The sequence below is a fragment of the Musca autumnalis genome, unplaced genomic scaffold, assembly GCF_047663935.1.
Source record: "Musca autumnalis isolate F117 unplaced genomic scaffold, ASM4766393v1 scaffold_4, whole genome shotgun sequence".
Classification (NCBI taxonomy): domain Eukaryota; kingdom Metazoa; phylum Arthropoda; class Insecta; order Diptera; family Muscidae; genus Musca; species Musca autumnalis.
Window position 1 is genome coordinate 60406611 of NW_027411977.1, and position 121896 is coordinate 60528506.

A 121896-nucleotide genomic window follows, 5' to 3' on the forward strand; every position below is an offset into this window, starting at 1 on the left:
ACGGTAACATCCGAGTAAGTACTGAGAATATTTGCCTGCTCATGTAGATAGTCCACTGAAGATTGCTGTTCTCAGGGCGGCATTCTGACATGTTTGTGTCTTATTCCAGTGCAAATCACATTAACTCGGTGACCAAACTGCCGCCTCATTGCTTACCACAGACCGAACTATCGCGTAATTTGTGGTCAACAAGGTTTCATATTTGCAACCCAAGTGCTGCCGGCTAAGGATTTGAGGACCTACTTTTCAGTTTGTGGCAGATAGCTGAAGCCTGCGCGGACGACGTGAACGTAGTGTCGAATATGACTCTAGAATTTTGGGGCAGTTTGTGGTCGGAATTCTGCTATCATCGAACACGACATTCAACTATCTTCTCACCTGTGCCGTCCATGTGGTGAACAGAGTGGGGGACATCTGCATATTCCTCGCGTGGAAAAAGTTGGTAAGGTCGGTTAAATAGGACCTCCTGACGCAAGGTTCATAAAATCATCCGCATACCTTACGATCTCGACGCCGTCTGGAAAGGGCGGAATACAGGAGTGATAGAGGTTAAACAGTTTCGGGATATCACCCCACCTTAAGAAACTCCCTGTTTCATTCTACGGGGTTTGGACTTCTTGTTCCTGAATACCACGTACTAGTGGCGTCCACACGTATAATTAATTATCCAACATTTCAAGCTTGGCCGGAGGGTTGTCTGCTCAATGTCCTCAATCAGCGTGGAGTACCTGACAGGATCAAAGGCTTTTGATAAGTCAAGCACCACCATCACTCTTCTATGACACGGCTTAATCTTCTTGAGTCCTCGACAAATATGTGTAGAGATGGCGTGCAGCGCTGTAGTCGTGATGTGCTGCTTACGGAATCCATACTGATGATCGGCTACTAGATAGATATTTCTGACGCTGGGGAGGACTAAGGCCTCAGGGTCTTTGCTACAGGCGACGAAATCGAAATCGACCTGTAAGATTGGTTTTTGCTGGCATCCTTTCCTAGCTTCAGTAACGGAACCACCCTGCCCATTTTCCAAGCGATAGGTTGAGAATTTTAGTGAGATACTTCACTCCCGGCTTATCCATCTATTTCAGCATTACCATGGAGACTCCATTAGGACCCAACGCATTATATGATTTAGCGTACCTGATTGCATTCGCAACGTTATCCATTGTGAACTGCGGTAGTTCATCCTCGGCAGGAAGAGATCTGATGCAACGTAGTACTCCTCTCTTCTCCCCCGGTGCTCAACAATTTGTCGATTGAAATAACTTGCACACCTCTTCGGGTCAGGTGTGTGGTGATGATTAGCGTGAGTACCTGCCTTGGCGTTCTGAGCACCGGGTTGATTACAGGCGACCAACCAACGCCCCTTGCACCATAGTGAGGTACCAATTGTGTTCAAGTATTTGTTCACCACCTTGGTTTAGTGCGGAGCACCATCCACAGCTCCTGTCTTTCTATGGCTCAGACTGCTGGTTGTTAATACAACTCCACATTCAAGCCGAAGACTCTCCCCGCGATTTGGGTGCAACCACAGCCACCACGATACTCCCAGAAGGGGGCCGACACCAACTATCAGACTAGGCCATTAGACTTAGGGGCAACTGGTACCCGTGGTCCCAGAATTAAGTCTCTGGTAAGACCTCGTAACCGTAAGACTACTACTTGTTGGTCCCCAAACGGAACCGGGACTGGTGGCCCGGACCTTTTCGGGTCATGAAGTCGAGGGGTTTTACATGATTCTCGCCTTGACGGCTCTAACCATGATGCACCATTGCACCGGGGGTCGCGATACAATGCGTCGGCCAGCGCCCCTTTGGAATTACTCAGAGTACTCTTAGAGAGTGTTAGCTCCCACAGAGTCCCCAAGTCTATCCCGCAGGTACCAATTCGAAGATCCGCAATTATGGGCTTCACTTCCCTCTTGGTAAGGGGTTGAGGACTATCTGCACCGCTGCTCTATGGGTCGCAGCACCCGGTTGATAATGCAACTCCACATCGAGCCGAAACTCTACCCGCGATTTGGGTCCAAACCACAACCAAATAGGTGCCTCTCCATAGTCAGGCTAGATCAACAGATCTAGGGGCTCCTGACTCCAGCGGTACCAGAAAGTCTCCGGTCAGACTTCGTAGTCAATACTACTACCAGTTTTTGTTCCATACAACACGGGACTGGTCACCCAAAGTGGGTAAGATTTAGGCACGATCGGCGAATGGGAAGAGTGCAACACAAGGTTACACTGATGAAGCAGTCTAATCACTACGTTTGCATGGACGCAGCTTCCTCACTGCGAGGAGCGAGGCCCATTCACCTCTTCCGCTCTGAAGCTGGCGAACGGCAACCAATTAGGTTCCAAAGTGCCCCCGACAAGATCCAAAAGATCTGTGATGGCATGGTGGAGAGTCAGGACTCCCCATTCTTCCACACCACCTGCGCTACCAGAAAAAGACCTCTGGTCAGATCTCGTAACCGAGTTACTTCCAGTTTCAGTGCCATGGGACCAGGGGACTGGTAACCCCCATGGCAAAACGCCCCAACAAAACAGCAGACAACACTACGGCACAACGACCCGCACTAACGTTCTTCGGCGGCGGAACGCCCTATTTGCAAATTCCCCAAGACTAGCATGGGTAGAGCTAGTGGAGAGCACATGACTCACATCCCATTGACCTTCAACGCTGGTGATCCCCATGGAATCCAGGTTTCTAAAGTCCTCATAATGAGGACACTCACACAAAACATGCAGCCAGTCTTCAACTAGAGCCCCACAACTGCACGCTGAAGTGCCAGAAAGACCTCTACTATGCAAAAATGCATAGAGAGACCCATGCCCAGTCAACAAGAACCCCAGGTGAAGGCCAAAAACAAAATCGGGACTCGTCATGGCAAAAGTAACATCCTGGATAAACCTGAAAGTTACACGCCCATTCTCGCACTCATTCCATCTAGCTTGCCACCTAGATATCACGAGCTCACGCAGCAGCGCCTTGCGGCTCAGGGCACCCAAACTCTCCACACCCTCTACCGCACAATCAGTGGGAGCAATCGGCAAACCTCTCTTGGCTAAAAATGACACGTTTGCACGTATCACCTCCAGGTCAAGAGGGGGCACACCCAACAACACCTGCATAGCCTCGGTAGACACTGCGCGGCATACAGGGTGACAAGCCAGCAGCAAGATGCGCTGACATGACAGTATCTGTGGTCACTGGAGTTGGCTCGACGAAGCACAGCACGCTCATTTGCTAATGCCGTTGCTTCTGCTGGAATGTTTGGTATCAATTCTAAAATTCGATCAGCAGGTATATTGCGAGCGGCTGCAGGCGTGATGTTGTCTCGGAACGTCCTATCCACCACCCGAACATCAGAAGGATTGGGCAGATCTCTGAATAGGTGATTAGTGAACTCTTTGAAACTCGGCCAATCAGCTTTCACATGCTTGACGAAAGTGCGGCGTTCAGATGTGATGAAAACTGGCGGTCTACTGATGGAGACAATTATGGGGAGATGGTTTGATCCTAGAGAAATGACGGGTTGCCAGGTAACGTAATTTGTCAGACCAGGTGACACGATGGTTATGTTCGGCGAAGTGTGACACTCTCCTATAATTCTGGTATGGGCGTCCTCGTTGACGGTGCAAAACGTAGAGCTATCAATCTGCTCAGTCAACGCTGTACCCCTCTGGATGTGCATTAAAGTTTGCCAAGACCAGATGGTTATTACCTCCCAAAAGCAGTCTAACGCTAGGCTTGTAACCTGAAATACAATTTTTTATGGGGGGGGGGGATTGTTTGTATATATTTATTTAGCAACTTTACCTCGGCAGTTCCACACCTGACTGCCTCCCCATACATGCTTTGTGCGGGTCATTAGGGTCAGGCTCCAGCGAGATAGGTCTGTATTGAACAGACTGGTCCAATAGGAATGCTTATCCCCCACCTTCACTTCTGGTGCGATCCTTCCTCAGTACGTTGTAAGAACCACAACACTGTAAGCTACAGTTGTCGTTGAGCTTGTTATCTTGCACCGCCGCGACCTTGATCTTCATCTGATTCATGAAGTCCCTTATTTCCTCGATCTTACTTCGGAGTACATAGCAATTAAATTGCATAAAGGATGCATTTACGTGTGCGATTGCTGTTGGAGGGACTCGCTGGGGGCTGTATTTACGCAGCATGCACGACATACTCGTAGTCTCTCACATGGACAAGTCCAGAACAACCCCTTAGATGCACCCACTACTGACATCTATTGCATCCCACCGAAGAATGGATATGGATGAAGATGCGGATGTGACAAACCGAGCACAAATATATTGGTCTTGGGTTTTACTTCGTCCCGGCACGGACCAAAAGAATCCGGAGGAGGTATTACGGGATATGCTGCTCCCAACCCAGAAAAACGAAACAAATACAAACATATGTACACTGAGGTGGCAGCCCCTGGGCTGAACACGGATGTTGTGTGGTTCCTGATCAATTTGGTACGAAAGAACCGTGGGATTGAATAAAAAAATTTTGGTAAATAACTGGAACTCAATGAGTTAACAAGGCGTTTACAAACGACAGTTTTGGGCAGACAATAGCAAAAATACAAACCTTTTTAGCAATACATTTATACATTTTTAAATATGTATACTCAGCAAACCAAAATCGGAAAAAGCATCCAAGTTCGGACCGAATTCGGTTCGAATTCTGAAGAACTCTCGTATAAATTTCTGATGTATTAACAGACGTTAATTCGGAAGTAAAATCTTATGAAGTTCGGAAGTTTTGGACGTCTTGTCTACTCAAAAATTTCTCTGTGTAAACGCCAGGGCACATAGAGACACCTGAGTCTTAATCAATCATCAAAACTTTCAGTAATAACTTTTCATCTCAATCTCAATGAAAAGTAAATAATTGAAAAATATTAATTAAATAATGATCGATTAAAAATATGCGGTTGGTTAAGATACATACAAACACACACACACACCGTAATCTCCATATATCGTTATCTCCACCACAACGCCCCAACTCTCACTGTCTGTTGGACATTGGGCGACCGACCAACAAAGCCGCCAAAGTGATGGTCACCATTCCAGAAACTCAAAACGAAAACGACCAAAAGGTAACAATAATGGCGGCAATTTCTTTGTTGCCCCCCTCCCTCCAACATAAAGCGGTTCATATTCAAAGCGATTAAAGTCATGGATGAATTATAATTGGAGTTGGTAATACAACAACAACAGCGGCAACAGCAGCAGCAACAACTACTACAAACATATAAACAATCAAACAAGATATTCAATTCCATTGAAATTACCTTTTGAGAATAAGGGGGGAAACGAAATGGTGGGGAATACTTTTTTGTGGACACATCGGATTAAAAGTTAATAGAGGCGTAAGTAAAGAAACCACAAAGTCGGTGTAATGATCAAAGTTACCGATTGACAGGTTGTGTCCACCTTATGCTAACATGCTGGCCGTTTGTCTGTCTGTCCGCCGGTGTCTTCATTTTTCAAGTGACAATGGTAAACATTTTAATGCATTATTTGCATTTTTAAATCTCATAATTGCCATCATCATCGTCAACAGGGCAGCAAAGCAGTAGCCAAAGCAAGTAGTTTCGACGATGCTGCGGCGCGGCAGTAGCTGTGTAGCAGTAGCAAGTAGCCTCTGCACATTAACTCGACTCATTTTTGTGTAATTTTCTCAAGTAAAACAAACTGAAATTACGGCTTCCTCTGTTCTCTGTTCGCATCACATTGAAGTATTTATTTCAATTTATTGATGTGATTGCATAGATTGATTAGGACAAGCTATTAAGGAAGTATAAGGAGAGTTCTGGCGGATAGATGTTTCCCATACAAAATAAAAATATATGTTGTTGTAACAGTACACGATGTGTTTGTAAGTAAATACGTTTTATAGCCTCCGCCATAAAATGGAGGGCATAATTAAATTCGTCATTCCGTTTGCAACACATCGAAATTTTCATCGGAGACCCTATAAAGTATATATATTCTTGATCAAGGTATAATTCTAAGTCGGTCGTCCGTCCGTCTGTTGAAATCAAGATACAGCTCGCAATTTTTAAGATAGAGCTTTGTAATATACTATAAAAGTTTCTATTACTCTTAGGATGTTAGGTATTGCAAATGAGCTATATCGGTCAACGTTTTGATAAAGCCCACACAGAGCGGTATCATCCGATTTTCGGTATTTTGAAGGTTTTAGCCTCATTGTCACACCGAAATGACTGAAATTGGTGACTGTCTTGGTTGGTGGTATAAAACTTTTCCCAAGAAATTTGTCGGTATAGGTCCACGCCTTCATATTGCCCCATTCAACGGTACCTCTCTGTTTTCGGTATTTTGAAGGTTGTGTCCTCAATATTCCATCGAAATGGCTGACATTTGGTATTTGGTCTTTTCTTTGGGTATTAAATGTTCCATATGAAATTTGTCAGTATAGGTCCACGCCTTAGTGTAGCCCTTTAGAACGGTACCTACCTATTTCCGGTATTTTGAAAGTTGTGGCCTCAATATTCCTCAAAAATGGCTGACATTTGGCACTTAGTCTTCATTTGGGGTACTAAACGTTCCATATGAAATTTGTAGGTATAGATGCACGCCTTCATATAGCCCTCAAAGATCGGTACCACCAGATTCTCGGTATTTTGAAAGTTTTCGCTGTACCACCAGATTTTCGGTACTTTGGTCTCATTATCGCGCCGAAATGGCAGAAATTTGATACTTAGTCTTCGATGGGGGTATAGAACTTTCTCCCAGAAATTTGTCGGTAAAAGTGCCTTCATATAGCCCCTATAGAACGATACGTCCCGAATTTCGGTATTTTGAAGGTTGTGGCCACATCAACCACAACACCGAAATGGCTGAAATTTGGTATTTAGTCTTTGTTGGAGGTAAAAGCCTTTCTGACTGAATATCCCACCGAAAGACTGAAATTTGTTATTTAGTCTTCCATGGGGTTATAAAATATCCTTGAAGAGAATTATCAGTTTAGGTCCGCGGGTTCCTATATTCCCCATAGAAGCGTATCTCTTGATTTTCGGTATCTTGAAGGTTTTACCGAAATACGAGAAATTGCATATTTAGTCGTATTTAGTTTGTAGGTATAAATCGAAGTTTCGATATAACCCCCCCATGGAACGGTACCTCCCGAATTTCTTGTTTATGGCGGTTAGCCACATTATTTTAGCGATCTTGCTGAAATTTGGTATTTAGTCTTCTTCATAAACGAAAGGAAACTAATTGTTCCATTTTACTTCAATACAACTCATGGTAGAGGGTATAACATGTTCGGCCTGCCCGAACTTAACGCCGTTCTTACTTGTTCTGCTCAATCTGACTATTGGTTTATCTCCAGTTCTAGGAATGTGGCTGTTTTGATGGGTACAAAGCTACTGGAATTCGCTGAGTAGGTTTGGCAGGGCAGTTGAAAAGGGGCTGTGTTGTCGTGCGGGTCTGTTCGGCATGCCGGACAGATGTTTTGCACTGTGTCATTGATCCTTGACCTATTTAGACGGCTGTATCATCATTGAAGCAAAACTACTCTCGTTTGTCGTAGCAGCTGTCGCTCCTAAGCTACTATAGATGGGGGATGTTCACCGAGGACCGCATTCCCAAGATAGTTGTTTATAGCATCTGCGACTGCATCTGTGCGAATGCTATTTAAACCTGCTTGATAGGCTTGTTGATCTATGGGTTCTCTCTTGTAACGCTAGACCCCTCATTCTAGATCATGAAGATTCCTCTGGAATTGCCTAGGATGGCCCTCATGGTAGCACCCGCTACCTGATGTAGATGGTCCTCACTGAAGACATGAGGAGGCGCCTTCTTGCAGCTCTCAGTGCGGCTTCTGACAGCTTTGAATAGTTTTCCATTTCCTTGCACTTATATTGCGGACCACACTGACACCGCATAGCTCACCACAGACCGACCGCTATATGGTTTCTCTATCTGCACCCTAGGTGCTGCCAGCTGAGGATTTCAGGACTTTTTCTAAACTTGTCATAGATAGTTGTGACCGGCGAACGACGTGAACATGCTGTCAAATGTGACCCCAAGAATCTTGGGGTAGTTGGGGGTCGGAATTCTGCTACCATTGACGAAGACATTCAACTCAGAGTGGCCCTAGATTTAGTGGCGAATGCTTCATTATTCCTCGGGTGGAAAAAAATGGTAAGATCAGTCAAATAAGAGTTCAGTCAGTCACAAATGACATGAGGGAAGGTACCTGAAGGTACAATCATCCGCATATACTAGGATCCCAATGCCGTCTGCAGGGGTGAAATACAGAAGAGGCAAAGTTTAAACAGTTCCGGAGATATCACCCAACCATGTGGATCTCCTTACCACACTCTACTGGGTTTGGATTTGTTGTTCCTGAATTCCACGTACGACTGGCATCCACAAATATAATTGATTATCCGATGTTTCAACTTGGCTGAAGAGTAGTCTGTTCGATATCCTCAAACAACGTGGGGTGCTTGGCGACTGTATAGTTATTTAAAGTGTACTACTGTGACTACATAAGTTCCCTCTGATTGCTGGGATAGCTTTCTGGGGGCCAAAGTCTGCCACAGAAATTTATAAAAGTGGCCTAGAGAGGTTTTTGATCAATTTATGGCTTTATTCGATTCATTGTGGTTAGCTTAGGTCAAATCTGTATGGTTAAAAAGTGCACTTATTAGCAACTAGGCAGCGGCTATATCCTCTAGCTCCGCATTATCGAGGCGACCTGGATAAGTACACCCAGCAGATTGTCCTCTCGTCGGTCCCGTTCATCGTGGGAGACCTAGATAACTACTCCGACAGGCTTTCCAAAGTATACTTTGCCCGGTAGGCTGTTCAAAGGAGACCTGTTTAAGTACTCCTTGATGACGTCCCCTTTGCTGGCTCTGATGGAGTCCTGGATAAGTACTCCCCTGTCTTCTGCGGTTAATCTGGGATTGGGGAGAGTTTACGAAGGAAAACCTAAGGGTAACGGACAACACTTAGGCTTGGCACGGCGGTTCTGTGGTCACGGGAGCCCGGGGAGTTAAACAAGGGAAACCTAAGGGTTACGGACACAACTTAGGCTTGTCACGGCGGTCTTAAGGTCACCGGAGGTTTAGATAACTGAGACCTACGGTCCAGAGAGTTATACAAGGGAGACCTAAGAGTTACGGACACAACTTAGGCTTGTTACAGCGGTCTTATTGTCACCGGCGGGTTAGATAAGGAAGACCTAATAGTTACGGACACAATTTAGGCTTGTCACGGCGGTCCTGAGGTCACCGAAGGGTTATGTAAACGAGACCTAAGAGTTACGGACTTAACTTAGGCTTGTCACGGCGGTCCTGTTGTCACCGGAGAGTTAGATAAGGAAGACCTAAGAGTAAAGGACAAAACTTAGGCTTGTCACGACGGTCCAGAGGTTAAACAAGGGAGACCTAAGAGTTACGGAGACAACTCAAGCTTGTCACGGCGGTGCTGAGGTCACCGAAGGGTTATGTAAGCGAGACCTAAGAGTTACGGACTCAACTTAGGCTTGTCACGGCAGTCCTGTTGTCACCGGAGAGTTTGATAAGGAAGACCTAAGAGTAAAGGACACAACTTAGGCTTGTCACGACGGTCCAGAGGGTTAAACAAGGAAGACCTAAGAGTTACGGAGACAACTTAGGCTTGTCACGGCGCTGCTGCGGTCTCCGGAGGGTTATGTAAGCGAGACCTAAGAGTTGCGGACACAATTTAGGCTTGTCACGATGATCTAGATGTTTAAACAAGGGGGACCTAAGATTTACAGACACAATTTAGGCTTGTCACGGCGGTCCTGTGGTCTCCGGAGAGTTAGATAAGGAAGACCTTAGAGTTATGGACACAACGTAAGCTTGTCTCAACGGTTCAGATGTTTAAACAAGGGGGACCCGACTCATCTGCTTTGCCATGTCTGGATACTCGGTTTTAATTGCGCACTGTTACTTCCTGTAGATAGTCGACCTGTTCGTCGACTAATCCCTCTTCAAATTCCTGCTGTCCTTTTATAGGAAAACCTGGTGGTACCTACTACTACTTAAATAAATCGAAATCGGTCTGCACGATTTACGTTTGCTTATATACTTGCCTGACCTCAGTAGCTGGACCACCCAGCCCCTTTTCCAAACTTCGGCAACGATGTGTGTGGCTAACGCCAGATTGAGAACTTTAGTGAGATACTTAACTCCTCGACTCAACCAGCTGTTTCAGCATTACCATGGAGATTCCATCAGGGCCCAGCCTTTTGGATAATTTAGAATTCCTGATTACATTAGCAACATCGTCCATTGTAAGTGGTGGCTCCTCTTGGGCAGGGTGAGATCTAATGCGACGTAGTACACTTCTCTTCGACCTGTCACTGGTTTAATAACTTGCGAACTTCTTAGGATCAGTCAGCGTAACGTCGCCAAACGTGACTTAGGTCCTATCTTCCTTTTTTTCAGGATTCGATAGTGCAACTCTTCAGATGATTTTGCCACATGTTCCGCTTATGCTCACCGACCAACCTTTTTACTTCCAGTGTCAGCACTCTGACTCTTTGTTTGTGGAAGCTCATCACTCTCAGACGCTAATCCCCTTTCCTCTGTTTGGAAATTAAGTCTTATTTAAGTTATTCGACCAGCAGGAATAAGGCGATAATCTGCATCTGTGATGATGTTTCGAAAACTCCTTTCTGCTATTCGAACACTAGAGAGATTGGGCAGTTATCTAAAGCATTGGTTGGTGAATTTTCCGAATCCTTTGAAATTGGTCTTCCCATAGTTAAGGAAAGTACGTCGTTCTGAGGTTAAAAGTCGGGTAATGTATTGATGGAGGGATGATAGGGAGATTGTTCGATCCAAGGAAAATGAAGGATTGCCAAGACACGTCATTCAACACAACAGGTGACACGTAGGATGTCTCAGGCGAACTATGGCAGTCTCCTCTAATCCTGGTGTGAGAGTCCTCTTTCGCGGTGCAAAATAAAAAGCTATCTAGCTGATCAGCCAGCACTATGCCATGCTGGTCATTTCCTATGTTTGAATGCCATAGCTCATGATCCAAGGACCAGTCGGTTATTTCCATATGCTGGCTAATGTCAGGCGAAAAAACGCTGGATTTGGCAGTTCCACACTTAACCGCTGCCCCCTACACTCCAAGTATTGAGTCAAGCTCAGGCGAGATGAGTCTGTACTGGACAAATGTTTGCAATATAATTGGAAGTCCACCTCCTCCACTTTACATACGATCCAAGAGCAGTTCGTTGTATTCATCACAACTCCGAAGACTGCAGATGTTGTTCAGCTTCGTTTCTTTAAACGCCGGGAATATTATCCTTCTCCAACTCAGAATATCCCCAATCTTATTTGGGGATATTCATTGCAAGTATATGACATTGAAAGGAACTGGAACAGCAATACTCGGTGTTAATGACTGCGGCTAGTACTGCATTTGGGGAAACTGCGGGGGAGATTCAAACCCCGTTGGTGACGATGAAGACTCACTGATGATCATGTTGGCGAAACACGATGTAGTATAATGCCTATCGCTATACTCCCTCAGCAAATTCAGGCCTGAACTGATATTCCTGAAATGTAGTGATTAATGACATCCGTTACATCTCACCGACACCGACCTATGGTGAATGAAACGTTGATAAACGGAGCAAACCCTATTACAGCACGGACCAGAAGAATCTGGGCGAACCGCTCCCAACATAAAAATAAACGAACATGTACCTGTGTCATAGTAGTCCTTGCGGTCTCAAAAGCTACTATTCTCACCTACGAAAATGTAAATCACATTAAACATTTTAATTCATAAAATGTTATAATATATTTGACTTCTCTTTAATTGCAGCACACAGACGAGTCAAGATTATGCCGCCGAGTAGAAGCATAAAATCCTATGACTTCGATTTATGTTGTTGCTGCAACTCCTAGTACAGTTGGTAAATAGAAACCACATTTTGTGGTCAGTATTGAGTCTTAAATGCATATTTAAGCACATCAAACATTTATTCCTGTACTTCATTTTCATGTTTGTCACACAACTGCCACTATGTGAGGAAGTGTGTGCGGAGGTAATGTATGCAATTTATGTGTGCAACACACACTGATGGCATAATTGGTAATGGTTATGATACCCCCATCACCGTAGTCATCTTATTCCCCAGCCTCGGTCGGCATCATCGTTACCTCTCTTTAGAGTGTAAATATTTACTATTGACTTATTAAGTGTTAAATATGTTCCTTCTACTACTACTCCCGCTTTCTTAGTTATAAATATAAAGGAATACGGCAACACATCTGTCGTCATCTTCACTTGAGTATCTTTTTGTCTGTCTGAATGTTTGTCCATTCATCATCCTCATCATCGTTTACCTCATATTTGCATATCAAGTCACATTAGGTAAGAATCCTTTCTGGGGAGATTTGTACATCAAATGCCAGGGCATGCACTTTGTGCTATAGATAAGTGAGGAGAGATATAAACACCATTCTGCGACGATACGAGAAAAGTAATTGAGACTAACATTTTAAGTTAATGATTAAAATATATGTTTAAAATACGGATTTTGTCCGGAATGTCCGGACTCTTTAAGGAGTAGGTGGAGTTTGGACATACTTTGAAAGTTCAAAGATGTTGGATTTATGCTAAATCGGTATGGTAAAAATCCTGACCTCCAAATTAACTCTGGTAGCAATGTTTTCCCTATAAAAACAAAGTTCTTCAACATCAGTCTCATCTGCGCCCATGCCTCGACCGAAGAAAAAGATGAACAGACTAAGATTTTCCTGGGCCATAATATCAATATTGTTTTAGCAGGTTTTAATGCTAAAATTGGGAGGGAAAATATTATTTGTTGTACGTGCGGTAAGTTCAGCCATAATGAGGTAACGTTCATCAATGGAATGGAACTGATCGATTTTGCAGCAGCAAAAAGCCCCGAATTGACTCGGAGGAATATTCGACCAGTGGCCGTCACCTCAACAATTGTGTGTTTGTGTTCATATATATTTGTTTTCGACTATGGGAGCGGCAATATATTCCGGAATCCCTCCTCCGAACTCTTTTTGTCCGTGCGGTATAGACAAGAACGTCGGGCCATAGATCTGTTCCGTTTGCTAGATTCGCATTCACCACAAGTCAACATCGGTGAGATGTAACAGTTGCACTTCCAAGGCTCTGGCCTTAGCCACCTCCAGGATTATTGTGTTAGCAGTTATGTTACTGCCTGCAGCGCCAAAACATCTCTCAGCGTGTCTTCCACTTCCCGACCGAACATGTGACATCACCGCAGTCTCCCTAACAGCAACAAACGCTGCACCTCACGCTCCACGTTGTTGTTTAGCGACTTTATAAATCGGAGAGACATCATGGTTGCTGCGATCCAGGGAACAAAGCTCGCCGTAGCTTGCAACGTTGCGATGGTTACATTTTGCGGAAGGATCGTCCAGGAAGCGGAGGAGGACTTGTCTTCCTTATAAGCCAAGCTGTCCAATACTTGATCTTGGTAGTATTAAAGTGTGGGTTTACAGAGGTAGCATCTACGCAGCCAGGGGGGCCAAACCCCACCCCTCCTTTTTATACGCTCCACCCTAATATGGAGGGTATAATTAAATTTGTCATTCCGTTTGTAACACATCGAAATATTCATCGAAGACCCTATAAAGTAAAATTCTAAGTCGATATAACCATGTCCATCTGTTGAAATCAAGATACAGCTCGCAATTCCTAGGATGTTTGGTATTGCAAATGGACTATATACGTCCAAGTTTTGATATAGCCCCCATAGAACGGTATTTTGATATTTAGAAGGTTTTAGCCTAATTATCACACCGAAATGGTACTTAGTCTTCTTAGGTGCTTAGTTTTTGTTGGGGGTACACAACTTCCCCCAGAAACTTGTCGGTATAGGTCCACGCCTTAATATTCCGTTGCATAGAACGGTATCTCCCTATTTCCGGCATGTTGAAGGTTGTGGTCTCAATATTCTACCGAAATGGTTAAAATTTGGTATTTGGTCTTCATTTGGAGTATTAAACATTCCATATGAAATTTGTCGGTATATGTCCACGCCTTCATATAACCCCCATATAACGTTTTGAAGGTTGTGACCTCAATATTCCACCGAAATGGCTGACATTTGGTCTTCATTTGGAGTATTTAATGTTCCATATGAAATGTGGTCCACGTTTAGGTCCACGCCTTCATATAGATTTAGACTTCGTTGGGGGTGTAAAACTTTCTCCCAGAAATTTTTCGGTATAGGTCCACGATTTCATATAGCCCCCCATAGAACGATACCTCCCGATTTTCGGTATTTTGAAATGCCATTAGGGGAGATTCCTGACGCCATGGTCGTACAATCATTCGCATACGTTACGATCTCGATGCCGTCTGGTGGAGGCGGAATACAGGAGTGGTAGAAGTTAAACAGTTCCGGAGATATCATCTCACCTTGGGAACTCCCTGTTTCACTCTACGGGGTTTGGACTTCTTGTCCCTGAACTCCACGTACGACTGGTGTCCACACATAGAATTGATTATCCCACGTTTCACGCTTGGCCGGATGGTGGTGTGTTCAATGCAGTGTTCGTAAATAAACAGTACACTAAAATAACGTACCGCTCCAGGTACGGTATCACTAAAAAATATTTTAGTGTACCGTACCGGAACACAACCACTAAAAAATATTTTAGCGTACCGTACCGGAGCACAACGAAAATCGTAGTTAACCGCAGTCGGTACACTAAAAAATCGTAGCGTACCGCAGTCTAAAATATCGTAGTGTACCACTGGTTGGTTCACTAAAAAAATAACGTACCGGTAATGTTTTTTATTTATGAGGAAATATGAATTGTTATAAGCATTCTTGGCAAAGAAGGCAAGTATAATAAATAAAAATCAATATTGTATAAATTAATTACGTTTCAGTCGTTTATAAATATTGAGAAAATGACTAGAAAATGTAATGTTGTTTACCATGTTAGGCACTTAGACATTTATGATATCAAAAAAGGGTGAAAAATCGTGAATCATAAAATCATTTACATTAATGAGTAAAGAATAATTTTACTATTTTGGTGTCATTAGCATTTTTTGGAAAAATATTATTCAGGAAAATGTAATATTTGATATACACTCCACATTAATATTACCTGTACCAACAAAAAATACCCATCTATTTTGTTTGTCGTGAACAGTATTCGCTAAAGGCGATGGCTCATCACTAAGGTTTTTTCCAAGCTCTTTTTATTTACACATTTAAAAGTATTTGCAACCAAATTACAAATTTTAATATGATTTTTTCAATATGTAATGTATTTATCATAACACCAGTATGAGGTTTCTAATTGACGTCACACAAGCTGTGTTCCTTTACTTACCTGAGGTTACCATTTTAACCATTTGTTACCATTTTTAACCTGCAAAGCGTTCCTTAACCCCGAAAAGTGGCAAAAATGGAAGCAATTTTTAAGAGAGTGAGAGGGGAGAGAGAGCGAAAATGGCTTTCTCTTCTACTACAGGCTACCAGCAAAATTTCTGCAGGTAGAAAATGGCAGAACTGATTTTTCGACTTTTGTTTGACGATTGACCGAAGAAAAAGTCGAACACTGACAACGCTAAATTAAAAACTGTGAAATGAAAGACGAAAATTGATTTTTTATGTTTTTTTCTCACATTGCTGCTGGATCTACCATTTTTCCGTTCCTTTACTTTTCTGGTAAAAATGTTCATGAGAGAGCAATTTTGACACTTTTCTCTTTTACCACTCTTACCATTAAAAAAGTAAAGGAACAAAGCTACAGTGTTGCCGGTTCCATACAAATGTGGACAAAAATAGAAGGCGTTGACCTAGGTTGATGATTTTTTGCACAAGTACTTCTGAGGGCACAGGAATGAAAAATATCAACTTTGGTCCATATCGGTTCAGATTTGGATATAGCCCCCATATATATCTTTCCCCGATTTTGCTATAACTCGGTCAATTTTAATCGAATTGCCTTCAAATTTAGTATGTGATATTTTCTTAGGCTCCTGAGTAGCTACACCGATTTTTACAACAATCGGTACAGATTTAGATATAGCCCCTATATATATCTTTCCCCGATTTTGCTATAACTAGGTCAATTTTAATCGAATAGCCTTCAAATTTAATATGTGATATTTTCTCCTAAGTAGTTTCACCGATTTTCGTAAAAATCGGTTCAGGTTTGGATATAGCCCCTATATACATATATCTTTCACCGATTTTGCTATAAATCGCTCAATTTTTGAAAAATAACTTTCAAATTTAACATGGGATTTCTTCTTAGGCCTGTGCCCTCATAAGTGCTTGTGCAAACATGTTGATGAATGCTTGCACAAGTAGGGTCAACGGTAAAACTGAACAGGGGCCCGAGGAATCCCATGTTAAATTTGAAGGCTATTCATCAAAAATTGAGCGTATTATAGCAAAATCGGGGCTATATCCAAATCTGAACCGATTTTTGCTAAAATCGGTGAAACTACTTAGGAGCCTTAGAAAATATCACATATTACATTTGAAGGCTATTCGATTAAAATTGACCTAGTTATAGCAAAATCGGGGAAAGATATATATAGGGGCTATATCTAAATCTGAACCGATTGTTGTAAAAATCGGTGTAGCTACTCAGGGGCCTAAGAAAATAACACATACTAAATTTGAAGGCTATTCGATCAAAATTGAACGAGTTGTAGCAAAATCGGGAAAAGATATATATGGGGGCTATATAAAATTTGAACCGATATATCTCAGAAGGTTGCAGGGATGGGCAGAATGTTTTTACACATTTTGATTTGGAAGATATGTCCAATTAACGGAAAACAGGAGCCAAGGTGGCAATCAAAAGATCTGCTCTACTAAATATTAAGAATTTTGAATTTTTTTTATCAAATTTAAATTTAGATTTCTTGATAACGGTACATTGCCCATGTGCAGTTAAAGTCAGCTTTTTGTACTAAAATATTATATTTATAGCCCACTCATCAAATCCCCATCCAAAACTTTTAGTATTATCAACAAATTTTTCAGAAAATGTTATTTTAAATGTCGTCTATTTTTCATATGATTATCACCTTAGATTAACTGGGAAATATTCACATTTCAAGGGCTATAACTTCATTATGGATGCACATATCGATAAAATTCTTTCAGATTCCTTGTATCGGATGTGTTTACTGTAAGAAAAAAAACATAAACATGTGCAAAAGTTAACATCACATTTTTTGATTTTTGTCCACGCGGCAACACTGTGCATCATAAGGATGTTTATTTTCGACAGAAGTCCCCTCGTGCAAAATCCTTATTATTGGTTGCACCAATAGCAGAAAATCTATTCATAGCAAGGTAATGTGGACGATCAACGAGAATTTTGCCTGTTACTTTGTGGTGCCACTGAAAAAGTCGAAGCAGTAAAAATTCGTAGTTCGTATTGTTGGAACAATGAAAATAATATATGTATATGGTAAATTTCAAATTTCCTTTACAATTACATAGAAAAAAATTAAAAACTTGTTTGGCGAGCACATCTGCCATTTTTGGTACATGGGTTACGAAAAAAATCGTGATTACAAATCTGTTCGCGTTCACAAAATTGGATGCTGCACTCAAAAGTTATACGCGGTTTTACTCTCTTGTAAAGAAAAAAATTTTAAAAATTCCTGTTGTGTTGTAATAACAACATGTATATATGAATCGTTAGCAGCATTTGATATCTATCCGTAGATGCTAAAATAGTTGCTAAATTTATTTTTATTTTCGCGGAAAATCAAAAAATATTGAAGAAATCTTGGAATAAATTTTATTTATTCTAAATCAGAGTCCAAAAAATCTCTAAAATAATAATTTAAAAATACGTACAGAATCTAGACAACGCGTAGAAAAATGTGAGACCAAAATTATAAAGATCGCGCTTATAACTTGCATATTACAGCAACAACAAAGAACGAAAACTTGCTGTTGGAAATTATTTCAACAATATATTTGTGGTTAAATACGAAAAATTTGAAAAATAAATGTTGGGAGTTATTCTATTATTTTGCTAAATTTCGATCCAAATCCTGAAGTATTTTGCTTAAACTTCTACGAGAAAAGTAATTAGTTATCGTGAAAGTATATTTGCTTTCTGTGATAAGCAATAGATATAAGAAGTAGAGAGTAATATTGAAATTACAATCAAAGAAAAAACATAGAAGTTAAAAACCGTATAATTCGCGAATTGGTTTAAATCGGTTGAGGTGCATGTGCTTTTCGGATACAGGGAGTCCATGTCTATCAATATGCATGGATTTCCCATGTTTCATTCAGCGGCCAAAGTGTGCCATCAGTTGCATCTTACTATTCAAAAAACCTTCAAGTGGGAAAAAATTATGCGATGTGCATATGATTATAAGGTGCATCCGATTTCAATGGCCCCCTATTAAAAATACGTCAATATAAATTATTTTAGACAGATTCGTGAAGAACTGTGGATGTGCCACCGCATTCTATTTTGGGATAAATAGGGATATTACTCCTGAATCTTTGTAACTTGTGACACACCTTTTTGGCAAATAGTATAATCGCGTATAAAGCATTACATTTATGTACAAATAATCAAAGAAAATCGCGGTTCAATTCGCGGAATTGTCAAAATATATTTTTGCAGATTTTCCTACTTTCAAGGTATCTATATCCGGCGTTTTAGTGGATGGATTCGACCGCGGAAGAGCTCATTAGATCCGGCACGTAAAAAAACTAAAATCACGCGGGGTTCAGCGGTACCTGTACGACAGTTGTAAATTTTAAAGCCAAAAAATAGGTTTTTTTAGAAAATTTACGCTCCAAATTTTCGCCTTTGGACTCCTATTACTAGGAAGCAGTACGGGGCACACTCATGAGATATACATCGAACGACGTGGAATCGCTAGTTCTACAATCCTATAAACTAGTTTGGATTATTATCTAGTTGCACCCTCTAATTATAAGAAAAATTCGAAAAACACTGAAATCAAAACTTCAAAATGTCAGCATCGATTTTAGGGGGATGCCGTGTATATATCAAAAAGTCATACACTAGAACCATGGTGCCCAAGGGGTATTCTTTAGTTCTCTCTTTGAGCACAGGTTTGAGTTTTGCGTGGTTTGGCCAGAAATCAAGAAAGAACACAAAAAAACTTGTTTACTTCAACACATTTTTCCCATTTTTTTATATTACCACAAACGCAGCTTCCACGAAAATTATTTGTTATGGTCCATATTATGAGATCGTGGCTAAAACACTTCAATTAATATAAATATATTCATATTGTATAAAATATATTGACAGTTCCCGACTTATTAAATGGTGAACCTAAACTTCAACGATTGTAAAACATTTTTGAATATTACCATATATCCGTAATGTACCATACATGTGTTTTTATGAATTATGAGAAAATGTAAAATGTTTAATGGTTTTTTGTTTTATTATGGAAGACTATATAAATTGATCCCATATTGTGTACATATGTATGTATATCCAATATATTTGTAAAGTAATAAGGCACGTGTTGGTGTCACATTGATGTTTTTTGGGCCAAACGAACAGTGGAAAAAAACCGATATAGCGCGCCAAAACTGAAAACATAACATACGTCGATTTAAAAATTATTGGTGCAGTATTGATCTAAGGTGTCCAGAGAATTTTAACGACATAAAAACAGTGGTGGATACGAAATTCTTTAGTTCGACTCAAATTGTAGGGTAATCAGCTTTAGGGCCATATAGCAAATTTCTCATTTTGTTTAATTTGCTGGATGGGCTTATTGACCTGTTTATCGATACAGAGTCGACGGAAAAGGGAACTGATGAAGTTGTTTGGTGACAACTGAAACTATAGTATTCCCTACCCTCCGCCCGCAACTAATCAATTTCATATCCACTGTAAAACATTTTATTGTTATTCAAATACTTGAATACAACAAAATATGGACTAAAGCTGAAATAAACACAAAGATGTATATTTACACATATGTAAATCACGTGACATCCGCTTTTCTTTAAAATTGTGTACTTTGTTAAAGCTATTTAGTAGGGAGTGTCGCAGGATGGCGAGTAGATTTTTTATTTTATTTTTAGTACATATACGAAATTTATAAAGTTTTAGCTGCACCAAACTGCAACAAAATATTTTATAATAGTTTTTATTATTATTTTCTATCTAAAATTAGCGAAATTCGGCCGGTACCTTTCTATGGGGGCCATATCAAAACGTGAAACTGTGCAGACAATTCTCCGTCGGAATATTTTATACTCCCAACGTGGACTAAATACCAAGTTTCAACTAATTCGGTTGGATAACGTGGCTATAACCTTCAAAATAACCGATATCGGCGGAACCGTTCTATGGGGGCTATATAAAAACGAAAATTCTTATAGGAATGTATGTATAACCCCAACGGACACTAGATACCAAATCTAAGCCATTTCGGTGGGATAATGTGGTAGAAATCTTTAAAATACCGAAAATCGGCAGGTACCGTTATATGCACAGTTTATACAGTTGGCCATTCAGCCCAAACTAGTTAGCCCTGACTACTTAGTTTGCTGTCAAATACATAAAATACAAAGGAAATCAAATCACAATAATGAACAATCTATTATGTTTGTTGTCAAATGTTGTTAACAGAACTCTGAATGGCCAACTGTATAAACTGTGGTTATATGGGTAAAAATACAAATTTACTAAATCTATATATATAAAAGAGTAGTGAGGTGAGTGACTGACTGCCTGACTGACTGATTCATCAGCGCCCAGACGAAACCGCTGAAGCTAGAAAGTTGAAATTTTGGGTGTAAGTTGCTGTTGGTGTGTAGGGGTGAGATAAGGTACTAAATATGGTACCCTTTGTATTAGGCAAACATTAAGAGATAGAATTCTGATTGGAATTGGAATGAGGGTAACTGATGGAGAGCTAGAAAGATGTACCAAAGGGTTTTTGGAAATTCGAACTATAAGTGTACGAAAAGTACAAAAGGGTACTAAATTTAGTACAATTGAGATTTGGGTGAACAGATAGAGCAGGAATCCTGAAATTTGGAATGAAGATCACTGATGAAGAGTAACGATGAAAGGTTTTTGGAAATTCGAACTATAAGGGTACGAAAAGTACTAAATGCTACTAAATTTAGTACAATTTGGATTTGGGTGAACGGATTGAGCTGGAACCCTGTAGTTTGCAATGAGGGCCACTGATGGAGAGTAATAAAGAAAGGTTTTTGAAAATTCGAACTATAAGTGCACGAAAAGTACCAAATGGTACTAAATTTAGTACAATTTGGATTTGGGTGAACGGATAGAGCTGGAATCGTGAAATTTGGAATGAGGGTCACTGATGAAGAGTAACAATGAAAGGTTATTGGGATTCGAACTATAAGTGTACGAAAAGTACTAAATGGTACTAAATTTAGTACAATTTGGGTTTGGGTGAACGAATAGAGTTTGAATCCTGAAATTTTGAATGAAGGTCACAGATGGAGAGTAACAAAGAAAGGTTTTGGAAATTCGGACAATAAGTGTACGAAAAGTACTAAATGGTACTAAATTTAGTACAATTTGGATTTGGGTGAACGGATAGAGCTGGAATCGTGAAATTTGGAATGAGGGTCACTGATGAAGAGTAACAATGAAAGGTTATTGGGATTCGAACTATAAGTGCACGAAAAGTACTAAATGGTACTAAATTTAGTACAATTTGGATTTGGGTGAACGCATTGAGCTGGAACCCTGTAGTTTGCAATGAGGGCCACTGATGGAGAGTAATAAAGACAAGTTTTTAAAAATTCGAACTATAAGTGCACGAAAAGTACTAAATGGTACGAAATTTAGTACAATTTGGATTTGGGTGAACGGATAGAGCTGGAATCCTGAAATTTGGCATGAGGATCACTTATGAAGAGTAACAATGAAAAGTTATGGGGATTCGAACTATAAGTGCACGAAAAGTACTAAATGGTACTAAATTTAGTACAATTTGGATTTGGGTGAACGGATAGGGCTGGAATCCTGAAATTTGGAATGAGGGTCATGCTGAAGAGTAACAATAAAAGGTTATTGGGATTCGAACTATTAGTGTACGAAAAGTAATAAATGGTACTAAATATAGTACAATTTGGATATGGGTCAACGAAGAGGGCCGGAATCCTGAAACTTGGAATGGGGGTCACTGATGAAGAAAAGTCCTAAATGGTAGTGAGTTTAGTATGATTTGGATTTGGAGAGCTGGAGTCCTGAAATTTGGAATCAATATTACTGGTGGAATATGGAGGTAGCCATGGCACAATAATACAGGTACAGCGGCAAAAACAACTGATCTTCATACCAGTTGTCAAAATGGATTATTGTGAATAAAATCACATACAAAATGTAAACAAGCATTTCACAGTAATGTATTATGGTGTGCAAATTTGACGTTTTGTATGATTTGATGAAGTACTAAATGGTACTAAATTCGTTACAATGTGTATTTGCGTGAACAGATTACTGTTGGAGTATGGGGTTGAGGTAGTTTTGGAAATTCGTACTTAAGGAAAAGTGCTAAATGGGACTATATTGGCTATAATTTGGATTTAGGTGAACGGATAGAGCTGAGATATGAAAGTAGTTTTTGAAAAGTCGTGTACGAAATGTGCTAAATGGTAAAAAATTGTACCTTTGGTATTTGCTATATGGTATAGAATTTTGTGTCAATTTGTGTACTTTTTATACCACAAGTACTAAGTAGTACTATAAAAGTCGTACTGGAAAAGTGAATTGGAGTCGGGATATATGTTGAATATAAGGAAGTGTTTTTTGAAACGTTTACCTATGTGTACGAAAAGTTGGGTACCATGTTGGTACAGAAACCATTTTGGTATTGTGTAAACAGTTAAGGTACTAAATTTGGTGTTGGGTGTAGGAACAAAGCTGGGATTATATAATTTGTAAATACGCTATTTGTACAAAAAAACGAAATTGAAAAATATTTGTTACTAGCTGAACCCGGTGCGCTTCGCTACCCCGACCGAGATAAAATATAATGGAATTAAAATACTTTAATGCATACAAATATCAGATATGAAGGCTGTTACACATTCAGTGCCGTGTATGGAGCTTATGTTATGGTATTTTTGTATGGTGCAGGTAGCAAGACTCCTGCTAAATCCTTTCCTACTATAACTACACCTAAGTGGGTGACATTTGCAATTGTCATATCGTCACCAGAAATGTCCCCTTTAAAGAAGAGAATTAAATTAGGAATAACGTTAATAGTCCGGTCAAAATAGATATTGAAATAGCAAAAATTCCCACAAAGCTGAATTTTGGTGGAGAGTTAGGGTTTGCCATTAGAAGCAACGTCCTAAAAGTCCCCATCGATCCCATGTGTGCAAAAAAAATTATTCGGGGTCAAAGGTCAAAGTTTAAGGGTTTTTAGGTTTTCGGATTTATTTTTTGAAAACGGTTGATCTAATCAAAAAGTGACTAAAGTAAATATTGTAGACAGAAAAATTATCTACAAGTTTGACCCTTACAATTTTTTTCATAGAAGGAACCATTCTTGAGATATAGCTGTTCTAAAAAACATATGATTTTTATGCACTTATAAGGGAAATATGCACATATTCAGACGAACCGGCTAAAATAAGCGAAGTAATCGGGTTGGTCCCCCAAAAATATATATATTTTCTTGAAGAGCGAAATTATAGCTATCTTCTAAAAAAAATTCCAACAAAATCGGAGTGTGTTTAGTAGAGTTATTCAATGTTAGAGTCATTTTATGCAAAAATAGCCCATTTAACCCACTTGTATAATCGAAAGCCCAACGGGAACGACCCCAACGAAAACTCTCCGATTTTTTTTCAAGTTTTGTCCGAAGGTAGGGTTTGTTGCGCTGATTACGGAAATGCATAATTTTCAACGGTTGCGGATCCGGTTCGCCGGTTATTAGACCCAAAAGGCAAAATTTAAAAACCGGATTAGACCCGGTTCTACTGAACCGATTACTGCAAAGTGGATATCGTTTGAAAGCTTACGGAAGTATCTAACACATAGTGTCGTTACTTTAACAGGTTCGCCTCATAATGTACTTACGCGGCTAATTTTTTATTTGACCTTTAGATCGAGATATCTCGAAAATGGTAAGTCTTTTTTAAGAATCATAAGGACCAATATTGTAGACAATTATTGAATCTACAGCTTTTACTTTAGCGGGCTTTTGCTAAGTATTACCGTTTTTGAGAAAAATTAAAAAAACTGAATAATGCCTCCAAAAATGACCTTTGACCCCGAATAACTTGTTTTGCACACATGGGATCGATGGGGACTTTTAGGACGTTGCTTCTAATGGCCAACCCTAGCTCTCCACCAAAATTCAGCTTTGTGGGAATTTTTGCTATTTCCCCCTTATACGCATGTCTATTTTGACCGGACTATAAGATTGAGAACGTTTTTCCAAGGGCATATATCAAGCTGTTGTGACACCTTAAATTACTATTAGGGTCACTCCCACTTGCATTGACAATTTTTAATCCAATAATAATGAGGATAAGGACATGTCTTAAGTAAATATAGGTAACTGTTTCCCCTTCGCCCATCCCACCTAAGAAGTCTCTCAGATATATGATATTTAATAATTTTAGCCTTGATTTTCTCCAACTAAAAGTATACTCATACCATAATGATGACTTCTACTGAATTCAAAGACACTCCCTTAAAGAATGAATCAGAGATTCAATATTTTATTATTATTCCTTATCTCTACTCATGTGATATTTTTTAACAAAAGGATGACCTGAAATCTGAACGGTTTTCAAAAAAAAAATGTATGACCCTAGTTAACATATTTTTAATCTGCATAAATTGCCAATTCGATGTCCCACAGTCTGCCCATCTGTAGAAAAGTAGACGAAGCTCTCAACATTTTTGATGGAGTTTTTAATGAAAATTATGCAGCTCCTAAGACTTTGGACGGGTCTGCAAGAGGAACGAAGTCTTTTGAAAGCCGCTACAAACCGAAGGCTTTCGATAATTGAATAAAAATGTATTTAAATAATTTTAACAATTAGTTAATTATAGTAACACGAAATTGTAATTGTATAATCGGGAACATCCGAATACAAATTGGCAGATGAAGAAGAAGAGGTGATTTTGTTATTGAAGATGATTTTATCGGTCGTTGTTTTAAAATAGACTTCATAGAACAATACCATATTTTCGGTATTTTGAAGGTTCGGAAATTAGATGTATACCACTATGTTGTAGAAAATTGTTGGTATAGACCCATAGTGTCCGTAAAACAATACCTACATATTTTCGATATTTTGTTGGTGTTAGGCACATTGTACAATAAAAGCGTGTTAAATTTTTATCTTGGTCTTCGGTCGAGGTACAAACACTGTTTGCCGAAAACGTTCGGCAAAGCTCTACGTTTCGGGATAGCACCCATATACCCCTTTGTGATATACTCTTACCTTATTTAAAATTACGCGTTGATCGGACTATTATTGAGACCTACAGAGCCGCTAGAAAATTGGATAAATATTATGTTTTTGGTCCATTTCACCCGCTAAATATTTCACGATCATCACCAATAAGAATAGGGATCTATTCTGATCTGAACCCGATCTCCATACAAAATTTCGTGACGATCGGTCCATAATTGCGCCTGGAGCGTGATTACAATTTATAATGGACAGACGGACGGACGGACACACATCTCAAAATCGCTTTATCTCGTCGAGATATGAAGATTGGTATACCACATTGGGGGTCTCCGACGAATATTTCGCGGTGTTACATGAATTTTTACCAAAAAAAACTTATAATACCCTTTTCCACATTGTGGTATAGGGTATAAAAAGGTGAAAATAAGCAAGTCGGCAACAAAAGCCTGCAACGAAATGTGAGGAAACAATTAACTTTCTTCAAAATATATTTTTGCAAATTTTAGCGGATTTTCGCCCTAAAAATTTAAAAAAAGGTGGAAATAAGCAAATCGACAACAAAAGCCTCCAACGAAATGTGAGGAAACAATTAAGATTCTTCAAAATAAATTTTTGCAAATTTTAGCGGATTTTTCGCGCTAAAAAATTGAGAAAGGTGGAAATAAGCAAGTCGGCAACAAAAGCCTGCAACGAAATGTGAGGAAACGATTGACTTTCTTCAAAATATATTTTTGCAAATTTTAGCGGATTTTTCGCCCTAAAATTTTTAAAAAAGGTGGAAATAAGCAAATCGGCTACAAAAGCCTCCAACGAAATGTGAGGAAGCAATTCAGATTCTTCAAAATATATTTTTGCAAATTTTCGCGGATTCTTCGCGATATCTCAAAAATGAAATACGTCAGATCCTTCCTTGGATAAATACGAACATTTTAAGACAAACGCGAAACAAATCGGTTGTAAATTGGTCGAGTTTTTGATTCACGTACGAACGTCATTTGAGTTTTATATAATAGATGAAGATCGCTCTAAAATTTGAGATAAAGTTGTGAGGTTGAAAAATTGTACTGAATATTATTGTTCCATTGATTTTATGTTAACGCAAAGGCGTTTCAAAATGATGTACTGAAATTAAGTAGTCAAACGTTACGTATATTTTCAAAAAATGTTTTTTGTTCTGACTGCTTTGGTATGTTAATTTGAAAACGTGGCCCAATTCGGCAATTTTGTTAACTAGAAGGTATTTACCCCCTGATAAAAAATCCTAAATTGAAATGCTTAAAAAAAATTACCGTTATATACGGTTGTCATACCCAGGAACATTAAGTACAATTTTTTGTTAAACATTTTTTCTAACCTTTCATGCCACAAATTCCGATTTTCGGTTGGAAAAACTTCAAAATACTCTAAATATTCAAAATATCTCTTCTAATAGACGTGGATTGAAGTGGAATTTTTTTTAAATTAAATTTTTGTATACTCTGAATATTCAAGGTCCAAATTTAAAGAAAATTGGACGATATAGATTTGTTATTCTTTTAAAATACACTAAGTCGAGGGGTACAGTTATATGAGGATATACGAAAACGTGAATGGCCATGTTGAATGCCGAAGATTTTACGGACCTATTCTGGGCGAAACTGCTAAAGCTAGAACCTTGAATTGTGAATGTGCGTTATTGTTGTTGTGAAGGGGTGAGATAAAGTTTAGTGTTTGGAAATTCGTACAGGAAGGGAATGCTGTGTTAGTGAAGGGGTAAAAACAGGAGTCAAGTCTGAAATTTGCAATATGAGTCGCTGTTGGTATATGTCTGTGATATGTAATGACCACGAAGAAAATCGTAACGAATGCAAATTTTTGTAATGTCTAGGCATTCTGGGTCTTGGGCTGAGTTAGGACTCAGGGAGCCTTTGGTAACCTAGCATCAGTCGGGTGGGGGGATTCTGTCCTCCTCAAACCAAGCCATGTTTTCATTACATCATTATTTTAGACTCCCCTGTTTATTTAAGTTGAGAACAAACTAGAAAATGGATCTTTGGAAATGATGAATTTATACATATAGAAAGTACCCCTCAGTTAAACCATGATTTTATATTGAATCTGCGAATATTAATCGATGCCTGTTGATTGTTATACTCCTCGATGTTATGGAGTATAAGCCTCGAAACCCACTCCTGCCTATATTCTACTGGCCTTTTTATAATAATTGTAGAATCCCATTTTCGACATCACTCCAGTTCAACTACTCAATTTTATGCAAGAAAACGTCTATGCTTCTTAGTAATCCATTATGAATCAGAACAATATTTATTCAAAGCATAATAATGTAAACTTTACTATAAGTAGATTAAGAAATGACATTAAATTCTATTTTGTGCCTACTAAGCATTTCGTATAAATAGATATAGATAAATATATATAGATATTATCTGTATTCTTAGAGAAAATGGAATTCAGATATTTTGAAAGAATTCAGCATAGTAGGATTTAAACAATATGATAAAGGCTATTAAGTGAAAAAAATGGTCCCTCAATGGGTTAACTTAACATGTATAAATGTATATTGTAATTCGAATTCACAACGAAGTACAAATGGCAAAAATTTGTTTTATGAAAAGATCATAATGTAAACAGCAGAAATCCCATGATGATGTTATAGAAGTATTACAATAGAAGCAAATGCAGAAAAAAATTCACGTTCTCTCTAGTAATTTAGTGGCGAGTTCTCATGAGATTTCTAATACATTACGTTATCTCTTCAGACAACAACAAATAATGTCAAACAAAATCAATTAATATGTAATGAGTATGTTTTCGTTTTGTTTTCGCTTACCCCCTTTTTCTCCGGTCTGCTGAAGGCCTCCGCTGGACTGGATGAGGTGCTGGTGTATTTTCACTCAAGAGATAAGTCAAAGCTAAATGTAAAATTGAGGTTTAATTGATTTTGTTTTCTTACTTTTATGTATGAAGTTTTTGCCAATGAAGTGTACATTTACTAATTTACTCCACGCTTACATACTATTTTGCTTTACTTCTTATTGGATTTTGGTTTGCATAAGAATGGATTCTATGAAATACTTTTTAGGGAAGTATACCCAAAAAGTATTTCGTATCTTGAGATAGAAATTGATATTGGTATTTAAAGAAATATTACTTTATGCAAATATAGATGGATTATGCACAAATGTGCTTACATATTAAATTATGAAAACTTTTATCATATAAGGAGATAACTATTTTGTTTGTATGCGTTTAGAATAAACGAAATTTTTGAATAATTATGTATCGCAATTAACAAGCACTTAAATCGAAGTAGTTTAATTTTTGGCTATGGTGGAATTTACCAAAAGATGTTTTGATTATAAGATTGACTCTAAAAAATTTTCTTAGCCGTGACGTAAATGGTCATATGGACACTTCTTTGAATCAATTATTGATTAGGTATGGAACCTTTATCTGACGAGCAAACTTATCCAAATTTAAGGATATTTTGAAGATCACAATTGCTTCTAGGTTTCACACTTCAGACATTGGACTTCAAAATAAGGTATATGCTTTCAGCGGCAGTGGCCAGGGTAAATTTGATGATACACTGTATGTAGATGGTTGGTTGAACGAAGGCAGCACATTTGCATTACGTCTCGCAATTTGATGGAGGTTATGCGGAGTTGTGGTAAAAAACTGGAAATGTGGGAACTGTTTCCTAGAAACGGGTGATGTGGTTGGATTTCCCAGAGACCAATCTCTCGTGTTGGGAACCCATCCGATTCAAGCAGAAAGTTGTCGGTAGTGATTTATGCTTATAGCTGGTAATTTAGACACAAGCTTCGCTTAGTTTTACCACAATCTCAGATGTAAAGCACTTCGAAAAATGTTGCGCAATATCAATGTTCTTCAAATTCCACAAAATTTCAGTTTTGTTTGCACACGATCTGCATATTAAAATTGTTATAATATTTGCACAATTGAATAAAATAATGTTGAGACTACCAACCTTTTTTGAATATCTTTTGAAATATGTTAGGATGGTTGCAAAAATTTTAAATTATTTTTCCTCGTAATTTTTCGACTGTTCGCTTATGAGGTTTAGCAAAGAAAAAGGATGTTTCTTTGCTAAACCATAAATATAATAACCTTGTTTTGTTTTAATATAGGTATGTGAAAGGCAAAATGTCAAAAAGGTGCGAACGATTACACCATTTCGATATCATATGTCTAGACAGCATCAATCTGCAGTACGGGTTGAAAATTTTTGAAGAATTTAAACTTCATAGATTCGGTCTAAATTTTACGCAATAATAGTGTTCACTGAGATGCGAGTAAATGCGGCTAAAATTATAATTTTTATAGAAAAATTATTTGAATTAATGAAACAAATTTTGCATGAAGCATTGAAGTTCATGCAGAAGAATGCATGTTTCGGTATGTCATGAACACTAGTTCCATAAGTACTGTACACACAGATCGATTCAACAATTTCCGATAGTGTTGAAAGGGAATCAGAAGAATGATCCGCTATAGCGATCAAAACAAAAATATTAAATCTATAGCAGGAGCGGCGGAATAGAAAAACTATAAGAGTGAATATGTTTTTTTAATCATACGATTTATGTAAGTTCTCCACTATTTAACTTTTTATTTTGATTTCCAATTCTTTGTGATTTTTTCCCAGTGGCGTATTCAAAAAAGGAGCTGAGTTTGCAAAATATATGCAGTAAATATGAAGTTGCCCTTCAGAATGATGTGTGATTTGTTTGCAATTAAACATTTATGTCAACTTTACAGAAGACGGCCATGAACACCCAATAGTTAATTTGAAAAACATTTTTTCTGTGCTCGATGAATGTTTATAAACGCAATTATACCTTATTAAAAGAAATGTGTTATATATAAGGAAGTAAAATAAGAAAATAAAAGAACTGAAGTCTAATAAAAGTCAGTGTGGTTTCTGTGTCCAAAAGTGTTGTTTTATTTTAAGTGGTTTCCAAATAATTTGTGTTTCAGAGTTTGATTTAGGTTCTGAACTGACGGCCCCTACAGATATGAGGTCGAAGTTTTGGAAATTCGAAATAAAGAAGAAGGAAGCTGCTTAGGGACTACAGTGTACAGCACTAAAATGAATTAAATCGAAAACATATTGGTAATAGTGTTCACTATTTCCATATTAAATATTGTTTATATATATTTTGTTCCCTTTCCGCATACGAAGTAGCGGGCATTTGCTAGTATAATAATAAATGAAGTACACTTGTCAATCTAGAGCTGTTCTTATCCCAAATTACGCGCTAAATCGGTACTTTTTCCACAGTGAAACGTAAACGTATTCTACCAGCAGGAATTACCAGTACGAAGAAGCCCTCAAAAGTTTGAGTTTTTGAGGCATTATTCTCATATTCTTACCATTTTGTTTTGTTATCTATTACCAACGGATTTTATGTTTTATGCAATTTTATTTTAATTAATTCAAACATATCAACATCAAAACTTCAACAGAATTAACATATTAAACATTTAAAATATATTAGCTGGAGACTCAATCTTTAGTGATCCGACTGTGGCTTTTTTGTTCGTTCATGTGGATTGGACAACAAACATAACCTTTTTATGAATTTAATTTTGCCGCAAATAAACATCCTTATGACAGCAACATATTAACGTTATTCTTTTCCATTCATAGAAATGGTTTTATGACACATGCATTATCACCACTTTTTAACTAATTATTTAACTAGGGAACAAATAATTTAAAAAACAGTGTTTTAATGTGTACATCGACTACAAGGACTCTAATTAGTCCATAATAAAATTTTCTCAAAGCGAGTAAATAGAAATATGTACATACATTAATAATATGGGTTTTAAACCTAATGCTATAATAGAGGGTGGTTCACTTAAAACTTCTTATAGAATTAATTAAAATATGTATTGGTTGGAAATTTTAGCTATTTTCATATTTTACACAAATTTTCTCAAAATTCGTAGACCGACCCAATTTACCACATTCGTGCTTTTAATTTATATAATCTTGAATTTTAGTTACTATTCTTGCCCTTCGTCTCAAAAACATCAAACATATAATTTTTCATCACAATTTAGGGGTAGTTTACACTATATGTAAATGTCATATGACATGAAATTTTCCATCGTTATATATTCGCTAATATGTGTTATATTGGAGATTTTCCTTACGCCATTTACTGTCTGCGTGAACACCAGCAAAAATGTAAAAAAACTACGTCTCCACATTGCCTCCGTGGGTAAATATGGAATGTTTTTATTTCGTGTCATATGACATTGATAGATAGTGTAAACTACCTCTTACAAAACACACATGTACGGTACATTACCGGTACGTTATGTTTTAGTGAACCGACCAGTGGTCGGTACCAGAGGTCCGCAAAATGCCACTCGCTTTTAATGCATATTCGCGATTTCGTGCTTTTTTCATTGCTTGCTATTGCCATCTCTGTTTAATGCTATTGCTTGCTTTGCCTTTACTTTCAAGAGTGTGTGCCAATTGCACACACACAACACACTACAAGAGCTCGTTGCTTTTTTTTTGCACGCTGCCTTCGAAAAAGCACGTTGCATTACAAAAAGCAGTAGATAATTCTGGTCAAATTTACATGTTAATAAACATAAAAAAAATTAATGTTGAGACAATAAAAACAATTACTAGTTTAGTTTATCCTATTATTAAAGAAACTCAAAGAAAAAGCGAAATTTGGCAAATGTATTCATTTATTCAAACAGAAGATGGTACGATACTGTGTGGTGGTATGCAGTATTGTGCATACTGCATTCCCAGTAAACAATTGTTGCCGAGCGCTCTGATTTTAGATTCTTTTAAGAGGTTTTCCAAAGTTTGTTCAGAAAATGTACGGAATTCTCAAAATTTCCCTCAGAAATTGAAGTGATCTTCAGCAAGATTTCGTTTAAGAATTTCTGCACACTTTAGTGCGCTTGTTTTCGAAAATGTAGCGAGTAATCTGCACATACTCTAGTGGGAAATTTTGATTCGTTTCTCTCTCTCTCGGGAACAAAATTGCCGAACATTCGTCGAGAGTTGATTTAAAGAAAAGGGAGAGATTTTTTGTGTCTTCACGATATTGTTTGTTTTTTAGTTATTTTGCAGCTGTTAAGTGAATAAGACGTAACGGAACAAGTTTTTTTGTGATGAAATTGGCACATGTTTTACAATAAATGAAAGTGTAAGATTGTATACACATTTTCTAAAACGTTGTTTATAATATTGTTATTTCTATTTTAGATAAATCAAATGGAAAATTTGTTCGCAAGGACTGTGCCTTATGATTTTATAAATGTGCAATTCAGTGGGCAGCAGCGACGAATACTATTTCATCATCATTGTAATAATAAAAAGTTCAACAAATATTTTAAATAAAGTTCCAATTTAATCGATGAGAAATTGGAATCGTATCCTAATAAACATTGAGAATTTTGGGAGAAAATATTCAGAATATCTAATAAAACATCAGAATAGTTACCGATTTACGGAGAAAATATCTAGAATTTTTTTAGAATTTGTTCCGAAAATTTTCAGAATCTCGAAACAAATCTCCGAAAAGAATCCTTTTTTCTTCAGATTTTCGAATATTTCTTCAGAGTGTTATCAGAAAATCTTTCGAATTCTAAACGATTTCGTGTAAAAACTAGAATGTTCTTTCCGAATTTCCCTCGACAAAACGTTCCGAATTCTGCGAACCGCTTCACACAAATTCGGACCTGTTTTGCATGCGATTACGGCATCAGAAATGGAAACTTGTGCAGAAAATACATCCGAATTCGGTACGATCTCGGCAAAAATTGTTGGCTGGGTTTGCGAATCGTGTGAATACAAATGTAAAAGCAAGCGAGCATGCACTAAAGCAGTGAATCATTTTTTGGGGTGAATCTGCTTTTTGCACATTCATATTTTTTATATGCAAGGCACTGCACTATTCGCTTTTGGGAAAAGACAATGTGCCTTTTATATGCATTTTGCGGACCTCTGGTCGGTACACTAAAAATCGTTGTGTACCGCAGTCGGTACAGTAAGATTTTCGTTGTGCTCCGGTACAGTATCACTAAAATATTTTTTAGTGTTTGTGTACCGGTACGGTACATTATTGTAGCGTACCTATCCACCTTGGTACGGTACAGAACGGTACGGTTCGATACCATAGTGTTTATTTTCGTACACTGGTTCAATGTCCTCAAACAGCGTGGAGTGCTTGACAGTATCAAAGGCTTTTTATAAGTCAAGTGCCACCATCACTATTCTATCACACTATTCTGTTCTTTCTCTGGTTGAGTCCTCGACTAAAATGTGTGGAGATGACGTGCAGCACTGTTGTCGTGCTGTGCTGCTTACGGAACCTAAGCTGATGATCGCTAACTGGATATCTATTTCTGACGCTGTTGAGGACTAGGTCCTCAAGGGTCTTTGCTACAAGCGACAAAAGCGAAATCGGCCTGTACGAGTCAGCCTTGCTGGCATGCTACCTGGCTTCAGTAGCGGGACCACCCGGTTCATTTTCCAGACTTTGGGAACGATGAGGGTGACTAGCAAGAACTTTACTGAGATACTATACTCCCGGCACATCCAGCTTTGCTTATTCTCGCCGACCAACCTGTTAACTTCCAGTGTCAGCTCTCTGACTCTGGGGTTAGCTTTACGAGGCTCATCACGCTCATTTGCTAATCCCGTCGCCTCTACCGGGAAGTGTGGTCTCACTTCGGGTATTCGTCCAGTAGGTGCATGGCAAACGGCTGCAGCAGTGATATTGTCTCGGAACGTCATTTCCACTAACGGAAAATCAGCCTGCGCTGTACCCCTCTGGTCGTTTCCGAGGACCAACGGCCGCATCTCATGATGCGCATTAAAGTCTCCCAAGGCCAGACGGTACCTACCCTGATGGCATCTGTGAGAGACTGAACTCCGATTTAGCCGGTCTTGCCATCTTTTTCCACGCGAGGAATATTCAGATATCCGCCACTAAATCTACGGCCACTCTGTTCACCGCATGGACGACGCTGTATAGAAGAGAGTTTAATGTCGTGGTCGATGGTAGCAGAATTCCGACCATAAACTGCCCCAAAATTCTAGGGTCATATTCGACACTACGTTCACGTCGTTCGCGCATGCTGCAGTTATCTGTGAAATGCAGAAACAAGGGAAAGTTTCGTATGAAAGTTTCAGCGTGTAGCTTTAGAGTAAGATCCGCTTCCAAAATTGACTATCCCAGCCAGCATTTTTTTAAAATTTTAATCAAATTCGAGTCTTTTTTTGATCCGACTGCACGATTAAAAAGCTGGAATATGAGCTCATTTTCTGATCATAAATGACTCCCTTGTCGGTAGGAAAACATAACCTCAGGCGACTCGTCTAAGCAAATCACAAATGAGTCTTCCTCTGCATTAGTTTCGAGTCATTTTTGCCCATTTTCTGATAGTATATAAAGTCTTTTTCGAGTCGTATTTCAATCATTTATTGGTGATTTGTTGATTGCTTTGGGACTCTTTTTCGAGTCTTTTTTGTTTCATGTTTATAATCGTTTATGAGTCTTTAGGGAGTCATTTATTAGACGAAATAAATTAAAAGAAATTTTTCTTTATTCTTTTTTGTTTCTTTCCTTTGTTTTGTTGTCTTTTCTGCTTTGTTATGTCTTTTAATTATTCTTTATGTTGCGCGGTGAGTATACTGTTTCTTCATTTCACTTGGCAAAACCTGAACATGTGTTGTGTTTCTCTATGCACTTAATATTATACGTTACATTTATATCAAAGTTTTTTAGAAAGTGTATATGAGAATTATTTACAACCAAACAAAAATAAAACAAAACAATCATTTTTTAATCACCTAACTGTTCAAAATATGATCAGAATATACATAATTTTTTGATTAAGCATTTTTCAATCTTCCAGATGATCAAAATGTGACAATAAATAACAAAAAATTGTCACATTTTAAACACCTTAATGATTTATTTGTGATTGCTACACATTTGTTGTTGTATTTTAAATTGAACTCTTTTTAATCATTACAGGGAGTCACTTTCGAGTCCCTTTCTGATCACACAAGCGACTTAATCAATTTTTGATCACCAAGAGGACTCTAAAAAGACTCCTCAATGTGATTTTTGACAAAACAGTCTTCTAAATGCTATCTGGGATGTTGATCCATCCGCATTACTTGCTAGCTTTAATGCAAGTATACATATATTTTTGTCAAAAAGTTAATACGCCCAAAAGGAGCCACAATATCTGAAAACCGCCTAATACATATTTATTGGGGTAACGTATTTTGGTATTCGATTCTATATCGATCATAGATATCTCAGTCGGCAAAGCCGACACTTGTAACAAATTAAAGTTTCTATTAAAGAGGTTTATTATGAATATTTAATATTGATACATCTATAGGTATTACCAATCACACAATTTATAGTAATCACGTTTAATATTGTGTTCATCGAGATTAATATTTGAATTATTTTCACTGTTTTCGTTTTGATCCGTGGCCGCTCCTAGTTCTTTAACATCTTCCTCTACAATTGGCAGGGCCTATAAATAAAAAAATAAATTAATATTAGATTTAAGTACGAGGTTCATTAAGTAGCAACATACCTCAATTTGTATGGCAATTAAACCGCAAATTATTAATATTAGTAATGCCAACAATTTCATTTCGCTTGTAAATATGACAACAGCAACAACAACTATAACCGCCGCTTCAGTGTTTGTTCACTACAAATGCTTCTCTAAAACTGATTTTAATAGACTCAGACCTGACAGTAAGTCGTCATTTCTTTATTACTCCGGAAAGGTTTAACACGTCATACACTATACTGCACGTATGTATGTAAATTAGGGTGTCACAGTTTTCGAATTCTGTCTACATATTGTTTTGGATCCTTTAATTTTTCTTGCATCATAAACATCTGTAAAGAAAACAGAAAAATTAGACTCTTTTATACAAATTCAAAGAAACTCTTACCAAACATGAGGTATGAAATACCTTAAAACGCGTAGCCCCCATATTGAACTTTTACCACTACAGTAAAACATGCCACCTTGCCTTGGTTTCCCCAAATGTCCACCCTAATGTACATGAGTATTGATAATTGAATGACGTTCGGATTAAAAATGTATTGTTGTTATTGCAGTTTTATACAAATATTTTTTCATTCAATACTGAAACCGGTCAATATTCCATGCATATGACAACATCTCAGTATGACTGTTTATGAATCACGTTCCAAGATACTACAAAAAGTAGCAAACTGTTAGGTGTGCCTCTTGTTAAAATAAATACTATTGATCCCCCGAGAAAATTAACTAAGATAATTAAAGGCAACTAAAATTCTTAAATTAAACAGAGAAAATTACAAGCGGCCCAATTTACACGACCGTTTCATTTGTCTATGATTTTCTTAAAATCCTCTCATACCCCATCTATTGAAGAATTTCCTCCAGCGCCATCTTTTACAATCCATCCCAACTAATCTTATAAAGTTGGCAACACTATGTGTCACGTCAATAGCGAACATGGAACCCAAAACAAAGTGTCAAAAAATATTTGACAAATACGAACAACACGACAAAAAAAGTTCCCAGTTCTTTGATTTTAATTTCACTTTCGCAAATCCATTGAATTCCAAGTAGTATTTGAAAATATTCCACAGTAGCCATGGTGTTTGTTAAAAGTTGGGAAGATTTTGAAATAGCTGCCGAAAACATGTACATGGCAAATCCAGGCACTTGTCGCTACACAATGAAATATGTTCACACTAAGGGTCACATATTGCTGAAAATGACCGACAACGTCAAGGTAAGTAAAAACATGCAACACAATTCCAAGAGTGGGCTTAACACAAATTCATTCCTTTTTCCAATTACAGTGCATTCAATATAAAGCTGAAAATATGCCCGATATAAAGAAAATTGAAAAGTTTTCAGGGAATTTGATGGGTCATATGGCTTCCAAGGAATAGTTAATACAGAGGAGAGATGTCAATAATACCATACCACCAACAACAACAAAACACATCTCAATCATTTAAAACCCACAACACATACAACAACAAACGATTGCTTTAAACACATTTTAACACTTAGGAATAACTTAGTGGATTAATGCAAAGAACACGGGAATTAATTAAGACTTTGGATATAGTGTTAGTGGTTGGAGGGATGGATGGCCAATGGGCACAGAGTAGAAGTGTAAATATTCATTTAGTTTAAATAACATTTTAAAAATGTTAGCTCTGTTTACCAACCATCCAACAACCAATCACTTGTTGGGATTCATGTGTATTTTTTTATTGTTTCCATATTAAGTTTATGGAAAGAGACTACTTAGGAATAACAACAATAACAAACATGAAACAGCATTTGCAAAAAATATGTTTTTTTATTATTATTTCTAATTTTTTAAATCTGCCAGAGAAATGTTAATCTGTAAAACATTTCCATGAAATGATTTTTTTATGTTTTTACCAAAATAGAATAAATGAAAAGAAAATTGTGTAAATTTAAAAAAGGTGTTACAATTTTATAAAGATTTCTTAATTAATTAGATTTCCTCTTAATTAAAATTATTGCAAGGAATCACCATAAGAGAAGGGAGGGGAAACCTTGAAGGACATCACTACTAGTGTTACAGCTTAAGTCAGATTTTCACGCTACCTTTTGCAAGGATAAAACAACATTTTATCAGGGAAAAGTCCATTCTTCCCGAGATATAGGTGTTTAAATATACCAAGAACAACAGTTTCATAACTTGTTTTCAGAAGAGACTTTGGGACTTTTTTTGATCTGTCCATAGGCTATTCCATGATATTTGAAGACATACATATCGCAACTGTTCAACAAAAGCGTAGTAACTCAAATTTTCCTATTTTTCAGTAGAGACAAAAAACTATATTAATATTAAGGTATATTATACAAAAAAAAACGATGCCATCGTAAAGATATCATATCCACTACATTACAGCACTGGATTTCTTTTTATTTCGTTAAGTTTTTTGTTATATTTTTAACCATTTTTGGAGTTACTACCATTTTGTTGATAAAATTCTTTGCGTTAGTAGAGATATTATTTCGACTTACGCCCGTTTAACTGAAAAAATTGGCTGCGATTGATAAAAAAAGAGGGAACAATTCGAAATACTACTGTTTTGTTGAAAAAATGGCGATGTAAATACCTGAAACACGTCTCTTTCGTTAATACACAGAAGTTACTCTGAAGACATGAATAGTGACTTAATGGTATTTTTTGATGAAAGAGTAGATAAAACATTGTGAGATTTTTACGTAAGGTGGAGTTGATTATTGTGTATTGTTTTTTGATGAAAAGTGAAAATTTCAAAATTTTGAGTTACTACCCTTTTGTAGAACAAGTGCGATATGTATGTTAAAATTACAAAAATAAAAACATATTCTCATATGCATGTGTAAACTCGACTTCTTCCCCGCTTTCTTGTCGAATGTCGGAGTGAGATTGAAATCTCCGAGCAGAGGCGATGTGACTTAGAAGAGAGGGTGGTGAGCTTAGACGTAAGCAGCATGAGAACTAGGCAAGGTGTGCATGTTATTTTAGTCCGATAGTGACGTAGAGAAGTGTGCTGCGACATATCAAACCGAGGAAACAGCTGGGTGTGTCGACAGTCGGGTATCTCGCTAAAGTTCTTAACCTGTCGCTAGCCACCTACATCGTTCCCGAAGTCTGGAAAAGTGGCAAAATAGTCCCGCTACTGAAGCCAGGCAAGGATGCCAGCAAAGGTGAGTCGTACAGATCGATTTAGCTGTTTTTCGCCCGTAGCAAAGACCCTTGAGACTTTAGTTTTCCCCAGCGTCAGAAATGGTTATCCAGTTGCCGATCATCAGCACGGATTCCGTAAGGAGCACAGCACGACATTTTCACATACATATATGTATGTATTAGTCGAGGACTCAACCAGAGCAAGCGGTGTGATAGAATAGATGATGGCGCTCGACTTATCAGAAGCCTTTGATACTCTCGAGCACTCCACGCTATTTGAAGACATTGAGCAGACTACCCTCCGGCCAAGTTTAAAACATTGGATAATCAATTTTATGTGTGGACGCCAGTCGTATGTGGAATTCAGAAACAATAAGTCCAAACCGTAGAGTGTAGCAGGGAGTTCCCCAGTTCTCCGGAACTGTTTAATCTCCCCCCTCCATTCGGCATTGAGATCGTAACGATCTTGGCGTCATTCCCCGATGTCATTTTTGAAAGGCTGATCTCCTATTTGACTGATCTTACCTCATTTTTCCACGCAGGGAATATGTAAATATCCGCCATTAAATCTAGGGTGACCCCGTGGTGCAATGGTATGCACACCCGCCTTGCACGCAGAAGGTCGTGGGTTGGATTCCCCGCCCAGGCAACATTAAAAAATGTCTACGGTGGCAAAGTACCCCTCAATAATTTTGGCCACATTTCCAGAGTATTTCAGCCATGTAAAACTTCTCTACGAGTGGTGTCTTTAGACACGCCTTTCGGACACGGCGATAAACAGTATGTGCCATATCATTGAGCTAATATGAATCCGGTTGCACTCATTGATATGAGAGAAGTCTCCCTTGTCCCGCCTGGAATGTTTGTGGAACAATTATATAAATCTACAGCCACTCTGTTCACCACATAGACGGCAAAGGTGAGAACAGAGTTGAATGTCATGGTCTATGGTAGCAGAGTTCCGACCACAAACTATCCCAAAATTCTTGGGGTCACATTCAACAGCAAGATTATGCATGCAGAATAATATTCAAAGCAGTCAGAAAGCCGCCCTAAGAACTGCAAGAGGATGTCTTCATGTATATGAGGCAATGATTCTTCCAATACAGCAACACAATGACGTGAATTTGTTACAGTATTGGCTCGGGTGCTACCGTAAGAGACATCCTAATCACCATATGGTAGATAGGATCACGAAACACTACAACTTTCCTAACAAGTCTATCTGCGGTTACGTCCACATTACTGGAGCTGAAGATAGAGCCAGACTGGGCTAGAAACGAACAAACATATTAAATACTGTTACAACAACAATGATGACAATACCCCTCCCTGAAGAGTGTCCCTATTGACAGACCTCATAATGTAACCCCTAGACATTTGTATGTTGATTATTCCGCCCTCCGGCATCTTATCAATCCTTTCCCTCCTTCTTGAGATCTCTCTTTTTCAGCTCGTCCTTGTCTTCGGTCGGGGCATGAGATTAAGACTAATATTGAAACATATTTTATCCACAATTCGTCGGTGTCATGCTTAAGTGTTCCATACGCCATTTGCCTGATTCGAGAAAAACTCAAGTTAATGTTTGAGTCTATACAGTCTAAAAGTGATGGAAAATTTCAATACTTTGTCCCAATTTACATTAGGCGAGTTTACTTGCGGCAATTGTCAGTTTGTAGGTGAGAGAGGGTGCTGAGAGGCAAAGGGTTACCATATACCTCACCTCTCTCTCCTACAAAATGACAATTGCCGCAAGTAAACTCGCCCAATGTAAATTGGGACTTTAAGAGCACAATTGTAGTTAACTAAGCTCATAGAATATATGTATTAGAAGTTGCTTTTAGTCAGATATCTGTTATAGTCTATAAGTTATGGCCGAGTTTTATAATTGCAAAAAGTTGCTGATTTGTTCCATGGGTTCTTTTTTATGTTTTTGGCAGTTGGCTTCACATGGTATCTGACATTATTTTCATTGTTTTGAAAACAAAACTTGTCGGAATAGAATTGCTTTGTATAGTCCCAATTTACATTAGGCGAGTTTACTTGCGGCAATTTTTCTCGTTCCCTTTTAAACTTACCTCTTGCATTTATACAAAGCAATTCTGTTCCGACAAGTTTTGTTTTCAAAACAATGAAAATAATGTCAGATATGAAAATATAAAATAAATTGCCTGACAATTGCCGGAACGAGCATTTTTTTTCCATTTCCATTTCCCTTACGTGTCTCTTCTACAAACTGGGACTTGCCGCAAGTAAACTCGCCTAATGTAAATTGAGACTTATATGCTGTTTATATTAGAGCTTTTTAATAATAATAAAAATAATATTAGAGCTTTTTGCGGGGTTAACCTTCTTTATGAGGATTTGTTTGACGTATATGTAATGGAATTGACATTTAAAACCCAGTGGGTTTGTTAAATCCGGTTATATATAAACGGGTTATTAGATACCATTTTTAAATCTTTCCTATACATTTGTTTAAAGGGTTGTCACTTTGAATAATCGAGATTTTTTTTAATTTATCTTATATGTTTTGTGTTAGAAGGATGGGTTAAAATTAATCGAAAATAAATGTAGTTTCATATAACAGTACAATATTCAAAAATATTTAGATTTTTGTACTTTTTGTTCGGCTTTAGGTCCTCTTTTCAATAAAACAAAATTCTATTTGCTTTTATTTACTTTGTTTATTTCCAATATTTCGGACGTCTTCGACGACCATCATCAGGGAGTTTTTGGTTTTTATTCAACTAACAACAACTTTCATCCTATGTCACTGGGGTGTTGAACCAAAGTTGTTTTGTTCCACACGCCAGGCTTTATGGATATGGAACAACACAACAGATTTTTCGGTGTCGCAAGAGGATATGGAACAAATTGCCATCTGAATATCTCAAAACTATAAGAAGACGTCCGAAATATTGGAAATAAACAAAGTAAATAAAAGCAAATAGAATTTTGTTTTATTGAAAAGAGGACCTAAAGCCGAACAAAAAGTACAAAAATAATAAAATGATCAAAGGTCGACAAAAACTTAATTATAATATTTAGATTTAACTAAAAAAACTAAAAAGTTCAAAGTTGTTTTGTTCCACACGCCAGGCTTTATGGATATGGAACAACACAACAGATTTTTCGGTGTCGCAAGCGGATATGGAACAAATTGCCATCTGAATATCTCAAAACTATAAGAGGCAGAGGAAAACCGACCAACAAATCTGAAAGAGCATGGTTCAAAACTTTGTAAGGTACCTTTATCTCAAAATATCAAAAATGGCGTATGGAACACTTAAGCATGACACCGACGAATTGTCGTTAGTCTTTCTACCTATAGTGAATCTAACTATGGTAAACATTTAATCGTATGTGTGTCCTTAACTTTAATCATTTTCATTTCATTTACTTTTGTACTTTCTTCCATAAATTATGTACATACATATTCATTTGTCTTTATAATTAATAATTATTTCATAGCGATTTCATTTTGTCCTCCACTGTTCCCACTAATATTTACGCTATACGCTTACGCCGAACATATGCCACGCCGTTGTTTAGTTACTCTCAAATAAAACGCATAAATGTCATATGTCAAAATTTGATTTTTTTCTCTCTGCATTGCTCTCTTGCCCAACGACTCAGTTCTTTATTCTTCATTCATTACACACCAAGAAAATTTTCACGTCATAATACGCGTTTCGCTGGCAGAAAAAAACTTTTTTGTATAAATTTTCTTTAAAAAATCCCAGTAAAAATGAAATAAATCAATATGAAAGTGTTCTAAACACAAAATCGAAGTGATGTTTTACCAAAGTGCAATATTACTGGGTCTTGAAATACAAATTCCATAGAGAATATAGTGAAGTGTGGGTAATGGAAGTTGTCTTAATCGAATATATCTAGTCATTACAAATAATTTCCTTGTTTCTTATTCGAAACGAAAACGACCTATCTACCAACAACGACCAGCAGCAGAGGCAGCCAGAGTAAAACGAGTGAAAAAAATCTATCTTTTAGACGAGACGACTACCTTGAATTTTTAAAATACAAGCAATAACAACAAAAAAATATTTGTTAAATATTTCGTCAGCAAAACAAGAAATGATGTGTTTATGAAAATTGAAAATGACAAAAATGGAAAACAAGTATTTTCTTAATTAACGTGTAATAAAAAAGAATAGAAACAAGTGAAAAAGAGAGTGAATAATGTTGTTCAATACAAGGAAAGCGATTGTTTTCTTTTAATGGAAAAATATCCTCCTTTTTAAAAGGAAATATTGTATATAAGCAAAATCAAACCATATGCAGTAAAAAATAATAATTGTGCGGGGGAGAGCAAGAAGAAGAGACCAATAGAAGAGAGAGAAGTAACATAAAAATCACCAAGGACCAAGGGGTTGAAAACCCCCTCACTTGAACACTTGTCATATTAGTGTGCGTGTGTATGTTTAACAGTAAATGCGTGTGCTTTCATCCATTATCCTTCGTCTTTGACATCACTTCACCTCTCCTTGTTGTTGCCATCCACACTCCTTACAACAATTTTGACAAATACCCCTATTTAACTGAGAGTTTTGTCTATGATTGTTTAAACGCGTGAGAGAGGGAGAGTTTGTGTATTTTTATTGACTCTTCTTCGTTGCTGGAACAGGCGAAGCAAGGAAAACATTACAACATGGATAACGACGACACATTACTCAACAATCGTGGTCCTCAGCCTGGTGCTGAGACCGTTTATGGCACCGATGACAACAATATGGTCATGTCCGAAAAGGTAAGTTTTTTTTTTGATTATAGTATATGTTTTTTATTATTTTCTAATTTTCTTTGCTAGGAGACCGACCCTTTGTGTCGCATTATAAGTAGGTTGTCATGTGAAACATGATGATGTACCAAAACCTCTCAATGTTTTCTTTAAATGATATCATGTTATTGGGCTGGGCTATAAAAAAGCCTACATGTTTCTTTGATATAAACATAAAATTATAAAGACTATTTTGGAAATATTTGCCTTGTAGGAATATTGAGTTATGGCTTATCTTTCCTTTACCGACCCACCTCAGAAAATTATGAGAAAAATTACCACAGATAGTGCTTTTTATCCCGATTCCAACCATGTATTGATTTTGTTGCGGAAATGTAAACTTCCCAAGATATGATGGGCCTCCAAAGTTCCACAAAGGCACTAGTCTAAAATTTTGGCAAACCACCGCAGAGAAAAATATTTAATTTAAAAGAAAATTTTGTTCCCGTTCCTGAGATTTGCACCTGTCCATAGGAGAAAGTCTTAAATCCAAGTCGAAGGCCGCCTATTTAGAGAAAAATAGGTTAGGGCCTTTGTGGATCTTTTGAGGCCCATATCTCGGGAAGTATACATTTCCGCAACAAAAGCAATACATGGTTGGAATCGGGATAAAAAGCACTATCTGTGGTAATTTTATCAAAACTTTCTGCTTTGGGTCGGTAAAGGAGTTCCAAATCGACTGTACCCCGCTTTAGACCCCGAGTATGTTTGGACGACATCCGTTTCAGACAATTTTGAGCCGATTTAGCAATGACCTATCTGTCTATCTGGGGTGAGCGCAAAATAACTCTCGAACGGATTAACCGATTTGATTAAAAATTTGAGTAATAATATTTAATATATATTTAGTTCAAACTTAGTTTCAATTTGAAGATGGGCCATGTCGGTCCACTTCTTTCGGTACCTTCCCCAAAAAAGCTCAACAATTTTCGCTCAAATGGTGCGCACGATAACTCTCGAAGGGAGTAACCGATTTGGTCACAACTTTAAATAGGGTAGTATTACTTCCAGGCATAGTTGAGGTTTGAATAAGGAATAAATCGGTATACTCCTTCTTGTAGCTCCCACACAAAATTTGGAAAAAGTACACATTAACAGGTCGTCGTTTTGATTTTTTTGTTCCTCTTACAGACACTGTTCCTGAGATAATAGCCCAAAAGCTCAAAAAAAAAAAAAGCCTGCCGGCACCAACAAACCTAAGTATTATGTACGTAAGATAACCGCCGAAGGGAGAAACCGATTTGGTCGGACCAATTTTTTGGTACCTTCCACACAAAGTTCTGAATGATTGCAGTATAAGGACTCGCCTGGGATCATTTTTTAAATTTTGTATGAGATGCTACAATTTTTTCGGGAGCATGTTCATACTTCCTGAGCTATTTTCAAAAAAAATCAAAAAATCCATTTTTTTGTGCTTTGCCACCACCAATCCTTGTCCTACAGGAATTTAGGCGGATGCACCATCCCGAATGTAGTTAAACCAAAGCTACTCCTATTTGTCGTGATAGCTGATGTTCATCAGCTGTGATAGATTGGGATTGTACTCCGAGGACCACATTATTGATATCGTTGGACCACGTTCTCTAAATGGGGAAATGGGGAATTTTATTCACCATATACTGATGGAGGTGACTCTCACAGGCAAGTTCTACAATGAGAGCATGTCTTTGTGTTGCCGAATTGAAAGAATCTTCGACTCCTCATGCAGATGGTCCACTGAAGACATGAGGAGACACATGAACTTATGTTCGCGGACCAAACTGGCGCCGCATAGCATACCATAGACTCACCTATTACGTTATACATATGTGATCAACAAGGTTTCTTTGACTGCACCCCAAGTTCTGTCGGCATGGCGCTTGAGAATCTTGTACCAACATCTCAGTTTTTCGCACACTTTCTAATGTTCCCCCTAGAATTTTGGGGTGGTTAATGGTCGGGATTCTGCTAACATCAACTACTCACCTCAGCAGAAAAGAGTGTCCGTAGATTATGTGGCATGTTTGCATATTCCTCGCGTGGAAAAAGGAGTTCAGACTTTCACAAATGATATTGGGGGTTATCATGAATAGTAATTCCCCGTAAATTTTTTCACTTTCTCCCTTAAGTTGCAACGGCGGAAAAACAAAATTCACGGGGAAATTCCATTCATGATTACTCCCATTATATAGTGTACTGTGTTGCTTACGGAACCCATGCTGATGATCGGCAACTGCGTATCTGTTTCTTATGCTGAGGAGGAGTAAAGAAGCCTCAAGAGCCTTTGCTACGAGCGACAAATGCAAAAACGGTCTGTATAATTCACCTTTGCTGGCACACTTGGATTCAGTAGCGGGACCACTCTAACAGTTTTCCAAACTTCAGGAACGATGTGGGTGGTGGCTTGCGACAGGTTTAGAACTTTAGTGAGATACTCGACTCACAACTCACCCAGCTGTTTCGGCATTACCATGGAGGTTCTATCAGGACCCAGCGCTTTGAATGATTTAGCGTTCGTGATGATTGCTTCACAACATCCCATACAGGACAAGGGATACTTCTCTCATATCAATGAGTGCACCCCGATTCATATTTAGCTCAATGATATGGGACCTACTGTTTATCGCCGAGTCCGAACGGCGTGTCTTAAGACACCACTTGTGGAGAAGTTTTTCAAGGCTGAAATACTCAGGAAATGTCACCAACATTACTGAGGGGTAATTTGCCACCGTTGAAAAATGTTTGATGTTGCCTGGCCGGGGAATCGAACCACCGACCTTCTGCGTGCAAGGCGGGCGTGCATACCATTGCACCACGGTGGCAATATCATCTAATGTAAATTGTGGTGGTTCATTCTCGGCAGTAAGAGATTTGATGCGGCGTAGTGTTTTTCTCCATGTCGCTCTCGTGGTGCTCTACAAATTGTCGATTTATATAACTCTTCGGATCAGTCAGCGTAACGTCGCCAAACGTGACTGATGTTCTATCTTCCTTTTTCTCACGGTTTGAGAGTGACTTGACCGTTGCCCACAACTCACTTATTCCGACTCAGATGTTGCAACTCTTCAGATCATTTAACCACTTGTTCCACTTATGCTCCCCGACCAACCTGTTAACTTCCAGTGCCAGCTCTCCGTGTCTGGGTTTACTGGGGGTTGCTTAACGAAGCTCATCACGATTATTTGCCAATCTCGTTGCCTCCGCTGGGAAGAATATGGCGAGGGGCTGCAGCAATGATGATGTCTCGGAACGTGCTTTCTGCTACCCGAACATCAGAAGGGTTGTGCAGATCTCTAAAGCCGTGATTAGTGAACTCTCCGAAACTCGGCCAATCAGCTTTCACATGATTGGTGAAAGTACGTCCTTCAGAGGTGATGAAATCGGTCGGTCTGCTGATGGAGATAATTGTGGGGAGATAGACTGATCCAAGAAAAATGACGGGTTGCCAGGTGACGGCATTTGTCAGACCAGGTGAGACGATGGTTATGTCTGCCGAACTGTGACACTCTCCGTTAATTCTGGTAGAGACTTAGCCAGCACTATACCCATCGAGGACTGAATGCCACAACTCATGATGGGCATTAAAGTCCCACAAGACCAGACCGTTATGACCTTCCAATAGCAGGCCAATGTTGGGCCTTTAACCTGGAGTACAGCTATTTATCGGCGGGATGTTTACGTTCAACAACAGTTGTTGTTGAGCTTGGTTTCCTACACCACCGCGACCATGGTATTCTTCCGACTCATAAATTCCCCTATTTAATCGATTCTACTTCGGAGTCCATTGCAGTTAAATAAATTGAAAAGGGGATTCATTTCTTGTCTGGGGTTAAGTGCTGTGTTTGCAGTTGCGGTTGCTGTTGGGGGACAGCGGAGAGTCTCGTATTTTTAAAACGATGACTTACCGGGGGCTTTGTTCTTGCTGCATGTAGCAACATGGTCCCTGTCGAAGTCCCTCGCATAGACGAGTCCCCTGAGAACATCCCCTAGATGTACCCATTTATGATATCTATTGCATCTCACCGAAGCTTGAGAGGATGTGACAAACTGAGCACATATAAATTGATTCTGGGTTTTCCTCCGTCCCGGTGCGAACCAAAAGAATCCGGAGCGGGCAATACAAGATATGCTGCTGCCAACACAGAAAAGCGGTACAAAACTGAATGCGTCAGTGTTTCGGCCTGCGGCTGCAACTCAGTGTACCATAACGGTACCTGCTTATATCACGTCTTTTGAACAATCCAACGACAGCGGGATCTTTGTACCGGATTGGCCCGAAACCAAAAGCGTTTGGGCCATCGACTAACAACCCATCATCAAACCAATGCTGCTACCACAACAGCAACAGCTTATATTGACGGTTTTATTTTCGTTTCCCAACCGAATAAGCTGTAAATTGGACAATACTTTGGTGTATCCCCTTTAGCCAAAATTTCAGGCGAATCAGCGTAATTTGGCTCTTCGAGTTCTCAGGGACAGTATATGCTCAAATAAAATGTATTGGCATAGGTCAACCTTTATTCCAAACATCAAGAAACAAATACCTAGGCATTCCAAAAGGCTCTATATTATTCGGCAAGTTCCTACTTTCCGAAAATAGTTTACAAAATGTTTAAAATAGCCTAAATAAGTAATTTTTGGGGAAAAGGAAAGTTCCAAATGACCCCTAAGTAATGCGAAGGGAAACAATTAACACATTTTTTGTCCCCAAGTAAACGACGAGGCGTCAGTTGCGACTATTTACTCTCAAATAAAATCCATCAATTTTTATACCCTACACCACACTGTGGTAAGGGGTATTATGTCTTTGTGCATTTGTGTGTAACATACAAAAGGAAGCGAAATAGACCCATAGTCCGTCTGTCCATGTATTTTTTTCGCAACTTACAGGTCGCATTTTTTGTCCGATTCAGCTGAAAATTGGGGACTACTATTTTTTTAGCCATAGGAAGAACGCTATTGCTTTTGGTGAAAATCGGTTCAGATTTGGATATAGCTCCCATACATATTTTCGCCCGATTTCACTTATTTGCTGCACCAAACACGCTATATACGTCCGATGTTGATCAAATTTAAATGTGTGACTGAATTCGTTCTAGAAATAAGTGTGCCAAATTATATCGAAATCGGTTCAGATTTGGATATAGCTCCCATATATATTTTCGGCCGATTTCACGTATTTTCTGTGCCAAACACGCTATATATTTCCGATTTCGATAAAATTTGGAATGTGTGACTGAATTCGGTCTAGAAATAAATGCGCCAAATTATATCGGAATCGGTTCAGATTTGGATATAGCTCCCATATATATTTTCGGCCGATTTCACGTATTTGCTACACCAAACACGCTATATACGTCCGACTTGGATGAAATTTGGAATGTGTGGCTGAATTCGGTCTAGAAATAAATGTGCCAAATTATATCGAAATCGGTTCAGATTTGGATATAGCTCCCATACATATTTTCGCCTAATTTAAGATCTGGATATAGATCCGATTTATATTTTACATATTCACAGTGGTGTAGGGTATCTTATAGTCGGCCCCGCCCGACTTTGATCGTTTCCTGACTGGTTTTAAACAACAAGAAAAGAGAGGAGTTATAAACATACTAGTCTATGACTGTAAACTTGCAACTAGTACAATACCACCTACAGGTAATGCATATAGCGTCAATTGGTTACCTTCTATGACATCCCCATGTTAAAGTTTACAGTTGATTGCACTGTGAGGGGTCTAAAGTGGAACTAGTTACTGTAACCCTGAGAATCGATGAGTTTCCGATGACGAACTAGTTCATCTTGGTAAAGTGTAAGGTATGTCAACTTGGTGCAATGGTAAGCACGCCCGCCATTCACTCTAAATGATCGCGTTCGATTGCAGGGCAGACAACATCACATTTTTCACTTCTATTTAAATGTCTTAAGACACGCCGTTTGGATTTGCCGATAAAATGTAGGTTCCTTTAAAAGTAGGTATCTTTAAAAAGTCTTCTTTGTCCCTTGGACGATGTTTGTGGAATTGTGAAAAACTCCTTTCTCGGTAAGTCCTGCCTACAGTTTTGGTCCTTCGATAGTTTTATAACTTGATGATTGACAATTATTTCTAAGATGTTTAGATATCAGTAAAGTCTTCTTTATTTATCATACATCACGTACGTATGTGTGTATGTGTGTACGTATTTGTAAAATATTATTATTATGGAGCTAATTTGATTGTAAAAAAAAACACTCATACACACATACATCAATTCATCGTTCTTTGCCGCTGTCATTTATGATTATACCTATCCATTGAGGTCACTGCAGTAATGCCAAGTACAACGACCTTTAAGGTCGACTTAGAAACCGCAATAATGTAAAAGTATACATTAGACAAACTGACGTCAGATTCTATTTTTTTTTCTTCCAAACAACTATTTATCTGTAAAATGTATTATAAGCGTTGAGGTTTATCGTTATATGTGCACTGGATGTAATGTGCATCGGATAATGATGTTACTGTTCCCAAATATTACAGTGAATTAAGAAGAATATTTTGAATGAAATAACGAATGTTTATTTTATTTACCTTATCGTGGAATAAAAAATGGTCATATCACAAAACCTCTATAAGTTTTCTGCAGAAATAGGTGTCGGCAGTTATCATCATTTAATTTCTTTTCAACATAAATTGATAATATTAAAATTTATCAATTGCATGTTTATTTATATTTAAATTCTTAGTCATTACGTAAACCAAGAGATAACAAAAAATTTCCGCAGTTTGATTTTTTATACATATGTATATATGTACATATGTATCTTCCCTTTGCATTTATCATTGTTCTTGGATTTTATTTGTGAAATGTAATTCGCAAAAAAATGTGACTCAATATCAAATTGTGGTGCTAAATTAACAGTAGCAGTTGCAAGGGTGGTGGTATGCTATGAACCCACCAACTACATCCATCCATCCATTCGTCCGTCACTTTTTTAGTAGATAAATACTGAAATGAATTCGGTTGGTTTGGTTGAAAGTTGAATTTCACTCAAGCCAAACATCAACAAATAATCGCAAAAAGTTAATGAACTGTATCAGCGGCGTGAACATGTTCTTCATTTAAAATTCTTGACGACGACAAGTACTTCAGTTAGTTGGTGTTGTGGACAGAAATCAAATACGAAGACAAACGACGAGGCCAGGAACTTTAAATTAAATAAAAACTAAAGATAACGATTATTGCCTTTGAATTGTATATTAAAGGGAGGCCAGTGGTGTGACAAAAATAAAAAGTATTGTGATTTACTTTATTGCAATTTTGCATGCCATTTATTCATCACTGTGTATTCTTTTTAGATTTTCTTTAAACATTTGGCAAATAAATAAATATTTAGATCGAACAATGCCAAACCTTCTCCACTAATAAACTTGTTGTTTTAAATATTAAAACAACAAAAGGGATTAAGCCAGACTATTTTGAAAAATCAAAATTATTTAGATCGATAGTTTACATTTTCTAAGTTTGTGTTTATTATATCCAAAAATCTGAAGTATACAAAACCAAATTAACACAATCATTTACTGTAGTGAAGCGTATTTTATTTTGCTATCTATTGTCATTAAATGTCGTAAATAGAATTTCATTCAGACGGCCCGGCTAAATCGACTACAAATTGTTTGAAACGAATTTCGTCCAAACATACTTGGGGTCATTATTTCGATGAAGCACATTTTTTCACATTACTTCAAATTGTAAAGAAGACTCAAGAGAAGCAGATCGGTCAGAATCTTTCCAGAGGAAATGGTACTTCTGTAGGCCCTTTTCAGAGAAATGGGTGCTTTTATAGACCCTGTCCAGAAGAAAGGGTGCTTCTATAGACCATTTTTAGAAGAAAGAAGGCTTCTATAGAGCCTTTTCAGACGAATGTGTGATTCTATAGACCCTTTCCAGAGGAAAGGGGGCTTCTATAAACCTATTCCAGAGGAGTGCTTCTTTAGATCTTTTTCAGAAGAAAGGGTGCTTCTGTAGACTTTTTCCAGAAGATAGGGTGCTTATGTAGCCCTTTTCCTAACGAAAGGGTGCTTCTTTAGACCCTTTCCAGGGGAAAGGGTGCTTCTATAGACCCTTTCCAGAGGAAATAGGGCTTCTATATACCCCTTCCAGAGGAAATGGGCTTTTATAGACACTTTCCAGAGGAAAAAGTGCTTCTATGGACGCTTTCCGGAGGAAGGGATGCTTCTATAGACACTTTCCAGAAGAAATGGTGCTCCTATAGACCATTTTTAGACGAAAGAAGGCTTCTATAGAGCCTTTCCAGAGGAAAAGGGGCTTCTATAAACCTATTCCAGAGGAGTGCTTCTTTAGAAGAAAGGGTGTTTCTGTAGACATTTTCCAGAAGAAAGGGTGATTCTGTAGACGTTTTCCTAACGAAAGGATGCTTCTTTAGACCCTTTCCAGTGGAAAGGGTGCTTCTATAGACCCTTTTCAAAGGAAATGAGGATTCTATAGACCCTTTCCAGAGGAAATTGGGCTTCTATAGACTCTTTTCAGAGGAAAGAGGGCTTCTATAGACCCTTTGCAGAGGAAATTGGGCTTCTATAGACTCTTGGGCTTCTATAGACTCCAGAGGAAAGGTTGCATCTATATACCATTCCAGAGGAAATAGGGCTTCTATATACCCTTTCCAGAGGAAATTGGCTATTATAGACACTTTCCAGAGGAAAGGGTGCTTCTACAGACCCTTTTCAGATAAAATGAGGCTTCTATAGACCCTTTCCAGAGGAAATTGGGCTTCTATAGACTCTTTCCAGAGGAAAGAGGGCTTCTATAGACCCTCTGTGGAGGAAAGGTTGCTTCTATAGATTCTTTCTGAGGAAAGGGTGCTTCTATATGCCCTTTGCAGATGAAAGATTGCTTCTATAGACCCTAGGGGGCTTCTATAGACCCTTTCCAGAGGAAAGGGTGCTTCTATAGACACTTTCCAGTGGAAAGGGTGCTTCTATAGACCCTTTTCAGAGGAAAGGGTGGTTCTATAGACCCTTTTCAGAGGAAAGGGTGCTTCTATAGACCCTTCCAGGGGAAAGGGTGCTTCTATAGACCCTTTCCAGAGGAAAGGGTGCTTCTATAGACCCTTTCCAGAGGAAAGGGTGCTTCTATAGACCATCTTCTGAGGAAAGGGTGCTTCTATATGCCCTTTCCAGAGGAAAGGGTGCTTCTATAGACCCTTTCCAGAGGAAAGGGTGCTTCTATAGACCCTCTTCTGAGGAAAGGGTGCTTCTATATGCCCTTTCCAGATGAAAGAGTGCTTCTATATGCCCTTTCCAGATGAAAGAGTGCTTCTATAGACCCTCTTCTGAGGAAAGGGTGCTTCTATATGCCCTTTGCAGATGAAAGAGTGCTTCTATAGACCCTAGGGGGCTTCTATAGACCCTTTCCAGAGGAAAGGGTGCTTCTTTAGAACCTTTCCAGTGGAAAGGGTGCTTCTATAGACCCTTTCCAGTGGAAAGGGTGCTTCTATAGACCCTTTTCAGAGGAAAGGGTGCTTCTATAGACCCTTTTCAGAGGAAAGGGTGCTTCTATAGACCCTTTTCAGAGGAAAGGGTGCTTCTATAGCCCCTTTCCAGAGGAAAGGGTGCTTCTATAGACCTTTTCCAGATGAAAGGTTGCTTCTATAGGCCTTTTCCATAGGAATGGTGCTTCTATAGACCCTTTCCAGAGGAAAGGTGTTTCTGTAGACCCTTTCCAGAAGAAAGGTGCTTCTGTAGACCCTTTCCAGAGGAAAGGGTGCTTCTGTAGATCCCTACAAAAGGGTGCTTATATAGACTCTTTCCAGATGAAAGGGTGCTTCTATAGACCTTTTCCAGATGAAACGTTGCTTCTATAGGCCTTTTCCATAGGAATGGTGCTTCTATAGACCCTTTCCAGAGGAAAGGTCTTTCTGTAGACCCTTTCCAGAAGAAAGGTGCTTCTGTAGACCCTTTCCAGAGGAAAGGGTGCTTCTGTAGATCCCTACAAAAGGGTGCTTATATAGACTCTTTCCAGAGGAAAGGGTGCTTCTATAGAGCTTTTCCAGAGGAAAGGTTGCTTCTATAGACCCTTTCCAGAGGAAAGGGTGCTTCTATTGACCCTTTCCAGAGGAAAGGTTGCTTCTATAGACCCTTTCTAGATGCAAGGTTGCTTTTATAGACCATTTCTAGAGGAAAGGTTGCTTCTATAGACCCTTACCAGAGGAAAGGGTGCTTCTATTGACCCTTTCCAGAGGAAAGGTTGATTCTCTAAATCATTGCTAGACGTAAGGGTGCTTCTATAGTCCCTTTCCAGAGGAAAGGGTGCTTCTATAGACCCCTTGCAGTGGAAAGGGGGCTTTTATAGACAGTTTGCAGTGGAAAGGGGGCTTTTATAGACAACTAGCGGACCCGGCGAACTTCGTCTCGCTATTAAGGAATAAAATTTCATACAAAAACTCAATTTTCGATTTTTCCAATTTTCCGACTTTTCCAGAGAGATTTTCCAAAATTTTCTTCCGTAAAGACCTTCTCCTCGAAAATACGAATAACTGACAAAAAATTTTACAGAAATCAGCCTAGCCGTTCTCATTTTATGAATTACTATACATTTTTTACACCATTTTTATATATATAGATTTGCAGTGGATAGGGGGCTTTTATAGACAATTTGCAGTGGAAAGTGGGCTTCTATAGACCCTTTCCAGAGGAAAGGTTGCTTCTAAAGGCCCTTTAAAGAGGGAAGGTGCTTCTATAGACCCTTTCCAGAGGAAAGGTTGCTTCTATAGGTCCTTTATAGAGGGAAGGTGCTTCTATAGACCCTTCCCAGAGGAAAGGTTGCTTCTATAGACCTTTTCCAGAGGAAAGGTTGCTTCTATAGACCCTTTCCAGAGGAAAGGTTGCTTCTATAGGCCCCTTCCAGAGGAGTGGTGATCCTTTTCCTACAAAATGGTGCTTATATAGACCCTTTCCAGAGGAAAGACGCTTCTATAGACGCTTTGCAGAGGAAAGGGGGCTTCTATGGATCCTTTGCAGAGGAAAGGGTGTTTCTATAGTCCTTCAATTCCGTCAACCCTGTGAAGCTGTTCGAGTACATGGAGAAAGAAGATTTCTCGGTGTTGGATGATGGATGAACTAACAATATGTGTGCACGGCAATCATACATATTTGAAATTTTGTTCTGTTACAAAAATTTGTTCTGTTGTTGATAGCATTACAGTCTATATTAGAATTGTCAATTATATTCCAAACGACCGGACTTGGCAACTAAACCAATGTTTGAATCCCTTTATTTCCATAGAACAGTTCAACTGTTGGTCATTGACTTAATCCTTGGCCAAAAAAAATGGTTGCATTTATTTTGGCAAAGCCAAATTGATTCCTTTTTTCTTTGAATAACAAAAGATTTCCATGCTTATATTGGTCGATACTAGCCGACATAAAGTTAGAAGCATGTGCAGAAAAGCTATGTACATTATGGTAGCAATGACATTTTAGAAAAATAATTTTAAGAACTTCGTCTCAGGATACTTTTTGGGAGTTGAATCCTCTGCCTTTGTTGTGACCCCTATTGTTGTCAGGACATAAGACATGACTTATGTACATATATACATATTAGGCAATTAATACTTTGCATGCGAATTACGGCTTATGACACATTCACATTCACATGCCAATGACCTTGTCTTGTTTTATGATTGCTATTTCTGCAATCATAACTGTGACGCCATTCGTAATATTTTTATATGAAAAAAATACTGATTGAGTGTTTTTGTAGTAGGGTCGCCCCCACTATTGATTTCTCCACAAATTGTGGTGGCCATCCGATAACTTGTATTTCATTTTGGATTATGCTTTGATGTTTTTCTTTTGATTGTCATAGAAAAGAAATCATAACACTTTTGTGTACTTTCATCATTGACTTTGTGTTCCAGTATTGTCAGCATTTCTTTCATTTACCAAATTGAGAACGAAAAAAATTAACCCAAAAATTAGCTTTTCGATAAGACAGACCCCGCCACACTGCTTTTATTTTGCCTTGGTTTGGTTTCTAGACCAAGTACTTGTTTCCGTGTAGAAGTTAACTTGGTCACGACCACGTTTTCTTTGACAATTACGTCATTTGTGTACACACAAAAATATATTTTATATCACAAGTAATGTACATACATATAAACAAAAACCTCTTAAAGCCACAATATAAGTAAACAGGTTACTTATTTTATTGGCTACGAAACGGAAGTTAACCACAATGATGAATGAATGGAAGAAAGAAGAAATTTTAGGTAATTATTTTATTTAGAAATGAAATAATGTGTACTTCTGAGATATACGTTGTGATGTTGAGACAATTTTATTTGGGGTTTGGAACAAAACATTTTGGGAAATAATTAAATTTTTAATTCAATGAGGTTTTATTTGTTGCCTACCCAATCCTTCCTTACATGTATACTAAATCTTTTCCATGCGAATATCATTAACTGAATTATTAAAACTCAATTAAACTTTAATTTACATTTTAGGTATGACATCAATGACAATTAAATTGCACTTAAAATCTCAGTTCAGTTATAATTATTAAAAATTAATTTTTATAATGTTTATGTCATGCACAATAATTGACACCTTAAATTTCGACGAAGAAAAAAAGTAAACAAGAATCTGTTGGTTTAGCGATCTGACTATAAAAAAATAATAATAGAAGTGATGGATCTAAATGGACAATGAACATAAATTATACCATACACAATCATTCATAAAAGACACGATGTTTATACCGTCCGCTGCACAGTGTGGCCAAATTCAATATTTTGATCCAAAAATGCTAAAATATTGTTTTCAAAAATTCCCAAAATTTTGACATGAAGTGATAGAAAACTAGCTAGTTAAGAGAGAAACTTGAAAAATTCGTTGATTGCACCGTTATATTTGAGGTAACGGTTCCTATAACATGACCTTTTTCGTTAAAAAACAATACTCAAAAACGACAAGGAAATTAGTCGATTTTGTGTGGACCATATTATCACGAGTTATTGGCATTTTTAATGGTTCTTTTTGCTATCCGATAATACGAAACCTGAACTATAAAAATATGCTTAGAAACAATTTTATTTTGGTTACAGTTCTACAGTACAACCGGATTTGTTTTGGAACCGTTTTTACGCCAATATTTATACCATCAGCATTTATGCTAACGAGGGTATATCCACGTTCATAAGGGCAAAATGTGTCTCATCGAAATAATAGTTTTAGACCCCAAGTATGTTTGGACGAAATGTGTTTCATACAATTTGGAGCTGGAGCGCTCGACAACTCTCGAACGGATCAACCGATTCGGTCCAAAATTAGTTTATCGTAATATTTTGTCCAAACTTAGTTTAAGTTCCGGTACCTCCCCCACAAAAGTTTAAAAATGTTCCGAAAAATTGTGCGAACGATAACCGACTTGGTCCATACTTTGCACATCGTGAAGTTTCTACCAGACTTATATGAGGTTCCAATATGAAATTAATCGGTCCACTCCACTTATCTCCAACACAAAATTTCGGAAAAGTTCCGTTTAGGACCTGCTCTCGAATCGCATTTATTTTTGTTGTAGCAACTTGTATTCATTGCATCATACACGGTACAAGTTTCATCAGGGCAAGTCCATACTTCCTGAGAAAATAGCCTTAAAGATGCAAGAAAAACCCTACGACACCGTGTGTCGTGGTTGGAGCGCAAGATAACTCTCAAACGGATATAACGATTCGGTCCAAAATTTGGCATTCGTAATATTTTGTCCAAACTTATTTTAAGATCTAAGATAAGTCATATCGGTCCACTACGGTCCGGTACCTCCCCCACAAAATTCAAAAATGATCGAAAAAATTGCGCGCACGATAACTCTTGAAGGGATTGACCAATTTGGTCCATACTTTATACATTTTTTGATCAAATTTGAGTCTTTTTTGATCCGACTGTACGATTAAAAAGCTGGAATATAAGCTCATTGTCTGATCATTTATTGGTGATTTGTTGATTAATTTGTGACTCTTTTTCGAGTCATGTTTATAATCGTTTATGAGTCTTTAGTGAGTCATTTATGAGTCTTTTTATCAGACGAAAAAATTGAAAGAATTTTCTTTTTTATTCTTCTTTGAATCCTTTGTTTTGTTTTCTTTTCTGCTTTGTTATGACTTTTAATCATCCCGTTAGTCAACTGTTTCTTCATTCACTTTCTTCATTGTACTTGGCAAAACCTGGACATGTGTTGTCTTTGTCAATATTCATTATATCGACGCCTCCAAACAATAGTATGCTAAGTCGACTTAGCATGTTTTCAAGTTCATTACATTTTTATATTTAACCTCCTTTGACTTAAATTCTGTCAAATTTTGGTAATAATCGGACAATCCGAACAGAAGTTATAAACAAATATTTACTTAGCATAGCACTGAAGGTCAAAGAAATTTCCAAACTTTTAGAGCTTGTCCTGCAAAACTCACTGTTCAGAATTAGCAAACTATTATTTGGAGGTTTCGAACGTCCTTTAACTTAAATTTTGTCAAATTTTGGTAATGATCGGTCAATCCGAACAGAAGTTATAAGCAAATATTGACTTAGCATAGTACGGAAGTTCAAAAAAATTTCCACACTTTGAGAGCTTCTCCTGCAAAACTCACTTTTTAGACTTAGCATACTATTATTTGGAGGTGTCGATATTATACATGATGTTTATATAAAAGTTTTGTAGAAAGTGTATACGAGAATTATATACGTTATGTTTGAAAAAAAAGTCAGTGTTTAATCACCTAACTGTTCAAAATATGATCATAAGATACATAATTCTAATCACTTTTCAAATACGTGCATGACGTTTTTTGATTGAGCAATTTTTAGTCTTCAGATGATTAAAATGTGACAATAAATAAATAACAAAAAATGGTCACATTTTTAACCCCTCAATGATTTATTTGTGATTGCTACATATTTGTTGTTGTATTTTAAATTGACCTGTTTTTAATCATTACAGGGAGTCACTTTCGAGTCCCTTTCTGAATATACAAGCGACTTAATCGGTTTTTGATCACCAAAAGGACTCTAAAAAGACTCCGCAATGTGATTTTCGAAAAAAAAACAATCTTCCAAATGGTAGCTGGGAACTTTGGATCTCTAAATATTTTGTCCAAACTTAGTTTATGTTTAAATCGGTCCATCCTTGGAGTTTCAGGATTTTACCTGCAATATTCCACCGATTTAGCTAAAAATTTAAATATAAAGTTTTCTGCGATTTAGTATCTTCCTACCAAAAATTGTCAATATAGGTTCACATCTTTATATAGCCTTCATATAACGGTACCTTCCAATTAAAGTTTCTGACCACATTTTTGTACCAAATTGGCTGAAAATTGGCATTTTGGGATCTTAGTGAGTAAGCAGCATCCCTGCAAAAAAGGCTTAATGTATGTCCTCTTTTTGATATAGCCTCCATAAAACGGTACAGCCGCTTTGAAGTTATAAATTAAAAATATATAATTTTTTTTAACTCTGCAAAATAAACTCCGTTTATAGAATATATAGAATTCGTAGCTCTATCCGTTTGGAAAATACAGAATTTTGACACAAAAAACCTATTTTGGACAAACTGTGCGTTGGTTGTACATGTCCAGATAGGTATTGATTGAACAGTTTCGGAGAAATCACTCCATTCATTCAAAGGTAGGGTGATATCTTCGGATCTGTTCTATCTCTACCTTTCAAAAACACTGGATATGCGGATGATTGAACGAAAATGGCGTCTGGTCCAATTGTAAAGGTACGAACTTATCACATACAGTTGTGTGAAAAATAATAAGGACACTTCCATCCATAACCAAGATTACACTGAAAACTGACTAAAAAAGTGAAAATGACTTTAGGGCCTGTGTATGTATGTCGATAAGAAAATGAATTCGTACGAAAAACTACCAAATTTGAGTGTGTTTTTCAAATTTGTTTTTTGTTTTGAAGCAAAATCAAAGGAAATAGAATTTTTTCTAAAACTAAAGTTTGGGTGTGTTTCATGCGCACACATTTTCGTTTCGAAATACATAAACAGGGGGTTAGATTATAAAATTTATTGTTTTCTTAGAATGTTAAGAAAAGGTTTATAAAAACATTGTTTGTAAACATATTTTATGTATCTTTTATATTTCATACGAATTGGCGTAATTTGTAATTTGGTGTGTGCGAAAAAATATGCACACTTCATGACATCTTTTAATAAGGACGAAATTTGAAAGAAATTAATGCAGGTTTTTGCTAAGTAATGGTAGATAAAGCGTTTCAGTTTCATTAGTACTTTGTAGACGCGCCTTTCTTTTCTAAAACGACAGCGCATCTTCTAAGAATTGAGTCAACCAAATTTTGGGACTCCTGTACTGGTATAGTGTCCCACGCAACATGTAGAAATTGCAAAAAGTCATCATAATTTGATGGACACCACCGTGGTCCCACTTGTATGGGAAGGAGCGACATAAATATTTTTAATCGTCGGATCAATCCGATATTTTCTGTATATGCTAAAAATAAGCCAAAAATACTTTAGCCAAAAAATCTTCAATATGGGTCCAGTTTTTCCTATGGCCCCCACGTAGAGGTACCACCCGATTTCAGGTATTTTGAAGATTCTATCTACAATTTCGGCCCTAATTGGCTGTACTTTGGTATTTGGGGTTCCCAAAGGTCAAAAACCTTCTGCGCCAAAAATTGTGGTCTTAGGTCCAGGTTTCGGTATAGCTCTCATATTTCGATACCTCCCGTTTTCAGGTATTTTGAATATTTTATCAACATTTTTGGCCCGAATTGGTTGTAAATTGCCATTTGGAGTTCTCAATGATCTAAAACCTTCTGCGCCAAAAAGTGTGGTCTTAGGCCCAGGTTTCGGTATAGCCCTCATATTACGGTACCTCCCGATTTTAGGTATTTTGAAGATTTTATCAACATTTTCGGCCCGAATTGGTTGTAATTTGCGATTTGGAGTTCTTAGTGGTCAAAAAACGTCTCCGACTGGTATCCTGGACAGGAAGGAAACAAATTATTCCATTTGAAGTCAGAATATTTCATGGTAGGGGATATAATAAAGTTCGGTACGACCGAACTTTACATTTTTAGTTATTTTTCATATTATATGTAGCATCATACATATATCAAAAATATACAAACGTAAAAAATACACTCATAAGTAGATCCCAAAACAAAAATGTCTAATTTTTTAAAGAAAAAAACCAAAACAAACTATTAAAACACAAAACAACGAAGAAACTGAGAATACAGTAATACGGCATATTGACTGAAACGACCAGAGGCATCATCAGTATTTTTAATGTCACACACGGAAATGCAAATATATGCACCTGGAACCAAGTTTTTTGTAAACTTGATACTATTTCGAACATTCTTCAAAAAATTTGGAGAGTGGCGAAGTAACTTCGCCATCCTTCAACTGAAATTTTTAGGATTTGGAAAAAATATCCTCAAAAAATATTATAAAAAATGTGATTTCCAGCTCATTTTATGCGAAATTTATGAGTTGCTTGCTTTGTAAGAAGACAAAATCTTACTGATGTTTTTAAAGTTTTTAAGAGATCATACGTAAATGTCAACTTCTTCTGGTTTGTTTTGTTAACACCGTTATAAATTAAGACTCATTTGAGAGGCACATCCTAGCACATTCAGCATACTGTAGTATTATATTTTTCAAAATTTCAGTGTAATCTGGTGATTTCAAAACACTTTGAATACTGTATAGAGACCCCACGGCTTAGTAAGAAAATGAGCCCCACAGCATGATGTTACCTCTGCCATATTTAGTCGCCTTCAGAGTATATTTTAGGTAATATTATTGATTTTTAGGTCTTCTACACTGATGAACTCCTCTATCCGAACACAAAAAGTAACTTTGATTTCATCGGACCAAAGAATGGTAGGCAATTTTTCTTAGACCAAGCGATGTGATTTCTAGCAATCTGTATTATTTGTTGAATATTTTATACAATGCACCACTACGTGGGAAGGGTATTATGTTTCGATTAAAATGATACATTTCTTTTTTAAAGTCCACTTAAATACATCCTCCATCATTGTTTTCAAAATCCCAAGCTTTTCCTGTAATTTTTCTATATGAATTTCTATGGAATTTCTTATTGCAATACATGTACATTTTCAAAAACAAATTTCCATCGCCAAATCTTCCATTTTACACATTTTAGAAGCGACCAAAGGCAGTGAATGTCACTGTCCTTATTATTTTTCACATAACTGTATATGTATGTATTTTCGTGCTACCTCATCAGAGATTTTAGTTGATGTCAGCAGAATTTTTGGAGCTTTTGGGTCATTATCTCAAGAAACATGGACTTGCCCCCGAAAAAAATTGTACTGTCGTAATAGACAAACCGCTGCAAACAATTTCAAAACGGCCCCAGAAATGTCCTTAAACTGCACTTTTTCGATAATAATTGTGTGCACCATTTTAGCGAATATTTTAAACTTTTGTCGGGATATACCCGAAGAGGTTATCAGTCCACCTCTTCGGGTATATCCCGACAGAAGGCCTATATTCGAACTTGATCTGAGTTCGGACAAAATATTGAGAGGTGCGAAGCTCGGACCAAACGCGTTCGAGAGTTATCGTTATCGCACCAGCCCGCCAGAAGGACAGTGTTATATTGACTCCAAGTGTGTGGAACGTGCAAACATACTTGTTGTCTAAAAACCAAAGCATCAAAGTAACGGGTTAACCTAATGACTAAGGATATAAAAACCCCAATTCCCAAATTTCTTGCAGAACAAGAACAGAGTCTGGTTGATGGGTATAGGGTTTCAGAATAAAATATATAATAATAATTCCAAAGGGCGAAAGGGTGGTTTCTTTTACAACTCTAGCCATTGCCTAGAACGGAATGCCTAAGCTTATAATGAGCGAACTAATGTTAAGCATATAACATATTAATTCATCGGCGGTATTAAGCACAGTCGCACACTTTACCGCCACCTCCATACCCATTACATCCTACCACAACGTTGCAGGTTACATTGTTTCCTGGATTACGACAATAATCATGACAATCATGAATATTTCCCTCGGAATTTTCCACACAGAAAATAATTTTAAAAACTGAAATTGAAAACTACAAGAATCACCGTATTGTTGAATATTCTCGACGGATCGACAAAATTTTTTTTTGTCCGTGCGCTACAGATGCACCAAATTGTTCTCACCGCCTATAGCCTATTTGAAAAAGGCCGTGTCAACTGTTTTCCATGATAAGATTTAAGTCCCATATTTCCGTTTGCTGGATCAGTAATGTATTTATTTCAGTAATGTTTTTATTTTTAACCCAAGTATCAAATCAATATTTATTAAAATGGGAACAATTAATTGGTGTTACGTTTATTTTTGTTGTTATTTATTTGCCTTGAAATATTTGTATTTTTATGTAGTCTGTATTATTTAATGATTTTACAAATTGACAAAAGTACTTATTTTTATTAAAATAACTGTATTTGTTTACACTTTTACTTTCATTTAATTTTATATTTGTCTTACAACTGAAATTAGTATTATTGTTATTGTATCAATGTTTTTAATTTATTTTTTTTCTGTAACACTTTTATTATTTTTCTGTATTGTTTTTTTAATTTATTTTCAGAACGAACAGGTTGTCAGCATCGTGAGTTTTCATTTTTATTTTGTTGGTTCAAGGTTACAGTGCAAAAAATACTACCGTATCGTATGTCGTCAACAATATGTTTGTTTTTGTATGATGGTTGCAAAATGTATTTTTTGAATGAAATTTGTTTGTTTTCCAACTATTATTTTTGGTAATGTAAAATAGCTAAGTTGTTGTTTGTTTTTTAATGTTTGGCTTGCACACTTGTATTATGTTTTATGCATTGTTTACTTCTAACACTTTGTTAACAATTTGAGATCGAAACGTATTCTGTTTGGGATAAATGTTATTTTCCCAATCTATATTACAAGAATTCTCTTTAGAAATGAACAAATGTATTTAAAAATGTAAAAATTGCATTCGAAATGATATGAAGTAGTAGATAAAATGTTTGTATTATTGAAATGAACTCTTCAATGAATTTTCGCTAAAACGTCATGTTCATCAGTAGTTGTAACTTCCATATAGCGGGCCTAGAAAGAAAACGAAATAGTACATATTAGTATATAGCTTGACCTAAACAGTATTTTAAAATCAATTTAATGTTGTAGTAATAATTACGTTTAAAAGATTGAACACAAACAGTAACGCCAAGTACAACCAAACTTCTCTATGACGCATAATACTCCATATATAACGTATCGTTTTAAAAAACAAAAGCTATGAATTCCACCATAACGTAACAATTCTTCGTCTTCTCTATAACGTTGTACGTTGTAGAGAAGGCTGACTGCAATTCTTTTATTTCTAGCACATTTCTTTTTTTTCTGTACATAAACTTCACTACATATTCCCATTTTATTCATCGCTCTCTATTCCATTTCTCACTCTCTATTAGGCTTTAAAAGATACTATTATTATAAATCTGCACATTTGTCTAACCTTGGATCATATTAAGACATTTCATGTAGATTAACAAAATTTAACATTAAAACTGAAAAATGAATGCATGATATGCTGCTATTGACCAATATAAAATAAAACATGAAATTATTGTGTTATTTATTGCTGTTGATGTTTTTCCAGTTGCCATTGTCCCAAATTTATAATTAAATTTACCACAATTAACAAGATTGTCTCGCCAATTAGTTTTTTGTTTATTTTTTGTTATTTGGAAATTTACTTTATTACAAAATTATTTTCCAAGTCAAACTATATGTATTGAACTTTTTCATATATTAATCAACATTAGGATCTCAATATTTGTCAGTTTAGCAAATTATAACGATACAAAAGCCCTCAACTTTTTTGGCGCTTGAAACAATTAAAAGTAACGATTTTTGGGCTGACTTCGGAAACGTCAGTAAACAAGCTAACCGGCATCATTTTTATACCCTCAGCCTTTAGGCTAAAGAGGGTATTTACACTTTGATACGACCAAAAATGTGCCTCATCGAAATAATGGTTTTAGACCCCAAGTATGTTTGTACGATATCCGTTTCAGACAATTTTGAATAGATCTAGCAATGTCCGTCCGTCGGTCTGTCTGTCGGGCTGGTGCGCACGATAACTCTCGAACGTATCAATCGATTCGGTTCAAATTTTGGACATCGAAATATTTTGTCCAGATTTGATTTAAGTTCAGGTACCTCCCCCACAAATGTTCAAAAATTGTCGCAAAACTTGTGCGCACAATAACTCTCGTAGGGAGTAACCGAATTGAACCAAACTTTGCATATGGTAACACTACCTCTAGGCATACATCAGGTTCGAATATGGATTATATCGGCCCACTCCTTCAGGTTCCTCCCACACAAAATTTGAAATAAGTGCAGTTTAGTGACACCTCACGAATCGTTATGAAATTTTTTGTAACAGGATGTTCGTGCGGTCCCGTTACGTCATTGTAATTTCTTTCGAGGGCAAGTCCATAGTTCCCGAAATAATGGCGCATAACCTCAAAAAAAAAAACGCTGCACTATGTCGCGAGTTCAAATAAACGGTGGCCAAATATAAAAGGAGTTGGTGTTGTCAGATAAATTTTGGTATAAATACTTATAGTTCACTGACAATGTCGAGACTCAATCGGTCCACTCCTTCGGGTACTTTCCACACAAAATTTCGGTAAAGTTCAGTTTAGGGCCTGTTCAAGAATCGCTTTGATTTTTGTTGTAGCAACTTGTATCCATTGTCCCCCATATAACGGTATAATCTTCATCAGGGGCAAGTCCATACTTCCTGAGAAAATAGCCTGAAAGGTACGAAAAAAGACCTATGACACCGTGTGTAGTGGTTGGAGCGCAAGATAACTCTAGAACGGATCTGCCCATTAGGTCCACAATTTGGCCTTTGTAATATTTTGTGCAAACTTATTTTAAGTTCGAAAATAAGTCATATCGTTTCACTCCTTCAGGTACCTCCCCCACAAAAGTTCAAAAATGTTCGGAAAAATTGTGCACACGATAACTCTTGATGGGAGTGACCGATTTGGTCCATACTTTACACATCTTAAAATATCTACCAGATATAGATCAGGTTCGAATATGGACTATATTTGTCCACCCCTTCGAGTACCTCCAACACAAAATTTTGGATAAATTCACTTTAAGATTTGCTCTAATCACTTTGATTTTTGCCGCTGTCTCAATAACGGCAGTAAAAGTTTTTTTCAGGGACAAGTCCATACTTCTTGAGAAAAGAGCCAGAAAGTTGTAAAAAAAAACCCCTATGGCACCATATGTAGTGCCTGGAAGGCTCGAACCGAATATATTACCGAATATAGCTATATTATGTTTTTCACAGGCTAGTGTGATAAAAAAGCCCTATCTTTCGGTATCCCAGCAAATTTTTGAGCTTTAATCCTATCCATACTTTTGTCGGTGCATACGGCCAACATTTTGAAAACCCCCCTAAATACATAATTTTTTTTTGGGAAAAAGGTATTTCAATCCACACATGCTGAGGGTATATCTCTGTCGGCCAAGCCGACTGATACTTTTTTTCTGGTTTCTGATGGATTTGTAGTTGCATTTTCAAGGAATACACTGATATATTGACACGAAACCTAAAAATTGCAATGTGTTGGTACGTTTCGGAAGTCAGCCTTTTATTCTATACCAATGTATACATATGTTCGATACACTTTTTAACGTAGACCAATAGAGGCAAAATAATGTCGGTGAATATCTGATCTATTTCAGATTAATTTTGACCGTTATGACTGGTCGTTATCAGCAAGTGGATTATTATTATTTTATTATTTACAATGGGTGTTTCTAGGTGCCATTTGACATTTTTTTTGGAAAGTTAGACTGTTTTTAGCCTTGCAAGTGTGCGTCGAAAAAATCAAATCATTGAATGCCGATAAAAGATCATCCTATAGCACTATGAAAAACTGTTTTAATGAGTTCAATCATGGCCGACATTCGCTATAAACGAAGGTCGTGAGGGTCGTGAAAAACCGGTCATCCGCCATACAGCCTGACAGAAAAAAAGTTAAGCCGTGCGTGAACGGATAATGCAAGATCGCCATATTATATACCGTAAGATAGAGGCATTCTTGGGCATTTCTTTCACCAACTAACATTTGATATTGTATGAACACATGGCAGCACAAATGAGGGTTTATCGTTAGATCCAACACAATTTGACAATCGCTCAAAAAAAAAAAAAAAAAGTCTCTTGTCCATTGGTGCAAAGAAATTGTGAATAAATACGATCGCGGTGCTTCAGACGATGTCTATGCGTATGAGCCCGAAACAAAACAGCAATCGAACGTGTGGGTCTTCGAAGGTGAACCAAATCTAACAAAAGTTTTTAATGGAAAAAAGAAGCACTTCGGAGCAAATGGCTGTCTGTTTATTCGGCAAAACTGACCGTGTGGCGAATATACAACTTGAACAACGTAGGACGGTTAATTTTTAGGGGTACACCATTTGGTTGTCTGAAGTCTCCTGAGAAATTCGAAAATACGAATTATTGTGCACCATGACAATGTGAACTCTCAATTTAACCCAATCCCTGAGGTGGTACCACTTGTAAGGCTTGTAGTAGTTTACTCTATAGGATATCAAATCCACAAATTGAACATATTTATATTAATATTAGTATTTTCTAGTTTTAAAGGAATCCCGCTGTCGATTTGCTCTTATCTTTCGGTCATTCGAGTTCCACTTCATGCCCTAAAAGCACAATAAAGTGAAATTTTATAATTTGTCCTAAAATCTTCCACAGGGATTGGGTTAAACCAGCGCTTTTTTGACGGGACAAAACGTGACTTGGCACACAATAACTTCATTTGTTTCAAGAAAAAAATTGCGTGGTCAACGATTTTCGTCGCCATAAGGTGTTGTAAATGAGTTCAAAAATCATGTTTTTGAGGTGTCTCAATCGCAGTGGAAAAGTCGGGTATGTTCTGAGACTCACTTCACCTCTCACTTCACACGTCAAGCATTTTGTTCACCCCGTTTACGCTTATTTTTCGAGTATTTTATGGATGGAATAGGGTGTACTTTTCTTTTTAAATACCCTAATGAATTTTAGCCCCAAGAAATTCGCAATAAATAGAAGTAAATGTGGTGAACAATATGCTTGAGGCATGAAGTGAGAGGTGGAGTGTGTCTCAGAACATACCCGAGTGATTCTACAATTGGTTTAAGCGCATGAAAAAGTGCTTAAATCATGCTGGAGACTACTTAAGAAAACAATAAGCCCATTTTTGATAATAAATATTCGGGTTTTCATTAATAGGCCAGAAAGTTATCGTGCAACCTTCGTACTTGACCTCACTTAATAAAATAGTAGTAATATTTTTAGACCCCAAGTACGTTTGGACGAAATCCGTTTCAGATAATTTGGAATTTATTAACGCCGTCAGTCTGGCTGGTTGGAGCGCACGATAACTCTCGAATGGATCAACCGATTCGCTCCAGAATTTAGACTAAGAATATTACTTATATGTCCAAACATAGATCAAGTTGGAAGATGTATTTTATCTGTACACTACCTCGTGTCCCGGATCGTTTTGACATTTTTTCAGAAGGCTGTCCTCGCAGCCCCTATTACAACGGTACAATTTGCAAGTTCATACTTCATGTGATAATGAACCAAAAGCTTTAAAATTTATGGCGGCACAGACTAATAATATTGATGACCACGATTGCTTACAAATTGAATATTCTAATTTGGCTGATTTTCTTCCAAAATTACACAAGAAGGTTATATCGGCAACAACCTTGGGTACCTCCCTCACAAAAGTTCAAAAATTTCGCTTAAGTGTAGTTTAAGGGCTGCTCGAGGACCGTTTTTATCGAAGGTACACTCTGTTCTCTTGTTTACAGCGATATAATGTTTTTTGTGGTCATGTGTCATGCTTCCAGATATTTGGTCCAAAAGCTTAAAAATCCTACGGTGACAAAATGTGTGGTGAGAGCCACCGTAAAATTTCTCTCAAATTTAAATCATGTTCGAAAATAGACTATGGGCCATTATTATATGTGTTCTTTTTCTATCTGATGAACATCAAAACGCAAAATAAACCAATTTGGACGCATTAAAAATATAATTTTTACATTGAAAGTTAATACCAAGAAGCTCCCCCTTGGAATTCAATCATCACTTTTAACTTTAAGTTAACCGGAACGCTCTAAATCTGTTCAGTAGATCCAAAATATAACAAAAGAATACTTGTAATAATGGGGGTATATCGGACAACTCCTTCCCTCACAAATGTTCGCTTAGGTGCAGTTTAAGGGCCGTTGCAGGATTGTTTTGACATTTTCATCGAAAATAGTTCTTGGCCACCTACAGAATTTTGTCCTATAAGCCGAGCTAAAAAAACATTTCCATTCCTCTCTATTTGTTGCTTTATTTCTCCAATTTGCAATATTGCGCTTTTCGACCTTGTCTTCCACTTATTTACGCCATGCGTAGTTATACGCCTTTTTAGTGGTTTCATCATCGCTCATTCTTATGACATGGCCTAGCCAACGCAGTCGTTGTATCTCTATTCGTTTAACTATACTGATATGGTTGTATAGCCGATACAGCTCGTGGTTCATGTGACGTCGATATTCACCGGCAACGTATATTGGCCTGTAGATCTTTCGATGTGTTTCTGTTGTTTCTCTCAAACAAACCAATCATTTCACGTCGATACCATCAGCTTGGTCTTGTCACAGTTTACTGCCAGGCGCACTTTAGCAGATTCTCCTTTGACCTTCATAAAGGCGTCAGCTACTTCTTTGACTGATCTCCCAGCTTGACCAAAAATCATGAAAAATTCAAATGTTGTGTAGCGTTACGTAAAGCTATTTTAAGGGGTTACGGCCACTTTTAAGCATGAGAAAAGCCATTTCCATGCATTTTTTATAAAAAATCTATTAAACCTTAAGTTACCTTCTATTATTTTTTTTTAAATCTTACATTAAAATGCCCTCTTATAAAGCACTGTTTTTACTAAAGCAGTTTGCGGTACCCACTGTAGTTTGAAAATGAATAAACCGATGTGGGATCATTACGAACCTAATAATCTTGTCCATTATTGAGAAAAGAATTAAAAAAATCAATTCTTAAAAATTTTGAACAGTTAAAATCAAAATTTCGATTTTAACAAAAACAAAACACCGTACAAAATTGATATTTTTTCTGACTCCGTCAGCAGTTTTTTTAAGACTCTCTCGGTTAAGCACATGATTTATGTGTACAATAGTCCCACAAAAACATATAAAGTGCCTCTTCGAGTAAAAGACGTTTTTAGTTTCTATGCTACATACAAAACACAAGGTAAACACTCGGTAAATTTTTGTCCGATGGACTGGAAATTTTGGCACATATTCTATATTCTATTCTATATTTTATATGAAATAATGGTACAAAGTATATAAATTCAATAGAAAGAATTCATAATATTTAGTCCCAATTTACATTAGGCGAGTTTACTTGTGGCAAGTCTCAGTTTGTGGGAGAGACACGTAAGGGGTATGGAAGTGGAAAAAAATTGCTCGTACCGGCAATTTTCAGGCAATTCCTTTTATATTTTTCGTTTTTGACATTATTTTCATTGTTTTGAAAACAAAACTTGCAGAAACAGAATTGCCTGTATAAACGCAAGAGGCAAGTTTAAAAGAGAACGAGAAAAATTGCCGCAAGAAAAATCGTTTAATGTAAATTGTAAATTGGGACTAAGGATACAATTTTAAATTAGAAACATTGTGGCGTTTTTTTTATTGGGATAGCGTTTGCAATTTTGTTTTTTCAAAATAGTCTGGCTTAATCCCATTGTTGTTGTTTTAACATTTTAAAACAACTAGTTTATTAGTGGAAAAGATTTGGCATTGTTAAATATTTACAGAGTAGGATATTTAGAATTGAAATTAGACAATATCGGGCCACGTTCGGTAATGTCGCCATATAAAATTTATTGAAGTATATTGAAGTTTTTAATCATACAGGTCCACGTTATGGTTTATCGCAGAATTTTACAACAACAAAGAATTGCCGTTGTCTTTGCTATAGCAAGATTTTCACTATTTCGATGATCTTAGCCTAATTTTTAAGAATATTGGCTGTCGTTGATATGTTTCCAAATGAAAACATTAAGAAAAATTTAACAGTTTTGGAGATATGGTGCGAAATGTATAAAAGTTATGGAATTTTTAGATATATTATAATTTTTTTTTTCATTTCTCCAAATATTTTATTTTGGCCCTTATCTACAAATTTGCTGCAAAGGTCAGCAGAAGATTGCATTGGTTTCAGAGATATAGCCCCGAGTTGTTTAAAAAGTCGACATTTAATAATGTTTAGATGTTTAGATAAAATCCAGCTGTATCTGACTCAACAAAACGGAACTAGGGCTTCTGTACTTTGGGTCTGTACTTTCAAAAAATCCTCACTTCAAATTATTTGCACAAGATTACCTTAAAAATGTTGCACAGTGTTATTTACCGAAAGAGATAGATTCTGATACCAGGATTATTTTTACTTTTAATATTATGTTACAAAAGAAGCGTTATAATTTGTTTTCTTAATTGTACCGTTAGAAGTTTTTGGACTCGATGACAAACACTTTGATGGACTTAGTTCTATATAGTTTTGACAAATAACAATCGATCCTTATTGAACCCCACATAATTATTCACTAATAATTATTTGAGAGACACTCCTCTCGATAGCTGCCGCGCCCATAAGCCTTTTAGTTGGCCACCGTAGTGTTTAGAGCTTTGTCAGGAAGCATAAACTTGTCCACGAAAAGTAGGATATCGCTGTAAACAAGACTACAAAATGTCCAAAGAATCATCGAACAGTCTTTAAACTGCAGTTATGTTAGACTTGTATAACAGACCTGAAGACGTTGTCCAAACATATTCTCTTGGAACTTGATGTACTTTTGGAAGTAATTCTGCGAACCATATTAGGTTCGATTTTAGACCGAATCGGTTAGTCCCTTTTACCATTTTAGTGAACATTTTTGAACTTTTATGGCGGAGGTAGCGATATGACTTAAATTTAATTTAGACAAAACATTACGAGATCCATAACTTGGACCGAGAGTTATCATGAGTTCCAACCTGCCAGACCCACAGAGATACAGACGGACGGGCGGTGGTAGGTACTTCCATCTTGGCTGAAACGAATATCGTCCAAACGTATGTGAAGTCTTAAATCATTATTTTGATGAAATCTATACAATCCTAGTGTATATAATCTCGTAATCTAAAGTCTGAGGTTACAATTATACTTCGGTAATGATAAGTAAAAATCAAGTGACGCACAAAAATTCATTTGTCTTCATTATTTTCTCATACTGTTTAGCAACAAATTTGTCCCCGTGCCCCCCCCCCCCCCCCCCTGCTTACGTCCCTGGGGTACGGGTTTTTCCTGGTGCTAACTGACCTTATCAGCGTGTCGCCTCCAATTTTGAACAGCTCGGCTGGTAGGCCATCGCCTCCTTCTGTCTTATCATTCCTCAGAAGGAATTCTTACTCACTCGGAGATTTACTCCGATATTCTTCCCAAATGCCCGCGCCAGTTATTTAATTTCGCAACTACCAGTAATTATACATTCCACTAGCCGCAAACTGGGGAGGCATCCGGTGGGCTAAAAGAGGTAATTTACTTTATATTGTTACCCAATTCAGACAATATAAATCAGTACATGTAATTATTTTATGAAATTCATCCAAACATTTTGAAGTTTTGTAAAATACTTTTAAAATTCGTTAAATATTTGTTGGGTGTTTTATTTACCATTAGTGGTTTATTTGAATATTAACAACAACAAAAACAACTCCAAACTAGTTTTGTAGTGCTGCAACTCAAAACTACTTGTGTTCGTTTGTATGTTTTTGAAATCAAGGTCAAGTTGCTCTGTACAATTGCACCCTTCGCTGCTTCCACCAGCAGCAGTAGTAGTAGTTGATGTACATAAGTGTAACTAAATTTGATTTAAAATACAAAAAACACGTTAAAAAGATACATTGTCTCATGGTGTAATGGAAACTAACCATTTGAGCAGCTGCCGACGATGATGATATGCATTTATACTCTGAACACTTTGGTCTGTGTGTAGAGATGTGATTTGACGTTTAAGTTTTTTTCCCATGATACCCTTAACATCTTAGACGTTCGCCGTATGTATTTTATTTCGCATTTGAATGTCAAAATATATTCATAATTCAGCTATTTCGACGACGACGACAACAGGTGTTAATGTGGTGGTAAAGGTTTTCAATTTCCACAAAGCACATATAAAGGGTTTATACAATTGAGGTGCCGTATTTTTTAATGAAATATAAATTAATATTAGATTAGGTAGACAGTAGATGGACATATGATTTTCATAGTCCAAAAATTAGGACAATTTTGGTTTAAAATAAGTATTCCACAATTTAGATCTGTCACCCCTTTTGTAGAACCCTTTTCCATGTTAGACATTCTGGCATCTCATTATCAAAATGCAACCATCTTTGAGACACTCAGATTCATAGAAACGTATTTCATTCAAAACATTTGTGAGCCAAAGTTTTGCTTGCTGATTCATTTCAGTTCATTCACAAGCAAATGTTTTGATTTCAATTCGTGGTTTTGACACTACTGCAAATACTGACTGGCTGACTGTGATACTGTTATTTAATATTGTGGTCAAAAAATATTTGAATATTTCAAATTGTTTGATATTGTCATTATAAATATTTTTTAACTTTATAGAATTTCTGTGGCGAAAAAAGTAAAAATATCTTTTTTTCAATTAAGTAAAATCTATTATAACACTGTGTGTAATTTTTTGAGTCATGTTTTATTAACCATATTCTGACTTCACAGTGTGTTAGAACACCAAAAATGAGAAGACACGTGTCTCGCCGTTTTTCCCTATCTCATCAACTTTCGCGGTTATAGGCCTCCAAAGGTTTGAGGCTTTGATGTAAAAAGGGCCATTTAGTTAGGACTATATCTTCCAAAACGTTAGGAAATTTGAATTTATCTCAGAGGCAAAGTTGTAGCTCTTGTCTTAAAGAACAAAAATTGTGAACACATATAACCCATCAAACTTCATCTGCAAGGTCAAAATCGCCATGGTCAAATTTCTTTTAAAAATTTTCTCAAGTTTTGTTATACAGCTTTCAAACCGATCAAATTTGAAGCAAGCAACCAACTACAAAAATGTACCTTAGATCTCAATAAACATCTTTCTAGAATATACGAACTCTGTAGAAACGGATCTTAATGGTCAAAATAGCAAAACAATTGGGATTTTTATCCTCTTTTCTAGGATTCTGCTCCATAGATATTAAGCCGTTCAAAATTCAAGAAAACAATCAACCACAATAGTGTAGCAAAGGCTTCTATAAACAACTTTCTGGAATATGCGAAATGTCTATGAACGGTTCTTAATTGTAAAAATAGCAAAAATCTTTTGAAAATATCCAATTTTTATACATTTTTCTCCGACTCTGGTCCAAAGATACGCAACCGCCCAAAAATTAGGGATACAGTCAACTACAAAAATGTACCTTAGATTTCAACAAACAAGTTTCTAGAACAAATGAAGATTCTAGGAACGATTCTTCAAGCTCAAATTCGACTATTTTAGATCATTCTTTCCTGTTCAGGTCCGTAAATAACAAACCTTTCAAATTTCCTTGAGTTTTTAACAGTTTGTTATTTCCAAACCTGAGCAGGGGGAATGTTAAAAAAAGTTAATTGTTCGTGAATTTCAGCCCTAAGAATCATTCCTAGAATCTTTATATGTTCTAAAAAGTTGTATAATGAAATCTTAGGTACATTTTTGTGGTTGACTGTATCTTTGGACCAGAGTCGGAGAAAAAAGTATAAAAATTGAATATTTTCAAAAGATTTTTGCTATTTTTACCATTAAGAACCGTTCATAGACATTTCGCATATTCTAGAAAGTTGTTTACTGAAGCCTTTGCTACACTATTGTGGTTGTTTGTTTTCCTGAATTTTGAACGGTTTAATATCTATGGAGCAGAATCGTAGAAAAGAGGATAAAAATCCCAATTGTTTTGCTATTTTGACCATTAAGATCCGTTTCTACAGATTTCGTATATTCTAGAAAGATGTTTATTGAGGTCTAAGGTACATTTTTGTAGTTGGTTGCTTGCTTCAAATTTGATCGGTTTGAAAGCTGTATAACAAAACTTGAGAAAATTTTTAAAAGAAATTTGACCATGGGGATTTTGACCTTGCAGATGAAGTTTGATGGGTTATATGTGTTCACAATTTTTGTTCCTTAAGACAAGAGCTACAACTTTGCCTCTGAGATAAATTCAAATTTCCTAACGGTTTGGAAGATATAGTCCTGACTAAATGCCCCTTTTTACATCAAAGCCTCAAACCTTTGGAGGCCTATAACCGCGAAATTTGATGAGATAGGGAAAAACGGCGAGACACGTGTCTTCTCATTTTTGGTGTTCTATCACACTGTGGTGTCAGAATATGGTTAATAATTTTCGTGTTGCACAGTGTAATTATAATACAGAAGCAGTCTTCTTACTAACATGTTTATTCCTTTTAGTGGGAACATATTGCTTCGACAAGACCATTTCAACATAATTTGTCATGCATGATTACATGCATTTCCTTGTCAGTACGTATACAATAGGGTGTCGAGATATACCCTCAGCCTGTGTATATTGAAACAATTTTTTTGGGCGTTTGAACCGACAAAAATGTTGAATAGGATTAAAGATCAAAAGTTTTGGGGAGGAGATACTAAAAGAAATGGATCGACATTGACCGTTATGGAAGTGTATCTCCAACCACAATATATGGTGCCAATGGGGGTTTTTACGCTCTTAGGGCTGTTTGCTCAAGAAGTATCGACTTGCCCCTAAAAAACGTTTACCATCGTCATTGAGGCAGCGAATGCAAGTTGATTCAACAAAAATCAAAGTGATTCGATATCAGGTCTTAAAGTGAACACGGTGCTCTTGAAAAATTTTAAATGGAAGGTGCTTACACCTTGGAAGTTTTTGCGGATTCTGAAACTACAATGTTTTTAGATAAGAAAAATCAAAAAACAAAAAAAAATAAAACACAATATATAAGGGGGCGATACAGAAATAAATTGAATTTGAATTGTCCCAATTTGGACTTTTATATCTCAAAACCGGTTAAACCGACGAGAACGCCATAAAGATCAATCTATCCATTTTGATAGGACTTGCGGTTTCTAAGCAAAATAGTGAAAACCTGAACAACCCCTAAAATGTCAACTTAAATCGCGATTTATTTAAAAAGCGCTCCGGCGATTTTTTTGTTTTTTGATTTTTCCCATCTATAAGCATTGTAGTTTCAGAATCCGCAAAAACTTCCGAGTTGTAAGCACCTTCCATTTAAAATTGTTTCAAGAGCACCGTGTGAACTTATCCGAAATTTTGTGTGGGAGGTACCGGATGGAGTGGACAAATATAGTCCATATTTGAACCTGATCTATATCTGGTAGATATATTAGGATGTGTAAAGTATAGACCAATTCGGGCACTCCCTTGAAGAGCTACCGTACGAAAAATTGTTCTGAAAATTTTTGAACTTTTGTGGGGGAGGTACCTGAAGGAGTGGACCGATGTGGCTTATCTTCAAACTAAAACTATGTTTGGACAAAATATTACTAAGGCCAAATTTTGGACCGAATCGGCGGATCCGTTCGAGAGTTATCTTGCGCTCCAACCACCTCACACGGTGTCATAGGGGTTTTTTTGCAACTTTCAGGCTATTTTCTCAGGAAGTATGGACTTGCCCCTGATGAAACTTGTACCGTCGTATGGAGGGCAGTGAATACAAGTTGCTAAAACACAAATCAAAGCGATCCGAGAGATGACCCTAAACTGAACTTTTATTTATTTATTTATTTCATCTACCGAGCTATGCTCTCACAGATTACATTGGATTGGACATAAAAACTAGAACTTTTCCGAAATTTTGTGTGGGAAGTACCCGAAGGAGTGGACCAAATGAGTCCATATTGAAACCTTATTTAAGTCTGGAACACGTTTCACGATAGGCAAAGTATGAACCAAATCGGTTACTCCCTTATAGAGTTATCGTGCGCACAAATTTTCCGAACTTTTATGGGGGAGGTACCGGAAGGAGTGGACCGATATAGCCCATCTTCGAACTTAAACTAAGTTTGGGTAAAATATTACGAAAGCCAAAATTTGAACCGAATCGGTTTATCCATTTGAGAGTTATCGTGCGCTCCAGCCAGCCAGACAGACAGACGGACGGACAGACGGATCGACTCCAAATTGTTGGGGTCTAAACTATTATTTCGATGAGGCACATTTTGCCCGTATGAAAGTGTATATACCCTCGTTAGCATAAATGCTGAGGGTATAAAAATGTGATATGTGTCGATCTGCATCTCTTGGGTCTTTTCCAGGATTTGCCGCAGGGTAAATATCTGGTCAATGGTGGATTTGTCAGGTCTAAAGCCACATTGGTATGGTCCAATTATTTCGTTGACCATTGGCTTTAGTCGTTCCCACAATATCCCTTACACTATCTTATAGGCAATAGGGAGAAGACTTATGCCCTTATAGTTGTAGCATACTGTCTTATCTCCTTTCTTGTGGACGGGACACAGGATGCTCAGGTTCCAATCGTCGGGTACACGTTCTTCATGCCAGATGGTGCTAACTAGCTGATGCATACACCTTATCAGCCCGTCGCCTCCGGTTTTAAACAGCTCGGCTGGTAAGCCATCGGCTCCTGCTGCTTTATTATTCTTCAGCCGGTTGATTGCTGTTTTTACCTCATCTTGGCCGGGCGGTATACATTCTATACCATCTTCTGGGATTGGATCTGTGGTATCACCGTCTTCGCTACTATTGGATACCAGCAGATTGGAGAAATGTTCCTTGCATATCCTGAGAAAGCTACCTGTATCTGTTACCAGATTACCTTGCTGGTCTCTACAGGAGGATGTGCCTGTACCAAAGCCATCTGTTTGATGTTTCACTCTTTGGTAGAATTTTCGGACTTTATTCTGGCTCCTGTACATACCGATTTTTTCACACTCCCGCTTTTCCATTTCTCTCCTTTTTTCTTGCGGAAAAGACGTTTCTCTTCTCTCCTTTTCTCCCAATATCTCTCACGTGCGCTACGCGTTGCTACTGATTGTAAATATCGGTAACGTTTGTGAAAGGCTAAATGCCTATCTCATTGATCTTGTAGAGTTTTTCCAGGCGAGGAATATGAAAATATCCACCACTAAGTCAACAGCCACACTGTTCACCACATGGACGGCGCAAATGAAGCTCCCACTGAATGTGCATGTCGACGGTGCAACTATTCCGACCACAAACTACCCCAAAGTCCTAGGTCAAATTCGATAGCATGTATAAGTCGTCCCAGCATACTAGAGTTATCTGCGATAAGCTGAGAAACAGGAAGAAGGTCCTCAAGTCCCTAGCCGGCAGCACTTGGGGTGCGGATAAAGAAACCTTGTTAACCACATACAACGCGATAGGTCGGTCTGTGGTAAGCTATGCGGCGCCAGCGTGGTTTGCTAACGTAAGTGATACGCAATGGTATAAACTACAAATCTGTCAGAATGCTGCCCTGAGAACAGCTACAGGGTGTCACCTCATGTCTGCAGTACTTGCTTGGGGTTCGTTTTTCTTTTCTTTCGTTTTTTCATAGTTTTTTCTAGGGGAGGGTTACTAACCCGACGCCCAAACCCAAGTTTTTAACGTTCTTATGGGTGAACGCGCGGCACATGTTAGCTCACCACCTTTAACGGGTGTTAAAGGCAGTTCCCCAGGTGACACCACGAGGAGGTCAGTGTCCACTTGAGATGAAAGAGGGACCAAGATAAATCCTGGGCTTTGCCATGTTAAAAACGGTCGTTCCTTGGTATCTTCCATCCCCTACGTCACCCAAATCAAATTTATTTATTTAAAATGCATACGAGCCTGGGCGATAAGTTTCTGGCCTAGGCAACACAGCAGCGCGTTGGCAGGCGCCATTTGACATTGCCATGGGGAAGTTTGAAATTTTTGGCTTGAAAAACATGGAATTTACTTGTGAACATTTTCCAAGTTCATTTTTCACAACATTCGACGTCAGAATACCGAACTGAGGACTGCGACAGGGTGCCTCCTCATGGCACCTGTGAATCATCTTCATGGGAAGACGATATAGCAGCACAACAACATATTGGCGATACATTCGTACCTGTTTGGGGTTTACCACAGTAAGAATCCTTGTCACAATCTAGTGAGCAGGCTTTCCCAGGCCAAGGCGCGTCAGAAGAGATCTTTAAAGAGAGAGGTCCAAAGATCAACGAGTCTATCTGGAAGCTCTGAATGGCATTCGCACTGATGCAGTTGTAGGTCAAAGAAATCGTGTGAATACCGTACTTTTTCTGGTCCTGTTTACAGAGATATAAAGTTTTAAAATGGCTGTGAAAACATTTGACCTATAAACCAATCTTAGAATAGATTTCCAATCAACACCGATCTTTTTGATTTTGTTCCTCTAATTATACCATGTATGAGATTTCATCTACTGCTTGGTGTTTTCACGGTATTTCTACTCGTATACCTTCTTAGCTTGAGTATTATCATTAAACTGCTCTTAAAACTCTATTTGTAACGTTACCGTGTTCGATCAACTTGATTTCATTGTCGTTCTTTACTGCCAACTATACCAACAAAAATCAAAAGTTATACCATTGTCCATAATAGCCAGATTTATGATATTCTAAAGTGTATATAAATCATTAACATAATTACTTAACTCAATATTTAATCTAATCTCTGCGAGAGAACTCACTTGTTTTTGTTTGTAAATATTTGCACTTTGTCTTAAATGTATGTTTTCTCTTTTTCTTCTTCTATTTTTTCTCGTTTGACGTGTGTTGTGTGTGTGCGATATTTATCAAACACTTAACAGGTGCAACAATTAGCCGGAAGTATTTATCAAGAGTTTGAACGCATGATAAATTGTTATGATGAAGATGTGGTAAAGAACTTAATGCCTTTGCTGGTTAACGTGCTGGAATGCCTGGATGCATCATATCGGATAAATCAAGAACAGGATGTAGAATTAGAGCTGTTACGAGAAGATAACGAACAGTTAGTGACGCAATATGAACGGGAGAAAAGTGCAAGGAAGCAGGCTGAACAAAAGGTAAGCTATTTTCAAAGATAAAAGGACTCATGTCTAAATAAAATCTTATTTTATTTGTAATTTTGTAGCTGCTGGAGTCGGAAGATTTGGCGGAGCAAGAAAACAAAGAATTAGCAAGCCGCCTAGAGTCACTGGAGAGTATAGTACGAATGTTAGAATTAAAACATAAAAATAGTTTAGAACATGCCAGCCGTTTGGAGGAACGTGAATCCGATTTAAAAAAGGTAATAAACTTTACTTTTTTGTTTTTTTTTTTTTTTTGTGAGTAGCTTTTTAAAATTTTTGTTTTCCTTTCTTTTATATATAGGAATATAACAAACTCCATGAACGGTATACCGAACTATTTAAAAATCATGTAGATTATATGGAGCGTACGAAAATGTTAATGGGCTCAACGCATTCCCAAATGAGCTCAACCTCAGAGCGCATTGAATTGAGTCGGGCAAGATTAAATCCAGTTGCAAGGTGAGTTTTACAAAATTAAACAATAAATTAAAAAGAAAAAATCAAAATATTAAAAAGATAATCATTATACCCTACACCACTATGTGGGGAGGGTATTATAAGTTGGTTTTGGCCAAAAAGTTTGTAACGCATCGAAATAATGGTCGTAGACCCATACTTATATATACCAAAATGAATGTCTCGACGAGCTGAGTTCAATCTGGCTATGTGTGTCCGTCCGTCAGTCCGTCCGTCTGTCCATCTAAACCTTGTAATCACGCTACAGGTCGCAATTTTGATCGGATCGTCACGAAATGTTGGATGTTGATGGGGGTCCCGGAGGGGAAGAAGCCTATTGATTTTGGTGATGGTCGGATAATATTTAGGGGTCGGAATGGGCAAAAAACGTATGTGGATAAAAAGACAACGTTTTTTTCCAAAGCGAATATCTCAGCTTCTATACGGGGTATACCAAAAGCTAAACCTGACAATAAAAGTAGAAAATATCACCTTTCTAATGATGTAAAGTAGGTTCTCGTAGGTGATCAAACAACGAAGATATCACAATAGTCGCAAATAAAACCCAACTTTTCATTTTTGCGATTTTAATTATAATGACGATTATCACAGCTTTGGTTGGGGACTTTCCAAAAGCAAAGCCTGGCTATGAAAGCAGAAGATCCCGTCTTTACAACGATGTAAACTAGGTCGGCGTAGGTGACCAATAACGGAGATTTCGCAATAGTTGGTTATACATCCCATTTTTCCACTTTTTTGGAAATCACGCTACAGGTCGCAATTTTGATCGGATCGTCACGAAATTTTGAGGGTTAATGGGGGTTACACAGATGAAGAAGCCTATTGATTTTGGTGATGGTCGGATAATATTTAGGGGTGGTAATGGGCAAAAAACTTATTTGGAGAAAAAGACAACGTTTTTTTCCTAAGCGAATATCTCAGCTTCAATATGGGGTATACCAAAAGCAGAACCTGGCCATGAAAGTAGAAAATATCGCCTTTCTAATGATGTAAAGTAGGTTCTCGTAGGTGATCAAACAACGAATATATCGCAATAGCCGCTAATAGAACCCAACTTTTTATTTTTGCGATTTTAATAATAATGACGAATATCACAGCTTCGGTTGGGGATCTTCCAAAAACAAAGTCCGACTATGAAAGTAGAAAATCCCATCTTTACAGTGATGCAAAGTAGGTTGGCGTAGGTGGCCACATAACGGAGATATCACAATAGTCGGCAATAAATCCCATTTTTTCATTTTTTTTGTAATCACGCTACAGGTCGCAATTTTGATCGGATCGTCACAAAATTTTGGGGGTTAGTGGGGATCCTACAGAGAAAAAAGCCTATTGATTTTGGTGATGGTCGCATAATATTCAGGGGTCGGAATGGGAAAAAATTTATTTGGAGAAAAAGTCAACGTTTTATTTCAAAGCGAATATCTCCACTTCTAAAAGGGGTATATCAAAAGCAAAACCTGCTAATGAAAGTAGAAAATATCACCTTTGCAACGTAGGTTGTCGTAGGTGGTCAAACAACGAAGATATCGCAATAGCCGCTAATAGAACACAACTTTTCATTTTTGCGATTTTAATAATAATGACAATTATCACAGCTTTGGTTCTGGACCTTCCAAAAGCAAAGTCTGACAATGAAAGTAAAAAATCCCATCATTACAATGATGTAAAGCAGGTTGGCGTAGGTATCCAAATAACGGAGATATCGCAATAGTCGGTAATACATCCATTTTTCCACTTTTTTGAAAATCACGCTACAGGTCGCAATTTTAATTGGATCGTCACGCAATTTTGGGTGTTATTGGGGGTCCCACAGAGGAAAAAACCCTTTGATTTTTGATAATGGGCGTATATTATTCAGGGGTCGGAATGTGAAAAAAATATTTGGAAAAAAGACCAACGTTTTATTTCAAAGTTAATATCTCCTTTCTGTAGGAGGTATATCGAAAGCAAAACCTGGCAAGGAAAGTAGAAAATATCACCTTTACAACGATGTGAAGTAGGTTGTCATAGGTGGTCAAACAACAGAGATATCGCAATAGTCGGTAATGCATCCCTTTTTCCATTTTTGTGTAATCACACAACGAAATTTTGATCGGATCCTCACGAAATTTTGGGGTTTGATGGGGGTCTATCAGAGAAAGAAGCCTATTGATGGTTGGCATACATCCCACTTTTCCATTTTTTATTTGGGTTGTACTGTCGATGCACTTAAATGCGTTTAAAAAAAATTTACCTGTGTTAATGAAGACATTCAGAGCAAAGGCGCTAAACTATCCCAATTTTAATATTTTGAATTTTATTAGTCAAAAGCTTATGAACGGGGGTAGTGGTGTAGGGTATTACATAGTCGGCCCCGACCTGACTATAGCCTTGGCTCACTTGTTTGGAAATATGTAATATAGCTTATACTTCAGTTTTTTTCTTTTGTACAACCATAGAGTGAGAGTATTTAGCTATCGGCAAAGCAGGCTGATTTCTTTTTAGTTGTTTTTTTTTCGCATTCCTTCTTTATTCTACTAATCATTGTTTCTTACCTATCTTCCTCCCAGATCATCGGGTCCAGTCTCCTTCGGATTTGCCTCCTTAGAAAATTCCGCCATGTTGGATACGGAAACAATTTGTAGTGTTGGCAGCAATTCGGATGACTCAGGTCCACCATCGTTACAAAATGAATTCGATAATCTACAGACAGTGGAGAGAGCAGCTGAAACTGATACATTACAACAACAAAATCAAGCCACCTCACCACAAAGTGATAGTAGTCCCACAGTGCCAAATATACCATCTAACGGTTTGTATTCATCATTTGCAATTTATCGTAATTTTTATTTTGCGGCATTAATTGAACATATTTTTATCAACAAACAAAATGCATAGTTCTATAAAGGTTTTAAGAAGATACCGATCGGTGATGAAAATTGTAACACTATAATAACAAATGTACTATAGACAGGTATATAAATCGACATGCAGATTTTCGAAGAATTGTCGTTTGTGTGTTTAATGTATACTTTTCGGGAGCCAAATACTTGACAAACCAAAAATGTTCGGCTCCATATAGGGGGCAACACTCTCTACAGTGTAGATTTGACAAGATTTCCATCGAACACCATGTCTCTATCTATCAGACTATCTTTGATCAGCAGCCGTCCATTGTGGTTTATTTTTTTATTATGAACTGTTCTATCAATGCCATTCACTGGAGCCAATTACCGTTTTGCGCTTTTCTTTGCGGCTTTGCTGCAGTGGGCAGTAGTACCTTTCCTTATCTTAGTCCTTTGATAGCAAGCAGAGGAGGAGGTAGATGGTTGGAGTCCTGACTCTCTCCACTGCTTTGGAGTAGTTTTGATTTTCAAAGTAATCCACATAACCGTTGTCGAGGCCGATGCTTTATGTGTTCCCAGCAGCGACGTCCCATCCTTCATCTTCGAAGATTGTGTTGAAGTGGTCAAGGATGAATCAACCATGGGAAGTTGAGGTTTCTAGGTGCTGTTGGGGTTGATATTAAACTTAATTTGACCGGTATGAGAGAAAAGAGTCGTCGGGATTTCTCGAATTTGCTCACCATCTTCACATTACTTATTCTTGTCAACTGCCGTAGTGAGCGAGGGTTCCCTGCCAACGAACTTTGTGAGGTAGTACATCCATCTACGACAAGTCCTAGTTGTTGTTGTAACAGGTTGTCTGCAACCAATTGATTTCCCCTGTTGATAAATCATTCGTGTGCCGATAGTTGATGTGGATGTGGCATGCATGGGTTATTGTGTTGGGATGTGTAATGGGATATTGTGTTGGGATGTGTAATGGGATATTGTGTTGGGATGAGTGTGTGTTGAGAATTTATTGTGGAGGTATATTGTGTTATTGGGATAATGGGGGTGAGTTGTGTGTGTGTTGGTTGATTGATGTGTGTGATGTGAGAAAATATATGAATATGGTTAATTGTAATATTGGTAGTTGTAGAAAACGGGCCACTTCCACCGGTCTTTTCCAGAGAACCACGGGGCGCAAATCCGTGAGTTTATTCGGACAAGAGAATAAATGTGCGGTGTTGTACGGAGATTGTAAGCAACTTGGGCACTGGTCCAATGGCACGGTAACAGTTCAGTAGATTGCTATAACCCGATCCGAGCTGTGCCAAGATGGTTCTCGTTGTCTCTCGCTGTCAGAGATTGCTGGTGGGTGTTGGTTAAGGAATTTATTAGGGCTGTATCTGTTGACGGCCTCTTGGACCGCCCGAGTGTGCAGCTGTTTCACCTGCTGCTATTGACAATCTGTTGAGGTCTGATATGACGCCTTGGATGTCCGGGCAGTAGCGCCTGATGTCCTTCCAGATGTATCGTGGAGGAGGATCCTGCATCACAATGTGATGGTTGGGTTGACTAGGCAGATGGCAGGCCACGTTATGTTGCTTTACCGACGGTAACCTCGTCTCCTCATGTAGATGATCCACACTCGACATCAAAACACATCCGGTAGAAATCCTGTAATTTACTTCACTGGGTGCCACTCATACGCGATGTCCAAACGGGGGCAGCATAGCTCAGAATTGAGCGACTAATTGGCTTGTATGTTGCTGTGAGCGTTTCTTTATGTTTGCCCCAAGTGGTACCTGCCAGCGCTTTCAGGGCCTTGTTTTTGGCTTGGACTTTTGTTTTTATATATGCGGCGTGTCTTGTGAAGTTGAGTAAGTTGCCGAACACAACACCCAGGTGCTGGACGGTTGGTATTGTTCTTCCATCGACGCTTACGTCTAGTTCCATTCTTACTTCACGTGTACATGATGTGAAAAGGGTAACAGTTGATTTCGACGGTGATATAAAGAGATATATTTCCTGCATGAAGGCTGAGCTGGCGGCTAGTTAGTCATTCAGTCTAGCGCTTATTACATCTACATCTACTCCAGATGATAAGATCGTGCAGTCATCTGCGTAGGAGACCATCTTAATGCCTTGAGGAGGTGCAGGAAGCTTCGCAAGGTAAAGATTGAAGAGGAGCGGTAACAGAACTCCACCTTGTGGTACACCCATTTTTAGTTTGCGGTATTTTGCGGTCGTTGTGCTACGAGCCTTTCGTAATCCATGTTGATGATTAGCTAGTTGGAGGTGTTCGGTCATGGATGGCAGCGATAGCGCTTCCAAATCCTTGGCAATAGGGAGATAGGACGATATGATTCTTCAGAGATTGCCGGTTTATTAGGCTTTGGAAGTGGGATTACCCGTGAAACTTTCAAAATCTCTGGTATTACCAACAGGTTTACCGAGAGACTAAGAAGTTACGACAGGAATCCCAGGGCTATTGGACCGAGGTGCTTTAGCATCGCTTTGGAGATTGTGGCTTCAACTTCAGCAGCTGCGAAGGAGCGGGGATTGGTCTCGCATGGGAGTTTCCTGAGTTTCTGAAGGGTTGCTTTTCTGGCTCTGTTCCGCGTGGTGGGAAGGGAACTTATTTGCGCACTTTTCGGAATCTGACTGTTGGGCGTTGTCGAAAGTTATAGCAATGTTACCCTGGTTGCAATGTACGCCGGATAGACCTTTGATCGTAGACCATAATTTATGTGAACTAGCATCACAATTGTTGAGGTTATTGATCCAGTTTTCCCGTCGGTGCTGGTTGACCAGAGTATTAATCTCTGCCATCATCAGGGCCTGTAGCACGCAGGTGGTCGCGTTGGTCAGCAAGTCTTGCTGCAGCCGTGGGATAACCAGGTCTACTGGGATATGACGCTTGGCCGCCCGGAGAATGACATTCCTTAAGATATTCTCGCCCTTTCTGGCACATGAGGGGGGCGGCTGTTGACTAAGTGCAGTTTCAACTTCATTCGTGAGGCCATGCCGGTTGGCTTTGTTGTAGTTCACGAATGTGCGTATATCAGGCTCCACCGTGATCAAGATGTCGATGTGATCAGAGTCTAGGGCCACATGAGTTTGCCAGGATGTTGTGGCAATATGTGACGCGCTGACGAACGTAATGTCTGGGGAGCTTGAACAGTTGGCCGTTATTCTGGTGGGGAAGTTTTCATTGATGGCTGCGAATTCCGAGTCGTCTATTTTATCGGTGATACTGAGCCCAAGTTGGTCTTGGGCAAGTGGCGATTACCAGGTCTCATGATGCGCGTTAAAATCACCGAGTACAATCCTGTTATCACCCTCTAAGAGGTACCGAATAGAGGGACGATGACTTGACCTTATGCTGTTTACGGGCGGGATGTAGACAATGACTATCTCTAGCATATTGCCTCCTCCAGTTCGCACTGAGATAGCCATAGCCTCGAAGTATTGGTCGTGAGGCTGGTACGGGAGGTGGATTAGCTGATAATTAACGTCACGGTTAATTATAAACGCAAGTCCTCCACCTTGGTTGCGCTGCCTGTCCAGTAGGCCTATTCTGTAACTTTTTAACAACTTTACTCATTGTTTATTTTACAACAATTTCATTTGTTTGTTTTGTAGTTGTTACAAAAACAAAAGAAATTTTAACACCTTGTCAATCGATAAAAGTTACAGAATAGGCCTACTGGAGTGTAAGATGGAGTGGAGGACAGGGTGCTGTTGGAGACATGGGTGTTGATGTGCTAGAATGACTGCTATTGGTGGTGTTGCTCGCTGAGGTTGGTGTGCTGCTAGTTATGGTATAGTTTGCGCAGCAGTCCGCCACAAAGACTTCAGACCAATCTCGACGTGAGCGCAGATTTGTGCACCATCTCAAGTGGCATCTATTACAATGCACTGATGCAATATTACTGCAAATAATGTTGCTGCAGACTGAGCAGCGCCAGACCGTTGGCGTTGCCGCAGTTCGGCCACGAGATGTTGTTTGGCCAGCAGCTGCAGGGGTACCACAACAGCTTGCCACAAATGTGTCTGTGTAGTCGCGATGACTTGCCAGACCAGAGTAGCGCCTGAGGTGACACCAACCTAGGCACTGACTACACTGAACCTGTACTAAATTACGTGTAATTCCAGTGTGACACACGGAGCAGATTGTGACCTCGGTGGAAGTGGGGCCCGGATTCTGCTCGATGCCAGCCATAATCAACAGGATCTTGAGCAAAACGGCTGGCATGATTTGCTCACCTGGGGAAAAAATTGGTTTAGCTGGTGCTGGGTTGACAATCCCTGGCCGAGATGGACTCGGGTCGTTCCGGAGCGTAGATCCGATTGTCGTGGGAACTACAAGTCCTAGTTGTTTGTCCAGGTTCCTTCTGATTCTGGTTTCACAAGATTAGTATTTTCTACTGGGGTCAGTTTATCGACAAAAGCAGTCGCTAGGATAACGGTGGTTTCATGTTTTTCTCAAATAAACTGTCCTCGTATTCAGCAGGAGGCTAGCAATTGTCTGCATTCTTCTGCACACTTTATTTTACTAAATTTAGTTTAGGGAACTTATGTCCATACCCTTCCTGGTCGCTGTCCTATCGACCGTAGACTGGATCTCTCCGGTACTGGTCATATCATTTACCGAAGGTGTTGCTGATATGTTATCAGTGGATTTTATACTCTCAGCCTATAGGCTAAAGAGGGTATATACACATTGATACGACGAAAAAAGTGCCTCATCGAAATTATGGTTTTAGGCCCCAATTTAAAGTTGAAGTAGGCATGTTCGTCCGGTGCATTACGATAACTCTCGAACGGATCAATCGATTTGGTTTTGAATATGGTAATAGTTTGTCCAAACTTAGTTTAAGTTGGAAGATGCGTCATATCTGTCAATTTCCGCTACAACAGTTCAAAAATTTCGCTAAAATTGTTCGAACGACAACACTCAAAGAGAGTAGACGAATTGGTCATAACTTTGCATATGGTAATATTACTTCCTTGCATAGGTCAGGTTTGAATATGGACTAAATCGCTGTAGTACTTCGTTTAACTCCCTCGCCAAAATTTGGGGGGGAAAATGCAGTTTAAGGACTCGGCTAGGATCGTTTTTTTTTTCAACAAGTTCCCTTGCGGGCCCTCCTTAAGTCCAAGTCCATACTTCCCGAGATAATGACCCAAAAACTCCAAAAAAAAACCTGCCGGAACCAACTGAACAGGGTATTACGTAAGGTAACCCTGGAAGGGAGACACCAATTTGGTCCGAACTTTGTACATGGTATTATTTCTTACGGACTCGGATTTTGTCCGAATATTGACTACATCGGACCACTCTTTCGGCTACCTCCCACAAAAAGTTCGGAGAGAATGCAGTTTTAGGTTTTACCATTTTTGAGATATAGAAGTTTAGGACTGTATCGTCTCCAGGTGTAAGCTCCTTTCATTTAATGTTGGTTCAAGAGCACTGTGCTTACTGATACTATCATACTTATTGTGAAGTTGTTTTTGTTTTGCTCAAAAATCCCGAATTCAAATGTCATTGTGTATTTTTGGGGGGTATTGAGGTTTACCATGGAAAGGCTTTTTTTTTGCAATGGCAAGGACTTGAAAATTATATCTTTACTACATTAAGGCGCCCAGTTACCGTCGAAGCCTCCGCATCGCGGCAAGATTCTTATCACTGGCGAGGGTGGATTACTAAATATAGTGAAATGATAAGTCAAACTACTTGGCGCATTGAATGTCTGGGTTCAATTCCCAGGGCAGACAACATAACATTTTCTCAGCCGTAGCAAAAACCGCTCAAGGTAACCTAGGCGACATTTCCTGAGTATTTTAGCTATATAAAACGCCGTTTGGTTTTGGTGATTAAATGTTTAATATTAATAATACCCTTTGGGTATATTCGTGTGAAATATTATATGTGTATATATGTCATGGTATTATACATACTTTGGCTTCATTTATATAGCTCAAAATAGAACTATGCATTTTACAAGTTGGTTTTTTCTTATAATGACATTCCATACTAATAATATAAAACATTAAAACATTTTTGGTATTATTTTATTTCTTTTGTCATTATTTTGTTATTGCATTTTGCGTTCATTTTTTTCATTGTTCATTAACAACAATAATTCTCCCAAATACTGCATAAATTGTGTTAACCGTCGTAAAAACAAACAATCCTTTACCTCTCCTTTTGTTTTTTATATTTTACACAACTACCATCCACCAACATTCAACAACAACAAATTAACACCAAATAAAAAATTGAGTGATGTTCGTCCTTCTACCTATTTCCTGTCATTGTATTCCGTCGAACAAACAAACAACGCTCTCTCGTAAAATGTGTCAAACAAAATAATATAATTTCCCCCCTCGCTATCCAACATTACCTTGTTGCATATTTTACTTTTGTTTTGAAACGCATCTTCACTCACAGTTGGTCGTACGACTACGAAAAAAGAACAACGCTCTGCCAATAATCTATACCAAGAGCTGTCCTTTCAAGATAATGAAGAGAGCGAAGATAACGAAATTGTTACAGGTATGTATGATAGATTGGTTGACATTTTTTTTAATATAACCCACCAAAATCTAAATTTTCTATGTGCATTATTAAACAAATGGGGAAGGGTTGATATTGAAAAACGTATTCTTATGCAAAGTTATAATTCAATGTTATATCTTTTTTTCTTATACATAAAAATCTCTTTTCGTTTTCTTTCTTTTTTTGTATATTTCTTTGTCTCTGTGTATATTTTGTGTGAATAATAACATTGGAAATATACAACAACCACACTTTCACTATGAAATGCACAAACTTATATACAACAACAACCACAAACAATTATTCAAATACTGCATCTAACCAACCGCCTCTCTGCCTCCTACTTCCTGTCTGAATGTGCAACGCGCTATTACAAAACCAAACAAACAAACAATGCAATCTAACAGGGAGCTGGGTACATCCTGGGGAATATGCTTCTTCAGGTAGGTATCAAAATTCTTATTTGTATGGCTTTATGTACATCACGTGTAAATATTTAAAACATCACATAATACATATCAACTTTTGACTCCACCAAACCAAACAACAACAAACTAAATGACCAACTAAAAAAAGTTAAAAAATGACGCCAATACTCGACAATGAATTTTAAATTCCTAAACAATTATTCTCGAAACAGAAAAACAAGAAGTATTATTATTTATTAATGATTTTGTACATTTGTGTGTTTATAAATAAGTTCCTATATTTGTTACAAAACAAAAACAATAAAACAATTATTTGTAAAGCAAGAAATACTCATCATTTTTTCTCATGTCTTGTTGTTTTATATTTTCTTTATACCAAACAAAAAAAAACTATGCCATCGTTGATTGTTTTATAAAAAAAAAAAACAACCAAAAATCATAAAAACGCTTTCAAACAAACACAAAAACATACCAAACACAAAATCCACTGTGTTTTGGTGGTTTGCCATTATTGTCCTCTGGATTTCCATCATCACGTCTTGTAATGTTGTTGTTATTTTACATGCCAATAAAAACACAAATTACCCTTACAAAAGCTAATGACAACTACTTTGGTAAGTTGTAATTTTTATCTCCTCTTCTTTTCCATATTTAAAGAAAATTTGTAGATGTTGAAATGTTGTAGATACATGTGTGGTATAGTAGTGTAATTTGTAATTTGATTAATTTCATTAACATTTTTTAATTTCACATTTTATTTGTAAATATATTTAGTTCCACATCACTTCAGTAGTGGAATTCTGAAACCCATTTTTGAGTTACACCAAACATCGATAAAATCCCAGCAAAATTTGACGGAAGGGGTTCTTTGCGATGACGTGATTTCATGTCATCTTTTGCATTGGTTCAAAGGAAGTCGTGGAAGATCCGATCTTTTCATTAGGATTTGAACCAATGCAAAGGAAGTCGTGAAAGATCCGATATTTTCATCAGCATTTGTACCCATTCCATCGATCCAATAGAGATGATGTTTGTGTTTTTATTTACACACCTGTTTATTTTCATTTTGGTATGTTCCAGTACTGCAAAAATTTACTAATTTTTTCTATTTTTTCCGATAACCTAAAGGAAAATTGTTATCGTAGTAAAAATAAGTAGATTCTTGCAGTTTCTGGAACAGACCAAAGTTGTTAGAACTGTCGTCGTGATGTTGTCTTACATTTCCTGCATATCAAACAACTAAAACTTCTAAACAATTGGTATTATATGAAGTCCCAACCATCGAGCTAAAAATAGAATCGGACTGCACACATTGCTATTTTAAAAGTTCCCTTGTCTGTTCTAAATCTGACATAGAATGAAATCAATCAAATCTCGCTTCTTGGAATTTGAAAAAAAAAAGTCCGAAACGAAAAGGAACAAGAATCTGAAAATAAAGAAGAAACTACTTTTGGAAAGAAACAATTAAAAATAAATTAATTAGGCATAAATGGTATTTTCCATAAAAAGTCTCTCCTCCCCGTTCGTTACATTTTGTTCTTAGAGATCCCTAAAGCAAGCCGGGTTGTAGATCCCTACATATTTCCGTCACTAAACAAAAGAGTATAAATTACCAAAATGTTGTTATAAAATAACAAAATTATAAAATAAAAGTAATTTACGAAATAAAAATACTTAAAGGAGTGCATTTGGAGTCCATGTCGAAATCTGAACTGGTGATGGGAAGATAATTGAAAAACCCTTTTGTAAGATGAAAGAATGTCAGTTGCGGAGAACGGAGGAAGTAATCTTTTGCGTTGCGGCGGTGGTGATTACATTGTAATTTTGGATGTAAACTTTTGAAAAACTAAACTGATAAATTAATTGTAGTTATTTCATGAATTCGTTTGAATTAATAAAGAGTTTTGTTTTTCATGAAAACCATATTTCAATACAGCATTTCCATTTTCCAAACAATACATGAAAATTTCATGCCAAGGGGTTGGTGAAAATGACATGCCAAAGCATTGGTTAAAATGACATGTCAAAGCATGGGTGAAAATGACATGTCAAATCATTGGTGGAAATGACATGCCAAAGCATTGGTGGAAATGACATGTCAACGCATTGGTTAAAATGACATGCTTAGGATCCAGAAAAGAACGTCATCTTTTGGGGTCCACGCTCATATAAAATTCATCGATGAAGATGCTAAAAAGATGACATGCTAGATCACTTGCACCCATGATTGAATGTCATCTTTGGCATCGAACATTTTGCTGGGATTAAAACGCAAAATTTATGAATGAAAGTATTAATAAAAGTTTACAATACTTTTTCTATCGGTAGGACTTAACGACTAGTTTTTTTCAACGGTAACTTACCGAAAAGTACCCAGCAAAATGTTCGATGCCAAAGATGACATTCAATCATGGGTGCAAGTGATCTAGCATGTCATCTTTTTAGCATCTTCATCGATGAATTTTATATGAGCGTGGACCCCAAAAGATGACGTTCTTTTCTGGATCCTAAGCATGTCATTTTAACCAATGCGTTGACATGTCATTTCCACCAATGCTTTGGCATGTCATTTCCACCAATGATTTGACATGTCATTTTCACCAATGCTTTGACACGTCATTTTCACCCATGATTTTACATGTCATTTTAACCAATGCTTTGGCATGTCATTTTCACCAACCCCTTGGCATGAAATTTTCATGTATTGTTTGGAAAATGGAAATGCTGTATTGAAATATGGTTTTCATGAAAACAAAACTCTTTATTAATTCAAACGAATTCATGAAATAACTACAATTAATTTATCAGTTTAGTTTTTCAAAAGTTTACATCCAAAATTGCAATGCAATCACCACCGCTGCAACGCAAAAGATTACTTCCTCCGTTCTCCGCAACTGATATTCTTTCATCTTACAAAAGGTTTCAGATTTCGAAATGGACTCCAAATGCACTCCTTTAAGTATTTTTATTTCGTAAATTACTTTTATTTTATAATTTTGTTATTTTATAACAACATTTTGGTAATTTATACTCTTTTGTTTAGTGACGGAAATATGCAGGGATCTACAACCCGGCTTGCTTTAGGGATCTCTATGAACAAAATGTAACGAACGGGGAGGAGAGACTTTTTATGGAAAATACCATGGTAGAACAAGAAAAGGTAGCAGCAATACCCAGCTGACTGAACTGGGTTGTAGTGTTAGTGTCAAATTCCATTCGACATTTTATGTATTTATTTCTATGTTCGATGTATATTAGGGATATATATTTTTGAAGAACAAATTTATTCATCAGAAAAAAAAAACTATTTCCCATAAAGACGGCTTCATATCATTGACATGTAACCTCCTCCAGGTCCGAACGACATGCCGCACACTAAAACACCGCTTATAGAGGCGGTACAATATTTGTTAATATGTGTGATATTTTCTTAAACTTGAAAAGAATAAAGCCCTAATAAACATGTGCTTTTTTTGTTTTCAAAAGCAAATGATTGAAACATCTTCTCTTTTTTCAATGAATTACCAGCGACCCGAAACATTTTTGCAAGTATTCTACTTTCTGCGAGAAATTATGCATTTAGTGGAATGATATGGAAACATTCAAATTGAAAATCTAACGAGTTTTCATTCATGTTTTCCAAAATATTCAATCAAATGTGAAAAATTATTAGTTTTTTAAATACCAATAATTTATAGACATTTCCTTGTTTTGTTTACATTTACGTTGACACTAAGGTTTACACACAAAAACAAATTCCTTTGTGGTTGTTGTTCGAGTTGTATTTGTTGTAGTATTAACTTTACCTTGTATTTGTTCTACCATGGGAAAATACCATTTATGCTTAATTAATTTATTTTTAATTGTTTCTTTCCAGAAGTAGTTTCTTCTTTATTTTCAGATTCTTGTTCCTTTTCGTTTCGGACTTTTTTTTTTCAAATTCCAAGAAGCGAGATTTGATTGATTTCATTCTATGTCAGATTTAGAACAGACTAGGGAACTTTTAAAATAGCAATGTCTGCAGTCCGATTTTATTTTTAGCTCGATGGTTGGGACTTCATATAATACCAATTGTTTAGAAGTTTTAGTTGTTTGATATGCAGGATATGTAAGACAACATCACGACGATAGTTCTAACAACTTTGGTCTGTTCCAGAAACTGCAAGAATCTACTTATTTTTACTACGATAACAATTTTTCCTTTATGTTATCGGAAAAAATAGTAAAAATTAGTAGATTTTTGCAGTACTGGAACATACCAAAATGAAAATAAACAGGTGTGTAAATAAAAACACAAACATCATCTCTATTGGATCGATGGAATGGGTACAAATGCTTATGAAAAGATCGGATCTTTCACGACTTCCTTTGCATTGGTTCAAATCCTAATGAAAAGATCGGATCTTCCACGACTTCCTTTGAACCAATGCAAAAGATGACATGAAATCACGTCATCGCAAAGAACCCCTTCCGTCAAATTTTGCTGGGTATCACTACCGAAATTATAAGCATTTTAATTTTTCAGATTTTTGTCGGTAACTCATCAAATGAGTTAGAGAATCGTACTACAGTTCAGTTTTACTATAAATTTCAAGATATTCCAATAACATAAAAAAAACTAAAAGCGGTACGGGCCAAACCTAATTTGACCATTTAAATTTGTACGTAACATTTAACGCCGGTATCTTTAGAGGGTAGTACAAGTTAAAATTGACTCAAAATTTCGTAACGCATCGATGTAATGGTCGTAAACCCACCTTTATGTACAGCAAAATGTCTCGACGAGCTGAATCAATCGGGATTCGAGATGGGAGCGTGTCACGTTTGTGACACTAAACAAAAACAACTGAAGTGCTTACCCAGCAACATTTGAGGGAAGGGGTTCCATGCGATGACGTGATTTCATGGCATCTTTTGCATTGGTTCAAACGAAGTTTGAACCCATGCAAAGGAAGCCATGAAAGATCCGATCTTTCCACCAGCATTTGAACCCATTCCATCAATCCAATAGAGATGTATTTTGTGTTTTTATTTATATACATTTTTCTAAATATATAAGATTAATTATTTACAATAGGCTTGATGTTGTCGGAGACTCGAAACCACAACCAACGTTATTAAACTCTCGTCGTAATGATAATGTCATTACAAAGAAATGGTGAAAACGACATGCCAAAGCATTGGTGAAAATTACATGTCAAAGCATTGGCATGACATGCTTTGGATCCAAAAATGAATAGCATCTTTTGGGGTCCACGCTCATATAAAATTCATCGATGAAGATGCTAAAAAGATGACATGCCAGATCACTTTTACCCATGATTGAATGACATCTTTGGCATCGAACATTTTGCTGGGTAGTACTTATTCCTCACTATAGTGCTTAGTTGTTGTTGTTTAGAGTCACAACCGTGACACGTCCCCATTTCTAATCAGGATACGAGGGCTGCACGATAACTATTTGGCCTAACAATGAGAACGCGAATATTTACCATCAAATATGGTCTTATTGTTTTCTTATGTAGCGTCCAGCATGATTTATACACTTTTCATGCACTCAAACCAATTGTTGAAGGACTTTTTCCACTCCGATTGAGACACATCCAAACAATGGGACAGCATCTTCTGGCGACGAACATCGTTGACCACACCTTTTTTCATGATATGCTGGAATCAAAAGAAGTCATTGGATCCTCAGTCAGGGTTGGATGACCCATCGAAGTGCTTCTTACATGAACAACTTTTGTTGGATTTGGCTCGTGTTCGAAGACCTAAATGGTCGATTCCTGTTTTCTTTCGGGCTCCTAAGCATAGATCCAAGATTCGTCTGTGACGATCTTATAAACGTAGTTTGAAGCACCGCGATCGTTTTTATTCACAATTTCTTTGTCCCAAACTACAAGAGTTTTTTTTGAGTGATTGTTCAATTTTGCTTTACCTAACGTGAAAAATCCATTTTTGCGGCCAGGCGTTCATGCAATATCAAATGTTAGTTGGAAGAAATATCCAAGGATGCCTCTATCTTACGGTACATAACATGGCGATCTTGCATTATCCGTTCACGCACGGCTTAATTTTTTTTTCTGGCACAACGGCCGATTTTTTCGACCCTCACCACCTTCGTCTTTTGGCGAGTGTCCGCCCCGATTGAATTAATTAAACCAGTTTTTCATGGTGCTATAGGATTTTCAAGTCACTGTAAACAACACAACACATGGTCCTATGACAAACTGTCATGAGTACGTTTAGGCTAAAGACTGTCAAACTTTCCAAAAAAGTGTTCGTGCAACCCTCGTATGTGTATCCACTCGTCCATCTATAGTTTGTAATTACTCTGCAGGCCACAAATTTAATCGAATTGTCACGAAATTTTTTATTTTGTCGCGTAATATTTAGTAATAAGTTTTAGTTTAGGGTTTTAGGTCTCAGGTATGTTTGGACAAAATCCGTTTCAGAAAATTTTGCAGTCGTTTTAGTCCTGTCCGTCCGTCTGCCTGTTTGGGTGGTGCTCACGATAACTCTCAAACGTATTAATCGACTTGGCCTAAACTTTGTCTCTCGTAATATTACGAGATCAAGTTGGAAGATAGGCCAAAAGTTCAAACATTTTCACTTAAATGGTACGCACAATAACATGGTAATGGGTACTTTACACGACATATATTTTACATATGTGATTTTACTTTGCATATACATTTTTTATATAAAAAATGATAACCCATATGTAAAAAAACATATCGTGTAAAGTACCCATAACCGGTTAGATCCAAACTTTTCTTCCAGACATAGATTAGCTTGAAATATGCGAGGCAATCATGAATAAAAATTCTGTGCGGAAATTATTTTCTTTCCCTCATTTGTTATTGTTAATGTTATTTCCATATTTATGTCCAACAAGGGAATTTAAATTCGGCGAGAATATTCCATAATACGGTGATTCTACACAATTTTCACATGTAATTCGAATAATTTCAGTTGTAATTTTCACTTGTAATTTGAGAATTCCAATTGAATTTCGCATTATTTCATTTGTAATTTGATAATTTTATTCGAAATTTGAATTATTTTATTTGTAATTTAAGAATTCTATTTGAAATTCGAATTATTTCATTTGTATTTTGAATTTTTCATTTCTAATTCGAACGATTACATTTGTAATTCGAAGTTTTCCAATTGTAGTTTGAAATTCCAAATTAAAAAATTCTATTTACCAATAGAAAAATTCAAATTAAAAATGGAAAAATTCGAATTACAAATGAAATAATTCAAATTACATATGAAAAAATTCGAATTACATATGAAATAATTTGAATTTCAAATGAAATTCTCAAATTACAAATGAAATAATTCGAAATTCAATTGGAATTCTCAAATTACAAGTGAAATGTTTCGAATTTCAAATGAAATAATTAAATTACAACTGAAATTCTTCGAATTACATGTGAAAATGCTGTACTAGTTTTTAACATTTCAATATATTGATTTTAACAGAATTTTACTTTTTAAAATTATTTTCCGTGTGGAAAATTTCAAGGGAAATATTCATGATTGCCCTGATGGTATACACGGTGCCCGGACATAATTCCCAAATTTCGTTGGGATTTATGTCAGCAAGCAAACCAATTTTACTTAATTTTAAAATTATTTGGATTCACTTTGGCAGTTTTGTTTGTGATGTCTGTTTACTTTTTATTTTTAAAGTAAGACCCAGCTTAATCAAGGATTTGTTGTTTTAAAATTTTAAAAAATTGTTTTGTTTGTTTTCGACAAACTATCAGCATAGTTTTGATGATTCTCTGCATTGTGGAGACGCATAACATTGGGAGTAGTTAATTTGGTTTGCATATGCGGCTACGAGAGTTTTTGAATGTTTCTGTTGAATTCGCATTTAAACGAATTCGTCGGTTATATTTATTCTTGAGCTCGGGTTCTCATAAAATTGGGGAAGAGTTCTTTGCTTCAATGCAAAGAACTAGGAGAACTGATGAGTCCAAGTGGCGTTGGACGAAACTAATATTCTCTGCCCTTCCCTAAAGTAAATCAATTTTAACTACACCACTTTAAAAACTTCTTGTTTTTTAAATTTTAAAACAACAAATCTTTGATTAAGCTGGGTCTTACTTTAAAATTAAAATTATTTGTTTTTTATTTGTTGCGAAACAATACGACGTCTCCACAAATTCCTCAAGATTTCATCAAATTATTTAAAAATGAAAAATTTTGTCAGAATTTGTCTGTAGCAGTTTGGAGAAGTTTTATTTATTTATTTTTTTTTTTTTTTGTATAACTCGAATTTTTCGGTACAACTACATATTTACTGATGTGATGGCCCAAATGCTATTAAACACCTGCTGGCAACAATTAAATGATTAATGACCATGCCAACTTACGAATTGAGTATCAGAAAAGTTCAACATTTTTGCTTAAATGCAGTTTAAGGGCTGTTGAAGAATTATTTTCATTGAAAGAAATCCCTGCGATTCTGATTACAACGATATAATTTTTTCGTGATCTAAAGAAATCTAAAAAGAGATAACTAACGAATTGAATGACTCCCAAAAATAGATCCTGGTTTATACCTTCTTTAATCCAGTTTAAGGACCCTTCTCGGATTGTATAAATTTTTAATAGTAAAAGGCTATAATTCCGAAATGTCCCAAAGAGGATTGGAATTCAAATCCGTTTGAATTGCGAATTGTATGAAATGTTTATTTGATTGAAAATAAAAACAATTCAAATATTTTTCCAAAAAGCAGAAGTTTGGTAGAAGTTCGAACGAATTTGTATTCGAATCATCTTAGTGAAAAACGACGTATATTTGGACACTTATCTATTTCAGCGAACAATTGATCTGTGGCGAGGTACGAAAATCTATTTTTAAAAACAAAATAGAATTCGTATCTCAAATCTTTACATAATGAAGGCCAATCGTCTCCTTAAATTAATCTTGACATTTGCTATTTTGTCTAGATTTTGCTTAACTTGAAATTTAATTTATTTTTTTTTAATTAAAAAAAAAAAATATTTTTTATTCATTATAATATACATTGGAATATTTTGAAATTTATTTCAAATTCATCAAATTTGACTAGAAAACAAACAATTTAGTTGTTTTTTAATATACTTTTATGGTGTTGGCAATCTCTATCTCTCTCTCTCTCTCTTCCTGTAATTTTTAAATAACTAGATATTGTTTGTTTTGTTATAGTTGAAGATTCAATCATAACTAGATATTTTAATTTATCTTCCTTTGGTATTAGGATTGTTTAACGTTAATTTTATCTGACATTAATCACAACTAATTTAATACAACAATGTAAAATATGGATATTCATTCGCCCATATGCTGAGAAATTTCATCTTGTATGTGTAAATTTTCGGTAGAATCGGACAAATTATTTTTTTGTATTTAATAAGTAAAAACAACGTTAGTTATTATGTTTCTTAATCGTCATTTCTATCCCAAATGTGTTTGGCCGGAATCCGTTTCAGGCAATTTGTTTCTTCTGTCCGTCCGTCTGAATGGCAAAGTGCGCACGATCTGTCTCGAACGTATTAACCACTTTGGTCCAAACTTTGCACTTCGTAATACGAGTATGCGCATGGTAAAATTTTTTCAAATAATATTAGGTTAGAATATGGACTATATCGATCCACAAAAGTGAAGAAAGATTAAGAACATCTTTCGGATGGTGTTAAATTCTTTCGTGTCCAAGTCCATACTTCCTGTGATAGTGACCCAAAAGCTCGAAAAACCACTGCCGACACCGAATAAAATGACAGATGAGCACGATGTGGTCGAAACTTTTCACACCGTGAATGTTTTTCCAAGCATGCATAAAGTTCTATGAAAGTTCGGACAACACTTCTCCCTCACAGAAGTAGTCCTATTGATATAGGGGTCGATTATTGATGGCAATTGTCGTTGAGTGGCGGTGGCAGTTGCCAAAATTACTTTATGTATGGCAACATTCAACTGAAGTTGCGAATCTCAGTTGACGAAGGGGCTTTTTTCCAGCAGCCACTTGTTTTCAGTGGCAGGGAACATTTTCCGAAAAAATTAAAATAGAAAGGAAAATAAACATTTTCTTAACTTTGCATCATTAATTAATTTTGTGTATCAAAAAAAACAAAAGTTTGAAATATTAATTGATAAATTGAGTGCATATCCAAACTTAGCCCGAGGAGATCGGGTTTTTGGTGAAACCAAAGCCACAGCGGATGAAGAGTGAAGGTCCATTTCGGACACTTTAAACAACCATGAAGCTCCAACACCAACACCTGAAGTGTGGCAGAGTGTCTGGATTCACATTAAAGCTAAGCTGAAGAAGAAAATGCCCCAAAATAAAAGAAACTTCAACGCCACTGGCTACACAAGGGAATTTCGTTTTTGAATAAAAATGATTTTTTAATTAATTTCTAGTTAGAGTCGAGCTTAATGACCAATTATGCAAGTGAAAAAGTAAAGCCGAAGATTCAAACCCACACAACCACCACTATGTGACATGTTTCGCCTTTGGCAGAGGCTTTTCAGACATATCGGCTGTGGAGCGGCTTCGCTATCATTTGACTTTTCCTCTTTCAAATGCAATTTGTTTTTTACAATGCTGAATATTTGTTCAATCATTGTATGGCTTTCATGACAAACGCTTAACGTAGTCTTTGAAAGTTATGAGTTTGGCTCTGAACGCTAACACGCCGTGACAACACTTTTTTCATGTGTTTTTCAAGGACGTGGGTTCAAACTCCAGCCTCACTCAAGCTGATTTTATTTATTTGCAAATTTTGCATATTAGGGCGAAGATCATTTTTGTACCCTCAGCATTTATGCTAACGAGGGTATATACACTTTCATACGGGCAAAATGTGCCTCATCGAAATAATGGTTTTAGACCCCAAGTATGTTTGGACGAAATGTGTTTCAGACAATTTGGAGTCGATTGAGCAATGTCCGTCCGTCCGTCTGTCTGTCTGGCTGGAGCGCACGATAACTCTCGAAACGGATCAACCGATTCGATCCAAAATTTGGCTTTCGTAATATTTTGTCCAAACTTAGTTTAAGTTCGAAGATGGGCTATATCGGTCCACTCCTTCCGGTACCTCCCCCACAAAAGTTCGAAAATGTTCGGCAAATTTGTGCGTACGATAACTCTTGAAGGAAGTAACCGCTTTGACCCATACTTTGCACAAAGTGAAATTTCTACTAAACTTAGATGAGGTTCCAAAATGGACTCAATCGGTCCACTCCTTCGGGTACCTCCCACACAAAATTTCGGGAAAGTTCAGATTAGGACCTGCTTTCGAATCGCTTTGATTTTTGTTGTAGCAACTTGTATTCATTGCCCCCCCATACGACGGTACAAGTTTCATCAAGGGCAAGTCCATACTTCCTGAGAAAATAGCCTGAAAGATGCAAAAAGCCCCTATAACACCGTGTGTAGTGGATGGAGCGCAAGATAACTCTCGAACAGATCTGCCGATTCGGCCCAACATTTGGCCTTGGTAATATTTTGTCCAAACATAGTTTAAATTCGAAGATAAGCCATATCGGTCCACTCCTTCAGGTACCTCCCCCACAAAAGTTCAAAAACGTTCGGAAAAATTGAGCGCACGATAACTCTTAAAGGGAGTGACCGATGTAATCCATACTTTGCACATCTTAATATATCTACCAGATATAGATCAGGTTCGAATATGGACTATATTTGTCTACTCCTTCTGGTACCTCTCACACACAATTTCGGATAAGTTCACTTTAAGACCTGCTCTCGAATCACTTCGATTTTTGTTGAAGCGATTTGCAATCGCTACCTCCATTACGGCGGTAAAAATTTTTTCAGGGGCAAGTCCATATTTCTTAGGAAAACAGCCCGAAAGGTGTAAAAAATCCCTATGTCACCATATGTGGCTTTCGGAGAGCACGATAACTCTCGAACTGTTCAACCGATTTGGTCCTACATTTGGTCTTCGTCATATTATATCCAAACTTAGTTTCATGGGGCAATACCGGTCTACAACTTCCGTTACTTGTCCCCAATATTTAAAAAAAAAATGTCACTAAATGCAACAAATTTGGTCCAAACTTTGGATCGCCTAATATTTTGTCATAATTTAGTTTAACTTCTAAAATGGCCCATATCGGTCCTCCCTAAGGGTACCTCCCCCACAAAGGTTCAGCATTTGTGTCTTAGTGAAGTTAATTCCTAATCCAAATTTTTGTCGGCAAGTTCAAATGTCAAAAAAGGGCCACAAAATTTTGAAGAGACCTTAAAAACATTCGATCTGTCCGTAGGTGAAAGTTTCACTTCACATTGGCTGAGGGTATATATCTGTCGGCAAAGCCGACTTGTTAATATTAATTTAATTAATTTCTCGTTAGAGTCGAGCTTTTTTCCATTCTGGTTGCGGGTGTTAAACATGTAATTTACTAGTTAATCATAACATTTTTTTCATTACTTCACAACTTATGTATGTATTTTTTTATATTTTGTAACTTACTTTTTTAATATAGAACATTTCTTTGTGTATTAGAAAGCTTGAAGGAAACCATACATTTTATTTTCCACATCATTTTAATTAATTTCAATTCTATTTTTTTAGGGATGGGCAAAGAGGTTGAAAATCTCATCATGGAAAACAATGAACTGTTGGCCACTAAGTATGATAATTCGTCTTTTTTACTATATAACAATATTCATCACTCCCTTTCTCCTTTGCAGGAATGCTCTTAATATTGTCAAGGATGATTTGATAGCCAGAGTTGATGAATTAACGGGTGAAATTGAAATTTTGCGAGAGGAATTAAATGCCATGCAACAGTCGAGAAATAAATTACGTACCAAAGTCCAAGAGCTGGAGGAAGAATTGAAGAAGACCAAAGAACAGGTTAAGCAACAAAGTAAGTAGCAAGATGTGTATGGTACCTATCTAAAATTGCACTACAATGGTTTCTGTATTTGCCCTTTCTCTTCTCTAGGCGACAATGATCATGATGAAAATGATGTGCCATTGGCTCAACGTAAACGCTTTACACGTGTCGAAATGGCCATGGTTCTCATGGAACGTAATCAGTACAAGGAACGTTTAATGGAATTACAAGAGGCTGTGCGTCTAACAGAAATTCTAAGGGCATCACGCACCGTAGATAATTTAGATAAGAAATCTAAACAAAGCATTTGGAAGTATTTTAGTAATCTTTTTACGTGAGTATTTCTGCCTAGCTTATTGGATCGAATGTTGATGACTCATACTAATATCTCTCTTTTCAGCCCCTCTAATCGACCACCAGAACGTGTCAGTGATGGTCAAGGGGGTGGACCTATTTTTCGTTACTCAAGCCCATCTCACTCACATGGATCCCCCAGTAGAAATAGCGACAGTCGCCTTGCCATAACTGGGGGTCGTGATGGCAACATACCACATCCGGCAAGTGCTGGCCTAGCCAATGCCTTGCCTAACAAAGATTACACCGAAGAAGGTACATCGGAGAGGGCGAGAGCTAGACGCCATGAACAATACCGCCAACTCAGAGCCCATGTCCAAAAGGAAGATGGACGTTTACATGCTTATGGTTGGAGTTTACCTGTTAGTAAAACCGAAAAAGAACCACAAACCCGACATTCAGGTGGAGTACCGGTGCCAGTCTATTGTAATCCCTTGGCGGAGGCTTCGCCGCACATGAAAGTCTTCTGTGCGGCTGGGGTTAATTTGAATGGTGGCTTCTTCAAAAATGGTCAGTGCATTATACCAAGTAATTCGCCATTTGCACCTCGTTCAACGGCAAAAATTGCCGAAATTACCAGTCCCTCAGCTGAACATTCAGCCGAGGCCTTAGATCGTCAAATCACTCGAGCCAGCCTTGAACATTTAGAACCAGAAACCCAATTGACACCCTATGTCTGGATATGCACAAGTACGCATGCAGCCAGCACTGTCACCGTGGTCGATGCCAATCAATCCGCCTCGGTGTTAGATGTGTTCCCGGTTTGTGCCTCGCATTTGTTGTGCATTGCTTCTGTACCCGGTGCCATGGAAAAAGATTATGCCTTATTGGAAAATTCCGAGGTCATTAAGGCTGGTGAAATGCTAGAAAGGCCTGGTGAAGGATCCGAAGGTCTGGGAAAGGTGGAATTCGTGCGTGTAAAACCGAAATCCGATAAAAACAGTAATACCAAAGATTCGGCTGAACCAGTTTTGGAGGTTAATGCCGAAACCCCTGTCGAAGAAAAGGCAAAAGAAGCTACAGAAAAATCAAATGAACAAAATGGTTCGGCTGAGCCCATAGAACCATTGGGCAATGTTAATGAAATCAAAATACGTCAACCCATACCCGGTGCTCCACAACGTCTTCGTAACGAGTCAAATAACGCCAGCACGAATGGTGGTGCTACAGAAAATAATGGCAGCGGCGTCACAACTACAGTGACCACCAGCAATAACAACAATTCATTAAGCCAACAATTACCTTTCTCAAAACCAAATAATCCCATATTGGGAACAAAGGATCGTCAAGAGGATGCCATGAGTTCGGTGGGTCCTACCATGTGGATGGGTGCTCAAGATGGTTGGTTGTATGTACACAGTTCTGTTGGTCGCTGGCATGAATGTTTGCATAAAGTTCATTTGCCGGATGCCGTCCTAGCGATAGTTCATGTTGAATCACGGGTCGTGGTGGCCCTTGCAAATGCACAATTAGCCGTGTTCCGTCGCCAAACAGACGGCCAATGGGATCTGAATAGTTATCACCTAGTTACGCTAGGTGACCGTAATCATTCGATACGTTGCCTCTGTGTGGCTGGCGAACGCATATGGGCCGCTCATCGCAATAAAATATTTATTGTCGATCCGATATCATTGAATGTCATCCATTCGCTGGATGCTCATCCGCGCAAAGAGAGCCAAGTACGACAGATGGCAGCAACAGGTGCTGGTGTGTGGGTTTCAATAAGGTAACAAGAAATGCAAATATAAACTTTGAAATGCATCTTTTTTTGTTGAAATGTTTGGGAAAAATGTTACTAATTTTGATTTGTTACTATTAATAGACTGGATTCCACGTTACGCTTATACAACACCTATACATTTGAACACAAACAAGATGTCGATATTGAACCGTATGTTTCAAAAATGTTGGGTACTGGCAAATTGGGTTTCTCCTTTGTACGTATAACGGCATTGATGGTCTCATGTAATCGCCTCTGGATAGGCACAAGTAATGGCGTTATAATTTCTGTACCTTTAACAGAGGGCCAAGGTAAGATATGTTTCTTTATTGCAGACATTTTTGTAGAAACTATTTTACAATGTAGAAACTATTTTAAATGTACTCATTTTTCTCCCTTCTACAGGTGATCCCAGTACTCAATTGCCAACATGTTGTATGGCAAATGCTCAATTGTCTTTCCATGGACATAGGGATGCTGTAAAGTTTTTCGTGTCAGTACCATTGCGTCAAAATAACAGCGCTCAATTACAATTTACCAATAAACGACCCGATATGTTGGTAATGTGTGGCGGCGAAGGTTATATAGATTTTCGCATAAGTAAGTACAATTTTCAAATTATGTAAATGTGCAATTGTTCTTATATGTATGTAGATGATGCCTTTGTATATCACATAATTTAGACAATAGTTTGGTCTGGTTATTTATTATTTAAATTGTTTTTTTATTTGTGTGTTCTTAATCATAGGACAAGAAAGATCTGTAACTGATGCTAGTGATAATGCTGCGCATTTGATAGTTTGGAAAGTTGATTCGTAAGAAATTTTCTCCTTTTTATTTCTTTGTTTCGTATTTAATTTTTTGTTGTTGTTAATTAATTAATCGTTGTAACAGTGTTTCAAAATCATACCCCACAAAAAGAAACTAACGTATTTTTCTTTGTTATTTTTTTGTTTAGAACATTTAATTTATAGTTTGATTTGAACTTTGGAACTGTTGTTCTTAAACTATACGCTATGACTGATCGGTGAATACTTTGAACACAGCCTATTAGAGCGTCTAGAATGTATTTTTGTCGTCTTAATTAATTGTTGGTTTGCAACTACAACAAACCAAATTGTGGAGTATTATGTGACCTGATATTTTGAAATTTTTAAAGCTTCCGGCCAAAAAGGTTTATATTCTCTTTTCTTATTTTTTATAAACGAAATTTATACAATTTTGGTGTTTTGTTGTTGCACTACTATACGACCTACTTTTATTGCAATATTTGGGTCGCAATATATTGGCTTTCGTTGGTATAATCACTCGCGTTATATTGTTTATATTTTGCACTCTGTTTTTTACACAATTTGGAGAACACAGATTTTTATAAGAAAAAGTTTTCAATTTTGGTTTTGGTATTTTGGGTTTGAATAAAATTGCGTAGGCAAAGTCCTTACGATTTTTTCCTTTTCTCGTTTATGCTTTGTATTACTTTCAAATCTTATTTTAGCAAAATCCAACTATTAAATATGCGCAGATTATAAGTTGTAAAAAAAACCATTTAATTTTATTATTATTGTTATTTGTGAAAATATACAGCTTTATACCAGACATTGTAAATAATAAAAGTCAGCAATTTAATGCCTTAAATATATATAGCTGTACAATACAAAACTTCCATCATGTTACATTACTGTCGCACAGTGCTTCAGAATCGTTTTCACTAGCCAGAAGACTAGCTTTTGAACAGACGGAGCTATGTTAAATCTATAACAACTTCAGCTTATATTCCATTTATATGTGTAAATACTTGTATTTTTTATTTTGAATTAGCTTGTTTGGACGGCAATCATCAAAGCTATTTCAAATCAAGTCACACTAAATAAACAGATTAAAAGCTCAAAAACTATTCTTGACAAAGATCTTAGAAAGGACAAAGAGAGACTTCTCTCATATGAAAACGCTAATATTTATCATCAAAAAATAGTTCTATTTTTATACCCTCAGCATTTATGCTAACGAGGGTATATACACTTTCATACGGGCAAAATGTGCCTCATCGAAATAATGGTTTTAGACCCCAAGTATGTTTGGACGAAATGTGTTTCAGACAATTTGGAGTCGATTGAGCAATGTCCGTCCGTCTGTCTGTCTGTCTGGCTGGAGCGCACGATAACTCTCGAACGGATGAACCGATTCGGTTCAAATTTTGGCTATCGTAATATTTTGCCCAAACTTAGTTTAAGTTCGAAGATGAGCTATATCGGTCCACTCCTTCCGGTACCTCCCCCACAAAAGTTCGAAAACGTTCGGAAAATTTGTACGCACGATAACTTTTGAAGGGAGTAACCGATTTGGTCCATACTATGCCCATCGTGGAGCGTGTACCAGACTTAGATCAGGTTTTAATATGGACTCAATCGGTCCACTCCGTCGGGTACCTCCCACACAAAATTTTGGAAAAGTTCAGTTTAGGAACATCTCTCGAATCGCTTTGATTTTTGCTTTAGCAACTTGTATTCACTGCCCTCCATACGACGGTATAAGTTTCATTAGGGGCAAGTCCATACTTCCTGAGAAAATAGCCTGAAAGTTGCAAAAAACCCCTATGACACCGTGTGAGGAGGTTGGAGGGCAAAATAACTCTCGAACAGGTCTGCCGATTCGGTCCAAAGTTTGGCCTTAGTAATATTTTGTCCAAACATAGTTTAAGTTCGAAGATAAGCCGTATCGGTCCACTCCTTCAGGTACCTCCCCCACAAAAGTTCAAAAATGTTCGGAAAAATTGTGGGTACGATAACTCTTGAAGAGAGTGGCCGAATTTGTCCATACTTTACACATCCTAATATATCTACCAGATATAGATCAGGTTCAAATATGGACTATATTTGTCCACTCCATCCGGTACCTCTCACAAAAAATTTCGGATACATGTTCACTTTAAGACCTGCTTTCGAATCACTTTGATTTTTGTTGAAGCAACTTGCATTCGCTGCCTCAATTGCGATGGTAAAAGTTGTTTCAGGGGCAAGTCCATACTTCTTGAGCAAACATCCCTGAAGTTCTAAAAAACCCCTATGGTACCATATGTAGTGGCTGGAGATCCATTCTTTTTAGTATCTCCCCGCAAAACTTTTGATATTTAATCCTAATCAACATGTTTGTCAGTTCAAACATGCATGCGTTTTTTTGGAAAAAAAAATTGTTTCAATATACACAGGCTGAGGGTATATCTCTGTCGGCAAAGCCGACTGATATTTTTTTACTAGTTTCCTAACGTATTATCCAGCATGCACTCAAACCTTTTTGTCGAAGCACTTTTTCCACTTCGATTGAGACACCTCCACAACATGGTTTTTGAACGCTTCACAAGTAGTCTTCTGGCGACGAAAGTCGTTAACCGTGCCTTTTTATACCCTCCACCATATGGAGGGTATAATTAAATTTGTCATTCCGTTTGTAACAATCGAAATATTCGTCGGAGACCCTATAAAGTATATATATTATTGATCAGCATAAAATTCTATGTCGATTTAACCATGTCCATCTGTCTGTTGAAATCAAGATACAGCTCGCAATTTTAAAGATAGAGAGTCAATATTTGGTACAGAAGTTTTTATTACTTGCAGGATGGTTGGTGTTGAAAATGGGATATATCGGTACACGTTTTGATATAGCCCCCATAGAACGGTACCCCCCGATTTTCGGGATTTTTAAGGTTTTAGCTTCATTACCCTACCAAAATGGCTGAAATTTGGTACGTAGTCTTCTTTAGGGGTAAAAAACTTTCCCCCAGAATTTTGTCGGTATCGGTCCACGCCTTCATATAGCCCCCATAGAGAGGCACCTCCCAATTGTCGATATTTTGAAGGTTTTAGCTTCATTATCACACCGAAATGGCTGAAATTTGGTACTTAGTCTACGTTGGTGGTATAAAACTTTCCCCCAGAACTTTGTCGGTTACGGTCCATGCCTTCATAGAACGATACCTCCCGATTTTCGGTATTTTGAACGTTGTGGCCTCAATATTCCACCGAAATGGCTGAAATTTGGTATTTAGACTTCGTTGGGGGTACTCAAACTTCCCCTTTAAATTTGTCGGTATAGGTCCAAGCCTTCATATAGCCCCCATGGAAAGGTATCTCCCGATTTTCCATATTTCGAAGGTTTTGGCTTCAATATTCCACCAAAATGGCTGAAATTTGGTATTTAGTCTTCAATGTGATATAAAACTGTTCGCCAGAAATTTGTCTGTACAGGTCCACGCTTTCATATTGCCCCATTTCCGACTAAAATTCGTCGGTATAGGTCCACGTTTCGATATAGCCCCCTTAGAACGGTACCTCCCGATTTTCGTAACACTGAAGATTGTGAAGTCAATATCCCACCGAAATGGCTGATATCCGTTAATTAGTCTTCCAAGAGTTATAAAATATTCCAGAAGAGTATTATCAGTATAGGTCCACGTCTTCCTAAATCCCCATAGAAGCGTACTTCTTGATTTTCGGTATTTTTGAAGTTTTAGCCACATTTGGTATTTAGTCTTCTTTGAGTCTAAAAACTTTCCGTCAGAAATTTGTCGGTATAGATCGACGTTTTGAAATGGCCCCCATAGAACCGTTTGTTTGTTTGAACCCATTGTTTTACCGAAATTGCTGAAATTTAGTATTAAGTCTTCTTCACACACGAAAGGAAACTAATTATTCCATTTTACTTCAATACAACTTGTGATGGAGGGTATAACAAGTTCGGCCCAGCCGAACTTAACGCCGTTCTTACTTGTTTCTTGATGTACTGGAATAAAATGAAGTCATTGGCTGCCAAGTGAGGGCTGTATGGCGGATCGTTTTGTCCGGTCAAAAAGTCGCTGGTTTGAATCGATGTGTGAGAGATAGCTCACATTGTCATGGTGCACAATGATTCGTCTTCTATTTCGTTTTTCTGAATTACTTCGGAGACTTTAGGCAAAAAAAATTGTGGTGTACCACTCATAACTGACCTCCTACGTTGATCAAGCGGAATAGTCGTCACATGGCAGTTTTGCCGAAGAAACAGCCGACCATTTGCTTTGAAGGACTTTTTTCCATTAACATTTTTCGTTGGATTTGACACGTCTTCGAAGACCGATTGCTGTTTTGTTTCGGGCTCATAAGCTTAGATCCATAAATGCCTTTTAAAGCACCTCGATCGTATTTTTCAAAATTTCCTTGCACCAATCGACAAGTCTGTTTTTTTTTTTTTTTTTTTTTTGAGCGATTTTTTACGGACAGTACAGGAATTTATGCTGGTGGAAGAAATGCCGAAGGATGCCTCGCCGAAAGTTGTGAAAAATTATCGGACGAAAATGTTTACAAGTAAATTCCATTTTTTGGCAAATTGATTTTTTCAAGCCACATTTTTTTTTTTCAATTATATTTAGGCTCAAAACTGTCGACCTTTCCGAGTAGCCCTCGTATGTGTGGACGTCAGTTGTACGCGGAATTCAGGAACATTAAGTCCATGCCCCGTAGAGTGGAACAGGAAGTTCCCAAGGTGGAATGTTATCTGTCTAACCTCTACCTCTCCTATATTCCAACCCTCCAGACGGTATTGAGATCAATCCCACGGCAGCGGGTTCTTTCGTACCGGATTGACCCGAAACTATAGTGTTTCGGCCAGCGGCTGCCAACCCAGCATCAAGTTAGGTTTGGGGATGTGTAGCCAATATATATTGACTACGCCACTCGGACACCTTTCGGTCCATTGTGATCATCCATAAATCAGAAAAAGAAGTTCAGAAGTACCTGAAAAGACAAAAGAAGAGAAACGAGAGAAAAATAAAGAAAAAGAGGGTGGGGTTGGGAAAGTAATAATAAATGGATTAATCAATAGTCTCCATTTCCTCCTCATCTTCACAGAGCCTGCAATAACCCACGTCATCATCCTGCCATTTGCCGATAAAAGCTCGGATGTTGCAATGACCGTCAATACCCTGATTTTCTCAAATTTAAGAGTGAAGTTGTTCTGTTTGTTGATAGAGTCGGCCAAATTGCCCTTGACACCTTGCACCTTGATTCATTATGCCATAGTTCCTTGGCTCGTTCTTCAAAGAACGTCTCCACTCTCTGAAAAAGGTGACATATGGGTGGTTTCATTGAATCATTGATTCCTAGACTTGTTGATTGGGATCCATGTCTTGCCAGTTCATCTGCCTTGTCGTTTCCCATAATGTCACAGTGTCCCGGTACCCAGCAGAGTCGGACAGCGTTTGTGAGGTTCACCAAAGCAGTTCTACACTCAAGAACAGCCTCAGACTTGATGTTGGAGGATTTGATGGCTTTAAGAGCCGGCAGACTATCAACGTAGATAGTCACCGGTTCAAAGATTTCTGCATCCAGACTTTTTATCAACTCTGCAGCCATTTTGATCGCGAAGATTTCGGCTGGGAAAACTCTACAGTCGCTGTTCAACCTATATTCGAGTATTCGAGACAAAGTTTTTCGCAGTAGACGCCAGCTCCGGTACCTTCTTCCATCTTGGAACCGTCTGTGTAGAAAGCCAGACCGTCCAGAGGAGGGGTTACTACGGATCCAGTAATCTCTACTGGGGATAACGACCTCAATGTCTTCAAATCTTTGGACTGGTGATAAGTAGTCGCTGAATTTCCCCTGCAGATTTAAGCTAAGGTTTGGTCCTAGCTCCCGAAGAATGCATGCATGTCCATAGGTGCTGTCACGCCAACGATTCAATTCATGTAGCCTTAGAGCACTACGTGCTGGTCAAGCAGGAGATGCTTGCAACCAGGAGATCGTCATCGGATGCCACTGTGGCCGTTTTGGCGAAGGGTTTCCTTGGGGTAGGATCCGGATTTGAGACAGTCACCTTCCCCAGTTGACTACCCTTACGAGAGTCTTTTGGTGTCGGATTATGCCCCTTATCCTTTTCCAGTCCTTTCTGATTCGGGTTCGGCTTCGGAACAGCTTTAGGTTCCACCTTACTGCCAGAAGCAGCAGGCTTCACCTCCACTTTTTTGCTTGTCACCGCAGTCTCTTTCGTGTCTTTGGCTGAAGCAGCGACAGGGTCTGAGAGGACGATTTTGTCCACCAAGAGTTCATATCTGGGTGCGTTAGGATAAGTTCTTTCGAACTTTCTAACGTACTTGAGCTTACTCTTGATGAAAGTAATCTCTCTCCTTGAATGCGAGTTCGCGATCCTTCCCACGAACTTGCGCAGATACGAGATCGCACGTTTATAGTGCCTCGTATTGCAGCCTCTTTGGCGGATATTGCATTTAAGTTGGTGTCCGCCGATGAAGTCTCCTTGGATTCCCCAACGCAGGCCGGAGACTTAGGGTCAGTGGCTATTGTTGGAGTTTCCGTTGATTCCTCATCGTTGGCCATCGACTTACGAGTCAGTGGCTGTTGATGGATCCTCTTTAGATTCTCCATCAACATCCATTGACGCAGTAGCAATCTGCCTCCGAAGCTTAGTATCGGCGGGTGCCGATACAAGACCAGACTGTATCAGATTTGTTGGGGATTGCGAACCTAGGTCCACAACCTCTTCGACCACATCACCGTCTGTGGACATGTCATCATCGGACCTCCTAGTTGACTCAGCTGGGATCATCGTAATGTCCAGTTCGTCGTCAGTGAGGGTGAGATTATTTAGCATGTCCTCTGGTGGCATGGTCGGAACTAGTCTCTCAAGACTGTCTCCGATAACTTTGAGATTTCCGTGTAGGTCGTCCCCGCCCAAAACTACGGTCCTGTCAGCCGTGGACTGATTTACACCAGTTATGGCTAAAGCGTTGTCCTTTGGAATTGCTGGTTCGTCAACTATATTTCGGATTGAATTTTCTGCACTTGTAGCAGTTACAGCTGTAGGCGCCAAGGCATCCACACCTAAGACAACCGGATCACAATCGCTTGATCTCGACGGCAAGTGGCTTGTTATCTCACCAACACTTACCGCCGGTACTGGGTTATTAACTCCCTGCACCGTAACTTTACTCCTTTTATGACTTTTACCCATCTTAGTTGATTTATTTAAGGGAACTACCCCGATCCATTTTTGGTCCACGGAGGGTTTAAAAGAAAAAACCCCCAGGGTCTTGAGATATTTGGAGACAGAATCGCCTTCGGTTTCCCTCGGGCAGTGCTGACCCCACATAACTCGGAGAACCCCTTCCCATCCGCCACCCGGGAAGACGCGCCCAGTAGAAGATTGGCAACTTACGTAGGTTTTATGCTGCTACAACAACAATGGTATTGAGATCTTAACATATGCGGATAATTGAACGATCTTGGCGTCAATTAGTTACCTTCCCTGATGTCATTTGCGATAGGCAAAACATCTATTTGCCTGATCTAACCATCTTTTCCACTCGAGAAAAATCCAAATTATCCGCCACTAACACTAAAGAATCTAGGAGTCACATTCGACAGCATGTTCACATCCATCGTCCACGCATGCCACAGACATCCTAGCCGACAGCACTCGGGGTGCAGACAAAGAAACCTTGTTGTCCACATATAACGCGACAGGTGGGTCTGTGGTAAACTTTACGGACTCCGCCACCCACACACCAAGCGTATCAAGCAGATTTGAATAGCAATCACATGGCCCTCAGAGTACATCCCCCTAACGCAGCTGAGGAATGTCAGCTGCCACGACAAACTAAAGTAGTTTGGCTCATCTACACTCGGTAAGATGCTTGCGTCTAAATTCATATAGGGCAAGGATCGATGACACCGTGCAAAACATCTGCCCAGTATGCGGCACAGGCCCGCACAACACACTGCATCGTTTCATCTGCCCTGGAGATAGACCCAGAGCCATAGAAAGCAGAATATGAACGTACAAACATAAAATGAAAAAACTGTTACAACAACACAAACCAGAGTAGTTTTGGCTCAACTACGCTCGGGAATGTGCAGCCGTCTAAATTCCTATAGGGCAAGGATTGATGACACTGTGCAGAACATCTGCCCAGCATGCGGCACAGGACCGCACGACACGCTGCACCAGCCAAACATACTCAATTAACTCCAGTAGATCTGTTAACCGTCAACGTGAACTCATTGGAACAATAAAAAGAAGAAAAACGTCATATCTTGGACATGTAATGAGGAACGCAAAATACTGTTACGGAATTAGATTTAACTAATGTCCGTGTAGACGTTGTTTTATTCCCCGATACGATTTGTACCAAATAAAACAGGGTTCGTTTTAGATTACGTTTCTACAATGCTTTATTTACTTTATTACACTTATTCAGAACCGACTTTAATTATTAAGCACACAGCAAATCTCTAGTTAGCACGCAGCTACTCTTTTACCGATCTGTTCAGTTCAACGCTTAAAACACGACTACTCGTCATTGCCAGTTCCCCTGCATTTATATCCCAAAGTCTCCCTGTTCGAGAAATATCTAGAGCATATGGCAACACCTCGAATCTGTACAACGAACACACAGACGCACATTCGCACTAAGCGAACAACCATACTCACATACATACATGGGGGATGATCAATGACGTAATTACAACAACAAATAAATGTAAGAAAAGAAGTGACAAACTAAACAATAATTACATGACTATGGCAAACAAAATAAAAGCACATTAATGAAAGGTAAAGAACATCTAGAATAATGAAGATAATTCTACATGATAATTGTTGTTGCTTAAATAAAGTAACTGCGTAATAAAACTTTACGTTACAATTCAAATTTTTAAATTAACGGAAATTAAACTAAACTAACTTAAACCTATCAGTTACATTCGTAACAATACAAACTGCTCCAAACCATAACCACTGGAACAATAGAAGGGAAGCCATCGAGAGGACGGAACGAAATATCATGGATTGACAATATTCTTAAATGGACCGGCATTGGAAATATCTCAACCCTACTGAGTGAAGCCAGAAATAGATCATGGAAATGGATCATGGATCATGGAAAATACAGTTGCGTTCAAAATAATAGGAGTGCCCATACACAAAAGGGAATGGTCCAAAAAAACATGGTTAAACCATAGCCGACCAAGAAGAGCGAGCGCTTAAATTGTTTATGTGTGGGTAAAATTACACTGACAGAACAGGGTGATGATTTTCATATTGAGTATGAAATGAAAAATATATTGTTGGCGCGTTCGCTTTGTATGACTTAAATTAAAAATAATATAAATAACTTCACAATTTGAAAAGTATTTTTCTTAATATGTTAATTTTTTTGAGAGAAAAAACAGATTGTATATAAAAATGATTTTTTAAGACTTTCTAAGCATACATACATTTTTTATTGATGCATTGCAGACGAGGCATTCTGCGTCATTAAAAATATTAATACAAAACAAAAAATCATTTTCAAATTCTTCCCTCCACATATTTGCTGTACAATTGCAAAATCTTTTCAGTGTACCCCAAAAAAAAAAAAAAAACAAATAAAGCGACATCAGCCTGCTTGCATGACATTCAGTACAAGACTGAAGTAAAAAAAATCAAAACATTTGCTCTCTTACTTTGCGTTCGGGTCGCGTGTGTGTGATTTGCCGAAAAACTTCGTAACCATATCAATACCAACGAACGGGTTTGGGTTAAACTTCTCCATTTTGGCTTATTTTTATTGTTGACATTCCAACTGCTATTTCATTAACAGAAATGTGGCAATTTTTATGAAATTATGTACTGTTTACACCAACATTATAAATCGTCTTAAAATTTTTTGTTCAAAAAAATAGGAGTGTGGAAGAACAAGGACAATAAAAATATTTTTAGTTGAATTTACGACCAAAACTGTAAATATTTAAGTTGATAGTACTAAATACAATATATTTGATTTTTTTTTTGAAAACAAAAGTCCTTTGGTAGTATCTAAAAACAGGCTATTGTCCTTGTGGCGACTTTTCCAATAAATTAAGCTCTTATTGGGGAATTCAGTGGATTTTATACACAAACCCTTTATTGATTAGACTTGTTTAACACTCTGACTGTTACCTCAAACAAAACATAATGATTGGTACCCAAAAATTGGTGTATTTTGAACCATGAACCACATTTCAGCCAGTTTCCATTAATCCTTTATGAAAGGATCGGCCAAAACAGCGCATTTATAAGACATTTATTCCTCGACCAAATAAAATTATGAGGCCCTCAGGATGTTAGCTTTATGTGCACAATCAATTTCAATTCTATTCCAAAAATATTTTAAAGCGTGAACGGTTGAAATTAGTTTTACATCATTTTGTGATAATCCGGGTTTGGCTACTCTATGGTTGGTATACACCGTACTATATTTTTCTACATAAATTCACGTTTTTCGTTCAAAAGTACTTCATTTAGATTAGTTCTCATAAAAAATTGTGTTTTATTCGATGGAAAACCTAATAAACATATTCGCAGGGCAACTTCAGAAGTATTTCCTTAAAATTAGCTTTTTAACAAAGCGTGAAGAAAAATGGCTCATATCTGCCAATCATCCAATTTTTCAAATATAAACAAAATAATTGTTCTGCGTGTAGTTAAGATGCTAAGGGCCTTAAAACATTATTTGGTCGATGAATTAATGCCTTATAGATACGCTTTTTTGGTCAATCCTTACATAAAAGTCTAATGGAAACAGGCTAAAGCTTGGCTCAAGGATCAAAATACACAAATTTATGGGGAACCAATCATTATGTATTGTTCGAGGTAACAGCTAGAGTGTTAAACAACTCTAATCAACAAAGGTTTTGTTTATAAAATCCATCGATGTGCAATAAATGCTCAAATTATAGGAAAATAGCTGCAAGGACAATAACCTGATTGTGGCCACATCCAAAAGCATTTTTTGTTTTCAAACAGCCTTCAAATTTATTATATTCACTACTAATAACTAAAATATTGTCAATTCTGGTCCTAAACTCAAATCAAAATTGTTTTATTCTCCTTTCTCTTCCACACTCCTATTTTTTTGAACAAAAATTTTTAAGACGATTTATAATGTTGGTGTAAACAGTAAATAATTTAAAACATATTGTCCCATTTCTGTTAACTTATTAACAGTTGGGATGTCAACAATGTTAAACAAATGGAGAATTGATGAAAATGGAGAAGTTTAAACATGTTTTTTGGACCATTCCATTTTGTGTATGGGCACTCCTATTATTTTGAACACAGCTGTATATGAACATACCTTAAAATTTGTAACAGATAATTATATATAATTGTATTGGTCGCTTATATTCGGAGATCGAATATGCAAATAAAGAAGAAGAAGAAGATCTGTTGTTACATCCATCGAGACACCGACTGGAGATCTACCCAGAGCCAGATTAAACAAGAAAACGAACATATATATACATACTGTTACAACAGCAGACACTTCTATCTCTTGGTCAGCGAAAAGTATTTTATTTAACTCTTACCACCCATAACTGGGAAACACTCTCATAACCGCCGCCTGGGAACGCGTACTCTTGGGGCTACTGGTTGTATCCATATTAGGTTCTCTTATTTTATTTATCAAAGATTGTAGCATGGTGGAATAATAAGGTGTAACGCCAAAAACAGCTGATCTTCATACCACTTGTCAAAATGTGTTCTTGTGAATAAAATCACATACAAAATGTAAACAAGCAATTCACAGTTATGCATTATTGTGAGCAAATTTGACGTTTGACATGATTTGATGTAACACCTTATTCCACCATGGATTGTAGGTACATCCTTGTCGGCAAATCCGACTGTTACTTTTTACTTGTTTTATTTAGTTTTGGGAAATATTGCACACACTTTGGAAGTGGAGTTACCTAGCACCAGATTTTACAATAACAACAGCGGTGAAGGAACAACTCACAGTGAAAAATGCAATAAATAGCATACACAACAACTGATGTATTTTATATATGTTTTTGCAGTATATAAATAATTTTTGTTTTATAAATGTTGCTAACCATGACCATGATGAAAACATATTTCAAAATAATCAAAAAATAAACATCAAACTTCTAATACGGCAGATTGTTCACACTGTTTGCAATAATATTAAAGCTTCTATTTTTTGACACAATTCTTTATCACTTTAAAATTAATAATATTAATAATTACTTCATTTTTCTAGATGACAATGATATGGAGAAAAGCATTAACTTGGAGCAGAATCAGACAATCGAAAATCGTGGTGACAAGAGTTATTTGATTGTGTGGCATGTTAGTCAACGTTAAAATAAATGCAATTGTTGTTTCAAACACCAATTTTTTTCGTTTTAAACAAAGTATGTTTATAATTAACACCTTAATCCTCCACCCCTCACTAATATACTATTTTTTACAATATTACTAAAAATATATTGTTTTGTTTTTAGTTTTTATATATTTTGTATACAAATGAAAACAAAAAAAAAACACAAACAAAAATTCTAATTCATATAGAAAAATTTAATTTGTATTGCAACAACTTCTAAGAAAAAAATGTTAGATAAAGCTAAAGAAGACAACAAACAAATTCATTCAAACCATACCATAACACCACCAAAAAAACTAAACTTTTTAAGTAGCAAAGCCAGCCAGTTAAGAAAAAAAGGATATAGAGCTTTTAAAGAGATTTTTTCTAAGGAAAAATTAAGTAAGGCAAACGAGTTTATTTTTAATTTTGAGTTAATAATATGTTTTAAGCTTTTATAACGAAATTAAAGCTTTATAAATAAAAACATATACATTGTAATTTTGAAACGTATTAGCAAAAACAACACACACAATACAAATGGAGACAAAAATTATTATTACATAAATATTTATATATATTTAATTACATATTATGTAGACAAGTGATATTGTAACCCCTAAAGATGAAGAAGAAACCATAGAAAAACAAAACAAAACCAACAAATATTAATTAAAATAATTTATTAAATAAACACAATTTAAATTATTAAAACAACAAAATATATTAATGAAATATACAGTTTGCGACAAACAAGCATAACAAATAATATTTGTAATCTTTCTAAACGAACTCACTTATAACCAGTCAACAGCAATCCCCTATTTTTTTCTTCTCATAAATTAAGACATCACCAGTAATTTTGGTTTTCTTTTCTAAAATTCTTTAGATTTTTTTTTAGTTTTTAATTAATTTCTCTTTGTACATATAATTTGAAAACAACTGTATATTATTTTCTCATTCGATTAAGTTTTTTCTAAAATAATACATTTTATTGTTTTAAAATAATTTGTTAAATTTGTTTGTAAGTTTTTATTTTTAATTTAAATAACAAGAAAATAGAAAAAGCTATGAATGTTTTTTGTTTTATTAAAATTTCGTAGTTTTGCGTTTATGAAATTTGTAATTCGTTCAAGACCATAAATTGTTATTTCTCTTTAAAAAAAGAAATGTTTAGGAAAACACAATCTGGAGAATTAACGGAATATGTGATGTAGGGTATAACGAATAGTGGACATAATAATTTCTCGGACATACCCAATCAACACAGATAACAGAAACTTTTAGTTGGTGAGGTGTATGAAGAAGTGGTTCTAAATATTGAGACATTTCGGAGCCTATATCTCAGGAATAATTGGCTTCCCCTAACAATAAGCATTTTTAGTCATGATAAGCGGTGACCCCTACTTATAAGTTTCAGAATATCGAAAATTATTTCATTGGTTTATTTTAACCCAACCTTTACACATGCCAGTGACAATTCGAAAAATTCAATACATACACAATATTTTACTACCACAACCATGGTACAATAATACAGGTAGCATTATCATGCCAGCTGATGGTAACATAATGTGTCAATTGCATTGAATTGATGTCAAATTTTGACATCATATGTTACCAACAATTGCCGATGCGGCTACCTGTGTATTTGTACCATGACCACAACTACATTTTTTGAATTGTCGACAACACTGGCACTAGATTTTTCATGCCAGCAAAATTTTGAACTGGCTGCCAGTGATATGTCGAAAATGAAAAAAAGAGTTGCCGAGACTATTTCTTAATCCATGTACATTTTTGTTTCTTTTAGGAATGCAAAGATTTAATGCATATTTTCAAAAAGATTAGGAAACACAAATAATACGTCTTGGTAGCTGCAATATATTAGTGGTTAGTAAAGACATAATTTTGATGTTTTTCATGCAAATATAGGTTGATAAATAATTTCCCCTCTGGGATTATACAATATTGAAAAGGCGGCAATACCAGATTCATTATGTTTATGATTGAAAACAATCTTTTTAAAATGAAATAAAATAAAAAGTAATAAAATATGTTGTGAATTGTGTTTTAAATCTGAAATATAATGCACTTTTGTGTGTTAATGCGGCTTAAAATAATTTTGAAATTGAACTTGCACTGGCATGTGTAAACACACAAGAAAACTGCATGCCAGTCGAACACTTTTTCGGCATTTTCGAGTATAATACATGTACTCAATTGGCACCAATTCACTGGCATGTGTAACTGAAGCGTAAAGTACACGTAACAGGAATGAGTGGTAAAATTTTCAAGGCGATTGGAACAATACCCAGCAAAAAGTTTGCCTCCTGAGAGGCAGTTAAATCATATGTACAAGTGATTCGGAAGTGCGTCAAATTATACATTTTCACTCATTCTTTTTACAAGAGCGAGACCCCGGAAAGAGGCATTAGCACTGCATTTTCACTAACCATTTGGCACTGCATTTTAACTGACCCTTTGGCACTGCATTTTAAGTGACCATTTGGCACTGCATTTAAACTGACCCTTTGGCACTGCATTTTAACTAACCCTTTGGGTAGAATAGGATGCAGTCCAAAGCACGTGTTTTGATACAGGCATTCTTCTGCGGAATGTGTGCAAGTCATTGCAAATTATCCCAGAACAAATAAAATTTATTATTTGTGTAAAACAAAAATATGAAGAACTTTATTACATTAAGGTGTTATGGCCACTTATTGACCACGAAAAAATTAAATTTTTCATGAATTTTTTACAAGAAATATACCAATTTTTTTGAGAAGATTTTGTTTTTATCTGATAGATCACACTTTGAGCTACTTTCGAATTTATTTATTTATTTTTTTTTTTTTTTTTGAAAAATTTTGCACATTGTTGACAAATGGCCGCCTACGAAACACTGTTTTTACGAAAACAGTTTGCGGTGCCCACTGTAGCTCGAAAACGAATAAACCGATCAGCATATGCTTTTGTGGGATCATTAACAACCTAATAATCTTGTACTTAAGCGAAACGGAAATTAAAAATAGCAAAAAATTGTGAACTGTCAAAGTCAAAATTTCGATTTTAGCTAAAAAAAATTGATATTTTTTTCGCCATAATCCGCGAAAAAAGCTTTTTATATGTATAATAATCCCACAAAGCCATAAGAAGATCGGATCATTCGTTTTCGAGCTACAGTGGGCACCGCATTCCAAAAT

The 121896-nt window shown here is 37.3% G+C and overlaps 2 protein-coding genes across 22 annotated transcripts; both read left to right on the forward strand.

Moving 5' to 3' along the window:
* Positions 1–37039: 37039 nt before the first annotated feature.
* Positions 37040–38015, forward strand: Srp9 (signal recognition particle 9). The gene is made up of 2 exons (XM_073980620.1): positions 37040–37303; positions 37374–38015. The coding sequence occupies exons 1-2, from the start codon at positions 37163–37165 to the stop codon at positions 37464–37466; spliced, it is 234 nt and encodes a 77-aa protein (XP_073836721.1). The 5' UTR covers positions 37040–37162; the 3' UTR covers positions 37467–38015.
* A 4832-nt stretch (positions 38016–42847) lies between these two features.
* On the forward strand, positions 42848–119765 carry syd (JNK-interacting protein syd). Of its 21 annotated transcripts, XR_012412660.1 has the most exons (18): positions 42868–44006; positions 63678–63698; positions 80058–80294; positions 80363–80518; positions 80602–80759; positions 83327–83568; positions 90042–90146; positions 90557–90592; positions 91174–91191; positions 103178–103235; positions 103297–103475; positions 103554–103779; positions 103846–105525; positions 105622–105830; positions 105925–106119; positions 106268–106334; positions 106478–106693; positions 118589–119765. XR_012412660.1 is itself a non-coding variant. In XM_073984090.1 (17 exons), exons 1-17 carry the CDS (start codon positions 43908–43910, stop codon positions 118590–118592), a joined length of 3690 nt encoding a protein of 1229 aa, XP_073840191.1. In that variant the 5' UTR covers positions 42868–43907; the 3' UTR covers positions 118593–119765. The 21 variants fall into 21 exon arrangements, 18 of the variants coding, with proteins under 18 accessions (XP_073840189.1, XP_073840191.1, XP_073840188.1 ...); XR_012412661.1 differs by lacking the exon at positions 91174–91191; XM_073984090.1 differs by lacking the exon at positions 106478–106693.
* Positions 119766–121896: the final 2131 nt, after the last annotated feature.

Excerpts from the sequence above, each read along its gene's own strand:
- syd (XM_073984087.1), top strand. The coding sequence starts at position 43,908 with ATGGATAACGACGACACATTACTCAACAATCGTGGTCCTCAGCCTGGT. Across the intron at positions 80,295-80,362 it reads GGAAGCAGGCTGAACAAAAG|CTGCTGGAGTCGGAAGATTT; the intron begins GTAAGCTATTTT and ends GTAATTTTGTAG. Across the intron at positions 103,236-103,296 it reads AATGAACTGTTGGCCACTAA|GAATGCTCTTAATATTGTCA; the intron begins GTATGATAATTC and ends TCTCCTTTGCAG.
- Srp9 (XM_073980620.1), top strand. The coding sequence starts at position 37,163 with ATGGTGTTTGTTAAAAGTTGGGAAGATTTTGAAATAGCTGCCGAAAAC. Across the intron at positions 37,304-37,373 it reads AAATGACCGACAACGTCAAG|TGCATTCAATATAAAGCTGA; the intron begins GTAAGTAAAAAC and ends TTCCAATTACAG.